This window comes from Lygodium microphyllum, chromosome 23 (assembly GCF_053477565.2).
Source record: "Lygodium microphyllum isolate KBCC chromosome 23, Lygodium_microphyllum_v1.1.10, whole genome shotgun sequence".
Classification (NCBI taxonomy): Eukaryota; Viridiplantae; Streptophyta; class Polypodiopsida; order Schizaeales; family Lygodiaceae; genus Lygodium; species Lygodium microphyllum.
In genome coordinates, this window is record NC_141157.1 from 9,556,835 (window position 1) to 9,701,013 (window position 144,179).

Here is a 144,179-nt window from a genome sequence, read left to right on the forward strand (position 1 = left end):
GTTAGAACCCCCAATTCATGCCATTTTAGGGGACCGGAATGGGACTATGCCCTATGGGTAGAGAGGTTGAGCAGTGCATCCCTCTCGTTTTTCATTCTCTTTGAACCAAGTGTGGCATGGATTTGCTTTGGCTTGGGTATCTCTGTGTAAAGTAGGATGTCCAAGAATGTTGTCAAGAGACATTGACCACTAGGAACCCAAATTCAGGTCTATCCTAGTGGGCCGACCGTGATCGTTCCGTTGCGTGGTAAACTCAAGAAACCCTAGGCAACAAACCTTGTGACATTCCATGGGAGTGACAGGAAATGTCGCTTATACTCGTCTCTTGATGGACCGCTAAAAACGTGCCTAGATATGCACATTATATTTTCTTGGTTATTGTGATTTTACCCTTCTCAAAGCATGCTCATTTTTACTCCTTGGATTCACTTGCACAGATGATGTGGATGGGGCCTTATGTGTACATAATAATGTGATTTGACTCATGTGCCTTGTGCCTATATATATAGGAGGGGTGCAAGGGAGTTGTGTACTAGTGCATCATACGTAAAATGTCCTAAGGAACATGTGTCATTTTCAAGTGTAAATGTGAATGTACAAAGGTGATGGATGAATGGTGCACAAGCATGCAATGTTGGGGCGAATTTTGTGTACGAGGGCAACATAGGGTACTAGTGGTTGATTATGCACTAACATAGGAAATTGTGGATGAAGTTTAGTCTCTTAAGGTGGTGGCATTGCAAGGTGCAAAAGACACACATGCAAATCGTGCACTGGCATGCTAATGTGTATTGTGATGCTCGTAGATGCACTAGAATGAGCTATGCATATATGGCTATATTAGTGTGCTTAAAGGGTTTGGGTTATGCAAGGGTTACTTCAAGGTATAAGATGGAAAAAAACTATGAGCAAGGGACTGTGTGGAGTGCAGTTGAGATACACACATATTTGTGTGCTAGGTGAGTGGACTAGGTTTTTGCACAAGGTTATGTGCACAAGGGTAGGCTAGTGTAGCCTAAGCATCGCATTACAAGTGAGTATGGTGCAGCTAGAATGCTTTAGTCCTCAAGGCTCAAATGCATACATGTGAGTTCATACACAAAAGTAAGGTGTAAAAATACACAGGTATGTTAAGTAGTCATGTGCACCTATGCATGTGTGCTTGTGCATGCTTACTAAGATCACTAAGTGTTTCCTAGCATGAAAAGAGGGTGCAATACAACACTAGTGTATATGATAGTGAGTTATTCTCTATGAATGCGAATCCTAAAATGCAATGGATAAGGAGTAGCCTTAGTGCCCGTGTGCACTAAAGTAGGATAACTTTATTCAGGTTTACAATATTGCTCGTGCACATGTGTAAGAAGGGCAGCATCTCATAAGCATGAGATACATGGAATGCTAGAAACTATAGCCTTTATTATCACATATATGAAGATAATGTCAAAAAAACCATGAATACATGAAAATAGAAGCCATAGCCTTGCTAAGAGTCAATGATGAGCTATAGCATGAAACACACCTCATCTTAAGGTGGGGCGAGAAAGTCACCTATATACCATGGTGGGAAATGTACACACCCATGTCATGGTGGAAGTAACCATGAAGGTCCTTGGACGAGTGTTATTCCAAGGACGACAAAATCATAAGAAGATACCTACATTTGGCTGATTAGCCTTATTCATAGCAAACTTAGCTTCTCATATCCTGGGCTAAAATAGACTAAAATTATTTGCATTACAAACAAGCCCTTCTTTAAAAAGCTTTATTCTCAAAGCTAAGAATATGGGAAAATATAAGGGATTGGACTTGGATTTCAAAGATCCATGTGCTAAAGAAGATTTCATATCCAATGAAGCTCAAGTGATCTAGATCACTGCAGTGAATTTCCTACATATTATCTCATAATATGGGGAAAAAAAAACATAACTCGCAGTAGACATCTCCTTTATTGAGCAAATGAGATGTCATATTGAAGTAGATACTGAAGGCCATCATGTTCAAGGATGAAACCTTAACTTTGATTATGATAAGTCATTTTATTTAATGATACTATTTGTAATATAGCAAGTTGTATTATGCAAGATAGCCATGTTTTCCAAACATTCTTCCTCTCAAGAACATGAAGAAACAATGACTAAGTAGCACCAAATATCGAGCATGGAAGGATTTGTTGCAAGCTTATTTTCCTAGAACAAAGCCACTTGAATTGAATGGAATACCAATATTATAGCCATCAAGCATAGAAAAATTGTCATCAAGTAGAAGTATCAAGCCACTAGGATCAAGGTATAATGCATCATCCCCATAATCATTTCCAAAATCCCCCAAATCATAAAGAAACATAGTGTCATCATTATGCCTATCATCCATGTCATATACATATGCATTCCAAGCATAATGTCCATAGACATCCTCATAAAGAAGCTCATATGCATCATCATCTAATGACCCAGTGTCTTCAAGACATTCAGTTGCAATACAATCCTCTTGAGTCACAGGGAAACGATGTAACTCTTGGGCTTGTTCTTATTCTAGATCATCGTCATTCATTTGTGTCTCAGTGTCTACTTGAAACTCTTGATGCTCTTGTACTCTATCAACTTCTTGTCCATCTTCATCATCCATATCATCTTTAGCTTCTTAATTTCTTCATATACATCTTCATGTTAACCAAGTTTCTCTTCTTCCTCTTTCTTTTCCATAGCTCTTGCAATCAAAGTATTCGCCTTTGTAGTAGGTGATGCCATGATAGCATGCTTCCCATTTTCTTTATTATGGTAATATCCCAAAGAATTAGCATGAGGCTCCCTTACATAGGGCTATACATAGGTGATGTCATGATAGCATGCTTCCCGTTTTCTTTATGATGGTAATACCCCAAAGAATTAGCATGAGGCTCCCTTACATAGGGCTATACATAGGAATCATAAGAGCTACCATTCAATTCCGTTATATAGGGCTATCCATAGGAGTCTTGAAGATGACCGTACATTGCATAGGGATATGCAAAATGATGCTACCCATTAGCATCATGATAATGACCATGATTATGTGGGGATTATATCCATAATCTTGGCCCATAACTTGTCCCATAGAGTTTGGAGAATCACTATGATTATGATGCTAAAGATTACCATAATGATGTGGCTGACCAACATGTGACTGCCTTTGCCCATGCAAATGTGGAACTCGTGTTTGGCTCATCATGTTCTCAAATAGCCTCTTTTTGTTTTCATCATACCTAGCGTGCATTTCATCCCAGTGTGTTTGATATTTGGATTGCATAAATGATACTTTATGGTCCTTACATGCATGATGATGTCTAGGACAATAGGCATCATGCACATTTGCATTTTGTCCATATGCATAAGGTTGATGCTACTCAAAGTTGCATGGTGATTGTCCATGGCTATGATATGATTCATTTGCATTTGACCATGAGATTCTGTATATGGCTGCTTTCCATGTACCTCATATCCTTCACTACATTGCCCATATGCCTTTGATCCATATTCACTAGCATAATGCTACTCATGTACATGACTAGGTCCATACGCACTAGCCTAATGTTGTCCATGTCCTTATGATCATGTGCATGTTGCTAGTCATGGCCCTTTTCATGGTGATACTATTGCTCATAGCAATGTTGATCATAAGGTTGATGTCCATGCCATGTATATGCTTCATGATCTTCATGATGATAAGCATGTTGCATGATTGCATGGTAATCTTGTTGTTCTTGCATAACTATTCCAAATGCATAAAAATATGATGGCATTTTCCTCACTCTACCAAAGTTTCCAAAGAGCATATAATTAGTGCTTATTTCTCTTGATCATAGCTCCAAGTCTAGTGTGTCTTGCTTGTCATTGTAGACCTTTCTAGAAAATCTACTTCGTTCGGGATAATGCTCGAATACGGTTGATGTCTAGTTCTATTTACTTATGTTGGCTTCCTTATTTATTAATGATATCTACTTCAAGTTATTTAATTAGGAATGATCATGATGATAGTAAACATCATGATACTTTTTGGGACAACAATTGCACATTAATGAATATAATATGTATTTTTTGTGTCTGCATGTCAAACCTGAATGTTAAATGCCTAAAAGGGTTATGAATTCATTTAGAAAGTTGTTTGCAACAACATGGTAATTTCAGGCAGTTTGATGTTTTTATGTGTTCTTGTTGTGGACTTAAGAGGCCGTAACACTTCGGTGATCCTCCTAGTTTCATGGGCAACATTCTCATGATTTAGGCATCATGCATGGAAATAAGAAATTTGCAAGACAGTGCAATATTGCGATGGTTTTAGTCAATATCCTGAAGATCTCCATTATTCAGGAGTTCTCAATGATATGGGTTCAAAGCAGTCTAGTTCCAGTTGAAAATTTTGATCTATAATAGCCAGTAGTTTCAAGGGTTCATTTTGAGAGTTTCAAGATGTAGCCCTCATTTCAAGTCTTTAGGTTTCTTTTTAAAGTTGAAATGTGAATGGAGAAAGATACAATAGTAGCAAAAGAGGGTGCAATCTATTGAGAGGAAACTTGAGACGATGAGAGAAAATAGAGATTCAAGCAGTTTTAGGGTAGATATGCATTCAAGCAGATTCTTGCAATTCAGACAGTTTCTTGCAATTCAGATAGTTTCTTGCAGTTCGGGAAAATTCGTGTAATTCAAGTAGATTCATGTTATTCAAATGTTCAGGACATTATGGAAAAGAATACAGGAGGAACAATGGAAGCTGCCTAAAGAAATGTAGATAGAGGAGCAACAAAAACCACAAGACCTGCCAAAGCGATTCGCAAGGTTCAAAAAGGGAGATATGGTGGTGATCTTGCTGGGAGCCAAACGATAGGGGTAAGCAAGCAAACCAATCGAGGGACTTGCCAAGGTCAAAGAGGTCAATTTAGCTAGGGAAGGGGAGACCCCACGACCTGTCTTTACAGCCGATGACTTGACTGAGCAAGATGATGTAAGTCTCGTTACTCTCTTGTGAGAGTATATATACGTCTTTGCTCAGTCCCTAGAAGAGCTCAAAGGGGTAGACCCGAGTGTGGTGACTTACAACATATCCATGATACCTGCCGCAACATCGGTCAAGCAACGACTATATCCCATGAATCCAAATCACACCCATGCCATCAAGAAAGAAATGAACAAGCTAATGAGAGCAGGATTTATCTACGAAATTGAACACACAGACTAGGTTTCCCACATAGTCATAGAAGAAGAAGAAGAAGAGGAGGAGGAGGAGAGAGAGAGAGAGAGAGGGAGAGAAAGAGAGAGAGAGAGAAGAAGAAGAAGAAGAAGAAGAAGAAGAAGAAGAGAGGTGAGAAGGGAGAGAGACAAAGAAGAAGAAGAATAATAATAATAATAATAAGAGAGAGAGAGAGAGAGAGAGAGAGAGAGAGAGAGAGAGAGACTCTTTGAAGAATCTCCTTCTCTTCCCCTCCCTGGAGGGTGGTGGCCACACGTACATATCTTTACCCCCTAAATTATCCTCCACTGCAGCTTAATTCTCTCCCCAACTTGGCCCCCGCTATTGGAGTACAAGGCGTGGAAGTCTTGTGCAATTCACGTCTAAGTGAGACTAAGATCGAGAATGGTCCCCAAGCAAAAAATGTCACATGTGAATGGCAACCCCACGATGAGAAACGAAGCCTCGGCAACAAGGACATCACTGCCAATTCAACTGCGGTACCGGTCGTAAGTAATGTATTTCCAAATTAATAGATGCTTGCTGTGATTTCTGCATGAGATGCATTAGACTCGTATTATGCCGCACTAGAATATGTCATTGAAAAGGATGAATTCCATCTCAAATATTCGAAGATGAAGTTTGCAAAGTGCTTGTATCAAGGGAAGTTAATTGCACCTAGTTGCTATGTGACAAATCCATGCACAACATAAGCAACATATAAGATTCTAAAGTATTAAGCATCGATAAGACTTCGATTAATATTTACCTAGGACAATATTGTTTAAGGTTCATAGATGCACATACACAGTACATGCATGGGAGAGATTATGTGAAACTTACATCAATGATACATGTTTCCTTGCCTTATGAGAAAGGAAGATAAAATGTTGCATAGTAGGGAAAGGTTAAAAGACAAACATCACTTAGAGAAGATACATAAAAGCTCTTTCCAGAGTGATTATCTTGCATGGAAATGATAGGACTTACATCTTGTATAGTGTTTGAAACCTTAGCATATGCATTAGCTAAGTGTTAAGTAAAAATTTTCATGGTATTGCCCCTTGATCCCAAGGGGGAGAGCAAATATGCGATGGAAGGGTTATCGCGACTATTCTTGCAATGTTTGAAAAAGAGTACCATTGTTTTTTTGATTGATTGAATAACACCCTAAATGCTTTTACATTCAACTAATTGTTGGATTGTGGTTTGGATGAATATTCCAAGTGCTTGTGATTGATGGTAAATGCATGGCAGAGGTCCGTGATGCCAAGTTGCCATGGGAATAAATACATGTTTTCTGAAATATGATATTAGGGTTGAATGCCTTGTTTGTGCTTGATTCCTAAATGAATTAATTAAGGAAAGGATATCTTTCATGGGTGGATCATCTCCAAGATCACACCGTGGATTAACTCGAGAAGGGCACTGCTCAATTCATGGGCTGAAGGTGGAGTGGTGAAAAGGCCATCCGTAGAAATTGTCTTTCACTCCTAGGCCGCTTGGGGTCAGGTGGAGCTTTGGACACCCCTTGGTTAGTCTAGAATGGATTTGTAGACCGCCGCGAGCCCAACGTCTATGGCGTTGGAAGATCCTATTCTAGATAAAGGATGGAAATTTTGGTGCCATGTAATTTGCACCGGATACTTCTGTAGGGCAGAAGGGAAATATAATTTCTCCTGTATGGGCAGGAGACAAAGACTAACTTGAAGATAAGTTAAGGAACTTGTTTATTAAAAGGATTGTTTGCCCTATTTTTGTGTCGGTGCTTTAAGTTACACAAATGAACCATGTTCCCTAAAAGGCTCAATTAAGGAATCTGATTTTAAATGTCACACATAATTGTGGTAGAACCTAATTATTAGAAAAATAAAGCTACCAAGGGAAGCGGGTGAGCAGAATCCTCGACCGGTCTAGGGTGGTTTCAAAAAACTCAGACGTTTCTGATAAGGTTTCACCAACGTCCGATTGACCCTTAGGAATTGTTAGGTTAGAACCCCCAATTCATGCCATTTTAGGGGACCGGAATGGGACTATGCCCTATGGGTAGAGAGGTTGAGCAGTGCATCCCTCTCGTTTTTCATTCTCTTTGAACCAAGTGTGGCATGGATTTGCTTTGGCTTGGGTATCTCTGTGTAAAGTAGGATGTCCAAGAATGTTGTCAAGAGACATTGACCACTAGGAACCCAAATTCAGGTCTATCCTAGTGGGCCGACCGTGATCGTTCCGTTGCGTGGTAAACTCAAGAAACCCTAGGCAACAAACCTTGTGACATTCCATGGGAGTGACAGGAAATGTCGCTTATACTCGTCTCTTGATGGACCGCTAAAAACGTGCCTAGATATGCACATTATATTTTCTTGGTTATTGTGATTTTACCCTTCTCAAAGCATGCTCATTTTTACTCCTTGGATTCACTTGCACAGATGATGTGGATGGGGCCTTATGTGTACATAATAATGTGATTTGACTCATGTGCCTTGTGCCTATATATATAGGAGGGGTGCAAGGGAGTTGTGTACTAGTGCATCGTACGTAAAATGTCCTAAGGAACATGTGTCATTTTCAAGTGTAAATGTGAATGTACAAAGGTGATGGATGAATGGTGCACAAGCATGCAATGTTGGGGCGAATTTTGTGTACGAGGGCAACATAGGGTACTAGTGGTTGATTATGCACTAACATAGGAAATTGTGGATGAAGTTTAGTCTCTTAAGGTGGTGGCATTGCAAGGTGCAAAAGACACACATGCAAATCGTGCACTGGCATGCTAATGTGTATTGTGATGCTCGTAGATGCACTAGAATGAGCTATGCATATATGGCTATATTAGTGTGCTTAAAGGGTTTGGGTTATGCAAGGGTTACTTCAAGGTATAAGATGGAAAAAAACTATGAGCAAGGGACTGTGTGGAGTGCAGTTGAGATACACACATATTTGTGTGCTAGGTGAGTGGACTAGGTTTTTGCACAAGGTTATGTGCACAAGGGTAGGCTAGTGTAGCCTAAGCATCGCATTACAAGTGAGTATGGTGCAGCTAGAATGCTTTAGTCCTCAAGGCTCAAATGCATACATGTGAGTTCATACACAAAAGTAAGGTGTAAAAATACACAGGTATGTTAAGTAGTCATGTGCACCTATGCATGTGTGCTTGTGCATGCTTACTAAGATCACTAAGTGTTTCCTAGCATGAAAAGAGGGTGCAATACAACACTAGTGTATATGATAGTGAGTTATTCTCTATGAATGCGAATCCTAAAATGCAATGGATAAGGAGTAGCCTTAGTGCCCGTGTGCACTAAAGTAGGATAACTTTATTCAGGTTTACAATATTGCTCGTGCACATGTGTAAGAAGGGCAGCATCTCATAAGCATGAGATACATGGAATGCTAGAAACTATAGCCTTTATTATCACATATATGAAGATAATGTCAAAAAAACCATGAATACATGAAAATAGAAGCCATAGCCTTGCTAAGAGTCAATGATGAGCTATAGCATGAAACACACCTCATCTTAAGGTGGGGCGAGAAAGTCACCTATATACCATGGTGGGAAATGTACACACCCATGTCATGGTGGAAGTAACCATGAAGGTCCTTGGACGAGTGTTATTCCAAGGACGACAAAATCATAAGAAGATACCTACATTTGGCTGATTAGCCTTATTCATAGCAAACTTAGCTTCTCATATCCTGGGCTAAAATAGACTAAAATTATTTGCATTACAAACAAGCCCTTCTTTAAAAAGCTTTATTCTCAAAGCTAAGAATATGGGAAAATATAAGGGATTGGACTTGGATTTCAAAGATCCATGTGCTAAAGAAGATTTCATATCCAATGAAGCTCAAGTGATCTAGATCACTGCAGTGAATTTCCTACATATTATCTCATAATATGGGGAAAAAAAAACATAACTCGCAGTAGACATCTCCTTTATTGAGCAAATGAGATGTCATATTGAAGTAGATACTGAAGGCCATCATGTTCAAGGATGAAACCTTAACTTTGATTATGATAAGTCATTTTATTTAATGATACTATTTGTAATATAGCAAGTTGTATTATGCAAGATAGCCATGTTTTCCAAACATTCTTCCTCTCAAGAACATGAAGAAACAATGACTAAGTAGCACCAAATATCGAGCATGGAAGGATTTGTTGCAAGCTTATTTTCCTAGAACAAAGCCACTTGAATTGAATGGAATACCAATATTATAGCCATCAAGCATAGAAAAATTGTCATCAAGTAGAAGTATCAAGCCACTAGGATCAAGGTATAATGCATCATCCCCATAATCATTTCCAAAATCCCCCAAATCATAAAGAAACGTAGTGTCATCATTATGCCTATCATCCATGTCATATACATATGCATTCCAAGCATAATGTCCATAGACATCCTCATAAAGAAGCTCATATGCATCATCATCTAATGACCCAGTGTCTTCAAGACATTCAGTTGCAATACAATCCTCTTGAGTCACAGGGAAACGATGTAACTCTTGGGCTTGTTCTTATTCTAGATCATCGTCATTCATTTGTGTCTCAGTGTCTACTTGAAACTCTTGATGCTCTTGTACTCTATCAACTTCTTGTCCATCTTCATCATCCATATCATCTTTAGCTTCTTAATTTCTTCATATACATCTTCATGTTAACCAAGTTTCTCTTCTTCCTCTTTCTTTTCCATAGCTCTTGCAATCAAAGTATTCGCCTTTGTAGTAGGTGATGCCATGATAGCATGCTTCCCATTTTCTTTATTATGGTAATATCCCAAAGAATTAGCATGAGGCTCCCTTACATAGGGCTATACATAGGTGATGTCATGATAGCATGCTTCCCGTTTTCTTTATGATGGTAATACCCCAAAGAATTAGCATGAGGCTCCCTTACATAGGGCTATACATAGGAATCATAAGAGCTACCATTCAATTCCGTTATATAGGGCTATCCATAGGAGTCTTGAAGATGACCGTACATTGCATAGGGATATGCAAAATGATGCTACCCATTAGCATCATGATAATGACCATGATTATGTGGGGATTATATCCATAATCTTGGCCCATAACTTGTCCCATAGAGTTTGGAGAATCACTATGATTATGATGCTAAAGATTACCATAATGATGTGGCTGACCAACATGTGACTGCCTTTGCCCATGCAAATGTGGAACTCGTGTTTGGCTCATCATGTTCTCAAATAGCCTCTTTTTGTTTTCATCATACCTAGCGTGCATTTCATCCCAGTGTGTTTGATATTTGGATTGCATAAATGATACTTTATGGTCCTTACATGCATGATGATGTCTAGGACAATAGGCATCATGCACATTTGCATTTTGTCCATATGCATAAGGTTGATGCTACTCAAAGTTGCATGGTGATTGTCCATGGCTATGATATGATTCATTTGCATTTGACCATGAGATTCTGTATATGGCTGCTTTCCATGTACCTCATATCCTTCACTACATTGCCCATATGCCTTTGATCCATATTCACTAGCATAATGCTACTCATGTACATGACTAGGTCCATACGCACTAGCCTAATGTTGTCCATGTCCTTATGATCATGTGCATGTTGCTAGTCATGGCCCTTTTCATGGTGATACTATTGCTCATAGCAATGTTGATCATAAGGTTGATGTCCATGCCATGTATATGCTTCATGATCTTCATGATGATAAGCATGTTGCATGATTGCATGGTAATCTTGTTGTTCTTGCATAACTATTCCAAATGCATAAAAATATGATGGCATTTTCCTCACTCTACCAAAGTTTCCAAAGAGCATATAATTAGTGCTTATTTCTCTTGATCATAGCTCCAAGTCTAGTGTGTCTTGCTTGTCATTGTAGACCTTTCTAGAAAATCTACTTCGTTCGGGATAATGCTCGAATACGGTTGATGTCTAGTTCTATTTACTTATGTTGGCTTCCTTATTTATTAATGATATCTACTTCAAGTTATTTAATTAGGAATGATCATGATGATAGTAAACATCATGATACTTTTTGGGACAACAATTGCACATTAATGAATATAATATGTATTTTTTGTGTCTGCATGTCAAACCTGAATGTTAAATGCCTAAAAGGGTTATGAATTCATTTAGAAAGTTGTTTGCAACAACATGGTAATTTCAGGCAGTTTGATGTTTTTATGTGTTCTTGTTGTGGACTTAAGAGGCCGTAACACTTCGGTGATCCTCCTAGTTTCATGGGCAACATTCTCATGATTTAGGCATCATGCATGGAAATAAGAAATTTGCAAGACAGTGCAATATTGCGATGGTTTTAGTCAATATCCTGAAGATCTCCATTATTCAGGAGTTCTCAATGATATGGGTTCAAAGCAGTCTAGTTCCAGTTGAAAATTTTGATCTATAATAGCCAGTAGTTTCAAGGGTTCATTTTGAGAGTTTCAAGATGTAGCCCTCATTTCAAGTCTTTAGGTTTCTTTTTAAAGTTGAAATGTGAATGGAGAAAGATACAATAGTAGCAAAAGAGGGTGCAATCTATTGAGAGGAAACTTGAGACGATGAGAGAAAATAGAGATTCAAGCAGTTTTAGGGTAGATATGCATTCAAGCAGATTCTTGCAATTCAGACAGTTTCTTGCAATTCAGATAGTTTCTTGCAGTTCGGGAAAATTCGTGTAATTCAAGTAGATTCATGTTATTCAAATGTTCAGGACATGATGGAAAAGAATACAGGAGGAACAATGGAAGCTGCCTAAAGAAATGTAGATAGAGGAGCAACAAAAACCACAAGACCTGCCAAAGCGATTCGCAAGGTTCAAAAAGGGAGATATGGTGGTGATCTTGCTGGGAGCCAAACGATAGGGGTAAGCAAGCAAACCAATCGAGGGACTTGCCAAGGTCAAAGAGGTCAATTTAGCTAGGGAAGGGGAGACCCCACGACCTGTCTTTACAGCCGATGACTTGACTGAGCAAGATGATGTAAGTCTCGTTACTCTCTTGTGAGAGTATATATACGTCTTTGCTCAGTCCCTAGAAGAGCTCAAAGGGGTAGACCCGAGTGTGGTGACTTACAACATATCCATGATACCTGCCGCAACATCGGTCAAGCAACGACTATATCCCATGAATCCAAATCACACCCATGCCATCAAGAAAGAAATGAACAAGCTAATGAGAGCAGGATTTATCTACGAAATTGAACACACAGACTAGGTTTCCCACATAGTCATAGAAGAAGAAGAAGAAGAGGAGGAGGAGGAGAGAGAGAGAGAGAGAGGGAGAGAAAGAGAGAGAGAGAGAGAAGAAGAAGAAGAGAGGTGAGAAGGGAGAGAGACAAAGAAGAAGAAGAAGAAGAATAATAATAATAAGAGAGAGAGAGAGAGAGAGAGAGAGAGAGAGAGAGACTCTTTGAAGAATCTCCTTCTCTTCCCCTCCCTGGAGGGTGGTGGCCACACGTACATATCTTTACCCCCTAAATTATCCTCCACTGCAGCTTAATTCTCTCCCCAACTTGGCCCCCGCTATTGGAGTACAAGGCGTGGAAGTCTTGTGCAATTCACGTCTAAGTGAGACTAAGATCGAGAATGGTCCCCAAGCAAAAAATGTCACATGTGAATGGCAACCCCACGATGAGAAACGAAGCCTCGGCAACAAGGACATCACTGCCAATTCAACTGCGGTACCGGTCGTAAGTAATGTATTTCCAAATTAATAGATGCTTGCTGTGATTTCTGCATGAGATGCATTAGACTCGTATTATGCCGCACTAGAATATGTCATTGAAAAGGATGAATTCCATCTCAAATATTCGAAGATGAAGTTTGCAAAGTGCTTGTATCAAGGGAAGTTAATTGCACCTAGTTGCTATGTGACAAATCCATGCACAACATAAGCAACATATAAGATTCTAAAGTATTAAGCATCGATAAGACTTCGATTAATATTTACCTAGGACAATATTGTTTAAGGTTCATAGATGCACATAGACGGTACATGCATGGGAGAGATTATGTGAAACTTACATCAATGATACATGTTTCCTTGCCTTATGAGAAAGGAAGATAAAATGTTGCATAGTAGGGAAAGGTTAAAAGACAAACATCACTTAGAGAAGATACATAAAAGCTCTTTCCAGAGTGATTATCTTGCATGGAAATGATAGGACTTACATCTTGTATAGTGTTTGAAACCTTAGCATATGCATTAGCTAAGTGTTAAGTAAAAATTTTCATGGTATTGCCCCTTGATCCCAAGGGGGAGAGCAAATATGCGATGGAAGGGTTATCGCGACTATTCTTGCAATGTTTGAAAAAGAGTACCATTGTTTTTTTGATTGATTGAATAACACCCTAAATGCTTTTACATTCAACTAATTGTTGGATTGTGGTTTGGATGAATATTCCAAGTGCTTGTGATTGATGGTAAATGCATGGCAGAGGTCCGTGATGCCAAGTTGCCATGGGAATAAATACATGTTTTCTGAAATATGATATTAGGGTTGAATGCCTTGTTTGTGCTTGATTCCTAAATGAATTAATTAAGGAAAGGATATCTTTCATGGGTGGATCATCTCCAAGATCACACCGTGGATTAACTCGAGAAGGGCACTGCTCAATTCATGGGCTGAAGGTGGAGTGGTGAAAAGGCCATCCGTAGAAATTGTCTTTCACTCCTAGGCCGCTTGGGGTCAGGTGGAGCTTTGGACACCCCTTGGTTAGTCTAGAATGGATTTGTAGACCGCCGCGAGCCCAACGTCTATGGCGTTGGAAGATCCTATTCTAGATAAAGGATGGAAATTTTGGTGCCATGTAATTTGCACCGGATACTTCTGTAGGGCAGAAGGGAAATATAATTTCTCCTGTATGGGCAGGAGACAAAGACTAACTTGAAGATAAGTTAAGGAACTTGTTTATTAAAAGGATTGTTTGCCCTATTTTTGTGTCGGTGCTTTAAGTTACACAAATGAACCATGTTCCCTAAAAGGCTCAATTAAGGAATCTGATTTTAAATGTCACACATAATTGTGGTAGAACCTAATTATTAGAAAAATAAAGCTACCAAGGGAAGCGGGTGAGCAGAATCCTCGACCGGTCTAGGGTGGTTTCAAAAAACTCAGACGTTTCTGATAAGGTTTCACCAACGTCCGATTGACCCTTAGGAATTGTTAGGTTAGAACCCCCAATTCATGCCATTTTAGGGGACCGGAATGGGACTATGCCCTATGGGTAGAGAGGTTGAGCAGTGCATCCCTCTCGTTTTTCATTCTCTTTGAACCAAGTGTGGCATGGATTTGCTTTGGCTTGGGTATCTCTGTGTAAAGTAGGATGTCCAAGAATGTTGTCAAGAGACATTGACCACTAGGAACCCAAATTCAGGTCTATCCTAGTGGGCCGACCGTGATCGTTCCGTTGCGTGGTAAACTCAAGAAACCCTAGGCAACAAACCTTGTGACATTCCATGGGAGTGACAGGAAATGTCGCTTATACTCGTCTCTTGATGGACCGCTAAAAACGTGCCTAGATATGCACATTATATTTTCTTGGTTATTGTGATTTTACCCTTCTCAAAGCATGCTCATTTTTACTCCTTGGATTCACTTGCACAGATGATGTGGATGGGGCCTTATGTGTACATAATAATGTGATTTGACTCATGTGCCTTGTGCCTATATATATAGGAGGGGTGCAAGGGAGTTGTGTACTAGTGCATCGTACGTAAAATGTCCTAAGGAACATGTGTCATTTTCAAGTGTAAATGTGAATGTACAAAGGTGATGGATGAATGGTGCACAAGCATGCAATGTTGGGGCGAATTTTGTGTACGAGGGCAACATAGGGTACTAGTGGTTGATTATGCACTAACATAGGAAATTGTGGATGAAGTTTAGTCTCTTAAGGTGGTGGCATTGCAAGGTGCAAAAGACACACATGCAAATCGTGCACTGGCATGCTAATGTGTATTGTGATGCTCGTAGATGCACTAGAATGAGCTATGCATATATGGCTATATTAGTGTGCTTAAAGGGTTTGGGTTATGCAAGGGTTACTTCAAGGTATAAGATGGAAAAAAACTATGAGCAAGGGACTGTGTGGAGTGCAGTTGAGATACACACATATTTGTGTGCTAGGTGAGTGGACTAGGTTTTTGCACAAGGTTATGTGCACAAGGGTAGGCTAGTGTAGCCTAAGCATCGCATTACAAGTGAGTATGGTGCAGCTAGAATGCTTTAGTCCTCAAGGCTCAAATGCATACATGTGAGTTCATACACAAAAGTAAGGTGTAAAAATACACAGGTATGTTAAGTAGTCATGTGCACCTATGCATGTGTGCTTGTGCATGCTTACTAAGATCACTAAGTGTTTCCTAGCATGAAAAGAGGGTGCAATACAACACTAGTGTATATGATAGTGAGTTATTCTCTATGAATGCGAATCCTAAAATGCAATGGATAAGGAGTAGCCTTAGTGCCCGTGTGCACTAAAGTAGGATAACTTTATTCAGGTTTACAATATTGCTCGTGCACATGTGTAAGAAGGGCAGCATCTCATAAGCATGAGATACATGGAATGCTAGAAACTATAGCCTTTATTATCACATATATGAAGATAATGTCAAAAAAACCATGAATACATGAAAATAGAAGCCATAGCCTTGCTAAGAGTCAATGATGAGCTATAGCATGAAACACACCTCATCTTAAGGTGGGGCGAGAAAGTCACCTATATACCATGGTGGGAAATGTACACACCCATGTCATGGTGGAAGTAACCATGAAGGTCCTTGGACGAGTGTTATTCCAAGGACGACAAAATCATAAGAAGATACCTACATTTGGCTGATTAGCCTTATTCATAGCAAACTTAGCTTCTCATATCCTGGGCTAAAATAGACTAAAATTATTTGCATTACAAACAAGCCCTTCTTTAAAAAGCTTTATTCTCAAAGCTAAGAATATGGGAAAATATAAGGGATTGGACTTGGATTTCAAAGATCCATGTGCTAAAGAAGATTTCATATCCAATGAAGCTCAAGTGATCTAGATCACTGCAGTGAATTTCCTACATATTATCTCATAATATGGGGAAAAAAAAACATAACTCGCAGTAGACATCTCCTTTATTGAGCAAATGAGATGTCATATTGAAGTAGATACTGAAGGCCATCATGTTCAAGGATGAAACCTTAACTTTGATTATGATAAGTCATTTTATTTAATGATACTATTTGTAATATAGCAAGTTGTATTATGCAAGATAGCCATGTTTTCCAAACATTCTTCCTCTCAAGAACATGAAGAAACAATGACTAAGTAGCACCAAATATCGAGCATGGAAGGATTTGTTGCAAGCTTATTTTCCTAGAACAAAGCCACTTGAATTGAATGGAATACCAATATTATAGCCATCAAGCATAGAAAAATTGTCATCAAGTAGAAGTATCAAGCCACTAGGATCAAGGTATAATGCATCATCCCCATAATCATTTCCAAAATCCCCCAAATCATAAAGAAACGTAGTGTCATCATTATGCCTATCATCCATGTCATATACATATGCATTCCAAGCATAATGTCCATAGACATCCTCATAAAGAAGCTCATATGCATCATCATCTAATGACCCAGTGTCTTCAAGACATTCAGTTGCAATACAATCCTCTTGAGTCACAGGGAAACGATGTAACTCTTGGGCTTGTTCTTATTCTAGATCATCGTCATTCATTTGTGTCTCAGTGTCTACTTGAAACTCTTGATGCTCTTGTACTCTATCAACTTCTTGTCCATCTTCATCATCCATATCATCTTTAGCTTCTTAATTTCTTCATATACATCTTCATGTTAACCAAGTTTCTCTTCTTCCTCTTTCTTTTCCATAGCTCTTGCAATCAAAGTATTCGCCTTTGTAGTAGGTGATGCCATGATAGCATGCTTCCCATTTTCTTTATTATGGTAATATCCCAAAGAATTAGCATGAGGCTCCCTTACATAGGGCTATACATAGGTGATGTCATGATAGCATGCTTCCCGTTTTCTTTATGATGGTAATACCCCAAAGAATTAGCATGAGGCTCCCTTACATAGGGCTATACATAGGAATCATAAGAGCTACCATTCAATTCCGTTATATAGGGCTATCCATAGGAGTCTTGAAGATGACCGTACATTGCATAGGGATATGCAAAATGATGCTACCCATTAGCATCATGATAATGACCATGATTATGTGGGGATTATATCCATAATCTTGGCCCATAACTTGTCCCATAGAGTTTGGAGAATCACTATGATTATGATGCTAAAGATTACCATAATGATGTGGCTGACCAACATGTGACTGCCTTTGCCCATGCAAATGTGGAACTCGTGTTTGGCTCATCATGTTCTCAAATAGCCTCTTTTTGTTTTCATCATACCTAGCGTGCATTTCATCCCAGTGTGTTTGATATTTGGATTGCATAAATGATACTTTATGGTCCTTACATGCATGATGATGTCTAGGACAATAGGCATCATGCACATTTGCATTTTGTCCATATGCATAAGGTTGATGCTACTCAAAGTTGCATGGTGATTGTCCATGGCTATGATATGATTCATTTGCATTTGACCATGAGATTCTGTATATGGCTGCTTTCCATGTACCTCATATCCTTCACTACATTGCCCATATGCCTTTGATCCATATTCACTAGCATAATGCTACTCATGTACATGACTAGGTCCATACGCACTAGCCTAATGTTGTCCATGTCCTTATGATCATGTGCATGTTGCTAGTCATGGCCCTTTTCATGGTGATACTATTGCTCATAGCAATGTTGATCATAAGGTTGATGTCCATGCCATGTATATGCTTCATGATCTTCATGATGATAAGCATGTTGCATGATTGCATGGTAATCTTGTTGTTCTTGCATAACTATTCCAAATGCATAAAAATATGATGGCATTTTCCTCACTCTACCAAAGTTTCCAAAGAGCATATAATTAGTGCTTATTTCTCTTGATCATAGCTCCAAGTCTAGTGTGTCTTGCTTGTCATTGTAGACCTTTCTAGAAAATCTACTTCGTTCGGGATAATGCTCGAATACGGTTGATGTCTAGTTCTATTTACTTATGTTGGCTTCCTTATTTATTAATGATATCTACTTCAAGTTATTTAATTAGGAATGATCATGATGATAGTAAACATCATGATACTTTTTGGGACAACAATTGCACATTAATGAATATAATATGTATTTTTTGTGTCTGCATGTCAAACCTGAATGTTAAATGCCTAAAAGGGTTATGAATTCATTTAGAAAGTTGTTTGCAACAACATGGTAATTTCAGGCAGTTTGATGTTTTTATGTGTTCTTGTTGTGGACTTAAGAGGCCGTAACACTTCGGTGATCCTCCTAGTTTCATGGGCAACATTCTCATGATTTAGGCATCATGCATGGAAATAAGAAATTTGCAAGACAGTGCAATATTGCGATGGTTTTAGTCAATATCCTGAAGATCTCCATTATTCAGGAGTTCTCAATGATATGGGTTCAAAGCAGTCTAGTTCCAGTTGAAAATTTTGATCTATAATAGCCAGTAGTTTCAAGGGTTCATTTTGAGAGTTTCAAGATGTAGCCCTCATTTCAAGTCTTTAGGTTTCTTTTTAAAGTTGAAATGTGAATGGAGAAAGATACAATAGTAGCAAAAGAGGGTGCAATCTATTGAGAGGAAACTTGAGACGATGAGAGAAAATAGAGATTCAAGCAGTTTTAGGGTAGATATGCATTCAAGCAGATTCTTGCAATTCAGACAGTTTCTTGCAATTCAGATAGTTTCTTGCAGTTCGGGAAAATTCGTGTAATTCAAGTAGATTCATGTTATTCAAATGTTCAGGACATGATGGAAAAGAATACAGGAGGAACAATGGAAGCTGCCTAAAGAAATGTAGATAGAGGAGCAACAAAAACCACAAGACCTGCCAAAGCGATTCGCAAGGTTCAAAAAGGGAGATATGGTGGTGATCTTGCTGGGAGCCAAACGATAGGGGTAAGCAAGCAAACCAATCGAGGGACTTGCCAAGGTCAAAGAGGTCAATTTAGCTAGGGAAGGGGAGACCCCACGACCTGTCTTTACAGCCGATGACTTGACTGAGCAAGATGATGTAAGTCTCGTTACTCTCTTGTGAGAGTATATATACGTCTTTGCTCAGTCCCTAGAAGAGCTCAAAGGGGTAGACCCGAGTGTGGTGACTTACAACATATCCATGATACCTGCCGCAACATCGGTCAAGCAACGACTATATCCCATGAATCCAAATCACACCCATGCCATCAAGAAAGAAATGAACAAGCTAATGAGAGCAGGATTTATCTACGAAATTGAACACACAGACTAGGTTTCCCACATAGTCATAGAAGAAGAAGAAGAAGAGGAGGAGGAGGAGAGAGAGAGAGAGAGAGGGAGAGAAAGAGAGAGAGAGAGAGAAGAAGAAGAAGAGAGGTGAGAAGGGAGAGAGACAAAGAAGAAGAAGAAGAAGAATAATAATAATAAGAGAGAGAGAGAGAGAGAGAGAGAGAGAGAGAGAGAGACTCTTTGAAGAATCTCCTTCTCTTCCCCTCCCTGGAGGGTGGTGGCCACACGTACATATCTTTACCCCCTAAATTATCCTCCACTGCAGCTTAATTCTCTCCCCAACTTGGCCCCCGCTATTGGAGTACAAGGCGTGGAAGTCTTGTGCAATTCACGTCTAAGTGAGACTAAGATCGAGAATGGTCCCCAAGCAAAAAATGTCACATGTGAATGGCAACCCCACGATGAGAAACGAAGCCTCGGCAACAAGGACATCACTGCCAATTCAACTGCGGTACCGGTCGTAAGTAATGTATTTCCAAATTAATAGATGCTTGCTGTGATTTCTGCATGAGATGCATTAGACTCGTATTATGCCGCACTAGAATATGTCATTGAAAAGGATGAATTCCATCTCAAATATTCGAAGATGAAGTTTGCAAAGTGCTTGTATCAAGGGAAGTTAATTGCACCTAGTTGCTATGTGACAAATCCATGCACAACATAAGCAACATATAAGATTCTAAAGTATTAAGCATCGATAAGACTTCGATTAATATTTACCTAGGACAATATTGTTTAAGGTTCATAGATGCACATAGACGGTACATGCATGGGAGAGATTATGTGAAACTTACATCAATGATACATGTTTCCTTGCCTTATGAGAAAGGAAGATAAAATGTTGCATAGTAGGGAAAGGTTAAAAGACAAACATCACTTAGAGAAGATACATAAAAGCTCTTTCCAGAGTGATTATCTTGCATGGAAATGATAGGACTTACATCTTGTATAGTGTTTGAAACCTTAGCATATGCATTAGCTAAGTGTTAAGTAAAAATTTTCATGGTATTGCCCCTTGATCCCAAGGGGGAGAGCAAATATGCGATGGAAGGGTTATCGCGACTATTCTTGCAATGTTTGAAAAAGAGTACCATTGTTTTTTTGATTGATTGAATAACACCCTAAATGCTTTTACATTCAACTAATTGTTGGATTGTGGTTTGGATGAATATTCCAAGTGCTTGTGATTGATGGTAAATGCATGGCAGAGGTCCGTGATGCCAAGTTGCCATGGGAATAAATACATGTTTTCTGAAATATGATATTAGGGTTGAATGCCTTGTTTGTGCTTGATTCCTAAATGAATTAATTAAGGAAAGGATATCTTTCATGGGTGGATCATCTCCAAGATCACACCGTGGATTAACTCGAGAAGGGCACTGCTCAATTCATGGGCTGAAGGTGGAGTGGTGAAAAGGCCATCCGTAGAAATTGTCTTTCACTCCTAGGCCGCTTGGGGTCAGGTGGAGCTTTGGACACCCCTTGGTTAGTCTAGAATGGATTTGTAGACCGCCGCGAGCCCAACGTCTATGGCGTTGGAAGATCCTATTCTAGATAAAGGATGGAAATTTTGGTGCCATGTAATTTGCACCGGATACTTCTGTAGGGCAGAAGGGAAATATAATTTCTCCTGTATGGGCAGGAGACAAAGACTAACTTGAAGATAAGTTAAGGAACTTGTTTATTAAAAGGATTGTTTGCCCTATTTTTGTGTCGGTGCTTTAAGTTACACAAATGAACCATGTTCCCTAAAAGGCTCAATTAAGGAATCTGATTTTAAATGTCACACATAATTGTGGTAGAACCTAATTATTAGAAAAATAAAGCTACCAAGGGAAGCGGGTGAGCAGAATCCTCGACCGGTCTAGGGTGGTTTCAAAAAACTCAGACGTTTCTGATAAGGTTTCACCAACGTCCGATTGACCCTTAGGAATTGTTAGGTTAGAACCCCCAATTCATGCCATTTTAGGGGACCGGAATGGGACTATGCCCTATGGGTAGAGAGGTTGAGCAGTGCATCCCTCTCGTTTTTCATTCTCTTTGAACCAAGTGTGGCATGGATTTGCTTTGGCTTGGGTATCTCTGTGTAAAGTAGGATGTCCAAGAATGTTGTCAAGAGACATTGACCACTAGGAACCCAAATTCAGGTCTATCCTAGTGGGCCGACCGTGATCGTTCCGTTGCGTGGTAAACTCAAGAAACCCTAGGCAACAAACCTTGTGACATTCCATGGGAGTGACAGGAAATGTCGCTTATACTCGTCTCTTGATGGACCGCTAAAAACGTGCCTAGATATGCACATTATATTTTCTTGGTTATTGTGATTTTACCCTTCTCAAAGCATGCTCATTTTTACTCCTTGGATTCACTTGCACAGATGATGTGGATGGGGCCTTATGTGTACATAATAATGTGATTTGACTCATGTGCCTTGTGCCTATATATATAGGAGGGGTGCAAGGGAGTTGTGTACTAGTGCATCGTACGTAAAATGTCCTAAGGAACATGTGTCATTTTCAAGTGTAAATGTGAATGTACAAAGGTGATGGATGAATGGTGCACAAGCATGCAATGTTGGGGCGAATTTTGTGTACGAGGGCAACATAGGGTACTAGTGGTTGATTATGCACTAACATAGGAAATTGTGGATGAAGTTTAGTCTCTTAAGGTGGTGGCATTGCAAGGTGCAAAAGACACACATGCAAATCGTGCACTGGCATGCTAATGTGTATTGTGATGCTCGTAGATGCACTAGAATGAGCTATGCATATATGGCTATATTAGTGTGCTTAAAGGGTTTGGGTTATGCAAGGGTTACTTCAAGGTATAAGATGGAAAAAAACTATGAGCAAGGGACTGTGTGGAGTGCAGTTGAGATACACACATATTTGTGTGCTAGGTGAGTGGACTAGGTTTTTGCACAAGGTTATGTGCACAAGGGTAGGCTAGTGTAGCCTAAGCATCGCATTACAAGTGAGTATGGTGCAGCTAGAATGCTTTAGTCCTCAAGGCTCAAATGCATACATGTGAGTTCATACACAAAAGTAAGGTGTAAAAATACACAGGTATGTTAAGTAGTCATGTGCACCTATGCATGTGTGCTTGTGCATGCTTACTAAGATCACTAAGTGTTTCCTAGCATGAAAAGAGGGTGCAATACAACACTAGTGTATATGATAGTGAGTTATTCTCTATGAATGCGAATCCTAAAATGCAATGGATAAGGAGTAGCCTTAGTGCCCGTGTGCACTAAAGTAGGATAACTTTATTCAGGTTTACAATATTGCTCGTGCACATGTGTAAGAAGGGCAGCATCTCATAAGCATGAGATACATGGAATGCTAGAAACTATAGCCTTTATTATCACATATATGAAGATAATGTCAAAAAAACCATGAATACATGAAAATAGAAGCCATAGCCTTGCTAAGAGTCAATGATGAGCTATAGCATGAAACACACCTCATCTTAAGGTGGGGCGAGAAAGTCACCTATATACCATGGTGGGAAATGTACACACCCATGTCATGGTGGAAGTAACCATGAAGGTCCTTGGACGAGTGTTATTCCAAGGACGACAAAATCATAAGAAGATACCTACATTTGGCTGATTAGCCTTATTCATAGCAAACTTAGCTTCTCATATCCTGGGCTAAAATAGACTAAAATTATTTGCATTACAAACAAGCCCTTCTTTAAAAAGCTTTATTCTCAAAGCTAAGAATATGGGAAAATATAAGGGATTGGACTTGGATTTCAAAGATCCATGTGCTAAAGAAGATTTCATATCCAATGAAGCTCAAGTGATCTAGATCACTGCAGTGAATTTCCTACATATTATCTCATAATATGGGGAAAAAAAAACATAACTCGCAGTAGACATCTCCTTTATTGAGCAAATGAGATGTCATATTGAAGTAGATACTGAAGGCCATCATGTTCAAGGATGAAACCTTAACTTTGATTATGATAAGTCATTTTATTTAATGATACTATTTGTAATATAGCAAGTTGTATTATGCAAGATAGCCATGTTTTCCAAACATTCTTCCTCTCAAGAACATGAAGAAACAATGACTAAGTAGCACCAAATATCGAGCATGGAAGGATTTGTTGCAAGCTTATTTTCCTAGAACAAAGCCACTTGAATTGAATGGAATACCAATATTATAGCCATCAAGCATAGAAAAATTGTCATCAAGTAGAAGTATCAAGCCACTAGGATCAAGGTATAATGCATCATCCCCATAATCATTTCCAAAATCCCCCAAATCATAAAGAAACGTAGTGTCATCATTATGCCTATCATCCATGTCATATACATATGCATTCCAAGCATAATGTCCATAGACATCCTCATAAAGAAGCTCATATGCATCATCATCTAATGACCCAGTGTCTTCAAGACATTCAGTTGCAATACAATCCTCTTGAGTCACAGGGAAACGATGTAACTCTTGGGCTTGTTCTTATTCTAGATCATCGTCATTCATTTGTGTCTCAGTGTCTACTTGAAACTCTTGATGCTCTTGTACTCTATCAACTTCTTGTCCATCTTCATCATCCATATCATCTTTAGCTTCTTAATTTCTTCATATACATCTTCATGTTAACCAAGTTTCTCTTCTTCCTCTTTCTTTTCCATAGCTCTTGCAATCAAAGTATTCGCCTTTGTAGTAGGTGATGCCATGATAGCATGCTTCCCATTTTCTTTATTATGGTAATATCCCAAAGAATTAGCATGAGGCTCCCTTACATAGGGCTATACATAGGTGATGTCATGATAGCATGCTTCCCGTTTTCTTTATGATGGTAATACCCCAAAGAATTAGCATGAGGCTCCCTTACATAGGGCTATACATAGGAATCATAAGAGCTACCATTCAATTCCGTTATATAGGGCTATCCATAGGAGTCTTGAAGATGACCGTACATTGCATAGGGATATGCAAAATGATGCTACCCATTAGCATCATGATAATGACCATGATTATGTGGGGATTATATCCATAATCTTGGCCCATAACTTGTCCCATAGAGTTTGGAGAATCACTATGATTATGATGCTAAAGATTACCATAATGATGTGGCTGACCAACATGTGACTGCCTTTGCCCATGCAAATGTGGAACTCGTGTTTGGCTCATCATGTTCTCAAATAGCCTCTTTTTGTTTTCATCATACCTAGCGTGCATTTCATCCCAGTGTGTTTGATATTTGGATTGCATAAATGATACTTTATGGTCCTTACATGCATGATGATGTCTAGGACAATAGGCATCATGCACATTTGCATTTTGTCCATATGCATAAGGTTGATGCTACTCAAAGTTGCATGGTGATTGTCCATGGCTATGATATGATTCATTTGCATTTGACCATGAGATTCTGTATATGGCTGCTTTCCATGTACCTCATATCCTTCACTACATTGCCCATATGCCTTTGATCCATATTCACTAGCATAATGCTACTCATGTACATGACTAGGTCCATACGCACTAGCCTAATGTTGTCCATGTCCTTATGATCATGTGCATGTTGCTAGTCATGGCCCTTTTCATGGTGATACTATTGCTCATAGCAATGTTGATCATAAGGTTGATGTCCATGCCATGTATATGCTTCATGATCTTCATGATGATAAGCATGTTGCATGATTGCATGGTAATCTTGTTGTTCTTGCATAACTATTCCAAATGCATAAAAATATGATGGCATTTTCCTCACTCTACCAAAGTTTCCAAAGAGCATATAATTAGTGCTTATTTCTCTTGATCATAGCTCCAAGTCTAGTGTGTCTTGCTTGTCATTGTAGACCTTTCTAGAAAATCTACTTCGTTCGGGATAATGCTCGAATACGGTTGATGTCTAGTTCTATTTACTTATGTTGGCTTCCTTATTTATTAATGATATCTACTTCAAGTTATTTAATTAGGAATGATCATGATGATAGTAAACATCATGATACTTTTTGGGACAACAATTGCACATTAATGAATATAATATGTATTTTTTGTGTCTGCATGTCAAACCTGAATGTTAAATGCCTAAAAGGGTTATGAATTCATTTAGAAAGTTGTTTGCAACAACATGGTAATTTCAGGCAGTTTGATGTTTTTATGTGTTCTTGTTGTGGACTTAAGAGGCCGTAACACTTCGGTGATCCTCCTAGTTTCATGGGCAACATTCTCATGATTTAGGCATCATGCATGGAAATAAGAAATTTGCAAGACAGTGCAATATTGCGATGGTTTTAGTCAATATCCTGAAGATCTCCATTATTCAGGAGTTCTCAATGATATGGGTTCAAAGCAGTCTAGTTCCAGTTGAAAATTTTGATCTATAATAGCCAGTAGTTTCAAGGGTTCATTTTGAGAGTTTCAAGATGTAGCCCTCATTTCAAGTCTTTAGGTTTCTTTTTAAAGTTGAAATGTGAATGGAGAAAGATACAATAGTAGCAAAAGAGGGTGCAATCTATTGAGAGGAAACTTGAGACGATGAGAGAAAATAGAGATTCAAGCAGTTTTAGGGTAGATATGCATTCAAGCAGATTCTTGCAATTCAGACAGTTTCTTGCAATTCAGATAGTTTCTTGCAGTTCGGGAAAATTCGTGTAATTCAAGTAGATTCATGTTATTCAAATGTTCAGGACATGATGGAAAAGAATACAGGAGGAACAATGGAAGCTGCCTAAAGAAATGTAGATAGAGGAGCAACAAAAACCACAAGACCTGCCAAAGCGATTCGCAAGGTTCAAAAAGGGAGATATGGTGGTGATCTTGCTGGGAGCCAAACGATAGGGGTAAGCAAGCAAACCAATCGAGGGACTTGCCAAGGTCAAAGAGGTCAATTTAGCTAGGGAAGGGGAGACCCCACGACCTGTCTTTACAGCCGATGACTTGACTGAGCAAGATGATGTAAGTCTCGTTACTCTCTTGTGAGAGTATATATACGTCTTTGCTCAGTCCCTAGAAGAGCTCAAAGGGGTAGACCCGAGTGTGGTGACTTACAACATATCCATGATACCTGCCGCAACATCGGTCAAGCAACGACTATATCCCATGAATCCAAATCACACCCATGCCATCAAGAAAGAAATGAACAAGCTAATGAGAGCAGGATTTATCTACGAAATTGAACACACAGACTAGGTTTCCCACATAGTCATAGAAGAAGAAGAAGAAGAGGAGGAGGAGGAGAGAGAGAGAGAGAGAGGGAGAGAAAGAGAGAGAGAGAGAGAAGAAGAAGAAGAGAGGTGAGAAGGGAGAGAGACAAAGAAGAAGAAGAAGAAGAATAATAATAATAAGAGAGAGAGAGAGAGAGAGAGAGAGAGAGAGAGAGAGACTCTTTGAAGAATCTCCTTCTCTTCCCCTCCCTGGAGGGTGGTGGCCACACGTACATATCTTTACCCCCTAAATTATCCTCCACTGCAGCTTAATTCTCTCCCCAACTTGGCCCCCGCTATTGGAGTACAAGGCGTGGAAGTCTTGTGCAATTCACGTCTAAGTGAGACTAAGATCGAGAATGGTCCCCAAGCAAAAAATGTCACATGTGAATGGCAACCCCACGATGAGAAACGAAGCCTCGGCAACAAGGACATCACTGCCAATTCAACTGCGGTACCGGTCGTAAGTAATGTATTTCCAAATTAATAGATGCTTGCTGTGATTTCTGCATGAGATGCATTAGACTCGTATTATGCCGCACTAGAATATGTCATTGAAAAGGATGAATTCCATCTCAAATATTCGAAGATGAAGTTTGCAAAGTGCTTGTATCAAGGGAAGTTAATTGCACCTAGTTGCTATGTGACAAATCCATGCACAACATAAGCAACATATAAGATTCTAAAGTATTAAGCATCGATAAGACTTCGATTAATATTTACCTAGGACAATATTGTTTAAGGTTCATAGATGCACATAGACGGTACATGCATGGGAGAGATTATGTGAAACTTACATCAATGATACATGTTTCCTTGCCTTATGAGAAAGGAAGATAAAATGTTGCATAGTAGGGAAAGGTTAAAAGACAAACATCACTTAGAGAAGATACATAAAAGCTCTTTCCAGAGTGATTATCTTGCATGGAAATGATAGGACTTACATCTTGTATAGTGTTTGAAACCTTAGCATATGCATTAGCTAAGTGTTAAGTAAAAATTTTCATGGTATTGCCCCTTGATCCCAAGGGGGAGAGCAAATATGCGATGGAAGGGTTATCGCGACTATTCTTGCAATGTTTGAAAAAGAGTACCATTGTTTTTTTGATTGATTGAATAACACCCTAAATGCTTTTACATTCAACTAATTGTTGGATTGTGGTTTGGATGAATATTCCAAGTGCTTGTGATTGATGGTAAATGCATGGCAGAGGTCCGTGATGCCAAGTTGCCATGGGAATAAATACATGTTTTCTGAAATATGATATTAGGGTTGAATGCCTTGTTTGTGCTTGATTCCTAAATGAATTAATTAAGGAAAGGATATCTTTCATGGGTGGATCATCTCCAAGATCACACCGTGGATTAACTCGAGAAGGGCACTGCTCAATTCATGGGCTGAAGGTGGAGTGGTGAAAAGGCCATCCGTAGAAATTGTCTTTCACTCCTAGGCCGCTTGGGGTCAGGTGGAGCTTTGGACACCCCTTGGTTAGTCTAGAATGGATTTGTAGACCGCCGCGAGCCCAACGTCTATGGCGTTGGAAGATCCTATTCTAGATAAAGGATGGAAATTTTGGTGCCATGTAATTTGCACCGGATACTTCTGTAGGGCAGAAGGGAAATATAATTTCTCCTGTATGGGCAGGAGACAAAGACTAACTTGAAGATAAGTTAAGGAACTTGTTTATTAAAAGGATTGTTTGCCCTATTTTTGTGTCGGTGCTTTAAGTTACACAAATGAACCATGTTCCCTAAAAGGCTCAATTAAGGAATCTGATTTTAAATGTCACACATAATTGTGGTAGAACCTAATTATTAGAAAAATAAAGCTACCAAGGGAAGCGGGTGAGCAGAATCCTCGACCGGTCTAGGGTGGTTTCAAAAAACTCAGACGTTTCTGATAAGGTTTCACCAACGTCCGATTGACCCTTAGGAATTGTTAGGTTAGAACCCCCAATTCATGCCATTTTAGGGGACCGGAATGGGACTATGCCCTATGGGTAGAGAGGTTGAGCAGTGCATCCCTCTCGTTTTTCATTCTCTTTGAACCAAGTGTGGCATGGATTTGCTTTGGCTTGGGTATCTCTGTGTAAAGTAGGATGTCCAAGAATGTTGTCAAGAGACATTGACCACTAGGAACCCAAATTCAGGTCTATCCTAGTGGGCCGACCGTGATCGTTCCGTTGCGTGGTAAACTCAAGAAACCCTAGGCAACAAACCTTGTGACATTCCATGGGAGTGACAGGAAATGTCGCTTATACTCGTCTCTTGATGGACCGCTAAAAACGTGCCTAGATATGCACATTATATTTTCTTGGTTATTGTGATTTTACCCTTCTCAAAGCATGCTCATTTTTACTCCTTGGATTCACTTGCACAGATGATGTGGATGGGGCCTTATGTGTACATAATAATGTGATTTGACTCATGTGCCTTGTGCCTATATATATAGGAGGGGTGCAAGGGAGTTGTGTACTAGTGCATCGTACGTAAAATGTCCTAAGGAACATGTGTCATTTTCAAGTGTAAATGTGAATGTACAAAGGTGATGGATGAATGGTGCACAAGCATGCAATGTTGGGGCGAATTTTGTGTACGAGGGCAACATAGGGTACTAGTGGTTGATTATGCACTAACATAGGAAATTGTGGATGAAGTTTAGTCTCTTAAGGTGGTGGCATTGCAAGGTGCAAAAGACACACATGCAAATCGTGCACTGGCATGCTAATGTGTATTGTGATGCTCGTAGATGCACTAGAATGAGCTATGCATATATGGCTATATTAGTGTGCTTAAAGGGTTTGGGTTATGCAAGGGTTACTTCAAGGTATAAGATGGAAAAAAACTATGAGCAAGGGACTGTGTGGAGTGCAGTTGAGATACACACATATTTGTGTGCTAGGTGAGTGGACTAGGTTTTTGCACAAGGTTATGTGCACAAGGGTAGGCTAGTGTAGCCTAAGCATCGCATTACAAGTGAGTATGGTGCAGCTAGAATGCTTTAGTCCTCAAGGCTCAAATGCATACATGTGAGTTCATACACAAAAGTAAGGTGTAAAAATACACAGGTATGTTAAGTAGTCATGTGCACCTATGCATGTGTGCTTGTGCATGCTTACTAAGATCACTAAGTGTTTCCTAGCATGAAAAGAGGGTGCAATACAACACTAGTGTATATGATAGTGAGTTATTCTCTATGAATGCGAATCCTAAAATGCAATGGATAAGGAGTAGCCTTAGTGCCCGTGTGCACTAAAGTAGGATAACTTTATTCAGGTTTACAATATTGCTCGTGCACATGTGTAAGAAGGGCAGCATCTCATAAGCATGAGATACATGGAATGCTAGAAACTATAGCCTTTATTATCACATATATGAAGATAATGTCAAAAAAACCATGAATACATGAAAATAGAAGCCATAGCCTTGCTAAGAGTCAATGATGAGCTATAGCATGAAACACACCTCATCTTAAGGTGGGGCGAGAAAGTCACCTATATACCATGGTGGGAAATGTACACACCCATGTCATGGTGGAAGTAACCATGAAGGTCCTTGGACGAGTGTTATTCCAAGGACGACAAAATCATAAGAAGATACCTACATTTGGCTGATTAGCCTTATTCATAGCAAACTTAGCTTCTCATATCCTGGGCTAAAATAGACTAAAATTATTTGCATTACAAACAAGCCCTTCTTTAAAAAGCTTTATTCTCAAAGCTAAGAATATGGGAAAATATAAGGGATTGGACTTGGATTTCAAAGATCCATGTGCTAAAGAAGATTTCATATCCAATGAAGCTCAAGTGATCTAGATCACTGCAGTGAATTTCCTACATATTATCTCATAATATGGGGAAAAAAAAACATAACTCGCAGTAGACATCTCCTTTATTGAGCAAATGAGATGTCATATTGAAGTAGATACTGAAGGCCATCATGTTCAAGGATGAAACCTTAACTTTGATTATGATAAGTCATTTTATTTAATGATACTATTTGTAATATAGCAAGTTGTATTATGCAAGATAGCCATGTTTTCCAAACATTCTTCCTCTCAAGAACATGAAGAAACAATGACTAAGTAGCACCAAATATCGAGCATGGAAGGATTTGTTGCAAGCTTATTTTCCTAGAACAAAGCCACTTGAATTGAATGGAATACCAATATTATAGCCATCAAGCATAGAAAAATTGTCATCAAGTAGAAGTATCAAGCCACTAGGATCAAGGTATAATGCATCATCCCCATAATCATTTCCAAAATCCCCCAAATCATAAAGAAACGTAGTGTCATCATTATGCCTATCATCCATGTCATATACATATGCATTCCAAGCATAATGTCCATAGACATCCTCATAAAGAAGCTCATATGCATCATCATCTAATGACCCAGTGTCTTCAAGACATTCAGTTGCAATACAATCCTCTTGAGTCACAGGGAAACGATGTAACTCTTGGGCTTGTTCTTATTCTAGATCATCGTCATTCATTTGTGTCTCAGTGTCTACTTGAAACTCTTGATGCTCTTGTACTCTATCAACTTCTTGTCCATCTTCATCATCCATATCATCTTTAGCTTCTTAATTTCTTCATATACATCTTCATGTTAACCAAGTTTCTCTTCTTCCTCTTTCTTTTCCATAGCTCTTGCAATCAAAGTATTCGCCTTTGTAGTAGGTGATGCCATGATAGCATGCTTCCCATTTTCTTTATTATGGTAATATCCCAAAGAATTAGCATGAGGCTCCCTTACATAGGGCTATACATAGGTGATGTCATGATAGCATGCTTCCCGTTTTCTTTATGATGGTAATACCCCAAAGAATTAGCATGAGGCTCCCTTACATAGGGCTATACATAGGAATCATAAGAGCTACCATTCAATTCCGTTATATAGGGCTATCCATAGGAGTCTTGAAGATGACCGTACATTGCATAGGGATATGCAAAATGATGCTACCCATTAGCATCATGATAATGACCATGATTATGTGGGGATTATATCCATAATCTTGGCCCATAACTTGTCCCATAGAGTTTGGAGAATCACTATGATTATGATGCTAAAGATTACCATAATGATGTGGCTGACCAACATGTGACTGCCTTTGCCCATGCAAATGTGGAACTCGTGTTTGGCTCATCATGTTCTCAAATAGCCTCTTTTTGTTTTCATCATACCTAGCGTGCATTTCATCCCAGTGTGTTTGATATTTGGATTGCATAAATGATACTTTATGGTCCTTACATGCATGATGATGTCTAGGACAATAGGCATCATGCACATTTGCATTTTGTCCATATGCATAAGGTTGATGCTACTCAAAGTTGCATGGTGATTGTCCATGGCTATGATATGATTCATTTGCATTTGACCATGAGATTCTGTATATGGCTGCTTTCCATGTACCTCATATCCTTCACTACATTGCCCATATGCCTTTGATCCATATTCACTAGCATAATGCTACTCATGTACATGACTAGGTCCATACGCACTAGCCTAATGTTGTCCATGTCCTTATGATCATGTGCATGTTGCTAGTCATGGCCCTTTTCATGGTGATACTATTGCTCATAGCAATGTTGATCATAAGGTTGATGTCCATGCCATGTATATGCTTCATGATCTTCATGATGATAAGCATGTTGCATGATTGCATGGTAATCTTGTTGTTCTTGCATAACTATTCCAAATGCATAAAAATATGATGGCATTTTCCTCACTCTACCAAAGTTTCCAAAGAGCATATAATTAGTGCTTATTTCTCTTGATCATAGCTCCAAGTCTAGTGTGTCTTGCTTGTCATTGTAGACCTTTCTAGAAAATCTACTTCGTTCGGGATAATGCTCGAATACGGTTGATGTCTAGTTCTATTTACTTATGTTGGCTTCCTTATTTATTAATGATATCTACTTCAAGTTATTTAATTAGGAATGATCATGATGATAGTAAACATCATGATACTTTTTGGGACAACAATTGCACATTAATGAATATAATATGTATTTTTTGTGTCTGCATGTCAAACCTGAATGTTAAATGCCTAAAAGGGTTATGAATTCATTTAGAAAGTTGTTTGCAACAACATGGTAATTTCAGGCAGTTTGATGTTTTTATGTGTTCTTGTTGTGGACTTAAGAGGCCGTAACACTTCGGTGATCCTCCTAGTTTCATGGGCAACATTCTCATGATTTAGGCATCATGCATGGAAATAAGAAATTTGCAAGACAGTGCAATATTGCGATGGTTTTAGTCAATATCCTGAAGATCTCCATTATTCAGGAGTTCTCAATGATATGGGTTCAAAGCAGTCTAGTTCCAGTTGAAAATTTTGATCTATAATAGCCAGTAGTTTCAAGGGTTCATTTTGAGAGTTTCAAGATGTAGCCCTCATTTCAAGTCTTTAGGTTTCTTTTTAAAGTTGAAATGTGAATGGAGAAAGATACAATAGTAGCAAAAGAGGGTGCAATCTATTGAGAGGAAACTTGAGACGATGAGAGAAAATAGAGATTCAAGCAGTTTTAGGGTAGATATGCATTCAAGCAGATTCTTGCAATTCAGACAGTTTCTTGCAATTCAGATAGTTTCTTGCAGTTCGGGAAAATTCGTGTAATTCAAGTAGATTCATGTTATTCAAATGTTCAGGACATGATGGAAAAGAATACAGGAGGAACAATGGAAGCTGCCTAAAGAAATGTAGATAGAGGAGCAACAAAAACCACAAGACCTGCCAAAGCGATTCGCAAGGTTCAAAAAGGGAGATATGGTGGTGATCTTGCTGGGAGCCAAACGATAGGGGTAAGCAAGCAAACCAATCGAGGGACTTGCCAAGGTCAAAGAGGTCAATTTAGCTAGGGAAGGGGAGACCCCACGACCTGTCTTTACAGCCGATGACTTGACTGAGCAAGATGATGTAAGTCTCGTTACTCTCTTGTGAGAGTATATATACGTCTTTGCTCAGTCCCTAGAAGAGCTCAAAGGGGTAGACCCGAGTGTGGTGACTTACAACATATCCATGATACCTGCCGCAACATCGGTCAAGCAACGACTATATCCCATGAATCCAAATCACACCCATGCCATCAAGAAAGAAATGAACAAGCTAATGAGAGCAGGATTTATCTACGAAATTGAACACACAGACTAGGTTTCCCACATAGTCATAGAAGAAGAAGAAGAAGAGGAGGAGGAGGAGAGAGAGAGAGAGAGAGGGAGAGAAAGAGAGAGAGAGAGAGAAGAAGAAGAAGAGAGGTGAGAAGGGAGAGAGACAAAGAAGAAGAAGAAGAAGAATAATAATAATAAGAGAGAGAGAGAGAGAGAGAGAGAGAGAGAGAGAGACTCTTTGAAGAATCTCCTTCTCTTCCCCTCCCTGGAGGGTGGTGGCCACACGTACATATCTTTACCCCCTAAATTATCCTCCACTGCAGCTTAATTCTCTCCCCAACTTGGCCCCCGCTATTGGAGTACAAGGCGTGGAAGTCTTGTGCAATTCACGTCTAAGTGAGACTAAGATCGAGAATGGTCCCCAAGCAAAAAATGTCACATGTGAATGGCAACCCCACGATGAGAAACGAAGCCTCGGCAACAAGGACATCACTGCCAATTCAACTGCGGTACCGGTCGTAAGTAATGTATTTCCAAATTAATAGATGCTTGCTGTGATTTCTGCATGAGATGCATTAGACTCGTATTATGCCGCACTAGAATATGTCATTGAAAAGGATGAATTCCATCTCAAATATTCGAAGATGAAGTTTGCAAAGTGCTTGTATCAAGGGAAGTTAATTGCACCTAGTTGCTATGTGACAAATCCATGCACAACATAAGCAACATATAAGATTCTAAAGTATTAAGCATCGATAAGACTTCGATTAATATTTACCTAGGACAATATTGTTTAAGGTTCATAGATGCACATAGACGGTACATGCATGGGAGAGATTATGTGAAACTTACATCAATGATACATGTTTCCTTGCCTTATGAGAAAGGAAGATAAAATGTTGCATAGTAGGGAAAGGTTAAAAGACAAACATCACTTAGAGAAGATACATAAAAGCTCTTTCCAGAGTGATTATCTTGCATGGAAATGATAGGACTTACATCTTGTATAGTGTTTGAAACCTTAGCATATGCATTAGCTAAGTGTTAAGTAAAAATTTTCATGGTATTGCCCCTTGATCCCAAGGGGGAGAGCAAATATGCGATGGAAGGGTTATCGCGACTATTCTTGCAATGTTTGAAAAAGAGTACCATTGTTTTTTTGATTGATTGAATAACACCCTAAATGCTTTTACATTCAACTAATTGTTGGATTGTGGTTTGGATGAATATTCCAAGTGCTTGTGATTGATGGTAAATGCATGGCAGAGGTCCGTGATGCCAAGTTGCCATGGGAATAAATACATGTTTTCTGAAATATGATATTAGGGTTGAATGCCTTGTTTGTGCTTGATTCCTAAATGAATTAATTAAGGAAAGGATATCTTTCATGGGTGGATCATCTCCAAGATCACACCGTGGATTAACTCGAGAAGGGCACTGCTCAATTCATGGGCTGAAGGTGGAGTGGTGAAAAGGCCATCCGTAGAAATTGTCTTTCACTCCTAGGCCGCTTGGGGTCAGGTGGAGCTTTGGACACCCCTTGGTTAGTCTAGAATGGATTTGTAGACCGCCGCGAGCCCAACGTCTATGGCGTTGGAAGATCCTATTCTAGATAAAGGATGGAAATTTTGGTGCCATGTAATTTGCACCGGATACTTCTGTAGGGCAGAAGGGAAATATAATTTCTCCTGTATGGGCAGGAGACAAAGACTAACTTGAAGATAAGTTAAGGAACTTGTTTATTAAAAGGATTGTTTGCCCTATTTTTGTGTCGGTGCTTTAAGTTACACAAATGAACCATGTTCCCTAAAAGGCTCAATTAAGGAATCTGATTTTAAATGTCACACATAATTGTGGTAGAACCTAATTATTAGAAAAATAAAGCTACCAAGGGAAGCGGGTGAGCAGAATCCTCGACCGGTCTAGGGTGGTTTCAAAAAACTCAGACGTTTCTGATAAGGTTTCACCAACGTCCGATTGACCCTTAGGAATTGTTAGGTTAGAACCCCCAATTCATGCCATTTTAGGGGACCGGAATGGGACTATGCCCTATGGGTAGAGAGGTTGAGCAGTGCATCCCTCTCGTTTTTCATTCTCTTTGAACCAAGTGTGGCATGGATTTGCTTTGGCTTGGGTATCTCTGTGTAAAGTAGGATGTCCAAGAATGTTGTCAAGAGACATTGACCACTAGGAACCCAAATTCAGGTCTATCCTAGTGGGCCGACCGTGATCGTTCCGTTGCGTGGTAAACTCAAGAAACCCTAGGCAACAAACCTTGTGACATTCCATGGGAGTGACAGGAAATGTCGCTTATACTCGTCTCTTGATGGACCGCTAAAAACGTGCCTAGATATGCACATTATATTTTCTTGGTTATTGTGATTTTACCCTTCTCAAAGCATGCTCATTTTTACTCCTTGGATTCACTTGCACAGATGATGTGGATGGGGCCTTATGTGTACATAATAATGTGATTTGACTCATGTGCCTTGTGCCTATATATATAGGAGGGGTGCAAGGGAGTTGTGTACTAGTGCATCGTACGTAAAATGTCCTAAGGAACATGTGTCATTTTCAAGTGTAAATGTGAATGTACAAAGGTGATGGATGAATGGTGCACAAGCATGCAATGTTGGGGCGAATTTTGTGTACGAGGGCAACATAGGGTACTAGTGGTTGATTATGCACTAACATAGGAAATTGTGGATGAAGTTTAGTCTCTTAAGGTGGTGGCATTGCAAGGTGCAAAAGACACACATGCAAATCGTGCACTGGCATGCTAATGTGTATTGTGATGCTCGTAGATGCACTAGAATGAGCTATGCATATATGGCTATATTAGTGTGCTTAAAGGGTTTGGGTTATGCAAGGGTTACTTCAAGGTATAAGATGGAAAAAAACTATGAGCAAGGGACTGTGTGGAGTGCAGTTGAGATACACACATATTTGTGTGCTAGGTGAGTGGACTAGGTTTTTGCACAAGGTTATGTGCACAAGGGTAGGCTAGTGTAGCCTAAGCATCGCATTACAAGTGAGTATGGTGCAGCTAGAATGCTTTAGTCCTCAAGGCTCAAATGCATACATGTGAGTTCATACACAAAAGTAAGGTGTAAAAATACACAGGTATGTTAAGTAGTCATGTGCACCTATGCATGTGTGCTTGTGCATGCTTACTAAGATCACTAAGTGTTTCCTAGCATGAAAAGAGGGTGCAATACAACACTAGTGTATATGATAGTGAGTTATTCTCTATGAATGCGAATCCTAAAATGCAATGGATAAGGAGTAGCCTTAGTGCCCGTGTGCACTAAAGTAGGATAACTTTATTCAGGTTTACAATATTGCTCGTGCACATGTGTAAGAAGGGCAGCATCTCATAAGCATGAGATACATGGAATGCTAGAAACTATAGCCTTTATTATCACATATATGAAGATAATGTCAAAAAAACCATGAATACATGAAAATAGAAGCCATAGCCTTGCTAAGAGTCAATGATGAGCTATAGCATGAAACACACCTCATCTTAAGGTGGGGCGAGAAAGTCACCTATATACCATGGTGGGAAATGTACACACCCATGTCATGGTGGAAGTAACCATGAAGGTCCTTGGACGAGTGTTATTCCAAGGACGACAAAATCATAAGAAGATACCTACATTTGGCTGATTAGCCTTATTCATAGCAAACTTAGCTTCTCATATCCTGGGCTAAAATAGACTAAAATTATTTGCATTACAAACAAGCCCTTCTTTAAAAAGCTTTATTCTCAAAGCTAAGAATATGGGAAAATATAAGGGATTGGACTTGGATTTCAAAGATCCATGTGCTAAAGAAGATTTCATATCCAATGAAGCTCAAGTGATCTAGATCACTGCAGTGAATTTCCTACATATTATCTCATAATATGGGGAAAAAAAAACATAACTCGCAGTAGACATCTCCTTTATTGAGCAAATGAGATGTCATATTGAAGTAGATACTGAAGGCCATCATGTTCAAGGATGAAACCTTAACTTTGATTATGATAAGTCATTTTATTTAATGATACTATTTGTAATATAGCAAGTTGTATTATGCAAGATAGCCATGTTTTCCAAACATTCTTCCTCTCAAGAACATGAAGAAACAATGACTAAGTAGCACCAAATATCGAGCATGGAAGGATTTGTTGCAAGCTTATTTTCCTAGAACAAAGCCACTTGAATTGAATGGAATACCAATATTATAGCCATCAAGCATAGAAAAATTGTCATCAAGTCGAAGTATCAAGCCACTAGGATCAAGGTATAATGCATCATCCCCATAATCATTTCCAAAATCCCCCAAATCATAAAGAAACATAGTGTCATCATTATGCCTATCATCCATGTCATATACATATGCATTCCAAGCATAATGTCCATAGACATCCTCATAAAGAAGCTCATATGCATCATCATCTAATGACCCAGTGTCTTCAAGACATTCAGTTGCAATACAATCCTCTTGAGTCACAGGGAAACGATGTAACTCTTGGGCTTGTTCTTATTCTAGATCATCGTCATTCATTTGTGTCTCAGTGTCTACTTGAAACTCTTGATGCTCTTGTACTCTATCAACTTCTTGTCCATCTTCATCATCCATATCATCTTTAGCTTCTTAATTTCTTCATATACATCTTCATGTTAACCAAGTTTCTCTTCTTCCTCTTTCTTTTCCATAGCTCTTGCAATCAAAGTATTCGCCTTTGTAGTAGGTGATGCCATGATAGCATGCTTCCCATTTTCTTTATTATGGTAATATCCCAAAGAATTAGCATGAGGCTCCCTTACATAGGGCTATACATAGGTGATGTCATGATAGCATGCTTCCCGTTTTCTTTATGATGGTAATACCCCAAAGAATTAGCATGAGGCTCCCTTACATAGGGCTATACATAGGAATCATAAGAGCTACCATTCAATTCCGTTATATAGGGCTATCCATAGGAGTCTTGAAGATGACCGTACATTGCATAGGGATATGCAAAATGATGCTACCCATTAGCATCATGATAATGACCATGATTATGTGGGGATTATATCCATAATCTTGGCCCATAACTTGTCCCATAGAGTTTGGAGAATCACTATGATTATGATGCTAAAGATTACCATAATGATGTGGCTGACCAACATGTGACTGCCTTTGCCCATGCAAATGTGGAACTCGTGTTTGGCTCATCATGTTCTCAAATAGCCTCTTTTTGTTTTCATCATACCTAGCGTGCATTTCATCCCAGTGTGTTTGATATTTGGATTGCATAAATGATACTTTATGGTCCTTACATGCATGATGATGTCTAGGACAATAGGCATCATGCACATTTGCATTTTGTCCATATGCATAAGGTTGATGCTACTCAAAGTTGCATGGTGATTGTCCATGGCTATGATATGATTCATTTGCATTTGACCATGAGATTCTGTATATGGCTGCTTTCCATGTACCTCATATCCTTCACTACATTGCCCATATGCCTTTGATCCATATTCACTAGCATAATGCTACTCATGTACATGACTAGGTCCATACGCACTAGCCTAATGTTGTCCATGTCCTTATGATCATGTGCATGTTGCTAGTCATGGCCCTTTTCATGGTGATACTATTGCTCATAGCAATGTTGATCATAAGGTTGATGTCCATGCCATGTATATGCTTCATGATCTTCATGATGATAAGCATGTTGCATGATTGCATGGTAATCTTGTTGTTCTTGCATAACTATTCCAAATGCATAAAAATATGATGGCATTTTCCTCACTCTACCAAAGTTTCCAAAGAGCATATAATTAGTGCTTATTTCTCTTGATCATAGCTCCAAGTCTAGTGTGTCTTGCTTGTCATTGTAGACCTTTCTAGAAAATCTACTTCGTTCGGGATAATGCTCGAATACGGTTGATGTCTAGTTCTATTTACTTATGTTGGCTTCCTTATTTATTAATGATATCTACTTCAAGTTATTTAATTAGGAATGATCATGATGATAGTAAACATCATGATACTTTTTGGGACAACAATTGCACATTAATGAATATAATATGTATTTTTTGTGTCTGCATGTCAAACCTGAATGTTAAATGCCTAAAAGGGTTATGAATTCATTTAGAAAGTTGTTTGCAACAACATGGTAATTTCAGGCAGTTTGATGTTTTTATGTGTTCTTGTTGTGGACTTAAGAGGCCGTAACACTTCGGTGATCCTCCTAGTTTCATGGGCAACATTCTCATGATTTAGGCATCATGCATGGAAATAAGAAATTTGCAAGACAGTGCAATATTGCGATGGTTTTAGTCAATATCCTGAAGATCTCCATTATTCAGGAGTTCTCAATGATATGGGTTCAAAGCAGTCTAGTTCCAGTTGAAAATTTTGATCTATAATAGCCAGTAGTTTCAAGGGTTCATTTTGAGAGTTTCAAGATGTAGCCCTCATTTCAAGTCTTTAGGTTTCTTTTTAAAGTTGAAATGTGAATGGAGAAAGATACAATAGTAGCAAAAGAGGGTGCAATCTATTGAGAGGAAACTTGAGACGATGAGAGAAAATAGAGATTCAAGCAGTTTTAGGGTAGATATGCATTCAAGCAGATTCTTGCAATTCAGACAGTTTCTTGCAATTCAGATAGTTTCTTGCAGTTCGGGAAAATTCGTGTAATTCAAGTAGATTCATGTTATTCAAATGTTCAGGACATGATGGAAAAGAATACAGGAGGAACAATGGAAGCTGCCTAAAGAAATGTAGATAGAGGAGCAACAAAAACCACAAGACCTGCCAAAGCGATTCGCAAGGTTCAAAAAGGGAGATATGGTGGTGATCTTGCTGGGAGCCAAACGATAGGGGTAAGCAAGCAAACCAATCGAGGGACTTGCCAAGGTCAAAGAGGTCAATTTAGCTAGGGAAGGGGAGACCCCACGACCTGTCTTTACAGCCGATGACTTGACTGAGCAAGATGATGTAAGTCTCGTTACTCTCTTGTGAGAGTATATATACGTCTTTGCTCAGTCCCTAGAAGAGCTCAAAGGGGTAGACCCGAGTGTGGTGACTTACAACATATCCATGATACCTGCCGCAACATCGGTCAAGCAACGACTATATCCCATGAATCCAAATCACACCCATGCCATCAAGAAAGAAATGAACAAGCTAATGAGAGCAGGATTTATCTACGAAATTGAACACACAGACTAGGTTTCCCACATAGTCATAGAAGAAGAAGAAGAAGAGGAGGAGGAGGAGAGAGAGAGAGAGAGAGGGAGAGAAAGAGAGAGAGAGAGAGAAGAAGAAGAAGAGAGGTGAGAAGGGAGAGAGACAAAGAAGAAGAAGAAGAATAATAATAATAATAAGAGAGAGAGAGAGAGAGAGAGAGAGAGAGAGAGAGAGACTCTTTGAAGAATCTCCTTCTCTTCCCCTCCCTGGAGGGTGGTGGCCACACGTACATATCTTTACCCCCTAAATTATCCTCCACTGCAGCTTAATTCTCTCCCCAACTTGGCCCCCGCTATTGGAGTACAAGGCGTGGAAGTCTTGTGCAATTCACGTCTAAGTGAGACTAAGATCGAGAATGGTCCCCAAGCAAAAAATGTCACATGTGAATGGCAACCCCACGATGAGAAACGAAGCCTCGGCAACAAGGACATCACTGCCAATTCAACTGCGGTACCGGTCGTAAGTAATGTATTTCCAAATTAATAGATGCTTGCTGTGATTTCTGCATGAGATGCATTAGACTCGTATTATGCCGCACTAGAATATGTCATTGAAAAGGATGAATTCCATCTCAAATATTCGAAGATGAAGTTTGCAAAGTGCTTGTATCAAGGGAAGTTAATTGCACCTAGTTGCTATGTGACAAATCCATGCACAACATAAGCAACATATAAGATTCTAAAGTATTAAGCATCGATAAGACTTCGATTAATATTTACCTAGGACAATATTGTTTAAGGTTCATAGATGCACATAGACGGTACATGCATGGGAGAGATTATGTGAAACTTACATCAATGATACATGTTTCCTTGCCTTATGAGAAAGGAAGATAAAATGTTGCATAGTAGGGAAAGGTTAAAAGACAAACATCACTTAGAGAAGATACATAAAAGCTCTTTCCAGAGTGATTATCTTGCATGGAAATGATAGGACTTACATCTTGTATAGTGTTTGAAACCTTAGCATATGCATTAGCTAAGTGTTAAGTAAAAATTTTCATGGTATTGCCCCTTGATCCCAAGGGGGAGAGCAAATATGCGATGGAAGGGTTATCGCGACTATTCTTGCAATGTTTGAAAAAGAGTACCATTGTTTTTTTGATTGATTGAATAACACCCTAAATGCTTTTACATTCAACTAATTGTTGGATTGTGGTTTGGATGAATATTCCAAGTGCTTGTGATTGATGGTAAATGCATGGCAGAGGTCCGTGATGCCAAGTTGCCATGGGAATAAATACATGTTTTCTGAAATATGATATTAGGGTTGAATGCCTTGTTTGTGCTTGATTCCTAAATGAATTAATTAAGGAAAGGATATCTTTCATGGGTGGATCATCTCCAAGATCACACCGTGGATTAACTCGAGAAGGGCACTGCTCAATTCATGGGCTGAAGGTGGAGTGGTGAAAAGGCCATCCGTAGAAATTGTCTTTCACTCCTAGGCCGCTTGGGGTCAGGTGGAGCTTTGGACACCCCTTGGTTAGTCTAGAATGGATTTGTAGACCGCCGCGAGCCCAACGTCTATGGCGTTGGAAGATCCTATTCTAGATAAAGGATGGAAATTTTGGTGCCATGTAATTTGAACCGGATACTTCTGTAGGGCAGAAGGGAAATATAATTTCTCCTGTATGGGCAGGAGACAAAGACTAACTTGAAGATAAGTTAAGGAACTTGTTTATTAAAAGGATTGTTTGCCCTATTTTTGTGTCGGTGCTTTAAGTTACACAAATGAACCATGTTCCCTAAAAGGCTCAATTAAGGAATCTGATTTTAAATGTCACACATAATTGTGGTAGAACCTAATTATTAGAAAAATAAAGCTACCAAGGGAAGCGGGTGAGCAGAATCCTCGACCGGTCTAGGGTGGTTTCAAAAAACTCAGACGTTTCTGATAAGGTTTCACCAACGTCCGATTGACCCTTAGGAATTGTTAGGTTAGAACCCCCAATTCATGCCATTTTAGGGGACCGGAATGGGACTATGCCCTATGGGTAGAGAGGTTGAGCAGTGCATCCCTCTCGTTTTTCATTCTCTTTGAACCAAGTGTGGCATGGATTTGCTTTGGCTTGGGTATCTCTGTGTAAAGTAGGATGTCCAAGAATGTTGTCAAGAGACATTGACCACTAGGAACCCAAATTCAGGTCTATCCTAGTGGGTCGACCGTGATCGTTCCGTTGCGTGGTAAACTCAAGAAACCCTAGGCAACAAACCTTGTGACATTCCATGGGAGTGACAGGAAATGTCGCTTATACTCGTCTCTTGATGGACCGCTAAAAACGTGCCTAGATATGCACATTATATTTTCTTGGTTATTGTGATTTTACCCTTCTCAAAGCATGCTCATTTTTACTCCTTGGATTCACTTGCACAGATGATGTGGATGGGGCCTTATGTGTACATAATAATGTGATTTGACTCATGTGCCTTGTGCCTATATATATAGGAGGGGTGCAAGGGAGTTGTGTACTAGTGCATCGTACGTAAAATGTCCTAAGGAACATGTGTCATTTTCAAGTGTAAATGTGAATGTACAAAGGTGATGGATGAATGGTGCACAAGCATGCAATGTTGGGGCGAATTTTGTGTACGAGGGCAACATAGGGTACTAGTGGTTGATTATGCACTAACATAGGAAATTGTGGATGAAGTTTAGTCTCTTAAGGTGGTGGCATTGCAAGGTGCAAAAGACACACATGCAAATCGTGCACTGGCATGCTAATGTGTATTGTGATGCTCGTAGATGCACTAGAATGAGCTATGCATATATGGCTATATTAGTGTGCTTAAAGGGTTTGGGTTATGCAAGGGTTACTTCAAGGTATAAGATGGAAAAAAACTATGAGCAAGGGACTGTGTGGAGTGCAGTTGAGATACACACATATTTGTGTGCTAGGTGAGTGGACTAGGTTTTTGGACAAGGTTATGTGCACAAGGGTAGGCTAGTGTAGCCTAAGCATCGCATTACAAGTGAGTATGGTGCAGCTAGAATGCTTTAGTCCTCAAGGCTCAAATGCATACATGTGAGTTCATACACAAAAGTAAGGTGTAAAAATACACAGGTATGTTAAGTAGTCATGTGCACCTATGCATGTGTGCTTGTGCATGCTTACTAAGATCACTAAGTGTTTCCTAGCATGAAAAGAGGGTGCAATACAACACTAGTGTATATGATAGTGAGTTATTCTCTATGAATGCGAATCCTAAAAAGCAATGGATAAGGAGTAGCCTTAGTGCCCGTGTGCACTAAAGTAGGATAACTTTATTCAGGTTTACAATATTGCTCGTGCACATGTGTAAGAAGGGCAGCATCTCATAAGCATGAGATACATGGAATGCTAGAAACTATAGCCTTTATTATCACATATATGAAGATAATGTCAAAAAAACCATGAATACATGAAAATAGAAGCCATAGCCTTGCTAAGAGTCAATGATGAGCTATAGCATGAAACACACCTCATCTTAAGGTGGGGCGAGAAAGTCACCTATATACCATGGTGGGAAATGTACACACCCATGTCATGGTGGAAGTAACCATGAAGGTCCTTGGACGAGTGTTATTCCAAGGACGACAAAATCATAAGAAGATACCTACATTTGGCTGATTAGCCTTATTCATAGCAAACTTAGCTTCTCATATCCTGGGCTAAAATAGACTAAAATTATTTGCATTACAAACAAGCCCTTCTTTAAAAAGCTTTATTCTCAAAGCTAAGAATATGGGAAAATGTAAGGGATTGGACTTGGATTTCAAAGATCCATGTGCTAAAGAAGATTTCATATCCAATGAAGCTCAAGTGAGATCACTGCAGTGAATTTCCTACATATTATCTCATAATATGGGGAAAAAAAAACATAACTCGCAGTAGACATCTCCTTTATTGAGCAAATGAGATGTCATATTGAAGTAGATACTGAAGGCCATCATGTTCAAGGATGAAACCTTAACTTTGATTATGATAAGTCATTTTATTTAATGATACTATTTGTAATATAGCAAGTTGTATTATGCAAGATAGCCATGTTTTCCAAACATTCTTCCTCTCAAGAACATGAAGAAACAATGACTAAGTAGCACCAAATATCGAGCATGGAAGGATTTGTTGCAAGCTTATTTTCCTAGAACAAAGCCACTTGAATTGAATGGAATACCAATATTATAGCCATCAAGCATAGAAAAATTGTCATCAAGTAGAAGTATCAAGCCACTAGGATCAAGGTATAATGCATCATCCCCATAATCATTTCCAAAATCCCCCAAATCATAAAGAAACGTAGTGTCATCATTATGCCTATCATCCATGTCATATACATATGCATTCCAAGCATAATGTCCATAGACATCCTCATAAAGAAGCTCATATGCATCATCATCTAATGACCCAGTGTCTTCAAGACATTCAGTTGCAATACAATCCTCTTGAGTCACAGGGAAACGATGTAACTCTTGGGCTTGTTCTTATTCTAGATCATCGTCATTCATTTGTGTCTCAGTGTCTACTTGAAACTCTTGATGCTCTTGTACTCTATCAACTTCTTGTCCATCTTCATCATCCATATCATCTTTAGCTTCTTAATTTCTTCATATACATCTTCATGTTAACCAAGTTTCTCTTCTTCCTCTTTCTTTTCCATAGCTCTTGCAATCAAAGTATTCGCCTTTGTAGTAGGTGATGCCATGATAGCATGCTTCCCATTTTCTTTATTATGGTAATATCCCAAAGAATTAGCATGAGGCTCCCTTACATAGGGCTATACATAGGTGATGTCATGATAGCATGCTTCCCGTTTTCTTTATGATGGTAATACCCCAAAGAATTAGCATGAGGCTCCCTTACATAGGGCTATACATAGGAATCATAAGAGCTACCATTCAATTCCGTTATATAGGGCTATCCATAGGAGTCTTGAAGATGACCGTACATTGCATAGGGATATGCAAAATGATGCTACCCATTAGCATCATGATAATGACCATGATTATGTGGGGATTATATCCATAATCTTGGCCCATAACTTGTCCCATAGAGTTTGGAGAATCACTATGATTATGATGCTAAAGATTACCATAATGATGTGGCTGACCAACATGTGACTGCCTTTGCCCATGCAAATGTGGAACTCGTGTTTGGCTCATCATGTTCTCAAATAGCCTCTTTTTGTTTTCATCATACCTAGCGTGCATTTCATCCCAGTGTGTTTGATATTTGGATTGCATAAATGATACTTTATGGTCCTTACATGCATGATGATGTCTAGGACAATAGGCATCATGCACATTTGCATTTTGTCCATATGCATAAGGTTGATGCTACTCAAAGTTGCATGGTGATTGTCCATGGCTATGATATGATTCATTTGCATTTGACCATGAGATTCTGTATATGGCTGCTTTCCATGTACCTCATATCCTTCACTACATTGCCCATATGCCTTTGATCCATATTCACTAGCATAATGCTACTCATGTACATGACTAGGTCCATACGCACTAGCCTAATGTTGTCCATGTCCTTATGACCATGTGCATGTTGCTAGTCATGGCCCTTTTCATGGTGATACTATTGCTCATAGCAATGTTGATCATAAGGTTGATGTCCATGCCATGTATATGCTTCATGATCTTCATGATGATAAGCATGTTGCATGATTGCATGGTAATCTTGTTGTTCTTGCATAACTATTCCAAATGCATAAAAATATGATGGCATTTTCCTCACTCTACCAAAGTTTCCAAAGAGCATATAATTAGTGCTTATTTCTCTTGATCATAGCTCCAAGTCTAGTGTGTCTTGCTTGTCATTGTAGACCTTTCTAGAAAATCTACTTCGTTCGGGATAATGCTCGAATACGGTTGATGTCTAGTTCTATTTACTTATGTTGGCTTCCTTATTTATTAATGATATCTACTTCAAGTTATTTAATTAGGAATGATCATGATGATAGTAAACATCATGATACTTTTTGGGACAACAATTGCACATTAATGAATATAATATGTATTTTTTGTGTCTGCATGTCAAACCTGAATGTTAAATGCCTAAAAGGGTTATGAATTCATTTAGAAAGTTGTTTGCAACAACATGGTAATTTCAGGCAGTTTGATGTTTTTATGTGTTCTTGTTGTGGACTTAAGAGGCCGTAACACTTCGGTGATCCTCCTAGTTTCATGGGCAACATTCTCATGATTTAGGCATCATGCATGGAAATAAGAAATTTGCAAGACAGTGCAATATTGCGATGGTTTTAGTCAATATCCTGAAGATCTCCATTATTCAGGAGTTCTCAATGATATGGGTTCAAAGCAGTCTAGTTCCAGTTGAAAATTTTGATCTATAATAGCCAGTAGTTTCAAGGGTTCATTTTGAGAGTTTCAAGATGTAGCCCTCATTTCAAGTCTTTAGGTTTCTTTTTAAAGTTGAAATGTGAATGGAGAAAGATACAATAGTAGCAAAAGAGGGTGCAATCTATTGAGAGGAAACTTGAGACGATGAGAGAAAATAGAGATTCAAGCAGTTTTAGGGTAGATATGCATTCAAGCAGATTCTTGCAATTCAGACAGTTTCTTGCAATTCAGATAGTTTCTTGCAGTTGGGGAAAATTCGTGTAATTCAAGTAGATTCATGTTATTCAAATGTTCAGGACATGATGGAAAAGAATACAGGAGGAACAATGGAAGCTGCCTAAAGAAATGTAGATAGAGGAGCAACAAAAACCACAAGACCTGCCAAAGCGATTCGCAAGGTTCAAAAAGGGAGATATGGTGGTGATCTTGCTGGGAGCCAAACGATAGGGGTAAGCAAGCAAACCAATCGAGGGACTTGCCAAGGTCAAAGAGGTCAATTTAGCTAGGGAAGGGGAGACCCCACGACCTGTCTTTATAGCCGATGACTTGACTGAGCAAGATGATGTAAGTCTCGTTACTCTCTTGTGAGAGTATATATACGTCTTTGCTCAGTCCCTAGAAGAGCTCAAAGGGGTAGACCCGAGTGTGGTGACTTACAACATATCCATGATACCTGCCGCAACATCGGTCAAGCAACGACTATATCCCATGAATCCAAATCACACCCATGCCATCAAGAAAGAAATGAACAAGCTAATGAGAGCAGGATTTATCTACGAAATTGAACACACAGACTAGGTTTCCCACATAGTCATAGAAGAAGAAGAAGAAGAGGAGGAGGAGGAGAGAGAGAGAGAGAGAGGGAGAGAAAGAGAGAGAGAGAGAGAAGAAGAAGAAGAAGAAGAAGAAGAAGAAGAAGAAGAGAGGTGAGAAGGGAGAGAGACAAAGAAGAAGAAGAATAATAATAATAATAATAAGAGAGAGAGAGAGAGAGAGAGAGAGAGAGAGAGAGAGAGACTCTTTGAAGAATCTCCTTCTCTTCCCCTCCCTGGAGGGTGGTGGCCACACGTACATATCTTTACCCCCTAAATTATCCTCCACTGCAGCTTAATTCTCTCCCCAACTTGGCCCCCGCTATTGGAGTACAAGGCGTGGAAGTCTTGTGCAATTCACGTCTAAGTGAGCCTAAGATCGAGAATGGTCCCCAAGCAAAAAATGTCACATGTGAATGGCAACCCCACGATGAGAAACGAAGCCTCGGCAACAAGGACATCACTGCCAATTCAACTGCGGTACCGGTCGTAAGTAATGTATTTCCAAATTAATAGATGCTTGCTGTGATTTCTGCATGAGATGCATTAGACTCGTATTATGCCGCACTAGAATATGTCATTGAAAAGGATGAATTCCATCTCAAATATTCGAAGATGAAGTTTGCAAAGTGCTTGTATCAAGGGAAGTTAATTGCACCTAGTTGCTATGTGACAAATCCATGCACAACATAAGCAACATATAAGATTCTAAAGTATTAAGCATCGATAAGACTTCGATTAATATTTACCTAGGACAATATTGTTTAAGGTTCATAGATGCACATAGACGGTACATGCATGGGAGAGATTATGTGAAACTTACATCAATGATACATGTTTCCTTGCCTTATGAGAAAGGAAGATAAAATGTTGCATAGTAGGGAAAGGTTAAAAGACAAACATCACTTAGAGAAGATACATAAAAGCTCTTTCCAGAGTGATTATCTTGCATGGAAATGATAGGACTTACATCTTGTATAGTGTTTGAAACCTTAGCATATGCATTAGCTAAGTGTTAAGTAAAAATTTTCATGGTATTGCCCCTTGATCCCAAGGGGGAGAGCAAATATGCGATGGAAGGGTTATCGCGACTATTCTTGCAATGTTTGAAAAAGAGTACCATTGTTTTTTTGATTGATTGAATAACACCCTAAATGCTTTTACATTCAACTAATTGTTGGATTGTGGTTTGGATGAATATTCCAAGTGCTTGTGATTGATGGTAAATGCATGGCAGAGGTCCGTGATGCCAAGTTGCCATGGGAATAAATACATGTTTTCTGAAATATGATATTAGGGTTGAATGCCTTGTTTGTGCTTGATTCCTAAATGAATTAATTAAGGAAAGGATATCTTTCATGGGTGGATCATCTCCAAGATCACACCGTGGATTAACTCGAGAAGGGCACTGCTCAATTCATGGGCTGAAGGTGGAGTGGTGAAAAGGCCATCCGTAGAAATTGTCTTTCACTCCTAGGCCGCTTGGGGTCAGGTGGAGCTTTGGACACCCCTTGGTTAGTCTAGAATGGATTTGTAGACCGCCGCGAGCCCAACGTCTATGGCGTTGGAAGATCCTATTCTAGATAAAGGATGGAAATTTTGGTGCCATGTAATTTGAACCGGATACTTCTGTAGGGCAGAAGGGAAATATAATTTCTCCTGTATGGGCAGGAGACAAAGACTAACTTGAAGATAAGTTAAGGAACTTGTTTATTAAAAGGATTGTTTGCCCTATTTTTGTGTCGGTGCTTTAAGTTACACAAATGAACCATGTTCCCTAAAAGGCTCAATTAAGGAATCTGATTTTAAATGTCACACATAATTGTGGTAGAACCTAATTATTAGAAAAATAAAGCTACCAAGGGAAGCGGGTGAGCAGAATCCTCGACCGGTCTAGGGTGGTTTCAAAAAACTCAGACGTTTCTGATAAGGTTTCACCAACGTCCGATTGACCCTTAGGAATTGTTAGGTTAGAACCCCCAATTCATGCCATTTTAGGGGACCGGAATGGGACTATGCCCTATGGGTAGAGAGGTTGAGCAGTGCATCCCTCTCGTTTTTCATTCTCTTTGAACCAAGTGTGGCATGGATTTGCTTTGGCTTGGGTATCTCTGTGTAAAGTAGGATGTCCAAGAATGTTGTCAAGAGACATTGACCACTAGGAACCCAAATTCAGGTCTATCCTAGTGGGTCGACCGTGATCGTTCCGTTGCGTGGTAAACTCAAGAAACCCTAGGCAACAAACCTTGTGACATTCCATGGGAGTGACAGGAAATGTCGCTTATACTCGTCTCTTGATGGACCGCTAAAAACGTGCCTAGATATGCACATTATATTTTCTTGGTTATTGTGATTTTACCCTTCTCAAAGCATGCTCATTTTTACTCCTTGGATTCACTTGCACAGATGATGTGGATGGGGCCTTATGTGTACATAATAATGTGATTTGACTCATGTGCCTTGTGCCTATATATATAGGAGGGGTGCAAGGGAGTTGTGTACTAGTGCATCGTACGTAAAATGTCCTAAGGAACATGTGTCATTTTCAAGTGTAAATGTGAATGTACAAAGGTGATGGATGAATGGTGCACAAGCATGCAATGTTGGGGCGAATTTTGTGTACGAGGGCAACATAGGGTACTAGTGGTTGATTATGCACTAACATAGGAAATTGTGGATGAAGTTTAGTCTCTTAAGGTGGTGGCATTGCAAGGTGCAAAAGACACACATGCAAATCGTGCACTGGCATGCTAATGTGTATTGTGATGCTCGTAGATGCACTAGAATGAGCTATGCATATATGGCTATATTAGTGTGCTTAAAGGGTTTGGGTTATGCAAGGGTTACTTCAAGGTATAAGATGGAAAAAAACTATGAGCAAGGGACTGTGTGGAGTGCAGTTGAGATACACACATATTTGTGTGCTAGGTGAGTGGACTAGGTTTTTGGACAAGGTTATGTGCACAAGGGTAGGCTAGTGTAGCCTAAGCATCGCATTACAAGTGAGTATGGTGCAGCTAGAATGCTTTAGTCCTCAAGGCTCAAATGCATACATGTGAGTTCATACACAAAAGTAAGGTGTAAAAATACACAGGTATGTTAAGTAGTCATGTGCACCTATGCATGTGTGCTTGTGCATGCTTACTAAGATCACTAAGTGTTTCCTAGCATGAAAAGAGGGTGCAATACAACACTAGTGTATATGATAGTGAGTTATTCTCTATGAATGCGAATCCTAAAAAGCAATGGATAAGGAGTAGCCTTAGTGCCCGTGTGCACTAAAGTAGGATAACTTTATTCAGGTTTACAATATTGCTCGTGCACATGTGTAAGAAGGGCAGCATCTCATAAGCATGAGATACATGGAATGCTAGAAACTATAGCCTTTATTATCACATATATGAAGATAATGTCAAAAAAACCATGAATACATGAAAATAGAAGCCATAGCCTTGCTAAGAGTCAATGATGAGCTATAGCATGAAACACACCTCATCTTAAGGTGGGGCGAGAAAGTCACCTATATACCATGGTGGGAAATGTACACACCCATGTCATGGTGGAAGTAACCATGAAGGTCCTTGGACGAGTGTTATTCCAAGGACGACAAAATCATAAGAAGATACCTACATTTGGCTGATTAGCCTTATTCATAGCAAACTTAGCTTCTCATATCCTGGGCTAAAATAGACTAAAATTATTTGCATTACAAACAAGCCCTTCTTTAAAAAGCTTTATTCTCAAAGCTAAGAATATGGGAAAATGTAAGGGATTGGACTTGGATTTCAAAGATCCATGTGCTAAAGAAGATTTCATATCCAATGAAGCTCAAGTGAGATCACTGCAGTGAATTTCCTACATATTATCTCATAATATGGGGAAAAAAAAACATAACTCGCAGTAGACATCTCCTTTATTGAGCAAATGAGATGTCATATTGAAGTAGATACTGAAGGCCATCATGTTCAAGGATGAAACCTTAACTTTGATTATGATAAGTCATTTTATTTAATGATACTATTTGTAATATAGCAAGTTGTATTATGCAAGATAGCCATGTTTTCCAAACATTCTTCCTCTCAAGAACATGAAGAAACAATGACTAAGTAGCACCAAATATCGAGCATGGAAGGATTTGTTGCAAGCTTATTTTCCTAGAACAAAGCCACTTGAATTGAATGGAATACCAATATTATAGCCATCAAGCATAGAAAAATTGTCATCAAGTAGAAGTATCAAGCCACTAGGATCAAGGTATAATGCATCATCCCCATAATCATTTCCAAAATCCCCCAAATCATAAAGAAACGTAGTGTCATCATTATGCCTATCATCCATGTCATATACATATGCATTCCAAGCATAATGTCCATAGACATCCTCATAAAGAAGCTCATATGCATCATCATCTAATGACCCAGTGTCTTCAAGACATTCAGTTGCAATACAATCCTCTTGAGTCACAGGGAAACGATGTAACTCTTGGGCTTGTTCTTATTCTAGATCATCGTCATTCATTTGTGTCTCAGTGTCTACTTGAAACTCTTGATGCTCTTGTACTCTATCAACTTCTTGTCCATCTTCATCATCCATATCATCTTTAGCTTCTTAATTTCTTCATATACATCTTCATGTTAACCAAGTTTCTCTTCTTCCTCTTTCTTTTCCATAGCTCTTGCAATCAAAGTATTCGCCTTTGTAGTAGGTGATGCCATGATAGCATGCTTCCCATTTTCTTTATTATGGTAATATCCCAAAGAATTAGCATGAGGCTCCCTTACATAGGGCTATACATAGGTGATGTCATGATAGCATGCTTCCCGTTTTCTTTATGATGGTAATACCCCAAAGAATTAGCATGAGGCTCCCTTACATAGGGCTATACATAGGAATCATAAGAGCTACCATTCAATTCCGTTATATAGGGCTATCCATAGGAGTCTTGAAGATGACCGTACATTGCATAGGGATATGCAAAATGATGCTACCCATTAGCATCATGATAATGACCATGATTATGTGGGGATTATATCCATAATCTTGGCCCATAACTTGTCCCATAGAGTTTGGAGAATCACTATGATTATGATGCTAAAGATTACCATAATGATGTGGCTGACCAACATGTGACTGCCTTTGCCCATGCAAATGTGGAACTCGTGTTTGGCTCATCATGTTCTCAAATAGCCTCTTTTTGTTTTCATCATACCTAGCGTGCATTTCATCCCAGTGTGTTTGATATTTGGATTGCATAAATGATACTTTATGGTCCTTACATGCATGATGATGTCTAGGACAATAGGCATCATGCACATTTGCATTTTGTCCATATGCATAAGGTTGATGCTACTCAAAGTTGCATGGTGATTGTCCATGGCTATGATATGATTCATTTGCATTTGACCATGAGATTCTGTATATGGCTGCTTTCCATGTACCTCATATCCTTCACTACATTGCCCATATGCCTTTGATCCATATTCACTAGCATAATGCTACTCATGTACATGACTAGGTCCATACGCACTAGCCTAATGTTGTCCATGTCCTTATGACCATGTGCATGTTGCTAGTCATGGCCCTTTTCATGGTGATACTATTGCTCATAGCAATGTTGATCATAAGGTTGATGTCCATGCCATGTATATGCTTCATGATCTTCATGATGATAAGCATGTTGCATGATTGCATGGTAATCTTGTTGTTCTTGCATAACTATTCCAAATGCATAAAAATATGATGGCATTTTCCTCACTCTACCAAAGTTTCCAAAGAGCATATAATTAGTGCTTATTTCTCTTGATCATAGCTCCAAGTCTAGTGTGTCTTGCTTGTCATTGTAGACCTTTCTAGAAAATCTACTTCGTTCGGGATAATGCTCGAATACGGTTGATGTCTAGTTCTATTTACTTATGTTGGCTTCCTTATTTATTAATGATATCTACTTCAAGTTATTTAATTAGGAATGATCATGATGATAGTAAACATCATGATACTTTTTGGGACAACAATTGCACATTAATGAATATAATATGTATTTTTTGTGTCTGCATGTCAAACCTGAATGTTAAATGCCTAAAAGGGTTATGAATTCATTTAGAAAGTTGTTTGCAACAACATGGTAATTTCAGGCAGTTTGATGTTTTTATGTGTTCTTGTTGTGGACTTAAGAGGCCGTAACACTTCGGTGATCCTCCTAGTTTCATGGGCAACATTCTCATGATTTAGGCATCATGCATGGAAATAAGAAATTTGCAAGACAGTGCAATATTGCGATGGTTTTAGTCAATATCCTGAAGATCTCCATTATTCAGGAGTTCTCAATGATATGGGTTCAAAGCAGTCTAGTTCCAGTTGAAAATTTTGATCTATAATAGCCAGTAGTTTCAAGGGTTCATTTTGAGAGTTTCAAGATGTAGCCCTCATTTCAAGTCTTTAGGTTTCTTTTTAAAGTTGAAATGTGAATGGAGAAAGATACAATAGTAGCAAAAGAGGGTGCAATCTATTGAGAGGAAACTTGAGACGATGAGAGAAAATAGAGATTCAAGCAGTTTTAGGGTAGATATGCATTCAAGCAGATTCTTGCAATTCAGACAGTTTCTTGCAATTCAGATAGTTTCTTGCAGTTGGGGAAAATTCGTGTAATTCAAGTAGATTCATGTTATTCAAATGTTCAGGACATGATGGAAAAGAATACAGGAGGAACAATGGAAGCTGCCTAAAGAAATGTAGATAGAGGAGCAACAAAAACCACAAGACCTGCCAAAGCGATTCGCAAGGTTCAAAAAGGGAGATATGGTGGTGATCTTGCTGGGAGCCAAACGATAGGGGTAAGCAAGCAAACCAATCGAGGGACTTGCCAAGGTCAAAGAGGTCAATTTAGCTAGGGAAGGGGAGACCCCACGACCTGTCTTTATAGCCGATGACTTGACTGAGCAAGATGATGTAAGTCTCGTTACTCTCTTGTGAGAGTATATATACGTCTTTGCTCAGTCCCTAGAACCTAGAAGAGCTCAAAGGGGTAGACCCGAGTGTGGTGACTTACAACATATCCATGATACCTGCCGCAACATCGGTCAAGCAACGACTATATCCCATGAATCCAAATCACACCCATGCCATCAAGAAAGAAATGAACAAGCTAATGAGAGCAGGATTTATCTACGAAATTGAACACACAGACTAGGTTTCCCACATAGTCATAGAAGAAGAAGAAGAAGAGGAGGAGGAGGAGAGAGAGAGAGAGAGAGAGAGAGAGAGAGAGAGAGAGAGAGAGAGAAGAAGAAGAAGAAGAAGAGAGGTGAGAAGGGAGAGAGACAAAGAAGAAGAAGAATAATAATAATAATAATAAGAGAGAGAGAGAGAGAGAGAGAGAGAGAGAGAGAGACTCTTTGAAGAATCTCCTTCTCTTCCCCTCCCTGGAGGGTGGTGGCCACACGTACATATCTTTACCCCCTAAATTATCCTCCACTGCAGCTTAATTCTCTCCCCAACTTGGCCCCCGCTATTGGAGTACAAGGCGTGGAAGTCTTGTGCAATTCACGTCTAAGTGAGACTAAGATCGAGAATGGTCCCCAAGCAAAAAATGTCACATGTGAATGGCAACCCCACGATGAGAAACGAAGCCTCGGCAACAAGGACATCACTGCCAATTCAACTGCGGTACCGGTCGTAAGTAATGTATTTCCAAATTAATAGATGCTTGCTGTGATTTCTGCATGAGATGCATTAGACTCGTATTATGCCGCACTAGAATATGTCATTGAAAAGGATGAATTCCATCTCAAATATTCGAAGATGAAGTTTGCAAAGTGCTTGTATCAAGGGAAGTTAATTGCACCTAGTTGCTATGTGACAAATCCATGCACAACATAAGCAACATATAAGATTCTAAAGTATTAAGCATCGATAAGACTTCGATTAATATTTACCTAGGACAATATTGTTTAAGGTTCATAGATGCACATAGACGGTACATGCATGGGAGAGATTATGTGAAACTTACATCAATGATACATGTTTCCTTGCCTTATGAGAAAGGAAGATAAAATGTTGCATAGTAGGGAAAGGTTAAAAGACAAACATCACTTAGAGAAGATACATAAAAGCTCTTTCCAGAGTGATTATCTTGCATGGAAATGATAGGACTTACATCTTGTATAGTGTTTGAAACCTTAGCATATGCATTAGCTAAGTGTTAAGTAAAAATTTTCATGGTATTGCCCCTTGATCCCAAGGGGGAGAGCAAATATGCGATGGAAGGGTTATCGCGACTATTCTTGCAATGTTTGAAAAAGAGTACCATTGTTTTTTTGATTGATTGAATAACACCCTAAATGCTTTTACATTCAACTAATTGTTGGATTGTGGTTTGGATGAATATTCCAAGTGCTTGTGATTGATGGTAAATGCATGGCAGAGGTCCGTGATGCCAAGTTGCCATGGGAATAAATACATGTTTTCTGAAATATGATATTAGGGTTGAATGCCTTGTTTGTGCTTGATTCCTAAATGAATTAATTAAGGAAAGGATATCTTTCATGGGTGGATCATCTCCAAGATCACACCGTGGATTAACTCGAGAAGGGCACTGCTCAATTCATGGGCTGAAGGTGGAGTGGTGAAAAGGCCATCCGTAGAAATTGTCTTTCACTCCTAGGCCGCTTGGGGTCAGGTGGAGCTTTGGACACCCCTTGGTTAGTCTAGAATGGATTTGTAGACCGCCGCGAGCCCAACGTCTATGGCGTTGGAAGATCCTATTCTAGATAAAGGATGGAAATTTTGGTGCCATGTAATTTGAACCGGATACTTCTGTAGGGCAGAAGGGAAATATAATTTCTCCTGTATGGGCAGGAGACAAAGACTAACTTGAAGATAAGTTAAGGAACTTGTTTATTAAAAGGATTGTTTGCCCTATTTTTGTGTCGGTGCTTTAAGTTACACAAATGAACCATGTTCCCTAAAAGGCTCAATTAAGGAATCTGATTTTAAATGTCACACATAATTGTGGTAGAACCTAATTATTAGAAAAATAAAGCTACCAAGGGAAGCGGGTGAGCAGAATCCTCGACCGGTCTAGGGTGGTTTCAAAAAACTCAGACGTTTCTGATAAGGTTTCACCAACGTCCGATTGACCCTTAGGAATTGTTAGGTTAGAACCCCCAATTCATGCCATTTTAGGGGACCGGAATGGGACTATGCCCTATGGGTAGAGAGGTTGAGCAGTGCATCCCTCTCGTTTTTCATTCTCTTTGAACCAAGTGTGGCATGGATTTGCTTTGGCTTGGGTATCTCTGTGTAAAGTAGGATGTCCAAGAATGTTGTCAAGAGACATTGACCACTAGGAACCCAAATTCAGGTCTATCCTAGTGGGTCGACCGTGATCGTTCCGTTGCGTGGTAAACTCAAGAAACCCTAGGCAACAAACCTTGTGACATTCCATGGGAGTGACAGGAAATGTCGCTTATACTCGTCTCTTGATGGACCGCTAAAAACGTGCCTAGATATGCACATTATATTTTCTTGGTTATTGTGATTTTACCCTTCTCAAAGCATGCTCATTTTTACTCCTTGGATTCACTTGCACAGATGATGTGGATGGGGCCTTATGTGTACATAATAATGTGATTTGACTCATGTGCCTTGTGCCTATATATATAGGAGGGGTGCAAGGGAGTTGTGTACTAGTGCATCATACGTAAAATGTCCTAAGGAACATGTGTCATTTTCAAGTGTAAATGTGAATGTACAAAGGTGATGGATGAATGGTGCACAAGCATGCAATGTTGGGGCGAATTTTGTGTACGAGGGCAACATAGGGTACTAGTGGTTGATTATGCACTAACATAGGAAATTGTGGATGAAGTTTAGTCTCTTAAGGTGGTGGCATTGCAAGGTGCAAAAGACACACATGCAAATCGTGCACTGGCATGCTAATGTGTATTGTGATGCTCGTAGATGCACTAGAATGAGCTATGCATATATGGCTATATTAGTGTGCTTAAAGGGTTTGGGTTATGCAAGGGTTACTTCAAGGTATAAGATGGAAAAAAACTATGAGCAAGGGACTGTGTGGAGTGCAGTTGAGATACACACATATTTGTGTGCTAGGTGAGTGGACTAGGTTTTTGCACAAGGTTATGTGCACAAGGGTAGGCTAGTGTAGCCTAAGCATCGCATTACAAGTGAGTATGGTGCAGCTAGAATGCTTTAGTCCTCAAGGCTCAAATGCATACATGTGAGTTCATACACAAAAGTAAGGTGTAAAAATACACAGGTATGTTAAGTAGTCATGTGCACCTATGCATGTGTGCTTGTGCATGCTTACTAAGATCACTAAGTGTTTCCTAGCATGAAAAGAGGGTGCAATACAACACTAGTGTATATGATAGTGAGTTATTCTCTATGAATGCGAATCCTAAAATGCAATGGATAAGGAGTAGCCTTAGTGCCCGTGTGCACTAAAGTAGGATAACTTTATTCAGGTTTACAATATTGCTCGTGCACATGTGTAAGAAGGGCAGCATCTCATAAGCATGAGATACATGGAATGCTAGAAACTATAGCCTTTATTATCACATATATGAAGATAATGTCAAAAAAACCATGAATACATGAAAATAGAAGCCATAGCCTTGCTAAGAGTCAATGATGAGCTATAGCATGAAACACACCTCATCTTAAGGTGGGGCGAGAAAGTCACCTATATACCATGGTGGGAAATGTACACACCCATGTCATGGTGGAAGTAACCATGAAGGTCCTTGGACGAGTGTTATTCCAAGGACGACAAAATCATAAGAAGATACCTACATTTGGCTGATTAGCCTTATTCATAGCAAACTTAGCTTCTCATATCCTGGGCTAAAATAGACTAAAATTATTTGCATTACAAACAAGCCCTTCTTTAAAAAGCTTTATTCTCAAAGCTAAGAATATGGGAAAATATAAGGGATTGGACTTGGATTTCAAAGATCCATGTGCTAAAGAAGATTTCATATCCAATGAAGCTCAAGTGATCTAGATCACTGCAGTGAATTTCCTACATATTATCTCATAATATGGGGAAAAAAAAACATAACTCGCAGTAGACATCTCCTTTATTGAGCAAATGAGATGTCATATTGAAGTAGATACTGAAGGCCATCATGTTCAAGGATGAAACCTTAACTTTGATTATGATAAGTCATTTTATTTAATGATACTATTTGTAATATAGCAAGTTGTATTATGCAAGATAGCCATGTTTTCCAAACATTCTTCCTCTCAAGAACATGAAGAAACAATGACTAAGTAGCACCAAATATCGAGCATGGAAGGATTTGTTGCAAGCTTATTTTCCTAGAACAAAGCCACTTGAATTGAATGGAATACCAATATTATAGCCATCAAGCATAGAAAAATTGTCATCAAGTAGAAGTATCAAGCCACTAGGATCAAGGTATAATGCATCATCCCCATAATCATTTCCAAAATCCCCCAAATCATAAAGAAACATAGTGTCATCATTATGCCTATCATCCATGTCATATACATATGCATTCCAAGCATAATGTCCATAGACATCCTCATAAAGAAGCTCATATGCATCATCATCTAATGACCCAGTGTCTTCAAGACATTCAGTTGCAATACAATCCTCTTGAGTCACAGGGAAACGATGTAACTCTTGGGCTTGTTCTTATTCTAGATCATCGTCATTCATTTGTGTCTCAGTGTCTACTTGAAACTCTTGATGCTCTTGTACTCTATCAACTTCTTGTCCATCTTCATCATCCATATCATCTTTAGCTTCTTAATTTCTTCATATACATCTTCATGTTAACCAAGTTTCTCTTCTTCCTCTTTCTTTTCCATAGCTCTTGCAATCAAAGTATTCGCCTTTGTAGTAGGTGATGCCATGATAGCATGCTTCCCATTTTCTTTATTATGGTAATATCCCAAAGAATTAGCATGAGGCTCCCTTACATAGGGCTATACATAGGTGATGTCATGATAGCATGCTTCCCGTTTTCTTTATGATGGTAATACCCCAAAGAATTAGCATGAGGCTCCCTTACATAGGGCTATACATAGGAATCATAAGAGCTACCATTCAATTCCGTTATATAGGGCTATCCATAGGAGTCTTGAAGATGACCGTACATTGCATAGGGATATGCAAAATGATGCTACCCATTAGCATCATGATAATGACCATGATTATGTGGGGATTATATCCATAATCTTGGCCCATAACTTGTCCCATAGAGTTTGGAGAATCACTATGATTATGATGCTAAAGATTACCATAATGATGTGGCTGACCAACATGTGACTGCCTTTGCCCATGCAAATGTGGAACTCGTGTTTGGCTCATCATGTTCTCAAATAGCCTCTTTTTGTTTTCATCATACCTAGCGTGCATTTCATCCCAGTGTGTTTGATATTTGGATTGCATAAATGATACTTTATGGTCCTTACATGCATGATGATGTCTAGGACAATAGGCATCATGCACATTTGCATTTTGTCCATATGCATAAGGTTGATGCTACTCAAAGTTGCATGGTGATTGTCCATGGCTATGATATGATTCATTTGCATTTGACCATGAGATTCTGTATATGGCTGCTTTCCATGTACCTCATATCCTTCACTACATTGCCCATATGCCTTTGATCCATATTCACTAGCATAATGCTACTCATGTACATGACTAGGTCCATACGCACTAGCCTAATGTTGTCCATGTCCTTATGATCATGTGCATGTTGCTAGTCATGGCCCTTTTCATGGTGATACTATTGCTCATAGCAATGTTGATCATAAGGTTGATGTCCATGCCATGTATATGCTTCATGATCTTCATGATGATAAGCATGTTGCATGATTGCATGGTAATCTTGTTGTTCTTGCATAACTATTCCAAATGCATAAAAATATGATGGCATTTTCCTCACTCTACCAAAGTTTCCAAAGAGCATATAATTAGTGCTTATTTCTCTTGATCATAGCTCCAAGTCTAGTGTGTCTTGCTTGTCATTGTAGACCTTTCTAGAAAATCTACTTCGTTCGGGATAATGCTCGAATACGGTTGATGTCTAGTTCTATTTACTTATGTTGGCTTCCTTATTTATTAATGATATCTACTTCAAGTTATTTAATTAGGAATGATCATGATGATAGTAAACATCATGATACTTTTTGGGACAACAATTGCACATTAATGAATATAATATGTATTTTTTGTGTCTGCATGTCAAACCTGAATGTTAAATGCCTAAAAGGGTTATGAATTCATTTAGAAAGTTGTTTGCAACAACATGGTAATTTCAGGCAGTTTGATGTTTTTATGTGTTCTTGTTGTGGACTTAAGAGGCCGTAACACTTCGGTGATCCTCCTAGTTTCATGGGCAACATTCTCATGATTTAGGCATCATGCATGGAAATAAGAAATTTGCAAGACAGTGCAATATTGCGATGGTTTTAGTCAATATCCTGAAGATCTCCATTATTCAGGAGTTCTCAATGATATGGGTTCAAAGCAGTCTAGTTCCAGTTGAAAATTTTGATCTATAATAGCCAGTAGTTTCAAGGGTTCATTTTGAGAGTTTCAAGATGTAGCCCTCATTTCAAGTCTTTAGGTTTCTTTTTAAAGTTGAAATGTGAATGGAGAAAGATACAATAGTAGCAAAAGAGGGTGCAATCTATTGAGAGGAAACTTGAGACGATGAGAGAAAATAGAGATTCAAGCAGTTTTAGGGTAGATATGCATTCAAGCAGATTCTTGCAATTCAGACAGTTTCTTGCAATTCAGATAGTTTCTTGCAGTTCGGGAAAATTCGTGTAATTCAAGTAGATTCATGTTATTCAAATGTTCAGGACATTATGGAAAAGAATACAGGAGGAACAATGGAAGCTGCCTAAAGAAATGTAGATAGAGGAGCAACAAAAACCACAAGACCTGCCAAAGCGATTCGCAAGGTTCAAAAAGGGAGATATGGTGGTGATCTTGCTGGGAGCCAAACGATAGGGGTAAGCAAGCAAACCAATCGAGGGACTTGCCAAGGTCAAAGAGGTCAATTTAGCTAGGGAAGGGGAGACCCCACGACCTGTCTTTACAGCCGATGACTTGACTGAGCAAGATGATGTAAGTCTCGTTACTCTCTTGTGAGAGTATATATACGTCTTTGCTCAGTCCCTAGAAGAGCTCAAAGGGGTAGACCCGAGTGTGGTGACTTACAACATATCCATGATACCTGCCGCAACATCGGTCAAGCAACGACTATATCCCATGAATCCAAATCACACCCATGCCATCAAGAAAGAAATGAACAAGCTAATGAGAGCAGGATTTATCTACGAAATTGAACACACAGACTAGGTTTCCCACATAGTCATAGAAGAAGAAGAAGAAGAGGAGGAGGAGGAGAGAGAGAGAGAGAGAGGGAGAGAAAGAGAGAGAGAGAGAAGAAGAAGAAGAAGAAGAAGAAGAAGAAGAAGAGAGGTGAGAAGGGAGAGAGACAAAGAAGAAGAAGAATAATAATAATAATAATAAGAGAGAGAGAGAGAGAGAGAGAGAGAGAGAGAGAGAGAGAGACTCTTTGAAGAATCTCCTTCTCTTCCCCTCCCTGGAGGGTGGTGGCCACACGTACATATCTTTACCCCCTAAATTATCCTCCACTGCAGCTTAATTCTCTCCCCAACTTGGCCCCCGCTATTGGAGTACAAGGCGTGGAAGTCTTGTGCAATTCACGTCTAAGTGAGACTAAGATCGAGAATGGTCCCCAAGCAAAAAATGTCACATGTGAATGGCAACCCCACGATGAGAAACGAAGCCTCGGCAACAAGGACATCACTGCCAATTCAACTGCGGTACCGGTCGTAAGTAATGTATTTCCAAATTAATAGATGCTTGCTGTGATTTCTGCATGAGATGCATTAGACTCGTATTATGCCGCACTAGAATATGTCATTGAAAAGGATGAATTCCATCTCAAATATTCGAAGATGAAGTTTGCAAAGTGCTTGTATCAAGGGAAGTTAATTGCACCTAGTTGCTATGTGACAAATCCATGCACAACATAAGCAACATATAAGATTCTAAAGTATTAAGCATCGATAAGACTTCGATTAATATTTACCTAGGACAATATTGTTTAAGGTTCATAGATGCACATACACAGTACATGCATGGGAGAGATTATGTGAAACTTACATCAATGATACATGTTTCCTTGCCTTATGAGAAAGGAAGATAAAATGTTGCATAGTAGGGAAAGGTTAAAAGACAAACATCACTTAGAGAAGATACATAAAAGCTCTTTCCAGAGTGATTATCTTGCATGGAAATGATAGGACTTACATCTTGTATAGTGTTTGAAACCTTAGCATATGCATTAGCTAAGTGTTAAGTAAAAATTTTCATGGTATTGCCCCTTGATCCCAAGGGGGAGAGCAAATATGCGATGGAAGGGTTATCGCGACTATTCTTGCAATGTTTGAAAAAGAGTACCATTGTTTTTTTGATTGATTGAATAACACCCTAAATGCTTTTACATTCAACTAATTGTTGGATTGTGGTTTGGATGAATATTCCAAGTGCTTGTGATTGATGGTAAATGCATGGCAGAGGTCCGTGATGCCAAGTTGCCATGGGAATAAATACATGTTTTCTGAAATATGATATTAGGGTTGAATGCCTTGTTTGTGCTTGATTCCTAAATGAATTAATTAAGGAAAGGATATCTTTCATGGGTGGATCATCTCCAAGATCACACCGTGGATTAACTCGAGAAGGGCACTGCTCAATTCATGGGCTGAAGGTGGAGTGGTGAAAAGGCCATCCGTAGAAATTGTCTTTCACTCCTAGGCCGCTTGGGGTCAGGTGGAGCTTTGGACACCCCTTGGTTAGTCTAGAATGGATTTGTAGACCGCCGCGAGCCCAACGTCTATGGCGTTGGAAGATCCTATTCTAGATAAAGGATGGAAATTTTGGTGCCATGTAATTTGCACCGGATACTTCTGTAGGGCAGAAGGGAAATATAATTTCTCCTGTATGGGCAGGAGACAAAGACTAACTTGAAGATAAGTTAAGGAACTTGTTTATTAAAAGGATTGTTTGCCCTATTTTTGTGTCGGTGCTTTAAGTTACACAAATGAACCATGTTCCCTAAAAGGCTCAATTAAGGAATCTGATTTTAAATGTCACACATAATTGTGGTAGAACCTAATTATTAGAAAAATAAAGCTACCAAGGGAAGCGGGTGAGCAGAATCCTCGACCGGTCTAGGGTGGTTTCAAAAAACTCAGACGTTTCTGATAAGGTTTCACCAACGTCCGATTGACCCTTAGGAATTGTTAGGTTAGAACCCCCAATTCATGCCATTTTAGGGGACCGGAATGGGACTATGCCCTATGGGTAGAGAGGTTGAGCAGTGCATCCCTCTCGTTTTTCATTCTCTTTGAACCAAGTGTGGCATGGATTTGCTTTGGCTTGGGTATCTCTGTGTAAAGTAGGATGTCCAAGAATGTTGTCAAGAGACATTGACCACTAGGAACCCAAATTCAGGTCTATCCTAGTGGGCCGACCGTGATCGTTCCGTTGCGTGGTAAACTCAAGAAACCCTAGGCAACAAACCTTGTGACATTCCATGGGAGTGACAGGAAATGTCGCTTATACTCGTCTCTTGATGGACCGCTAAAAACGTGCCTAGATATGCACATTATATTTTCTTGGTTATTGTGATTTTACCCTTCTCAAAGCATGCTCATTTTTACTCCTTGGATTCACTTGCACAGATGATGTGGATGGGGCCTTATGTGTACATAATAATGTGATTTGACTCATGTGCCTTGTGCCTATATATATAGGAGGGGTGCAAGGGAGTTGTGTACTAGTGCATCGTACGTAAAATGTCCTAAGGAACATGTGTCATTTTCAAGTGTAAATGTGAATGTACAAAGGTGATGGATGAATGGTGCACAAGCATGCAATGTTGGGGCGAATTTTGTGTACGAGGGCAACATAGGGTACTAGTGGTTGATTATGCACTAACATAGGAAATTGTGGATGAAGTTTAGTCTCTTAAGGTGGTGGCATTGCAAGGTGCAAAAGACACACATGCAAATCGTGCACTGGCATGCTAATGTGTATTGTGATGCTCGTAGATGCACTAGAATGAGCTATGCATATATGGCTATATTAGTGTGCTTAAAGGGTTTGGGTTATGCAAGGGTTACTTCAAGGTATAAGATGGAAAAAAACTATGAGCAAGGGACTGTGTGGAGTGCAGTTGAGATACACACATATTTGTGTGCTAGGTGAGTGGACTAGGTTTTTGCACAAGGTTATGTGCACAAGGGTAGGCTAGTGTAGCCTAAGCATCGCATTACAAGTGAGTATGGTGCAGCTAGAATGCTTTAGTCCTCAAGGCTCAAATGCATACATGTGAGTTCATACACAAAAGTAAGGTGTAAAAATACACAGGTATGTTAAGTAGTCATGTGCACCTATGCATGTGTGCTTGTGCATGCTTACTAAGATCACTAAGTGTTTCCTAGCATGAAAAGAGGGTGCAATACAACACTAGTGTATATGATAGTGAGTTATTCTCTATGAATGCGAATCCTAAAATGCAATGGATAAGGAGTAGCCTTAGTGCCCGTGTGCACTAAAGTAGGATAACTTTATTCAGGTTTACAATATTGCTCGTGCACATGTGTAAGAAGGGCAGCATCTCATAAGCATGAGATACATGGAATGCTAGAAACTATAGCCTTTATTATCACATATATGAAGATAATGTCAAAAAAACCATGAATACATGAAAATAGAAGCCATAGCCTTGCTAAGAGTCAATGATGAGCTATAGCATGAAACACACCTCATCTTAAGGTGGGGCGAGAAAGTCACCTATATACCATGGTGGGAAATGTACACACCCATGTCATGGTGGAAGTAACCATGAAGGTCCTTGGACGAGTGTTATTCCAAGGACGACAAAATCATAAGAAGATACCTACATTTGGCTGATTAGCCTTATTCATAGCAAACTTAGCTTCTCATATCCTGGGCTAAAATAGACTAAAATTATTTGCATTACAAACAAGCCCTTCTTTAAAAAGCTTTATTCTCAAAGCTAAGAATATGGGAAAATATAAGGGATTGGACTTGGATTTCAAAGATCCATGTGCTAAAGAAGATTTCATATCCAATGAAGCTCAAGTGATCTAGATCACTGCAGTGAATTTCCTACATATTATCTCATAATATGGGGAAAAAAAAACATAACTCGCAGTAGACATCTCCTTTATTGAGCAAATGAGATGTCATATTGAAGTAGATACTGAAGGCCATCATGTTCAAGGATGAAACCTTAACTTTGATTATGATAAGTCATTTTATTTAATGATACTATTTGTAATATAGCAAGTTGTATTATGCAAGATAGCCATGTTTTCCAAACATTCTTCCTCTCAAGAACATGAAGAAACAATGACTAAGTAGCACCAAATATCGAGCATGGAAGGATTTGTTGCAAGCTTATTTTCCTAGAACAAAGCCACTTGAATTGAATGGAATACCAATATTATAGCCATCAAGCATAGAAAAATTGTCATCAAGTAGAAGTATCAAGCCACTAGGATCAAGGTATAATGCATCATCCCCATAATCATTTCCAAAATCCCCCAAATCATAAAGAAACGTAGTGTCATCATTATGCCTATCATCCATGTCATATACATATGCATTCCAAGCATAATGTCCATAGACATCCTCATAAAGAAGCTCATATGCATCATCATCTAATGACCCAGTGTCTTCAAGACATTCAGTTGCAATACAATCCTCTTGAGTCACAGGGAAACGATGTAACTCTTGGGCTTGTTCTTATTCTAGATCATCGTCATTCATTTGTGTCTCAGTGTCTACTTGAAACTCTTGATGCTCTTGTACTCTATCAACTTCTTGTCCATCTTCATCATCCATATCATCTTTAGCTTCTTAATTTCTTCATATACATCTTCATGTTAACCAAGTTTCTCTTCTTCCTCTTTCTTTTCCATAGCTCTTGCAATCAAAGTATTCGCCTTTGTAGTAGGTGATGCCATGATAGCATGCTTCCCATTTTCTTTATTATGGTAATATCCCAAAGAATTAGCATGAGGCTCCCTTACATAGGGCTATACATAGGTGATGTCATGATAGCATGCTTCCCGTTTTCTTTATGATGGTAATACCCCAAAGAATTAGCATGAGGCTCCCTTACATAGGGCTATACATAGGAATCATAAGAGCTACCATTCAATTCCGTTATATAGGGCTATCCATAGGAGTCTTGAAGATGACCGTACATTGCATAGGGATATGCAAAATGATGCTACCCATTAGCATCATGATAATGACCATGATTATGTGGGGATTATATCCATAATCTTGGCCCATAACTTGTCCCATAGAGTTTGGAGAATCACTATGATTATGATGCTAAAGATTACCATAATGATGTGGCTGACCAACATGTGACTGCCTTTGCCCATGCAAATGTGGAACTCGTGTTTGGCTCATCATGTTCTCAAATAGCCTCTTTTTGTTTTCATCATACCTAGCGTGCATTTCATCCCAGTGTGTTTGATATTTGGATTGCATAAATGATACTTTATGGTCCTTACATGCATGATGATGTCTAGGACAATAGGCATCATGCACATTTGCATTTTGTCCATATGCATAAGGTTGATGCTACTCAAAGTTGCATGGTGATTGTCCATGGCTATGATATGATTCATTTGCATTTGACCATGAGATTCTGTATATGGCTGCTTTCCATGTACCTCATATCCTTCACTACATTGCCCATATGCCTTTGATCCATATTCACTAGCATAATGCTACTCATGTACATGACTAGGTCCATACGCACTAGCCTAATGTTGTCCATGTCCTTATGATCATGTGCATGTTGCTAGTCATGGCCCTTTTCATGGTGATACTATTGCTCATAGCAATGTTGATCATAAGGTTGATGTCCATGCCATGTATATGCTTCATGATCTTCATGATGATAAGCATGTTGCATGATTGCATGGTAATCTTGTTGTTCTTGCATAACTATTCCAAATGCATAAAAATATGATGGCATTTTCCTCACTCTACCAAAGTTTCCAAAGAGCATATAATTAGTGCTTATTTCTCTTGATCATAGCTCCAAGTCTAGTGTGTCTTGCTTGTCATTGTAGACCTTTCTAGAAAATCTACTTCGTTCGGGATAATGCTCGAATACGGTTGATGTCTAGTTCTATTTACTTATGTTGGCTTCCTTATTTATTAATGATATCTACTTCAAGTTATTTAATTAGGAATGATCATGATGATAGTAAACATCATGATACTTTTTGGGACAACAATTGCACATTAATGAATATAATATGTATTTTTTGTGTCTGCATGTCAAACCTGAATGTTAAATGCCTAAAAGGGTTATGAATTCATTTAGAAAGTTGTTTGCAACAACATGGTAATTTCAGGCAGTTTGATGTTTTTATGTGTTCTTGTTGTGGACTTAAGAGGCCGTAACACTTCGGTGATCCTCCTAGTTTCATGGGCAACATTCTCATGATTTAGGCATCATGCATGGAAATAAGAAATTTGCAAGACAGTGCAATATTGCGATGGTTTTAGTCAATATCCTGAAGATCTCCATTATTCAGGAGTTCTCAATGATATGGGTTCAAAGCAGTCTAGTTCCAGTTGAAAATTTTGATCTATAATAGCCAGTAGTTTCAAGGGTTCATTTTGAGAGTTTCAAGATGTAGCCCTCATTTCAAGTCTTTAGGTTTCTTTTTAAAGTTGAAATGTGAATGGAGAAAGATACAATAGTAGCAAAAGAGGGTGCAATCTATTGAGAGGAAACTTGAGACGATGAGAGAAAATAGAGATTCAAGCAGTTTTAGGGTAGATATGCATTCAAGCAGATTCTTGCAATTCAGACAGTTTCTTGCAATTCAGATAGTTTCTTGCAGTTCGGGAAAATTCGTGTAATTCAAGTAGATTCATGTTATTCAAATGTTCAGGACATGATGGAAAAGAATACAGGAGGAACAATGGAAGCTGCCTAAAGAAATGTAGATAGAGGAGCAACAAAAACCACAAGACCTGCCAAAGCGATTCGCAAGGTTCAAAAAGGGAGATATGGTGGTGATCTTGCTGGGAGCCAAACGATAGGGGTAAGCAAGCAAACCAATCGAGGGACTTGCCAAGGTCAAAGAGGTCAATTTAGCTAGGGAAGGGGAGACCCCACGACCTGTCTTTACAGCCGATGACTTGACTGAGCAAGATGATGTAAGTCTCGTTACTCTCTTGTGAGAGTATATATACGTCTTTGCTCAGTCCCTAGAAGAGCTCAAAGGGGTAGACCCGAGTGTGGTGACTTACAACATATCCATGATACCTGCCGCAACATCGGTCAAGCAACGACTATATCCCATGAATCCAAATCACACCCATGCCATCAAGAAAGAAATGAACAAGCTAATGAGAGCAGGATTTATCTACGAAATTGAACACACAGACTAGGTTTCCCACATAGTCATAGAAGAAGAAGAAGAAGAGGAGGAGGAGGAGAGAGAGAGAGAGAGAGGGAGAGAAAGAGAGAGAGAGAGAGAAGAAGAAGAAGAGAGGTGAGAAGGGAGAGAGACAAAGAAGAAGAAGAAGAAGAATAATAATAATAAGAGAGAGAGAGAGAGAGAGAGAGAGAGAGAGAGAGAGACTCTTTGAAGAATCTCCTTCTCTTCCCCTCCCTGGAGGGTGGTGGCCACACGTACATATCTTTACCCCCTAAATTATCCTCCACTGCAGCTTAATTCTCTCCCCAACTTGGCCCCCGCTATTGGAGTACAAGGCGTGGAAGTCTTGTGCAATTCACGTCTAAGTGAGACTAAGATCGAGAATGGTCCCCAAGCAAAAAATGTCACATGTGAATGGCAACCCCACGATGAGAAACGAAGCCTCGGCAACAAGGACATCACTGCCAATTCAACTGCGGTACCGGTCGTAAGTAATGTATTTCCAAATTAATAGATGCTTGCTGTGATTTCTGCATGAGATGCATTAGACTCGTATTATGCCGCACTAGAATATGTCATTGAAAAGGATGAATTCCATCTCAAATATTCGAAGATGAAGTTTGCAAAGTGCTTGTATCAAGGGAAGTTAATTGCACCTAGTTGCTATGTGACAAATCCATGCACAACATAAGCAACATATAAGATTCTAAAGTATTAAGCATCGATAAGACTTCGATTAATATTTACCTAGGACAATATTGTTTAAGGTTCATAGATGCACATAGACGGTACATGCATGGGAGAGATTATGTGAAACTTACATCAATGATACATGTTTCCTTGCCTTATGAGAAAGGAAGATAAAATGTTGCATAGTAGGGAAAGGTTAAAAGACAAACATCACTTAGAGAAGATACATAAAAGCTCTTTCCAGAGTGATTATCTTGCATGGAAATGATAGGACTTACATCTTGTATAGTGTTTGAAACCTTAGCATATGCATTAGCTAAGTGTTAAGTAAAAATTTTCATGGTATTGCCCCTTGATCCCAAGGGGGAGAGCAAATATGCGATGGAAGGGTTATCGCGACTATTCTTGCAATGTTTGAAAAAGAGTACCATTGTTTTTTTGATTGATTGAATAACACCCTAAATGCTTTTACATTCAACTAATTGTTGGATTGTGGTTTGGATGAATATTCCAAGTGCTTGTGATTGATGGTAAATGCATGGCAGAGGTCCGTGATGCCAAGTTGCCATGGGAATAAATACATGTTTTCTGAAATATGATATTAGGGTTGAATGCCTTGTTTGTGCTTGATTCCTAAATGAATTAATTAAGGAAAGGATATCTTTCATGGGTGGATCATCTCCAAGATCACACCGTGGATTAACTCGAGAAGGGCACTGCTCAATTCATGGGCTGAAGGTGGAGTGGTGAAAAGGCCATCCGTAGAAATTGTCTTTCACTCCTAGGCCGCTTGGGGTCAGGTGGAGCTTTGGACACCCCTTGGTTAGTCTAGAATGGATTTGTAGACCGCCGCGAGCCCAACGTCTATGGCGTTGGAAGATCCTATTCTAGATAAAGGATGGAAATTTTGGTGCCATGTAATTTGCACCGGATACTTCTGTAGGGCAGAAGGGAAATATAATTTCTCCTGTATGGGCAGGAGACAAAGACTAACTTGAAGATAAGTTAAGGAACTTGTTTATTAAAAGGATTGTTTGCCCTATTTTTGTGTCGGTGCTTTAAGTTACACAAATGAACCATGTTCCCTAAAAGGCTCAATTAAGGAATCTGATTTTAAATGTCACACATAATTGTGGTAGAACCTAATTATTAGAAAAATAAAGCTACCAAGGGAAGCGGGTGAGCAGAATCCTCGACCGGTCTAGGGTGGTTTCAAAAAACTCAGACGTTTCTGATAAGGTTTCACCAACGTCCGATTGACCCTTAGGAATTGTTAGGTTAGAACCCCCAATTCATGCCATTTTAGGGGACCGGAATGGGACTATGCCCTATGGGTAGAGAGGTTGAGCAGTGCATCCCTCTCGTTTTTCATTCTCTTTGAACCAAGTGTGGCATGGATTTGCTTTGGCTTGGGTATCTCTGTGTAAAGTAGGATGTCCAAGAATGTTGTCAAGAGACATTGACCACTAGGAACCCAAATTCAGGTCTATCCTAGTGGGCCGACCGTGATCGTTCCGTTGCGTGGTAAACTCAAGAAACCCTAGGCAACAAACCTTGTGACATTCCATGGGAGTGACAGGAAATGTCGCTTATACTCGTCTCTTGATGGACCGCTAAAAACGTGCCTAGATATGCACATTATATTTTCTTGGTTATTGTGATTTTACCCTTCTCAAAGCATGCTCATTTTTACTCCTTGGATTCACTTGCACAGATGATGTGGATGGGGCCTTATGTGTACATAATAATGTGATTTGACTCATGTGCCTTGTGCCTATATATATAGGAGGGGTGCAAGGGAGTTGTGTACTAGTGCATCGTACGTAAAATGTCCTAAGGAACATGTGTCATTTTCAAGTGTAAATGTGAATGTACAAAGGTGATGGATGAATGGTGCACAAGCATGCAATGTTGGGGCGAATTTTGTGTACGAGGGCAACATAGGGTACTAGTGGTTGATTATGCACTAACATAGGAAATTGTGGATGAAGTTTAGTCTCTTAAGGTGGTGGCATTGCAAGGTGCAAAAGACACACATGCAAATCGTGCACTGGCATGCTAATGTGTATTGTGATGCTCGTAGATGCACTAGAATGAGCTATGCATATATGGCTATATTAGTGTGCTTAAAGGGTTTGGGTTATGCAAGGGTTACTTCAAGGTATAAGATGGAAAAAAACTATGAGCAAGGGACTGTGTGGAGTGCAGTTGAGATACACACATATTTGTGTGCTAGGTGAGTGGACTAGGTTTTTGCACAAGGTTATGTGCACAAGGGTAGGCTAGTGTAGCCTAAGCATCGCATTACAAGTGAGTATGGTGCAGCTAGAATGCTTTAGTCCTCAAGGCTCAAATGCATACATGTGAGTTCATACACAAAAGTAAGGTGTAAAAATACACAGGTATGTTAAGTAGTCATGTGCACCTATGCATGTGTGCTTGTGCATGCTTACTAAGATCACTAAGTGTTTCCTAGCATGAAAAGAGGGTGCAATACAACACTAGTGTATATGATAGTGAGTTATTCTCTATGAATGCGAATCCTAAAATGCAATGGATAAGGAGTAGCCTTAGTGCCCGTGTGCACTAAAGTAGGATAACTTTATTCAGGTTTACAATATTGCTCGTGCACATGTGTAAGAAGGGCAGCATCTCATAAGCATGAGATACATGGAATGCTAGAAACTATAGCCTTTATTATCACATATATGAAGATAATGTCAAAAAAACCATGAATACATGAAAATAGAAGCCATAGCCTTGCTAAGAGTCAATGATGAGCTATAGCATGAAACACACCTCATCTTAAGGTGGGGCGAGAAAGTCACCTATATACCATGGTGGGAAATGTACACACCCATGTCATGGTGGAAGTAACCATGAAGGTCCTTGGACGAGTGTTATTCCAAGGACGACAAAATCATAAGAAGATACCTACATTTGGCTGATTAGCCTTATTCATAGCAAACTTAGCTTCTCATATCCTGGGCTAAAATAGACTAAAATTATTTGCATTACAAACAAGCCCTTCTTTAAAAAGCTTTATTCTCAAAGCTAAGAATATGGGAAAATATAAGGGATTGGACTTGGATTTCAAAGATCCATGTGCTAAAGAAGATTTCATATCCAATGAAGCTCAAGTGATCTAGATCACTGCAGTGAATTTCCTACATATTATCTCATAATATGGGGAAAAAAAAACATAACTCGCAGTAGACATCTCCTTTATTGAGCAAATGAGATGTCATATTGAAGTAGATACTGAAGGCCATCATGTTCAAGGATGAAACCTTAACTTTGATTATGATAAGTCATTTTATTTAATGATACTATTTGTAATATAGCAAGTTGTATTATGCAAGATAGCCATGTTTTCCAAACATTCTTCCTCTCAAGAACATGAAGAAACAATGACTAAGTAGCACCAAATATCGAGCATGGAAGGATTTGTTGCAAGCTTATTTTCCTAGAACAAAGCCACTTGAATTGAATGGAATACCAATATTATAGCCATCAAGCATAGAAAAATTGTCATCAAGTAGAAGTATCAAGCCACTAGGATCAAGGTATAATGCATCATCCCCATAATCATTTCCAAAATCCCCCAAATCATAAAGAAACGTAGTGTCATCATTATGCCTATCATCCATGTCATATACATATGCATTCCAAGCATAATGTCCATAGACATCCTCATAAAGAAGCTCATATGCATCATCATCTAATGACCCAGTGTCTTCAAGACATTCAGTTGCAATACAATCCTCTTGAGTCACAGGGAAACGATGTAACTCTTGGGCTTGTTCTTATTCTAGATCATCGTCATTCATTTGTGTCTCAGTGTCTACTTGAAACTCTTGATGCTCTTGTACTCTATCAACTTCTTGTCCATCTTCATCATCCATATCATCTTTAGCTTCTTAATTTCTTCATATACATCTTCATGTTAACCAAGTTTCTCTTCTTCCTCTTTCTTTTCCATAGCTCTTGCAATCAAAGTATTCGCCTTTGTAGTAGGTGATGCCATGATAGCATGCTTCCCATTTTCTTTATTATGGTAATATCCCAAAGAATTAGCATGAGGCTCCCTTACATAGGGCTATACATAGGTGATGTCATGATAGCATGCTTCCCGTTTTCTTTATGATGGTAATACCCCAAAGAATTAGCATGAGGCTCCCTTACATAGGGCTATACATAGGAATCATAAGAGCTACCATTCAATTCCGTTATATAGGGCTATCCATAGGAGTCTTGAAGATGACCGTACATTGCATAGGGATATGCAAAATGATGCTACCCATTAGCATCATGATAATGACCATGATTATGTGGGGATTATATCCATAATCTTGGCCCATAACTTGTCCCATAGAGTTTGGAGAATCACTATGATTATGATGCTAAAGATTACCATAATGATGTGGCTGACCAACATGTGACTGCCTTTGCCCATGCAAATGTGGAACTCGTGTTTGGCTCATCATGTTCTCAAATAGCCTCTTTTTGTTTTCATCATACCTAGCGTGCATTTCATCCCAGTGTGTTTGATATTTGGATTGCATAAATGATACTTTATGGTCCTTACATGCATGATGATGTCTAGGACAATAGGCATCATGCACATTTGCATTTTGTCCATATGCATAAGGTTGATGCTACTCAAAGTTGCATGGTGATTGTCCATGGCTATGATATGATTCATTTGCATTTGACCATGAGATTCTGTATATGGCTGCTTTCCATGTACCTCATATCCTTCACTACATTGCCCATATGCCTTTGATCCATATTCACTAGCATAATGCTACTCATGTACATGACTAGGTCCATACGCACTAGCCTAATGTTGTCCATGTCCTTATGATCATGTGCATGTTGCTAGTCATGGCCCTTTTCATGGTGATACTATTGCTCATAGCAATGTTGATCATAAGGTTGATGTCCATGCCATGTATATGCTTCATGATCTTCATGATGATAAGCATGTTGCATGATTGCATGGTAATCTTGTTGTTCTTGCATAACTATTCCAAATGCATAAAAATATGATGGCATTTTCCTCACTCTACCAAAGTTTCCAAAGAGCATATAATTAGTGCTTATTTCTCTTGATCATAGCTCCAAGTCTAGTGTGTCTTGCTTGTCATTGTAGACCTTTCTAGAAAATCTACTTCGTTCGGGATAATGCTCGAATACGGTTGATGTCTAGTTCTATTTACTTATGTTGGCTTCCTTATTTATTAATGATATCTACTTCAAGTTATTTAATTAGGAATGATCATGATGATAGTAAACATCATGATACTTTTTGGGACAACAATTGCACATTAATGAATATAATATGTATTTTTTGTGTCTGCATGTCAAACCTGAATGTTAAATGCCTAAAAGGGTTATGAATTCATTTAGAAAGTTGTTTGCAACAACATGGTAATTAATTTCAGGCAGTTTGATGTTTTTATGTGTTCTTGTTGTGGACTTAAGAGGCCGTAACACTTCGGTGATCCTCCTAGTTTCATGGGCAACATTCTCATGATTTAGGCATCATGCATGGAAATAAGAAATTTGCAAGACAGTGCAATATTGCGATGGTTTTAGTCAATATCCTGAAGATCTCCATTATTCAGGAGTTCTCAATGATATGGGTTCAAAGCAGTCTAGTTCCAGTTGAAAATTTTGATCTATAATAGCCAGTAGTTTCAAGGGTTCATTTTGAGAGTTTCAAGATGTAGCCCTCATTTCAAGTCTTTAGGTTTCTTTTTAAAGTTGAAATGTGAATGGAGAAAGATACAATAGTAGCAAAAGAGGGTGCAATCTATTGAGAGGAAACTTGAGACGATGAGAGAAAATAGAGATTCAAGCAGTTTTAGGGTAGATATGCATTCAAGCAGATTCTTGCAATTCAGACAGTTTCTTGCAATTCAGATAGTTTCTTGCAGTTCGGGAAAATTCGTGTAATTCAAGTAGATTCATGTTATTCAAATGTTCAGGACATGATGGAAAAGAATACAGGAGGAACAATGGAAGCTGCCTAAAGAAATGTAGATAGAGGAGCAACAAAAACCACAAGACCTGCCAAAGCGATTCGCAAGGTTCAAAAAGGGAGATATGGTGGTGATCTTGCTGGGAGCCAAACGATAGGGGTAAGCAAGCAAACCAATCGAGGGACTTGCCAAGGTCAAAGAGGTCAATTTAGCTAGGGAAGGGGAGACCCCACGACCTGTCTTTACAGCCGATGACTTGACTGAGCAAGATGATGTAAGTCTCGTTACTCTCTTGTGAGAGTATATATACGTCTTTGCTCAGTCCCTAGAAGAGCTCAAAGGGGTAGACCCGAGTGTGGTGACTTACAACATATCCATGATACCTGCCGCAACATCGGTCAAGCAACGACTATATCCCATGAATCCAAATCACACCCATGCCATCAAGAAAGAAATGAACAAGCTAATGAGAGCAGGATTTATCTACGAAATTGAACACACAGACTAGGTTTCCCACATAGTCATAGAAGAAGAAGAAGAAGAGGAGGAGGAGGAGAGAGAGAGAGAGAGAGGGAGAGAAAGAGAGAGAGAGAGAAGAAGAAGAAGAAGAAGAAGAAGAAGAAGAAGAAGAAGAAGAGAGGTGAGAAGGGAGAGAGACAAAGAAGAAGAAGAATAATAATAATAATAATAAGAGAGAGAGAGAGAGAGAGAGAGAGAGAGAGAGAGAGAGAGACTCTTTGAAGAATCTCCTTCTCTTCCCCTCCCTGGAGGGTGGTGGCCACACGTACATATCTTTACCCCCTAAATTATCCTCCACTGCAGCTTAATTCTCTCCCCAACTTGGCCCCCGCTATTGGAGTACAAGGCGTGGAAGTCTTGTGCAATTCACGTCTAAGTGAGACTAAGATCGAGAATGGTCCCCAAGCAAAAAATGTCACATGTGAATGGCAACCCCACGATGAGAAACGAAGCCTCGGCAACAAGGACATCACTGCCAATTCAACTGCGGTACCGGTCGTAAGTAATGTATTTCCAAATTAATAGATGCTTGCTGTGATTTCTGCATGAGATGCATTAGACTCGTATTATGCCGCACTAGAATATGTCATTGAAAAGGATGAATTCCATCTCAAATATTCGAAGATGAAGTTTGCAAAGTGCTTGTATCAAGGGAAGTTAATTGCACCTAGTTGCTATGTGACAAATCCATGCACAACATAAGCAACATATAAGATTCTAAAGTATTAAGCATCGATAAGACTTCGATTAATAAATATTTACCTAGGACAATATTGTTTAAGGTTCATAGATGCACATAGACGGTACATGCATGGGAGAGATTATGTGAAACTTACATCAATGATACATGTTTCCTTGCCTTATGAGAAAGGAAGATAAAATGTTGCATAGTAGGGAAAGGTTAAAAGACAAACATCACTTAGAGAAGATACATAAAAGCTCTTTCCAGAGTGATTATCTTGCATGGAAATGATAGGACTTACATCTTGTATAGTGTTTGAAACCTTAGCATATGCATTAGCTAAGTGTTAAGTAAAAATTTTCATGGTATTGCCCCTTGATCCCAAGGGGGAGAGCAAATATGCGATGGAAGGGTTATCGCGACTATTCTTGCAATGTTTGAAAAAGAGTACCATTGTTTTTTTGATTGATTGAATAACACCCCAAATGCTTTTACATTCAACTAATTGTTGGATTGTGGTTTGGATGAATATTCCAAGTGCTTGTGATTGATGGTAAATGCATGGCAGAGGTCCGTGATGCCAAGTTGCCATGGGAATAAATACATGTTTTCTGAAATATGATATTAGGGTTGAATGCCTTGTTTGTGCTTGATTCCTAAATGAATTAATTAAGGAAAGGATATCTTTCATGGGTGGATCATCTCCAAGATCACACCGTGGATTAACTCGAGAAGGGCACTGCTCAATTCATGGGCTGAAGGTGGAGTGGTGAAAAGGCCATCCGTAGAAATTGTCTTTCACTCCTAGGCCGCTTGGGGTCAGGTGGAGCTTTGGACACCCCTTGGTTAGTCTAGAATGGATTTGTAGACCGCCGCGAGCCCAACGTCTATGGCGTTGGAAGATCCTATTCTAGATAAAGGATGGAAATTTTGGTGCCATGTAATTTGAACCGGATACTTCTGTAGGGCAGAAGGGAAATATAATTTCTCCTGTATGGGCAGGAGACAAAGACTAACTTGAAGATAAGTTAAGGAACTTGTTTATTAAAAGGATTGTTTGCCCTATTTTTGTGTCGGTGCTTTAAGTTACACAAATGAACCATGTTCCCTAAAAGGCTCAATTAAGGAATCTGATTTTAAATGTCACACATAATTGTGGTAGAACCTAATTATTAGAAAAATAAAGCTACCAAGGGAAGCGGGTGAGCAGAATCCTCGACCGGTCTAGGGTGGTTTCAAAAAACTCAGACGTTTCTGATAAGGTTTCACCAACGTCCGATTGACCCTTAGGAATTGTTAGGTTAGAACCCCCAATTCATGCCATTTTAGGGGACCGGAATGGGACTATGCCCTATGGGTAGAGAGGTTGAGCAGTGCATCCCTCTCGTTTTTCATTCTCTTTGAACCAAGTGTGGCATGGATTTGCTTTGGCTTGGGTATCTCTGTGTAAAGTAGGATGTCCAAGAATGTTGTCAAGAGACATTGACCACTAGGAACCCAAATTCAGGTCTATCCTAGTGGGTCGACCGTGATCGTTCCGTTGCGTGGTAAACTCAAGAAACCCTAGGCAACAAACCTTGTGACATTCCATGGGAGTGACAGGAAATGTCGCTTATACTCGTCTCTTGATGGACCGCTAAAAACGTGCCTAGATATGCACATTATATTTTCTTGGTTATTGTGATTTTACCCTTCTCAAAGCATGCTCATTTTTACTCCTTGGATTCACTTGCACAGATGATGTGGATGGGGCCTTATGTGTACATAATAATGTGATTTGACTCATGTGCCTTGTGCCTATATATATAGGAGGGGTGCAAGGGAGTTGTGTACTAGTGCATCGTACGTAAAATGTCCTAAGGAACATGTGTCATTTTCAAGTGTAAATGTGAATGTACAAAGGTGATGGATGAATGGTGCACAAGCATGCAATGTTGGGGCGAATTTTGTGTACGAGGGCAACATAGGGTACTAGTGGTTGATTATGCACTAACATAGGAAATTGTGGATGAAGTTTAGTCTCTTAAGGTGGTGGCATTGCAAGGTGCAAAAGACACACATGCAAATCGTGCACTGGCATGCTAATGTGTATTGTGATGCTCGTAGATGCACTAGAATGAGCTATGCATATATGGCTATATTAGTGTGCTTAAAGGGTTTGGGTTATGCAAGGGTTACTTCAAGGTATAAGATGGAAAAAAACTATGAGCAAGGGACTGTGTGGAGTGCAGTTGAGATACACACATATTTGTGTGCTAGGTGAGTGGACTAGGTTTTTGCACAAGGTTATGTGCACAAGGGTAGGCTAGTGTAGCCTAAGCATCGCATTACAAGTGAGTATGGTGCAGCTAGAATGCTTTAGTCCTCAAGGCTCAAATGCATACATGTGAGTTCATACACAAAAGTAAGGTGTAAAAATACACAGGTATGTTAAGTAGTCATGTGCACCTATGCATGTGTGCTTGTGCATGCTTACTAAGATCACTAAGTGTTTCCTAGCATGAAAAGAGGGTGCAATACAACACTAGTGTATATGATAGTGAGTTATTCTCTATGAATGCGAATCCTAAAATGCAATGGATAAGGAGTAGCCTTAGTGCCCGTGTGCACTAAAGTAGGATAACTTTATTCAGGTTTACAATATTGCTCGTGCACATGTGTAAGAAGGGCAGCATCTCATAAGCATGAGATACATGGAATGCTAGAAACTATAGCCTTTATTATCACATATATGAAGATAATGTCAAAAAAACCATGAATACATGAAAATAGAAGCCATAGCCTTGCTAAGAGTCAATGATGAGCTATAGCATGAAACACACCTCATCTTAAGGTGGGGCGAGAAAGTCACCTATATACCATGGTGGGAAATGTACACACCCATGTCATGGTGGAAGTAACCATGAAGGTCCTTGGACGAGTGTTATTCCAAGGACGACAAAATCATAAGAAGATACCTACATTTGGCTGATTAGCCTTATTCATAGCAAACTTAGCTTCTCATATCCTGGGCTAAAATAGACTAAAATTATTTGCATTACAAACAAGCCCTTCTTTAAAAAGCTTTATTCTCAAAGCTAAGAATATGGGAAAATGTAAGGGATTGGACTTGGATTTCAAAGATCCATGTGCTAAAGAAGATTTCATATCCAATGAAGCTCAAGTGAGATCACTGCAGTGAATTTCCTACATATTATCTCATAATATGGGGAAAAAAAAACATAACTCGCAGTAGACATCTCCTTTATTGAGCAAATGAGATGTCATATTGAAGTAGATACTGAAGGCCATCATGTTCAAGGATGAAACCTTAACTTTGATTATGATAAGTCATTTTATTTAATGATACTATTTGTAATATAGCAAGTTGTATTATGCAAGATAGCCATGTTTTCCAAACATTCTTCCTCTCAAGAACATGAAGAAACAATGACTAAGTAGCACCAAATATCGAGCATGGAAGGATTTGTTGCAAGCTTATTTTCCTAGAACAAAGCCACTTGAATTGAATGGAATACCAATATTATAGCCATCAAGCATAGAAAAATTGTCATCAAGTAGAAGTATCAAGCCACTAGGATCAAGGTATAATGCATCATCCCCATAATCATTTCCAAAATCCCCCAAATCATAAAGAAACGTAGTGTCATCATTATGCCTATCATCCATGTCATATACATATGCATTCCAAGCATAATGTCCATAGACATCCTCATAAAGAAGCTCATATGCATCATCATCTAATGACCCAGTGTCTTCAAGACATTCAGTTGCAATACAATCCTCTTGAGTCACAGGGAAACGATGTAACTCTTGGGCTTGTTCTTATTCTAGATCATCGTCATTCATTTGTGTCTCAGTGTCTACTTGAAACTCTTGATGCTCTTGTACTCTATCAACTTCTTGTCCATCTTCATCATCCATATCATCTTTAGCTTCTTAATTTCTTCATATACATCTTCATGTTAACCAAGTTTCTCTTCTTCCTCTTTCTTTTCCATAGCTCTTGCAATCAAAGTATTCGCCTTTGTAGTAGGTGATGCCATGATAGCATGCTTCCCATTTTCTTTATTATGGTAATATCCCAAAGAATTAGCATGAGGCTCCCTTACATAGGGCTATACATAGGTGATGTCATGATAGCATGCTTCCCGTTTTCTTTATGATGGTAATACCCCAAAGAATTAGCATGAGGCTCCCTTACATAGGGCTATACATAGGAATCATAAGAGCTACCATTCAATTCCGTTATATAGGGCTATCCATAGGAGTCTTGAAGATGACCGTACATTGCATAGGGATATGCAAAATGATGCTACCCATTAGCATCATGATAATGACCATGATTATGTGGGGATTATATCCATAATCTTGGCCCATAACTTGTCCCATAGAGTTTGGAGAATCACTATGATTATGATGCTAAAGATTACCATAATGATGTGGCTGACCAACATGTGACTGCCTTTGCCCATGCAAATGTGGAACTCGTGTTTGGCTCATCATGTTCTCAAATAGCCTCTTTTTGTTTTCATCATACCTAGCGTGCATTTCATCCCAGTGTGTTTGATATTTGGATTGCATAAATGATACTTTATGGTCCTTACATGCATGATGATGTCTAGGACAATAGGCATCATGCACATTTGCATTTTGTCCATATGCATAAGGTTGATGCTACTCAAAGTTGCATGGTGATTGTCCATGGCTATGATATGATTCATTTGCATTTGACCATGAGATTCTGTATATGGCTGCTTTCCATGTACCTCATATCCTTCACTACATTGCCCATATGCCTTTGATCCATATTCACTAGCATAATGCTACTCATGTACATGACTAGGTCCATACGCACTAGCCTAATGTTGTCCATGTCCTTATGATCATGTGCATGTTGCTAGTCATGGCCCTTTTCATGGTGATACTATTGCTCATAGCAATGTTGATCATAAGGTTGATGTCCATGCCATGTATATGCTTCATGATCTTCATGATGATAAGCATGTTGCATGATTGCATGGTAATCTTGTTGTTCTTGCATAACTATTCCAAATGCATAAAAATATGATGGCATTTTCCTCACTCTACCAAAGTTTCCAAAGAGCATATAATTAGTGCTTATTTCTCTTGATCATAGCTCCAAGTCTAGTGTGTCTTGCTTGTCATTGTAGACCTTTCTAGAAAATCTACTTCGTTCGGGATAATGCTCGAATACGGTTGATGTCTAGTTCTATTTACTTATGTTGGCTTCCTTATTTATTAATGATATCTACTTCAAGTTATTTAATTAGGAATGATCATGATGATAGTAAACATCATGATACTTTTTGGGACAACAATTGCACATTAATGAATATAATATGTATTTTTTGTGTCTGCATGTCAAACCTGAATGTTAAATGCCTAAAAGGGTTATGAATTCATTTAGAAAGTTGTTTGCAACAACATGGTAATTTCAGGCAGTTTGATGTTTTTATGTGTTCTTGTTGTGGACTTAAGAGGCCGTAACACTTCGGTGATCCTCCTAGTTTCATGGGCAACATTCTCATGATTTAGGCATCATGCATGGAAATAAGAAATTTGCAAGACAGTGCAATATTGCGATGGTTTTAGTCAATATCCTGAAGATCTCCATTATTCAGGAGTTCTCAATGATATGGGTTCAAAGCAGTCTAGTTCCAGTTGAAAATTTTGATCTATAATAGCCAGTAGTTTCAAGGGTTCATTTTGAGAGTTTCAAGATGTAGCCCTCATTTCAAGTCTTTAGGTTTCTTTTTAAAGTTGAAATGTGAATGGAGAAAGATACAATAGTAGCAAAAGAGGGTGCAATCTATTGAGAGGAAACTTGAGACGATGAGAGAAAATAGAGATTCAAGCAGTTTTAGGGTAGATATGCATTCAAGCAGATTCTTGCAATTCAGACAGTTTCTTGCAATTCAGATAGTTTCTTGCAGTTCGGGAAAATTCGTGTAATTCAAGTAGATTCATGTTATTCAAATGTTCAGGACATGATGGAAAAGAATACAGGAGGAACAATGGAAGCTGCCTAAAGAAATGTAGATAGAGGAGCAACAAAAACCACAAGACCTGCCAAAGCGATTCGCAAGGTTCAAAAAGGGAGATATGGTGGTGATCTTGCTGGGAGCCAAACGATAGGGGTAAGCAAGCAAACCAATCGAGGGACTTGCCAAGGTCAAAGAGGTCAATTTAGCTAGGGAAGGGGAGACCCCACGACCTGTCTTTACAGCCGATGACTTGACTGAGCAAGATGATGTAAGTCTCGTTACTCTCTTGTGAGAGTATATATACGTCTTTGCTCAGTCCCTAGAAGAGCTCAAAGGGGTAGACCCGAGTGTGGTGACTTACAACATATCCATGATACCTGCCGCAACATCGGTCAAGCAACGACTATATCCCATGAATCCAAATCACACCCATGCCATCAAGAAAGAAATGAACAAGCTAATGAGAGCAGGATTTATCTACGAAATTGAACACACAGACTAGGTTTCCCACATAGTCATAGAAGAAGAAGAAGAAGAGGAGGAGGAGGAGAGAGAGAGAGAGAGAGGGAGAGAAAGAGAGAGAGAGAGAGAAGAAGAAGAAGAAGAAGAAGAAGAAGAAGAGAGGTGAGAAGGGAGAGAGACAAAGAAGAAGAAGAAGAATAATAATAATAATAAGAGAGAGAGAGAGAGAGAGAGAGAGAGAGAGAGAGAGAGAGAGAGACTCTTTGAAGAATCTCCTTCTCTTCCCCTCCCTGGAGGGTGGTGGCCACACGTACATATCTTTACCCCCTAAATTATCCTCCACTGCAGCTTAATTCTCTCCCCAACTTGGCCCCCGCTATTGGAGTACAAGGCGTGGAAGTCTTGTGCAATTCACGTCTAAGTGAGACTAAGATCGAGAATGGTCCCCAAGCAAAAAATGTCACATGTGAATGGCAACCCCACGATGAGAAACGAAGCCTCGGCAACAAGGACATCACTGCCAATTCAACTGCGGTACCGGTCGTAAGTAATGTATTTCCAAATTAATAGATGCTTGCTGTGATTTCTGCATGAGATGCATTAGACTCGTATTATGCCGCACTAGAATATGTCATTGAAAAGGATGAATTCCATCTCAAATATTCGAAGATGAAGTTTGCAAAGTGCTTGTATCAAGGGAAGTTAATTGCACCTAGTTGCTATGTGACAAATCCATGCACAACATAAGCAACATATAAGATTCTAAAGTATTAAGCATCGATAAGACTTCGATTAATATTTACCTAGGACAATATTGTTTAAGGTTCATAGATGCACATAGACGGTACATGCATGGGAGAGATTATGTGAAACTTACATCAATGATACATGTTTCCTTGCCTTATGAGAAAGGAAGATAAAATGTTGCATAGTAGGGAAAGGTTAAAAGACAAACATCACTTAGAGAAGATACATAAAAGCTCTTTCCAGAGTGATTATCTTGCATGGAAATGATAGGACTTACATCTTGTATAGTGTTTGAAACCTTAGCATATGCATTAGCTAAGTGTTAAGTAAAAATTTTCATGGTATTGCCCCTTGATCCCAAGGGGGAGAGCAAATATGCGATGGAAGGGTTATCGCGACTATTCTTGCAATGTTTGAAAAAGAGTACCATTGTTTTTTTGATTGATTGAATAACACCCCAAATGCTTTTACATTCAACTAATTGTTGGATTGTGGTTTGGATGAATATTCCAAGTGCTTGTGATTGATGGTAAATGCATGGCAGAGGTCCGTGATGCCAAGTTGCCATGGGAATAAATACATGTTTTCTGAAATATGATATTAGGGTTGAATGCCTTGTTTGTGCTTGATTCCTAAATGAATTAATTAAGGAAAGGATATCTTTCATGGGTGGATCATCTCCAAGATCACACCGTGGATTAACTCGAGAAGGGCACTGCTCAATTCATGGGCTGAAGGTGGAGTGGTGAAAAGGCCATCCGTAGAAATTGTCTTTCACTCCTAGGCCGCTTGGGGTCAGGTGGAGCTTTGGACACCCCTTGGTTAGTCTAGAATGGATTTGTAGACCGCCGCGAGCCCAACGTCTATGGCGTTGGAAGATCCTATTCTAGATAAAGGATGGAAATTTTGGTGCCATGTAATTTGAACCGGATACTTCTGTAGGGCAGAAGGGAAATATAATTTCTCCTGTATGGGCAGGAGACAAAGACTAACTTGAAGATAAGTTAAGGAACTTGTTTATTAAAAGGATTGTTTGCCCTATTTTTGTGTCGGTGCTTTAAGTTACACAAATGAACCATGTTCCCTAAAAGGCTCAATTAAGGAATCTGATTTTAAATGTCACACATAATTGTGGTAGAACCTAATTATTAGAAAAATAAAGCTACCAAGGGAAGCGGGTGAGCAGAATCCTCGACCGGTCTAGGGTGGTTTCAAAAAACTCAGACGTTTCTGATAAGGTTTCACCAACGTCCGATTGACCCTTAGGAATTGTTAGGTTAGAACCCCCAATTCATGCCATTTTAGGGGACCGGAATGGGACTATGCCCTATGGGTAGAGAGGTTGAGCAGTGCATCCCTCTCGTTTTTCATTCTCTTTGAACCAAGTGTGGCATGGATTTGCTTTGGCTTGGGTATCTCTGTGTAAAGTAGGATGTCCAAGAATGTTGTCAAGAGACATTGACCACTAGGAACCCAAATTCAGGTCTATCCTAGTGGGTCGACCGTGATCGTTCCGTTGCGTGGTAAACTCAAGAAACCCTAGGCAACAAACCTTGTGACATTCCATGGGAGTGACAGGAAATGTCGCTTATACTCGTCTCTTGATGGACCGCTAAAAACGTGCCTAGATATGCACATTATATTTTCTTGGTTATTGTGATTTTACCCTTCTCAAAGCATGCTCATTTTTACTCCTTGGATTCACTTGCACAGATGATGTGGATGGGGCCTTATGTGTACATAATAATGTGATTTGACTCATGTGCCTTGTGCCTATATATATAGGAGGGGTGCAAGGGAGTTGTGTACTAGTGCATCGTACGTAAAATGTCCTAAGGAACATGTGTCATTTTCAAGTGTAAATGTGAATGTACAAAGGTGATGGATGAATGGTGCACAAGCATGCAATGTTGGGGCGAATTTTGTGTACGAGGGCAACATAGGGTACTAGTGGTTGATTATGCACTAACATAGGAAATTGTGGATGAAGTTTAGTCTCTTAAGGTGGTGGCATTGCAAGGTGCAAAAGACACACATGCAAATCGTGCACTGGCATGCTAATGTGTATTGTGATGCTCGTAGATGCACTAGAATGAGCTATGCATATATGGCTATATTAGTGTGCTTAAAGGGTTTGGGTTATGCAAGGGTTACTTCAAGGTATAAGATGGAAAAAAACTATGAGCAAGGGACTGTGTGGAGTGCAGTTGAGATACACACATATTTGTGTGCTAGGTGAGTGGACTAGGTTTTTGGACAAGGTTATGTGCACAAGGGTAGGCTAGTGTAGCCTAAGCATCGCATTACAAGTGAGTATGGTGCAGCTAGAATGCTTTAGTCCTCAAGGCTCAAATGCATACATGTGAGTTCATACACAAAAGTAAGGTGTAAAAATACACAGGTATGTTAAGTAGTCATGTGCACCTATGCATGTGTGCTTGTGCATGCTTACTAAGATCACTAAGTGTTTCCTAGCATGAAAAGAGGGTGCAATACAACACTAGTGTATATGATAGTGAGTTATTCTCTATGAATGCGAATCCTAAAAAGCAATGGATAAGGAGTAGCCTTAGTGCCCGTGTGCACTAAAGTAGGATAACTTTATTCAGGTTTACAATATTGCTCGTGCACATGTGTAAGAAGGGCAGCATCTCATAAGCATGAGATACATGGAATGCTAGAAACTATAGCCTTTATTATCACATATATGAAGATAATGTCAAAAAAACCATGAATACATGAAAATAGAAGCCATAGCCTTGCTAAGAGTCAATGATGAGCTATAGCATGAAACACACCTCATCTTAAGGTGGGGCGAGAAAGTCACCTATATACCATGGTGGGAAATGTACACACCCATGTCATGGTGGAAGTAACCATGAAGGTCCTTGGACGAGTGTTATTCCAAGGACGACAAAATCATAAGAAGATACCTACATTTGGCTGATTAGCCTTATTCATAGCAAACTTAGCTTCTCATATCCTGGGCTAAAATAGACTAAAATTATTTGCATTACAAACAAGCCCTTCTTTAAAAAGCTTTATTCTCAAAGCTAAGAATATGGGAAAATGTAAGGGATTGGACTTGGATTTCAAAGATCCATGTGCTAAAGAAGATTTCATATCCAATGAAGCTCAAGTGAGATCACTGCAGTGAATTTCCTACATATTATCTCATAATATGGGGAAAAAAAAACATAACTCGCAGTAGACATCTCCTTTATTGAGCAAATGAGATGTCATATTGAAGTAGATACTGAAGGCCATCATGTTCAAGGATGAAACCTTAACTTTGATTATGATAAGTCATTTTATTTAATGATACTATTTGTAATATAGCAAGTTGTATTATGCAAGATAGCCATGTTTTCCAAACATTCTTCCTCTCAAGAACATGAAGAAACAATGACTAAGTAGCACCAAATATCGAGCATGGAAGGATTTGTTGCAAGCTTATTTTCCTAGAACAAAGCCACTTGAATTGAATGGAATACCAATATTATAGCCATCAAGCATAGAAAAATTGTCATCAAGTAGAAGTATCAAGCCACTAGGATCAAGGTATAATGCATCATCCCCATAATCATTTCCAAAATCCCCCAAATCATAAAGAAACGTAGTGTCATCATTATGCCTATCATCCATGTCATATACATATGCATTCCAAGCATAATGTCCATAGACATCCTCATAAAGAAGCTCATATGCATCATCATCTAATGACCCAGTGTCTTCAAGACATTCAGTTGCAATACAATCCTCTTGAGTCACAGGGAAACGATGTAACTCTTGGGCTTGTTCTTATTCTAGATCATCGTCATTCATTTGTGTCTCAGTGTCTACTTGAAACTCTTGATGCTCTTGTACTCTATCAACTTCTTGTCCATCTTCATCATCCATATCATCTTTAGCTTCTTAATTTCTTCATATACATCTTCATGTTAACCAAGTTTCTCTTCTTCCTCTTTCTTTTCCATAGCTCTTGCAATCAAAGTATTCGCCTTTGTAGTAGGTGATGCCATGATAGCATGCTTCCCATTTTCTTTATTATGGTAATATCCCAAAGAATTAGCATGAGGCTCCCTTACATAGGGCTATACATAGGTGATGTCATGATAGCATGCTTCCCGTTTTCTTTATGATGGTAATACCCCAAAGAATTAGCATGAGGCTCCCTTACATAGGGCTATACATAGGAATCATAAGAGCTACCATTCAATTCCGTTATATAGGGCTATCCATAGGAGTCTTGAAGATGACCGTACATTGCATAGGGATATGCAAAATGATGCTACCCATTAGCATCATGATAATGACCATGATTATGTGGGGATTATATCCATAATCTTGGCCCATAACTTGTCCCATAGAGTTTGGAGAATCACTATGATTATGATGCTAAAGATTACCATAATGATGTGGCTGACCAACATGTGACTGCCTTTGCCCATGCAAATGTGGAACTCGTGTTTGGCTCATCATGTTCTCAAATAGCCTCTTTTTGTTTTCATCATACCTAGCGTGCATTTCATCCCAGTGTGTTTGATATTTGGATTGCATAAATGATACTTTATGGTCCTTACATGCATGATGATGTCTAGGACAATAGGCATCATGCACATTTGCATTTTGTCCATATGCATAAGGTTGATGCTACTCAAAGTTGCATGGTGATTGTCCATGGCTATGATATGATTCATTTGCATTTGACCATGAGATTCTGTATATGGCTGCTTTCCATGTACCTCATATCCTTCACTACATTGCCCATATGCCTTTGATCCATATTCACTAGCATAATGCTACTCATGTACATGACTAGGTCCATACGCACTAGCCTAATGTTGTCCATGTCCTTATGATCATGTGCATGTTGCTAGTCATGGCCCTTTTCATGGTGATACTATTGCTCATAGCAATGTTGATCATAAGGTTGATGTCCATGCCATGTATATGCTTCATGATCTTCATGATGATAAGCATGTTGCATGATTGCATGGTAATCTTGTTGTTCTTGCATAACTATTCCAAATGCATAAAAATATGATGGCATTTTCCTCACTCTACCAAAGTTTCCAAAGAGCATATAATTAGTGCTTATTTCTCTTGATCATAGCTCCAAGTCTAGTGTGTCTTGCTTGTCATTGTAGACCTTTCTAGAAAATCTACTTCGTTCGGGATAATGCTCGAATACGGTTGATGTCTAGTTCTATTTACTTATGTTGGCTTCCTTATTTATTAATGATATCTACTTCAAGTTATTTAATTAGGAATGATCATGATGATAGTAAACATCATGATACTTTTTGGGACAACAATTGCACATTAATGAATATAATATGTATTTTTTGTGTCTGCATGTCAAACCTGAATGTTAAATGCCTAAAAGGGTTATGAATTCATTTAGAAAGTTGTTTGCAACAACATGGTAATTTCAGGCAGTTTGATGTTTTTATGTGTTCTTGTTGTGGACTTAAGAGGCCGTAACACTTCGGTGATCCTCCTAGTTTCATGGGCAACATTCTCATGATTTAGGCATCATGCATGGAAATAAGAAATTTGCAAGACAGTGCAATATTGCGATGGTTTTAGTCAATATCCTGAAGATCTCCATTATTCAGGAGTTCTCAATGATATGGGTTCAAAGCAGTCTAGTTCCAGTTGAAAATTTTGATCTATAATAGCCAGTAGTTTCAAGGGTTCATTTTGAGAGTTTCAAGATGTAGCCCTCATTTCAAGTCTTTAGGTTTCTTTTTAAAGTTGAAATGTGAATGGAGAAAGATACAATAGTAGCAAAAGAGGGTGCAATCTATTGAGAGGAAACTTGAGACGATGAGAGAAAATAGAGATTCAAGCAGTTTTAGGGTAGATATGCATTCAAGCAGATTCTTGCAATTCAGACAGTTTCTTGCAATTCAGATAGTTTCTTGCAGTTCGGGAAAATTCGTGTAATTCAAGTAGATTCATGTTATTCAAATGTTCAGGACATGATGGAAAAGAATACAGGAGGAACAATGGAAGCTGCCTAAAGAAATGTAGATAGAGGAGCAACAAAAACCACAAGACCTGCCAAAGCGATTCGCAAGGTTCAAAAAGGGAGATATGGTGGTGATCTTGCTGGGAGCCAAACGATAGGGGTAAGCAAGCAAACCAATCGAGGGACTTGCCAAGGTCAAAGAGGTCAATTTAGCTAGGGAAGGGGAGACCCCACGACCTGTCTTTACAGCCGATGACTTGACTGAGCAAGATGATGTAAGTCTCGTTACTCTCTTGTGAGAGTATATATACGTCTTTGCTCAGTCCCTAGAAGAGCTCAAAGGGGTAGACCCGAGTGTGGTGACTTACAACATATCCATGATACCTGCCGCAACATCGGTCAAGCAACGACTATATCCCATGAATCCAAATCACACCCATGCCATCAAGAAAGAAATGAACAAGCTAATGAGAGCAGGATTTATCTACGAAATTGAACACACAGACTAGGTTTCCCACATAGTCATAGAAGAAGAAGAAGAAGAGGAGGAGGAGGAGAGAGAGAGAGAGAGAGGGAGAGAAAGAGAGAGAGAGAGAGAAGAAGAAGAAGAAGAAGAAGAAGAAGAAGAGAGGTGAGAAGGGAGAGAGACAAAGAAGAAGAAGAAGAATAATAATAATAATAAGAGAGAGAGAGAGAGAGAGAGAGAGAGAGAGAGAGAGAGAGAGAGACTCTTTGAAGAATCTCCTTCTCTTCCCCTCCCTGGAGGGTGGTGGCCACACGTACATATCTTTACCCCCTAAATTATCCTCCACTGCAGCTTAATTCTCTCCCCAACTTGGCCCCCGCTATTGGAGTACAAGGCGTGGAAGTCTTGTGCAATTCACGTCTAAGTGAGACTAAGATCGAGAATGGTCCCCAAGCAAAAAATGTCACATGTGAATGGCAACCCCACGATGAGAAACGAAGCCTCGGCAACAAGGACATCACTGCCAATTCAACTGCGGTACCGGTCGTAAGTAATGTATTTCCAAATTAATAGATGCTTGCTGTGATTTCTGCATGAGATGCATTAGACTCGTATTATGCCGCACTAGAATATGTCATTGAAAAGGATGAATTCCATCTCAAATATTCGAAGATGAAGTTTGCAAAGTGCTTGTATCAAGGGAAGTTAATTGCACCTAGTTGCTATGTGACAAATCCATGCACAACATAAGCAACATATAAGATTCTAAAGTATTAAGCATCGATAAGACTTCGATTAATATTTACCTAGGACAATATTGTTTAAGGTTCATAGATGCACATAGACGGTACATGCATGGGAGAGATTATGTGAAACTTACATCAATGATACATGTTTCCTTGCCTTATGAGAAAGGAAGATAAAATGTTGCATAGTAGGGAAAGGTTAAAAGACAAACATCACTTAGAGAAGATACATAAAAGCTCTTTCCAGAGTGATTATCTTGCATGGAAATGATAGGACTTACATCTTGTATAGTGTTTGAAACCTTAGCATATGCATTAGCTAAGTGTTAAGTAAAAATTTTCATGGTATTGCCCCTTGATCCCAAGGGGGAGAGCAAATATGCGATGGAAGGGTTATCGCGACTATTCTTGCAATGTTTGAAAAAGAGTACCATTGTTTTTTTGATTGATTGAATAACACCCCAAATGCTTTTACATTCAACTAATTGTTGGATTGTGGTTTGGATGAATATTCCAAGTGCTTGTGATTGATGGTAAATGCATGGCAGAGGTCCGTGATGCCAAGTTGCCATGGGAATAAATACATGTTTTCTGAAATATGATATTAGGGTTGAATGCCTTGTTTGTGCTTGATTCCTAAATGAATTAATTAAGGAAAGGATATCTTTCATGGGTGGATCATCTCCAAGATCACACCGTGGATTAACTCGAGAAGGGCACTGCTCAATTCATGGGCTGAAGGTGGAGTGGTGAAAAGGCCATCCGTAGAAATTGTCTTTCACTCCTAGGCCGCTTGGGGTCAGGTGGAGCTTTGGACACCCCTTGGTTAGTCTAGAATGGATTTGTAGACCGCCGCGAGCCCAACGTCTATGGCGTTGGAAGATCCTATTCTAGATAAAGGATGGAAATTTTGGTGCCATGTAATTTGAACCGGATACTTCTGTAGGGCAGAAGGGAAATATAATTTCTCCTGTATGGGCAGGAGACAAAGACTAACTTGAAGATAAGTTAAGGAACTTGTTTATTAAAAGGATTGTTTGCCCTATTTTTGTGTCGGTGCTTTAAGTTACACAAATGAACCATGTTCCCTAAAAGGCTCAATTAAGGAATCTGATTTTAAATGTCACACATAATTGTGGTAGAACCTAATTATTAGAAAAATAAAGCTACCAAGGGAAGCGGGTGAGCAGAATCCTCGACCGGTCTAGGGTGGTTTCAAAAAACTCAGACGTTTCTGATAAGGTTTCACCAACGTCCGATTGACCCTTAGGAATTGTTAGGTTAGAACCCCCAATTCATGCCATTTTAGGGGACCGGAATGGGACTATGCCCTATGGGTAGAGAGGTTGAGCAGTGCATCCCTCTCGTTTTTCATTCTCTTTGAACCAAGTGTGGCATGGATTTGCTTTGGCTTGGGTATCTCTGTGTAAAGTAGGATGTCCAAGAATGTTGTCAAGAGACATTGACCACTAGGAACCCAAATTCAGGTCTATCCTAGTGGGTCGACCGTGATCGTTCCGTTGCGTGGTAAACTCAAGAAACCCTAGGCAACAAACCTTGTGACATTCCATGGGAGTGACAGGAAATGTCGCTTATACTCGTCTCTTGATGGACCGCTAAAAACGTGCCTAGATATGCACATTATATTTTCTTGGTTATTGTGATTTTACCCTTCTCAAAGCATGCTCATTTTTACTCCTTGGATTCACTTGCACAGATGATGTGGATGGGGCCTTATGTGTACATAATAATGTGATTTGACTCATGTGCCTTGTGCCTATATATATAGGAGGGGTGCAAGGGAGTTGTGTACTAGTGCATCGTACGTAAAATGTCCTAAGGAACATGTGTCATTTTCAAGTGTAAATGTGAATGTACAAAGGTGATGGATGAATGGTGCACAAGCATGCAATGTTGGGGCGAATTTTGTGTACGAGGGCAACATAGGGTACTAGTGGTTGATTATGCACTAACATAGGAAATTGTGGATGAAGTTTAGTCTCTTAAGGTGGTGGCATTGCAAGGTGCAAAAGACACACATGCAAATCGTGCACTGGCATGCTAATGTGTATTGTGATGCTCGTAGATGCACTAGAATGAGCTATGCATATATGGCTATATTAGTGTGCTTAAAGGGTTTGGGTTATGCAAGGGTTACTTCAAGGTATAAGATGGAAAAAAACTATGAGCAAGGGACTGTGTGGAGTGCAGTTGAGATACACACATATTTGTGTGCTAGGTGAGTGGACTAGGTTTTTGGACAAGGTTATGTGCACAAGGGTAGGCTAGTGTAGCCTAAGCATCGCATTACAAGTGAGTATGGTGCAGCTAGAATGCTTTAGTCCTCAAGGCTCAAATGCATACATGTGAGTTCATACACAAAAGTAAGGTGTAAAAATACACAGGTATGTTAAGTAGTCATGTGCACCTATGCATGTGTGCTTGTGCATGCTTACTAAGATCACTAAGTGTTTCCTAGCATGAAAAGAGGGTGCAATACAACACTAGTGTATATGATAGTGAGTTATTCTCTATGAATGCGAATCCTAAAAAGCAATGGATAAGGAGTAGCCTTAGTGCCCGTGTGCACTAAAGTAGGATAACTTTATTCAGGTTTACAATATTGCTCGTGCACATGTGTAAGAAGGGCAGCATCTCATAAGCATGAGATACATGGAATGCTAGAAACTATAGCCTTTATTATCACATATATGAAGATAATGTCAAAAAAACCATGAATACATGAAAATAGAAGCCATAGCCTTGCTAAGAGTCAATGATGAGCTATAGCATGAAACACACCTCATCTTAAGGTGGGGCGAGAAAGTCACCTATATACCATGGTGGGAAATGTACACACCCATGTCATGGTGGAAGTAACCATGAAGGTCCTTGGACGAGTGTTATTCCAAGGACGACAAAATCATAAGAAGATACCTACATTTGGCTGATTAGCCTTATTCATAGCAAACTTAGCTTCTCATATCCTGGGCTAAAATAGACTAAAATTATTTGCATTACAAACAAGCCCTTCTTTAAAAAGCTTTATTCTCAAAGCTAAGAATATGGGAAAATGTAAGGGATTGGACTTGGATTTCAAAGATCCATGTGCTAAAGAAGATTTCATATCCAATGAAGCTCAAGTGAGATCACTGCAGTGAATTTCCTACATATTATCTCATAATATGGGGAAAAAAAAACATAACTCGCAGTAGACATCTCCTTTATTGAGCAAATGAGATGTCATATTGAAGTAGATACTGAAGGCCATCATGTTCAAGGATGAAACCTTAACTTTGATTATGATAAGTCATTTTATTTAATGATACTATTTGTAATATAGCAAGTTGTATTATGCAAGATAGCCATGTTTTCCAAACATTCTTCCTCTCAAGAACATGAAGAAACAATGACTAAGTAGCACCAAATATCGAGCATGGAAGGATTTGTTGCAAGCTTATTTTCCTAGAACAAAGCCACTTGAATTGAATGGAATACCAATATTATAGCCATCAAGCATAGAAAAATTGTCATCAAGTAGAAGTATCAAGCCACTAGGATCAAGGTATAATGCATCATCCCCATAATCATTTCCAAAATCCCCCAAATCATAAAGAAACGTAGTGTCATCATTATGCCTATCATCCATGTCATATACATATGCATTCCAAGCATAATGTCCATAGACATCCTCATAAAGAAGCTCATATGCATCATCATCTAATGACCCAGTGTCTTCAAGACATTCAGTTGCAATACAATCCTCTTGAGTCACAGGGAAACGATGTAACTCTTGGGCTTGTTCTTATTCTAGATCATCGTCATTCATTTGTGTCTCAGTGTCTACTTGAAACTCTTGATGCTCTTGTACTCTATCAACTTCTTGTCCATCTTCATCATCCATATCATCTTTAGCTTCTTAATTTCTTCATATACATCTTCATGTTAACCAAGTTTCTCTTCTTCCTCTTTCTTTTCCATAGCTCTTGCAATCAAAGTATTCGCCTTTGTAGTAGGTGATGCCATGATAGCATGCTTCCCATTTTCTTTATTATGGTAATATCCCAAAGAATTAGCATGAGGCTCCCTTACATAGGGCTATACATAGGTGATGTCATGATAGCATGCTTCCCGTTTTCTTTATGATGGTAATACCCCAAAGAATTAGCATGAGGCTCCCTTACATAGGGCTATACATAGGAATCATAAGAGCTACCATTCAATTCCGTTATATAGGGCTATCCATAGGAGTCTTGAAGATGACCGTACATTGCATAGGGATATGCAAAATGATGCTACCCATTAGCATCATGATAATGACCATGATTATGTGGGGATTATATCCATAATCTTGGCCCATAACTTGTCCCATAGAGTTTGGAGAATCACTATGATTATGATGCTAAAGATTACCATAATGATGTGGCTGACCAACATGTGACTGCCTTTGCCCATGCAAATGTGGAACTCGTGTTTGGCTCATCATGTTCTCAAATAGCCTCTTTTTGTTTTCATCATACCTAGCGTGCATTTCATCCCAGTGTGTTTGATATTTGGATTGCATAAATGATACTTTATGGTCCTTACATGCATGATGATGTCTAGGACAATAGGCATCATGCACATTTGCATTTTGTCCATATGCATAAGGTTGATGCTACTCAAAGTTGCATGGTGATTGTCCATGGCTATGATATGATTCATTTGCATTTGACCATGAGATTCTGTATATGGCTGCTTTCCATGTACCTCATATCCTTCACTACATTGCCCATATGCCTTTGATCCATATTCACTAGCATAATGCTACTCATGTACATGACTAGGTCCATACGCACTAGCCTAATGTTGTCCATGTCCTTATGATCATGTGCATGTTGCTAGTCATGGCCCTTTTCATGGTGATACTATTGCTCATAGCAATGTTGATCATAAGGTTGATGTCCATGCCATGTATATGCTTCATGATCTTCATGATGATAAGCATGTTGCATGATTGCATGGTAATCTTGTTGTTCTTGCATAACTATTCCAAATGCATAAAAATATGATGGCATTTTCCTCACTCTACCAAAGTTTCCAAAGAGCATATAATTAGTGCTTATTTCTCTTGATCATAGCTCCAAGTCTAGTGTGTCTTGCTTGTCATTGTAGACCTTTCTAGAAAATCTACTTCGTTCGGGATAATGCTCGAATACGGTTGATGTCTAGTTCTATTTACTTATGTTGGCTTCCTTATTTATTAATGATATCTACTTCAAGTTATTTAATTAGGAATGATCATGATGATAGTAAACATCATGATACTTTTTGGGACAACAATTGCACATTAATGAATATAATATGTATTTTTTGTGTCTGCATGTCAAACCTGAATGTTAAATGCCTAAAAGGGTTATGAATTCATTTAGAAAGTTGTTTGCAACAACATGGTAATTTCAGGCAGTTTGATGTTTTTATGTGTTCTTGTTGTGGACTTAAGAGGCCGTAACACTTCGGTGATCCTCCTAGTTTCATGGGCAACATTCTCATGATTTAGGCATCATGCATGGAAATAAGAAATTTGCAAGACAGTGCAATATTGCGATGGTTTTAGTCAATATCCTGAAGATCTCCATTATTCAGGAGTTCTCAATGATATGGGTTCAAAGCAGTCTAGTTCCAGTTGAAAATTTTGATCTATAATAGCCAGTAGTTTCAAGGGTTCATTTTGAGAGTTTCAAGATGTAGCCCTCATTTCAAGTCTTTAGGTTTCTTTTTAAAGTTGAAATGTGAATGGAGAAAGATACAATAGTAGCAAAAGAGGGTGCAATCTATTGAGAGGAAACTTGAGACGATGAGAGAAAATAGAGATTCAAGCAGTTTTAGGGTAGATATGCATTCAAGCAGATTCTTGCAATTCAGACAGTTTCTTGCAATTCAGATAGTTTCTTGCAGTTCGGGAAAATTCGTGTAATTCAAGTAGATTCATGTTATTCAAATGTTCAGGACATGATGGAAAAGAATACAGGAGGAACAATGGAAGCTGCCTAAAGAAATGTAGATAGAGGAGCAACAAAAACCACAAGACCTGCCAAAGCGATTCGCAAGGTTCAAAAAGGGAGATATGGTGGTGATCTTGCTGGGAGCCAAACGATAGGGGTAAGCAAGCAAACCAATCGAGGGACTTGCCAAGGTCAAAGAGGTCAATTTAGCTAGGGAAGGGGAGACCCCACGACCTGTCTTTACAGCCGATGACTTGACTGAGCAAGATGATGTAAGTCTCGTTACTCTCTTGTGAGAGTATATATACGTCTTTGCTCAGTCCCTAGAAGAGCTCAAAGGGGTAGACCCGAGTGTGGTGACTTACAACATATCCATGATACCTGCCGCAACATCGGTCAAGCAACGACTATATCCCATGAATCCAAATCACACCCATGCCATCAAGAAAGAAATGAACAAGCTAATGAGAGCAGGATTTATCTACGAAATTGAACACACAGACTAGGTTTCCCACATAGTCATAGAAGAAGAAGAAGAAGAGGAGGAGGAGGAGAGAGAGAGAGAGAGAGGGAGAGAAAGAGAGAGAGAGAGAAGAAGAAGAAGAAGAAGAAGAAGAAGAAGAAGAAGAAGAAGAGAGGTGAGAAGGGAGAGAGACAAAGAAGAAGAAGAATAATAATAATAATAATAAGAGAGAGAGAGAGAGAGAGAGAGAGAGAGAGAGAGAGAGAGACTCTTTGAAGAATCTCCTTCTCTTCCCCTCCCTGGAGGGTGGTGGCCACACGTACATATCTTTACCCCCTAAATTATCCTCCACTGCAGCTTAATTCTCTCCCCAACTTGGCCCCCGCTATTGGAGTACAAGGCGTGGAAGTCTTGTGCAATTCACGTCTAAGTGAGACTAAGATCGAGAATGGTCCCCAAGCAAAAAATGTCACATGTGAATGGCAACCCCACGATGAGAAACGAAGCCTCGGCAACAAGGACATCACTGCCAATTCAACTGCGGTACCGGTCGTAAGTAATGTATTTCCAAATTAATAGATGCTTGCTGTGATTTCTGCATGAGATGCATTAGACTCGTATTATGCCGCACTAGAATATGTCATTGAAAAGGATGAATTCCATCTCAAATATTCGAAGATGAAGTTTGCAAAGTGCTTGTATCAAGGGAAGTTAATTGCACCTAGTTGCTATGTGACAAATCCATGCACAACATAAGCAACATATAAGATTCTAAAGTATTAAGCATCGATAAGACTTCGATTAATAAATATTTACCTAGGACAATATTGTTTAAGGTTCATAGATGCACATAGACGGTACATGCATGGGAGAGATTATGTGAAACTTACATCAATGATACATGTTTCCTTGCCTTATGAGAAAGGAAGATAAAATGTTGCATAGTAGGGAAAGGTTAAAAGACAAACATCACTTAGAGAAGATACATAAAAGCTCTTTCCAGAGTGATTATCTTGCATGGAAATGATAGGACTTACATCTTGTATAGTGTTTGAAACCTTAGCATATGCATTAGCTAAGTGTTAAGTAAAAATTTTCATGGTATTGCCCCTTGATCCCAAGGGGGAGAGCAAATATGCGATGGAAGGGTTATCGCGACTATTCTTGCAATGTTTGAAAAAGAGTACCATTGTTTTTTTGATTGATTGAATAACACCCCAAATGCTTTTACATTCAACTAATTGTTGGATTGTGGTTTGGATGAATATTCCAAGTGCTTGTGATTGATGGTAAATGCATGGCAGAGGTCCGTGATGCCAAGTTGCCATGGGAATAAATACATGTTTTCTGAAATATGATATTAGGGTTGAATGCCTTGTTTGTGCTTGATTCCTAAATGAATTAATTAAGGAAAGGATATCTTTCATGGGTGGATCATCTCCAAGATCACACCGTGGATTAACTCGAGAAGGGCACTGCTCAATTCATGGGCTGAAGGTGGAGTGGTGAAAAGGCCATCCGTAGAAATTGTCTTTCACTCCTAGGCCGCTTGGGGTCAGGTGGAGCTTTGGACACCCCTTGGTTAGTCTAGAATGGATTTGTAGACCGCCGCGAGCCCAACGTCTATGGCGTTGGAAGATCCTATTCTAGATAAAGGATGGAAATTTTGGTGCCATGTAATTTGAACCGGATACTTCTGTAGGGCAGAAGGGAAATATAATTTCTCCTGTATGGGCAGGAGACAAAGACTAACTTGAAGATAAGTTAAGGAACTTGTTTATTAAAAGGATTGTTTGCCCTATTTTTGTGTCGGTGCTTTAAGTTACACAAATGAACCATGTTCCCTAAAAGGCTCAATTAAGGAATCTGATTTTAAATGTCACACATAATTGTGGTAGAACCTAATTATTAGAAAAATAAAGCTACCAAGGGAAGCGGGTGAGCAGAATCCTCGACCGGTCTAGGGTGGTTTCAAAAAACTCAGACGTTTCTGATAAGGTTTCACCAACGTCCGATTGACCCTTAGGAATTGTTAGGTTAGAACCCCCAATTCATGCCATTTTAGGGGACCGGAATGGGACTATGCCCTATGGGTAGAGAGGTTGAGCAGTGCATCCCTCTCGTTTTTCATTCTCTTTGAACCAAGTGTGGCATGGATTTGCTTTGGCTTGGGTATCTCTGTGTAAAGTAGGATGTCCAAGAATGTTGTCAAGAGACATTGACCACTAGGAACCCAAATTCAGGTCTATCCTAGTGGGTCGACCGTGATCGTTCCGTTGCGTGGTAAACTCAAGAAACCCTAGGCAACAAACCTTGTGACATTCCATGGGAGTGACAGGAAATGTCGCTTATACTCGTCTCTTGATGGACCGCTAAAAACGTGCCTAGATATGCACATTATATTTTCTTGGTTATTGTGATTTTACCCTTCTCAAAGCATGCTCATTTTTACTCCTTGGATTCACTTGCACAGATGATGTGGATGGGGCCTTATGTGTACATAATAATGTGATTTGACTCATGTGCCTTGTGCCTATATATATAGGAGGGGTGCAAGGGAGTTGTGTACTAGTGCATCGTACGTAAAATGTCCTAAGGAACATGTGTCATTTTCAAGTGTAAATGTGAATGTACAAAGGTGATGGATGAATGGTGCACAAGCATGCAATGTTGGGGCGAATTTTGTGTACGAGGGCAACATAGGGTACTAGTGGTTGATTATGCACTAACATAGGAAATTGTGGATGAAGTTTAGTCTCTTAAGGTGGTGGCATTGCAAGGTGCAAAAGACACACATGCAAATCGTGCACTGGCATGCTAATGTGTATTGTGATGCTCGTAGATGCACTAGAATGAGCTATGCATATATGGCTATATTAGTGTGCTTAAAGGGTTTGGGTTATGCAAGGGTTACTTCAAGGTATAAGATGGAAAAAAACTATGAGCAAGGGACTGTGTGGAGTGCAGTTGAGATACACACATATTTGTGTGCTAGGTGAGTGGACTAGGTTTTTGGACAAGGTTATGTGCACAAGGGTAGGCTAGTGTAGCCTAAGCATCGCATTACAAGTGAGTATGGTGCAGCTAGAATGCTTTAGTCCTCAAGGCTCAAATGCATACATGTGAGTTCATACACAAAAGTAAGGTGTAAAAATACACAGGTATGTTAAGTAGTCATGTGCACCTATGCATGTGTGCTTGTGCATGCTTACTAAGATCACTAAGTGTTTCCTAGCATGAAAAGAGGGTGCAATACAACACTAGTGTATATGATAGTGAGTTATTCTCTATGAATGCGAATCCTAAAAAGCAATGGATAAGGAGTAGCCTTAGTGCCCGTGTGCACTAAAGTAGGATAACTTTATTCAGGTTTACAATATTGCTCGTGCACATGTGTAAGAAGGGCAGCATCTCATAAGCATGAGATACATGGAATGCTAGAAACTATAGCCTTTATTATCACATATATGAAGATAATGTCAAAAAAACCATGAATACATGAAAATAGAAGCCATAGCCTTGCTAAGAGTCAATGATGAGCTATAGCATGAAACACACCTCATCTTAAGGTGGGGCGAGAAAGTCACCTATATACCATGGTGGGAAATGTACACACCCATGTCATGGTGGAAGTAACCATGAAGGTCCTTGGACGAGTGTTATTCCAAGGACGACAAAATCATAAGAAGATACCTACATTTGGCTGATTAGCCTTATTCATAGCAAACTTAGCTTCTCATATCCTGGGCTAAAATAGACTAAAATTATTTGCATTACAAACAAGCCCTTCTTTAAAAAGCTTTATTCTCAAAGCTAAGAATATGGGAAAATGTAAGGGATTGGACTTGGATTTCAAAGATCCATGTGCTAAAGAAGATTTCATATCCAATGAAGCTCAAGTGAGATCACTGCAGTGAATTTCCTACATATTATCTCATAATATGGGGAAAAAAAAACATAACTCGCAGTAGACATCTCCTTTATTGAGCAAATGAGATGTCATATTGAAGTAGATACTGAAGGCCATCATGTTCAAGGATGAAACCTTAACTTTGATTATGATAAGTCATTTTATTTAATGATACTATTTGTAATATAGCAAGTTGTATTATGCAAGATAGCCATGTTTTCCAAACATTCTTCCTCTCAAGAACATGAAGAAACAATGACTAAGTAGCACCAAATATCGAGCATGGAAGGATTTGTTGCAAGCTTATTTTCCTAGAACAAAGCCACTTGAATTGAATGGAATACCAATATTATAGCCATCAAGCATAGAAAAATTGTCATCAAGTAGAAGTATCAAGCCACTAGGATCAAGGTATAATGCATCATCCCCATAATCATTTCCAAAATCCCCCAAATCATAAAGAAACGTAGTGTCATCATTATGCCTATCATCCATGTCATATACATATGCATTCCAAGCATAATGTCCATAGACATCCTCATAAAGAAGCTCATATGCATCATCATCTAATGACCCAGTGTCTTCAAGACATTCAGTTGCAATACAATCCTCTTGAGTCACAGGGAAACGATGTAACTCTTGGGCTTGTTCTTATTCTAGATCATCGTCATTCATTTGTGTCTCAGTGTCTACTTGAAACTCTTGATGCTCTTGTACTCTATCAACTTCTTGTCCATCTTCATCATCCATATCATCTTTAGCTTCTTAATTTCTTCATATACATCTTCATGTTAACCAAGTTTCTCTTCTTCCTCTTTCTTTTCCATAGCTCTTGCAATCAAAGTATTCGCCTTTGTAGTAGGTGATGCCATGATAGCATGCTTCCCATTTTCTTTATTATGGTAATATCCCAAAGAATTAGCATGAGGCTCCCTTACATAGGGCTATACATAGGTGATGTCATGATAGCATGCTTCCCGTTTTCTTTATGATGGTAATACCCCAAAGAATTAGCATGAGGCTCCCTTACATAGGGCTATACATAGGAATCATAAGAGCTACCATTCAATTCCGTTATATAGGGCTATCCATAGGAGTCTTGAAGATGACCGTACATTGCATAGGGATATGCAAAATGATGCTACCCATTAGCATCATGATAATGACCATGATTATGTGGGGATTATATCCATAATCTTGGCCCATAACTTGTCCCATAGAGTTTGGAGAATCACTATGATTATGATGCTAAAGATTACCATAATGATGTGGCTGACCAACATGTGACTGCCTTTGCCCATGCAAATGTGGAACTCGTGTTTGGCTCATCATGTTCTCAAATAGCCTCTTTTTGTTTTCATCATACCTAGCGTGCATTTCATCCCAGTGTGTTTGATATTTGGATTGCATAAATGATACTTTATGGTCCTTACATGCATGATGATGTCTAGGACAATAGGCATCATGCACATTTGCATTTTGTCCATATGCATAAGGTTGATGCTACTCAAAGTTGCATGGTGATTGTCCATGGCTATGATATGATTCATTTGCATTTGACCATGAGATTCTGTATATGGCTGCTTTCCATGTACCTCATATCCTTCACTACATTGCCCATATGCCTTTGATCCATATTCACTAGCATAATGCTACTCATGTACATGACTAGGTCCATACGCACTAGCCTAATGTTGTCCATGTCCTTATGATCATGTGCATGTTGCTAGTCATGGCCCTTTTCATGGTGATACTATTGCTCATAGCAATGTTGATCATAAGGTTGATGTCCATGCCATGTATATGCTTCATGATCTTCATGATGATAAGCATGTTGCATGATTGCATGGTAATCTTGTTGTTCTTGCATAACTATTCCAAATGCATAAAAATATGATGGCATTTTCCTCACTCTACCAAAGTTTCCAAAGAGCATATAATTAGTGCTTATTTCTCTTGATCATAGCTCCAAGTCTAGTGTGTCTTGCTTGTCATTGTAGACCTTTCTAGAAAATCTACTTCGTTCGGGATAATGCTCGAATACGGTTGATGTCTAGTTCTATTTACTTATGTTGGCTTCCTTATTTATTAATGATATCTACTTCAAGTTATTTAATTAGGAATGATCATGATGATAGTAAACATCATGATACTTTTTGGGACAACAATTGCACATTAATGAATATAATATGTATTTTTTGTGTCTGCATGTCAAACCTGAATGTTAAATGCCTAAAAGGGTTATGAATTCATTTAGAAAGTTGTTTGCAACAACATGGTAATTTCAGGCAGTTTGATGTTTTTATGTGTTCTTGTTGTGGACTTAAGAGGCCGTAACACTTCGGTGATCCTCCTAGTTTCATGGGCAACATTCTCATGATTTAGGCATCATGCATGGAAATAAGAAATTTGCAAGACAGTGCAATATTGCGATGGTTTTAGTCAATATCCTGAAGATCTCCATTATTCAGGAGTTCTCAATGATATGGGTTCAAAGCAGTCTAGTTCCAGTTGAAAATTTTGATCTATAATAGCCAGTAGTTTCAAGGGTTCATTTTGAGAGTTTCAAGATGTAGCCCTCATTTCAAGTCTTTAGGTTTCTTTTTAAAGTTGAAATGTGAATGGAGAAAGATACAATAGTAGCAAAAGAGGGTGCAATCTATTGAGAGGAAACTTGAGACGATGAGAGAAAATAGAGATTCAAGCAGTTTTAGGGTAGATATGCATTCAAGCAGATTCTTGCAATTCAGACAGTTTCTTGCAATTCAGATAGTTTCTTGCAGTTCGGGAAAATTCGTGTAATTCAAGTAGATTCATGTTATTCAAATATTCAGGACATGATGGAAAAGAATACAGGAGGAACAATGGAAGCTGCCTAAAGAAATGTAGATAGAGGAGCAACAAAAACCACAAGACCTGCCAAAGCGATTCGCAAGGTTCAAAAAGGGAGATATGGTGGTGATCTTGCTGGGAGCCAAACGATAGGGGTAAGCAAGCAAACCAATCGAGGGACTTGCCAAGGTCAAAGAGGTCAATTTAGCTAGGGAAGGGGAGACCCCACGACCTGTCTTTATAGCCGATGACTTGACTGAGCAAGATGATGTAAGTCTCGTTACTCTCTTGTGAGAGTATATATACGTCTTTGCTCAGTCCCTAGAAGAGCTCAAAGGGGTAGACCCGAGTGTGGTGACTTACAACATATCCATGATACCTGCCGCAACATCGGTCAAGCAACGACTATATCCCATGAATCCAAATCACACCCATGCCATCAAGAAAGAAATGAACAAGCTAATGAGAGCAGGATTTATCTACGAAATTGAACACACAGACTAGGTTTCCCACATAGTCATAGAAGAAGAAGAAGAAGAGGAGGAGGAGGAGAGAGAGAGAGAGAGAGGGAGAGAAAGAGAGAGAGAGAGAGAAGAAGAAGAAGAAGAAGAAGAAGAAGAAGAGAGGTGAGAAGGGAGAGAGACAAAGAAGAAGAATAATAATAATAATAATAATAAGAGAGAGAGAGAGAGAGAGAGAGAGAGAGAGAGAGAGAGACTCTTTGAAGAATCTCCTTCTCTTCCCCTCCCTGGAGGGTGGTGGCCACACGTACATATCTTTACCCCCTAAATTATCCTCCACTGCAGCTTAATTCTCTCCCCAACTTGGCCCCCGCTATTGGAGTACAAGGCGTGGAAGTCTTGTGCAATTCACGTCTAAGTGAGACTAAGATCGAGAATGGTCCCCAAGCAAAAAATGTCACATGTGAATGGCAACCCCACGATGAGAAACGAAGCCTCGGCAACAAGGACATCACTGCCAATTCAACTGCGGTACCGGTCGTAAGTAATGTATTTCCAAATTAATAGATGCCTGCTGTGATTTCTGCATGAGATGCATTAGACTCGTATTATGCCGCACTAGAATATGTCATTGAAAAGGATGAATTCCATCTCAAATATTCGAAGATGAAGTTTGCAAAGTGCTTGTATCAAGGGAAGTTAATTGCACCTAGTTGCTATGTGACAAATCCATGCACAACATAAGCAACATATAAGATTCTAAAGTATTAAGCATCGATAAGACTTCGATTAATAAATATTTACCTAGGACAATATTGTTTAAGGTTCATAGATGCACATAGACGGTACATGCATGGGAGAGATTATGTGAAACTTACATCAATGATACATGTTTCCTTGCCTTATGAGAAAGGAAGATAAAATGTTGCATAGTAGGGAAAGGTTAAAAGACAAACATCACTTAGAGAAGATACATAAAAGCTCTTTCCAGAGTGATTATCTTGCATGGAAATGATAGGACTTACATCTTGTATAGTGTTTGAAACCTTAGCATATGCATTAGCTAAGTGTTAAGTAAAAATTTTCATGGTATTGCCCCTTGATCCCAAGGGGGAGAGCAAATATGCGATGGAAGGGTTATCGCGACTATTCTTGCAATGTTTGAAAAAGAGTACCATTGTTTTTTTGATTGATTGAATAACACCCCAAATGCTTTTACATTCAACTAATTGTTGGATTGTGGTTTGGATGAATATTCCAAGTGCTTGTGATTGATGGTAAATGCATGGCAGAGGTCCGTGATGCCAAGTTGCCATGGGAATAAATACATGTTTTCTGAAATATGATATTAGGGTTGAATGCCTTGTTTGTGCTTGATTCCTAAATGAATTAATTAAGGAAAGGATATCTTTCATGGGTGGATCATCTCCAAGATCACACCGTGGATTAACTCGAGAAGGGCACTGCTCAATTCATGGGCTGAAGGTGGAGTGGTGAAAAGGCCATCCGTAGAAATTGTCTTTCACTCCTAGGCCGCTTGGGGTCAGGTGGAGCTTTGGACACCCCTTGGTTAGTCTAGAATGGATTTGTAGACCGCCGCGAGCCCAACGTCTATGGCGTTGGAAGATCCTATTCTAGATAAAGGATGGAAATTTTGGTGCCATGTAATTTGAACCGGATACTTCTGTAGGGCAGAAGGGAAATATAATTTCTCCTGTATGGGCAGGAGACAAAGACTAACTTGAAGATAAGTTAAGGAACTTGTTTATTAAAAGGATTGTTTGCCCTATTTTTGTGTCGGTGCTTTAAGTTACACAAATGAACCATGTTCCCTAAAAGGCTCAATTAAGGAATCTGATTTTAAATGTCACACATAATTGTGGTAGAACCTAATTATTAGAAAAATAAAGCTACCAAGGGAAGCGGGTGAGCAGAATCCTCGACCGGTCTAGGGTGGTTTCAAAAAACTCAGACGTTTCTGATAAGGTTTCACCAACGTCCGATTGACCCTTAGGAATTGTTAGGTTAGAACCCCCAATTCATGCCATTTTAGGGGACCGGAATGGGACTATGCCCTATGGGTAGAGAGGTTGAGCAGTGCATCCCTCTCGTTTTTCATTCTCTTTGAACCAAGTGTGGCATGGATTTGCTTTGGCTTGGGTATCTCTGTGTAAAGTAGGATGTCCAAGAATGTTGTCAAGAGACATTGACCACTAGGAACCCAAATTCAGGTCTATCCTAGTGGGTCGACCGTGATCGTTCCGTTGCGTGGTAAACTCAAGAAACCCTAGGCAACAAACCTTGTGACATTCCATGGGAGTGACAGGAAATGTCGCTTATACTCGTCTCTTGATGGACCGCTAAAAACGTGCCTAGATATGCACATTATATTTTCTTGGTTATTGTGATTTTACCCTTCTCAAAGCATGCTCATTTTTACTCCTTGGATTCACTTGCACAGATGATGTGGATGGGGCCTTATGTGTACATAATAATGTGATTTGACTCATGTGCCTTGTGCCTATATATATAGGAGGGGTGCAAGGGAGTTGTGTACTAGTGCATCGTACGTAAAATGTCCTAAGGAACATGTGTCATTTTCAAGTGTAAATGTGAATGTACAAAGGTGATGGATGAATGGTGCACAAGCATGCAATGTTGGGGCGAATTTTGTGTACGAGGGCAACATAGGGTACTAGTGGTTGATTATGCACTAACATAGGAAATTGTGGATGAAGTTTAGTCTCTTAAGGTGGTGGCATTGCAAGGTGCAAAAGACACACATGCAAATCGTGCACTGGCATGCTAATGTGTATTGTGATGCTCGTAGATGCACTAGAATGAGCTATGCATATATGGCTATATTAGTGTGCTTAAAGGGTTTGGGTTATGCAAGGGTTACTTCAAGGTATAAGATGGAAAAAAACTATGAGCAAGGGACTGTGTGGAGTGCAGTTGAGATACACACATATTTGTGTGCTAGGTGAGTGGACTAGGTTTTTGGACAAGGTTATGTGCACAAGGGTAGGCTAGTGTAGCCTAAGCATCGCATTACAAGTGAGTATGGTGCAGCTAGAATGCTTTAGTCCTCAAGGCTCAAATGCATACATGTGAGTTCATACACAAAAGTAAGGTGTAAAAATACACAGGTATGTTAAGTAGTCATGTGCACCTATGCATGTGTGCTTGTGCATGCTTACTAAGATCACTAAGTGTTTCCTAGCATGAAAAGAGGGTGCAATACAACACTAGTGTATATGATAGTGAGTTATTCTCTATGAATGCGAATCCTAAAAAGCAATGGATAAGGAGTAGCCTTAGTGCCCGTGTGCACTAAAGTAGGATAACTTTATTCAGGTTTACAATATTGCTCGTGCACATGTGTAAGAAGGGCAGCATCTCATAAGCATGAGATACATGGAATGCTAGAAACTATAGCCTTTATTATCACATATATGAAGATAATGTCAAAAAAACCATGAATACATGAAAATAGAAGCCATAGCCTTGCTAAGAGTCAATGATGAGCTATAGCATGAAACACACCTCATCTTAAGGTGGGGCGAGAAAGTCACCTATATACCATGGTGGGAAATGTACACACCCATGTCATGGTGGAAGTAACCATGAAGGTCCTTGGACGAGTGTTATTCCAAGGACGACAAAATCATAAGAAGATACCTACATTTGGCTGATTAGCCTTATTCATAGCAAACTTAGCTTCTCATATCCTGGGCTAAAATAGACTAAAATTATTTGCATTACAAACAAGCCCTTCTTTAAAAAGCTTTATTCTCAAAGCTAAGAATATGGGAAAATGTAAGGGATTGGACTTGGATTTCAAAGATCCATGTGCTAAAGAAGATTTCATATCCAATGAAGCTCAAGTGAGATCACTGCAGTGAATTTCCTACATATTATCTCATAATATGGGGAAAAAAAAACATAACTCGCAGTAGACATCTCCTTTATTGAGCAAATGAGATGTCATATTGAAGTAGATACTGAAGGCCATCATGTTCAAGGATGAAACCTTAACTTTGATTATGATAAGTCATTTTATTTAATGATACTATTTGTAATATAGCAAGTTGTATTATGCAAGATAGCCATGTTTTCCAAACATTCTTCCTCTCAAGAACATGAAGAAACAATGACTAAGTAGCACCAAATATCGAGCATGGAAGGATTTGTTGCAAGCTTATTTTCCTAGAACAAAGCCACTTGAATTGAATGGAATACCAATATTATAGCCATCAAGCATAGAAAAATTGTCATCAAGTAGAAGTATCAAGCCACTAGGATCAAGGTATAATGCATCATCCCCATAATCATTTCCAAAATCCCCCAAATCATAAAGAAACGTAGTGTCATCATTATGCCTATCATCCATGTCATATACATATGCATTCCAAGCATAATGTCCATAGACATCCTCATAAAGAAGCTCATATGCATCATCATCTAATGACCCAGTGTCTTCAAGACATTCAGTTGCAATACAATCCTCTTGAGTCACAGGGAAACGATGTAACTCTTGGGCTTGTTCTTATTCTAGATCATCGTCATTCATTTGTGTCTCAGTGTCTACTTGAAACTCTTGATGCTCTTGTACTCTATCAACTTCTTGTCCATCTTCATCATCCATATCATCTTTAGCTTCTTAATTTCTTCATATACATCTTCATGTTAACCAAGTTTCTCTTCTTCCTCTTTCTTTTCCATAGCTCTTGCAATCAAAGTATTCGCCTTTGTAGTAGGTGATGCCATGATAGCATGCTTCCCATTTTCTTTATTATGGTAATATCCCAAAGAATTAGCATGAGGCTCCCTTACATAGGGCTATACATAGGTGATGTCATGATAGCATGCTTCCCGTTTTCTTTATGATGGTAATACCCCAAAGAATTAGCATGAGGCTCCCTTACATAGGGCTATACATAGGAATCATAAGAGCTACCATTCAATTCCGTTATATAGGGCTATCCATAGGAGTCTTGAAGATGACCGTACATTGCATAGGGATATGCAAAATGATGCTACCCATTAGCATCATGATAATGACCATGATTATGTGGGGATTATATCCATAATCTTGGCCCATAACTTGTCCCATAGAGTTTGGAGAATCACTATGATTATGATGCTAAAGATTACCATAATGATGTGGCTGACCAACATGTGACTGCCTTTGCCCATGCAAATGTGGAACTCGTGTTTGGCTCATCATGTTCTCAAATAGCCTCTTTTTGTTTTCATCATACCTAGCGTGCATTTCATCCCAGTGTGTTTGATATTTGGATTGCATAAATGATACTTTATGGTCCTTACATGCATGATGATGTCTAGGACAATAGGCATCATGCACATTTGCATTTTGTCCATATGCATAAGGTTGATGCTACTCAAAGTTGCATGGTGATTGTCCATGGCTATGATATGATTCATTTGCATTTGACCATGAGATTCTGTATATGGCTGCTTTCCATGTACCTCATATCCTTCACTACATTGCCCATATGCCTTTGATCCATATTCACTAGCATAATGCTACTCATGTACATGACTAGGTCCATACGCACTAGCCTAATGTTGTCCATGTCCTTATGATCATGTGCATGTTGCTAGTCATGGCCCTTTTCATGGTGATACTATTGCTCATAGCAATGTTGATCATAAGGTTGATGTCCATGCCATGTATATGCTTCATGATCTTCATGATGATAAGCATGTTGCATGATTGCATGGTAATCTTGTTGTTCTTGCATAACTATTCCAAATGCATAAAAATATGATGGCATTTTCCTCACTCTACCAAAGTTTCCAAAGAGCATATAATTAGTGCTTATTTCTCTTGATCATAGCTCCAAGTCTAGTGTGTCTTGCTTGTCATTGTAGACCTTTCTAGAAAATCTACTTCGTTCGGGATAATGCTCGAATACGGTTGATGTCTAGTTCTATTTACTTATGTTGGCTTCCTTATTTATTAATGATATCTACTTCAAGTTATTTAATTAGGAATGATCATGATGATAGTAAACATCATGATACTTTTTGGGACAACAATTGCACATTAATGAATATAATATGTATTTTTTGTGTCTGCATGTCAAACCTGAATGTTAAATGCCTAAAAGGGTTATGAATTCATTTAGAAAGTTGTTTGCAACAACATGGTAATTTCAGGCAGTTTGATGTTTTTATGTGTTCTTGTTGTGGACTTAAGAGGCCGTAACACTTCGGTGATCCTCCTAGTTTCATGGGCAACATTCTCATGATTTAGGCATCATGCATGGAAATAAGAAATTTGCAAGACAGTGCAATATTGCGATGGTTTTAGTCAATATCCTGAAGATCTCCATTATTCAGGAGTTCTCAATGATATGGGTTCAAAGCAGTCTAGTTCCAGTTGAAAATTTTGATCTATAATAGCCAGTAGTTTCAAGGGTTCATTTTGAGAGTTTCAAGATGTAGCCCTCATTTCAAGTCTTTAGGTTTCTTTTTAAAGTTGAAATGTGAATGGAGAAAGATACAATAGTAGCAAAAGAGGGTGCAATCTATTGAGAGGAAACTTGAGACGATGAGAGAAAATAGAGATTCAAGCAGTTTTAGGGTAGATATGCATTCAAGCAGATTCTTGCAATTCAGACAGTTTCTTGCAATTCAGATAGTTTCTTGCAGTTCGGGAAAATTCGTGTAATTCAAGTAGATTCATGTTATTCAAATATTCAGGACATGATGGAAAAGAATACAGGAGGAACAATGGAAGCTGCCTAAAGAAATGTAGATAGAGGAGCAACAAAAACCACAAGACCTGCCAAAGCGATTCGCAAGGTTCAAAAAGGGAGATATGGTGGTGATCTTGCTGGGAGCCAAACGATAGGGGTAAGCAAGCAAACCAATCGAGGGACTTGCCAAGGTCAAAGAGGTCAATTTAGCTAGGGAAGGGGAGACCCCACGACCTGTCTTTATAGCCGATGACTTGACTGAGCAAGATGATGTAAGTCTCGTTACTCTCTTGTGAGAGTATATATACGTCTTTGCTCAGTCCCTAGAAGAGCTCAAAGGGGTAGACCCGAGTGTGGTGACTTACAACATATCCATGATACCTGCCGCAACATCGGTCAAGCAACGACTATATCCCATGAATCCAAATCACACCCATGCCATCAAGAAAGAAATGAACAAGCTAATGAGAGCAGGATTTATCTACGAAATTGAACACACAGACTAGGTTTCCCACATAGTCATAGAAGAAGAAGAAGAAGAGGAGGAGGAGGAGAGAGAGAGAGAGAGAGGGAGAGAAAGAGAGAGAGAGAGAGAAGAAGAAGAAGAAGAAGAAGAAGAAGAAGAGAGGTGAGAAGGGAGAGAGACAAAGAAGAAGAATAATAATAATAATAATAATAAGAGAGAGAGAGAGAGAGAGAGAGAGAGAGAGAGAGAGAGACTCTTTGAAGAATCTCCTTCTCTTCCCCTCCCTGGAGGGTGGTGGCCACACGTACATATCTTTACCCCCTAAATTATCCTCCACTGCAGCTTAATTCTCTCCCCAACTTGGCCCCCGCTATTGGAGTACAAGGCGTGGAAGTCTTGTGCAATTCACGTCTAAGTGAGACTAAGATCGAGAATGGTCCCCAAGCAAAAAATGTCACATGTGAATGGCAACCCCACGATGAGAAACGAAGCCTCGGCAACAAGGACATCACTGCCAATTCAACTGCGGTACCGGTCGTAAGTAATGTATTTCCAAATTAATAGATGCCTGCTGTGATTTCTGCATGAGATGCATTAGACTCGTATTATGCCGCACTAGAATATGTCATTGAAAAGGATGAATTCCATCTCAAATATTCGAAGATGAAGTTTGCAAAGTGCTTGTATCAAGGGAAGTTAATTGCACCTAGTTGCTATGTGACAAATCCATGCACAACATAAGCAACATATAAGATTCTAAAGTATTAAGCATCGATAAGACTTCGATTAATAAATATTTACCTAGGACAATATTGTTTAAGGTTCATAGATGCACATAGACGGTACATGCATGGGAGAGATTATGTGAAACTTACATCAATGATACATGTTTCCTTGCCTTATGAGAAAGGAAGATAAAATGTTGCATAGTAGGGAAAGGTTAAAAGACAAACATCACTTAGAGAAGATACATAAAAGCTCTTTCCAGAGTGATTATCTTGCATGGAAATGATAGGACTTACATCTTGTATAGTGTTTGAAACCTTAGCATATGCATTAGCTAAGTGTTAAGTAAAAATTTTCATGGTATTGCCCCTTGATCCCAAGGGGGAGAGCAAATATGCGATGGAAGGGTTATCGCGACTATTCTTGCAATGTTTGAAAAAGAGTACCATTGTTTTTTTGATTGATTGAATAACACCCCAAATGCTTTTACATTCAACTAATTGTTGGATTGTGGTTTGGATGAATATTCCAAGTGCTTGTGATTGATGGTAAATGCATGGCAGAGGTCCGTGATGCCAAGTTGCCATGGGAATAAATACATGTTTTCTGAAATATGATATTAGGGTTGAATGCCTTGTTTGTGCTTGATTCCTAAATGAATTAATTAAGGAAAGGATATCTTTCATGGGTGGATCATCTCCAAGATCACACCGTGGATTAACTCGAGAAGGGCACTGCTCAATTCATGGGCTGAAGGTGGAGTGGTGAAAAGGCCATCCGTAGAAATTGTCTTTCACTCCTAGGCCGCTTGGGGTCAGGTGGAGCTTTGGACACCCCTTGGTTAGTCTAGAATGGATTTGTAGACCGCCGCGAGCCCAACGTCTATGGCGTTGGAAGATCCTATTCTAGATAAAGGATGGAAATTTTGGTGCCATGTAATTTGAACCGGATACTTCTGTAGGGCAGAAGGGAAATATAATTTCTCCTGTATGGGCAGGAGACAAAGACTAACTTGAAGATAAGTTAAGGAACTTGTTTATTAAAAGGATTGTTTGCCCTATTTTTGTGTCGGTGCTTTAAGTTACACAAATGAACCATGTTCCCTAAAAGGCTCAATTAAGGAATCTGATTTTAAATGTCACACATAATTGTGGTAGAACCTAATTATTAGAAAAATAAAGCTACCAAGGGAAGCGGGTGAGCAGAATCCTCGACCGGTCTAGGGTGGTTTCAAAAAACTCAGACGTTTCTGATAAGGTTTCACCAACGTCCGATTGACCCTTAGGAATTGTTAGGTTAGAACCCCCAATTCATGCCATTTTAGGGGACCGGAATGGGACTATGCCCTATGGGTAGAGAGGTTGAGCAGTGCATCCCTCTCGTTTTTCATTCTCTTTGAACCAAGTGTGGCATGGATTTGCTTTGGCTTGGGTATCTCTGTGTAAAGTAGGATGTCCAAGAATGTTGTCAAGAGACATTGACCACTAGGAACCCAAATTCAGGTCTATCCTAGTGGGTCGACCGTGATCGTTCCGTTGCGTGGTAAACTCAAGAAACCCTAGGCAACAAACCTTGTGACATTCCATGGGAGTGACAGGAAATGTCGCTTATACTCGTCTCTTGATGGACCGCTAAAAACGTGCCTAGATATGCACATTATATTTTCTTGGTTATTGTGATTTTACCCTTCTCAAAGCATGCTCATTTTTACTCCTTGGATTCACTTGCACAGATGATGTGGATGGGGCCTTATGTGTACATAATAATGTGATTTGACTCATGTGCCTTGTGCCTATATATATAGGAGGGGTGCAAGGGAGTTGTGTACTAGTGCATCGTACGTAAAATGTCCTAAGGAACATGTGTCATTTTCAAGTGTAAATGTGAATGTACAAAGGTGATGGATGAATGGTGCACAAGCATGCAATGTTGGGGCGAATTTTGTGTACGAGGGCAACATAGGGTACTAGTGGTTGATTATGCACTAACATAGGAAATTGTGGATGAAGTTTAGTCTCTTAAGGTGGTGGCATTGCAAGGTGCAAAAGACACACATGCAAATCGTGCACTGGCATGCTAATGTGTATTGTGATGCTCGTAGATGCACTAGAATGAGCTATGCATATATGGCTATATTAGTGTGCTTAAAGGGTTTGGGTTATGCAAGGGTTACTTCAAGGTATAAGATGGAAAAAAACTATGAGCAAGGGACTGTGTGGAGTGCAGTTGAGATACACACATATTTGTGTGCTAGGTGAGTGGACTAGGTTTTTGGACAAGGTTATGTGCACAAGGGTAGGCTAGTGTAGCCTAAGCATCGCATTACAAGTGAGTATGGTGCAGCTAGAATGCTTTAGTCCTCAAGGCTCAAATGCATACATGTGAGTTCATACACAAAAGTAAGGTGTAAAAATACACAGGTATGTTAAGTAGTCATGTGCACCTATGCATGTGTGCTTGTGCATGCTTACTAAGATCACTAAGTGTTTCCTAGCATGAAAAGAGGGTGCAATACAACACTAGTGTATATGATAGTGAGTTATTCTCTATGAATGCGAATCCTAAAAAGCAATGGATAAGGAGTAGCCTTAGTGCCCGTGTGCACTAAAGTAGGATAACTTTATTCAGGTTTACAATATTGCTCGTGCACATGTGTAAGAAGGGCAGCATCTCATAAGCATGAGATACATGGAATGCTAGAAACTATAGCCTTTATTATCACATATATGAAGATAATGTCAAAAAAACCATGAATACATGAAAATAGAAGCCATAGCCTTGCTAAGAGTCAATGATGAGCTATAGCATGAAACACACCTCATCTTAAGGTGGGGCGAGAAAGTCACCTATATACCATGGTGGGAAATGTACACACCCATGTCATGGTGGAAGTAACCATGAAGGTCCTTGGACGAGTGTTATTCCAAGGACGACAAAATCATAAGAAGATACCTACATTTGGCTGATTAGCCTTATTCATAGCAAACTTAGCTTCTCATATCCTGGGCTAAAATAGACTAAAATTATTTGCATTACAAACAAGCCCTTCTTTAAAAAGCTTTATTCTCAAAGCTAAGAATATGGGAAAATGTAAGGGATTGGACTTGGATTTCAAAGATCCATGTGCTAAAGAAGATTTCATATCCAATGAAGCTCAAGTGAGATCACTGCAGTGAATTTCCTACATATTATCTCATAATATGGGGAAAAAAAAACATAACTCGCAGTAGACATCTCCTTTATTGAGCAAATGAGATGTCATATTGAAGTAGATACTGAAGGCCATCATGTTCAAGGATGAAACCTTAACTTTGATTATGATAAGTCATTTTATTTAATGATACTATTTGTAATATAGCAAGTTGTATTATGCAAGATAGCCATGTTTTCCAAACATTCTTCCTCTCAAGAACATGAAGAAACAATGACTAAGTAGCACCAAATATCGAGCATGGAAGGATTTGTTGCAAGCTTATTTTCCTAGAACAAAGCCACTTGAATTGAATGGAATACCAATATTATAGCCATCAAGCATAGAAAAATTGTCATCAAGTAGAAGTATCAAGCCACTAGGATCAAGGTATAATGCATCATCCCCATAATCATTTCCAAAATCCCCCAAATCATAAAGAAACGTAGTGTCATCATTATGCCTATCATCCATGTCATATACATATGCATTCCAAGCATAATGTCCATAGACATCCTCATAAAGAAGCTCATATGCATCATCATCTAATGACCCAGTGTCTTCAAGACATTCAGTTGCAATACAATCCTCTTGAGTCACAGGGAAACGATGTAACTCTTGGGCTTGTTCTTATTCTAGATCATCGTCATTCATTTGTGTCTCAGTGTCTACTTGAAACTCTTGATGCTCTTGTACTCTATCAACTTCTTGTCCATCTTCATCATCCATATCATCTTTAGCTTCTTAATTTCTTCATATACATCTTCATGTTAACCAAGTTTCTCTTCTTCCTCTTTCTTTTCCATAGCTCTTGCAATCAAAGTATTCGCCTTTGTAGTAGGTGATGCCATGATAGCATGCTTCCCATTTTCTTTATTATGGTAATATCCCAAAGAATTAGCATGAGGCTCCCTTACATAGGGCTATACATAGGTGATGTCATGATAGCATGCTTCCCGTTTTCTTTATGATGGTAATACCCCAAAGAATTAGCATGAGGCTCCCTTACATAGGGCTATACATAGGAATCATAAGAGCTACCATTCAATTCCGTTATATAGGGCTATCCATAGGAGTCTTGAAGATGACCGTACATTGCATAGGGATATGCAAAATGATGCTACCCATTAGCATCATGATAATGACCATGATTATGTGGGGATTATATCCATAATCTTGGCCCATAACTTGTCCCATAGAGTTTGGAGAATCACTATGATTATGATGCTAAAGATTACCATAATGATGTGGCTGACCAACATGTGACTGCCTTTGCCCATGCAAATGTGGAACTCGTGTTTGGCTCATCATGTTCTCAAATAGCCTCTTTTTGTTTTCATCATACCTAGCGTGCATTTCATCCCAGTGTGTTTGATATTTGGATTGCATAAATGATACTTTATGGTCCTTACATGCATGATGATGTCTAGGACAATAGGCATCATGCACATTTGCATTTTGTCCATATGCATAAGGTTGATGCTACTCAAAGTTGCATGGTGATTGTCCATGGCTATGATATGATTCATTTGCATTTGACCATGAGATTCTGTATATGGCTGCTTTCCATGTACCTCATATCCTTCACTACATTGCCCATATGCCTTTGATCCATATTCACTAGCATAATGCTACTCATGTACATGACTAGGTCCATACGCACTAGCCTAATGTTGTCCATGTCCTTATGATCATGTGCATGTTGCTAGTCATGGCCCTTTTCATGGTGATACTATTGCTCATAGCAATGTTGATCATAAGGTTGATGTCCATGCCATGTATATGCTTCATGATCTTCATGATGATAAGCATGTTGCATGATTGCATGGTAATCTTGTTGTTCTTGCATAACTATTCCAAATGCATAAAAATATGATGGCATTTTCCTCACTCTACCAAAGTTTCCAAAGAGCATATAATTAGTGCTTATTTCTCTTGATCATAGCTCCAAGTCTAGTGTGTCTTGCTTGTCATTGTAGACCTTTCTAGAAAATCTACTTCGTTCGGGATAATGCTCGAATACGGTTGATGTCTAGTTCTATTTACTTATGTTGGCTTCCTTATTTATTAATGATATCTACTTCAAGTTATTTAATTAGGAATGATCATGATGATAGTAAACATCATGATACTTTTTGGGACAACAATTGCACATTAATGAATATAATATGTATTTTTTGTGTCTGCATGTCAAACCTGAATGTTAAATGCCTAAAAGGGTTATGAATTCATTTAGAAAGTTGTTTGCAACAACATGGTAATTTCAGGCAGTTTGATGTTTTTATGTGTTCTTGTTGTGGACTTAAGAGGCCGTAACACTTCGGTGATCCTCCTAGTTTCATGGGCAACATTCTCATGATTTAGGCATCATGCATGGAAATAAGAAATTTGCAAGACAGTGCAATATTGCGATGGTTTTAGTCAATATCCTGAAGATCTCCATTATTCAGGAGTTCTCAATGATATGGGTTCAAAGCAGTCTAGTTCCAGTTGAAAATTTTGATCTATAATAGCCAGTAGTTTCAAGGGTTCATTTTGAGAGTTTCAAGATGTAGCCCTCATTTCAAGTCTTTAGGTTTCTTTTTAAAGTTGAAATGTGAATGGAGAAAGATACAATAGTAGCAAAAGAGGGTGCAATCTATTGAGAGGAAACTTGAGACGATGAGAGAAAATAGAGATTCAAGCAGTTTTAGGGTAGATATGCATTCAAGCAGATTCTTGCAATTCAGACAGTTTCTTGCAATTCAGATAGTTTCTTGCAGTTCGGGAAAATTCGTGTAATTCAAGTAGATTCATGTTATTCAAATGTTCAGGACATGATGGAAAAGAATACAGGAGGAACAATGGAAGCTGCCTAAAGAAATGTAGATAGAGGAGCAACAAAAACCACAAGACCTGCCAAAGCGATTCGCAAGGTTCAAAAAGGGAGATATGGTGGTGATCTTGCTGGGAGCCAAACGATAGGGGTAAGCAAGCAAACCAATCGAGGGACTTGCCAAGGTCAAAGAGGTCAATTTAGCTAGGGAAGGGGAGACCCCACGACCTGTCTTTACAGCCGATGACTTGACTGAGCAAGATGATGTAAGTCTCGTTACTCTCTTGTGAGAGTATATATACGTCTTTGCTCAGTCCCTAGAAGAGCTCAAAGGGGTAGACCCGAGTGTGGTGACTTACAACATATCCATGATACCTGCCGCAACATCGGTCAAGCAACGACTATATCCCATGAATCCAAATCACACCCATGCCATCAAGAAAGAAATGAACAAGCTAATGAGAGCAGGATTTATCTACGAAATTGAACACACAGACTAGGTTTCCCACATAGTCATAGAAGAAGAAGAAGAAGAGGAGGAGGAGGAGAGAGAGAGAGAGAGAGGGAGAGAAAGAGAGAGAGAGAGAGAAGAAGAAGAAGAAGAAGAAGAAGAAGAAGAGAGGTGAGAAGGGAGAGAGACAAAGAAGAAGAAGAAGAATAATAATAATAATAAGAGAGAGAGAGAGAGAGAGAGAGAGAGAGAGAGAGAGAGAGAGACTCTTTGAAGAATCTCCTTCTCTTCCCCTCCCTGGAGGGTGGTGGCCACACGTACATATCTTTACCCCCTAAATTATCCTCCACTGCAGCTTAATTCTCTCCCCAACTTGGCCCCCGCTATTGGAGTACAAGGCGTGGAAGTCTTGTGCAATTCACGTCTAAGTGAGACTAAGATCGAGAATGGTCCCCAAGCAAAAAATGTCACATGTGAATGGCAACCCCACGATGAGAAACGAAGCCTCGGCAACAAGGACATCACTGCCAATTCAACTGCGGTACCGGTCGTAAGTAATGTATTTCCAAATTAATAGATGCTTGCTGTGATTTCTGCATGAGATGCATTAGACTCGTATTATGCCGCACTAGAATATGTCATTGAAAAGGATGAATTCCATCTCAAATATTCGAAGATGAAGTTTGCAAAGTGCTTGTATCAAGGGAAGTTAATTGCACCTAGTTGCTATGTGACAAATCCATGCACAACATAAGCAACATATAAGATTCTAAAGTATTAAGCATCGATAAGACTTCGATTAATATTTACCTAGGACAATATTGTTTAAGGTTCATAGATGCACATAGACGGTACATGCATGGGAGAGATTATGTGAAACTTACATCAATGATACATGTTTCCTTGCCTTATGAGAAAGGAAGATAAAATGTTGCATAGTAGGGAAAGGTTAAAAGACAAACATCACTTAGAGAAGATACATAAAAGCTCTTTCCAGAGTGATTATCTTGCATGGAAATGATAGGACTTACATCTTGTATAGTGTTTGAAACCTTAGCATATGCATTAGCTAAGTGTTAAGTAAAAATTTTCATGGTATTGCCCCTTGATCCCAAGGGGGAGAGCAAATATGCGATGGAAGGGTTATCGCGACTATTCTTGCAATGTTTGAAAAAGAGTACCATTGTTTTTTTGATTGATTGAATAACACCCCAAATGCTTTTACATTCAACTAATTGTTGGATTGTGGTTTGGATGAATATTCCAAGTGCTTGTGATTGATGGTAAATGCATGGCAGAGGTCCGTGATGCCAAGTTGCCATGGGAATAAATACATGTTTTCTGAAATATGATATTAGGGTTGAATGCCTTGTTTGTGCTTGATTCCTAAATGAATTAATTAAGGAAAGGATATCTTTCATGGGTGGATCATCTCCAAGATCACACCGTGGATTAACTCGAGAAGGGCACTGCTCAATTCATGGGCTGAAGGTGGAGTGGTGAAAAGGCCATCCGTAGAAATTGTCTTTCACTCCTAGGCCGCTTGGGGTCAGGTGGAGCTTTGGACACCCCTTGGTTAGTCTAGAATGGATTTGTAGACCGCCGCGAGCCCAACGTCTATGGCGTTGGAAGATCCTATTCTAGATAAAGGATGGAAATTTTGGTGCCATGTAATTTGAACCGGATACTTCTGTAGGGCAGAAGGGAAATATAATTTCTCCTGTATGGGCAGGAGACAAAGACTAACTTGAAGATAAGTTAAGGAACTTGTTTATTAAAAGGATTGTTTGCCCTATTTTTGTGTCGGTGCTTTAAGTTACACAAATGAACCATGTTCCCTAAAAGGCTCAATTAAGGAATCTGATTTTAAATGTCACACATAATTGTGGTAGAACCTAATTATTAGAAAAATAAAGCTACCAAGGGAAGCGGGTGAGCAGAATCCTCGACCGGTCTAGGGTGGTTTCAAAAAACTCAGACGTTTCTGATAAGGTTTCACCAACGTCCGATTGACCCTTAGGAATTGTTAGGTTAGAACCCCCAATTCATGCCATTTTAGGGGACCGGAATGGGACTATGCCCTATGGGTAGAGAGGTTGAGCAGTGCATCCCTCTCGTTTTTCATTCTCTTTGAACCAAGTGTGGCATGGATTTGCTTTGGCTTGGGTATCTCTGTGTAAAGTAGGATGTCCAAGAATGTTGTCAAGAGACATTGACCACTAGGAACCCAAATTCAGGTCTATCCTAGTGGGTCGACCGTGATCGTTCCGTTGCGTGGTAAACTCAAGAAACCCTAGGCAACAAACCTTGTGACATTCCATGGGAGTGACAGGAAATGTCGCTTATACTCGTCTCTTGATGGACCGCTAAAAACGTGCCTAGATATGCACATTATATTTTCTTGGTTATTGTGATTTTACCCTTCTCAAAGCATGCTCATTTTTACTCCTTGGATTCACTTGCACAGATGATGTGGATGGGGCCTTATGTGTACATAATAATGTGATTTGACTCATGTGCCTTGTGCCTATATATATAGGAGGGGTGCAAGGGAGTTGTGTACTAGTGCATCGTACGTAAAATGTCCTAAGGAACATGTGTCATTTTCAAGTGTAAATGTGAATGTACAAAGGTGATGGATGAATGGTGCACAAGCATGCAATGTTGGGGCGAATTTTGTGTACGAGGGCAACATAGGGTACTAGTGGTTGATTATGCACTAACATAGGAAATTGTGGATGAAGTTTAGTCTCTTAAGGTGGTGGCATTGCAAGGTGCAAAAGACACACATGCAAATCGTGCACTGGCATGCTAATGTGTATTGTGATGCTCGTAGATGCACTAGAATGAGCTATGCATATATGGCTATATTAGTGTGCTTAAAGGGTTTGGGTTATGCAAGGGTTACTTCAAGGTATAAGATGGAAAAAAACTATGAGCAAGGGACTGTGTGGAGTGCAGTTGAGATACACACATATTTGTGTGCTAGGTGAGTGGACTAGGTTTTTGGACAAGGTTATGTGCACAAGGGTAGGCTAGTGTAGCCTAAGCATCGCATTACAAGTGAGTATGGTGCAGCTAGAATGCTTTAGTCCTCAAGGCTCAAATGCATACATGTGAGTTCATACACAAAAGTAAGGTGTAAAAATACACAGGTATGTTAAGTAGTCATGTGCACCTATGCATGTGTGCTTGTGCATGCTTACTAAGATCACTAAGTGTTTCCTAGCATGAAAAGAGGGTGCAATACAACACTAGTGTATATGATAGTGAGTTATTCTCTATGAATGCGAATCCTAAAAAGCAATGGATAAGGAGTAGCCTTAGTGCCCGTGTGCACTAAAGTAGGATAACTTTATTCAGGTTTACAATATTGCTCGTGCACATGTGTAAGAAGGGCAGCATCTCATAAGCATGAGATACATGGAATGCTAGAAACTATAGCCTTTATTATCACATATATGAAGATAATGTCAAAAAAACCATGAATACATGAAAATAGAAGCCATAGCCTTGCTAAGAGTCAATGATGAGCTATAGCATGAAACACACCTCATCTTAAGGTGGGGCGAGAAAGTCACCTATATACCATGGTGGGAAATGTACACACCCATGTCATGGTGGAAGTAACCATGAAGGTCCTTGGACGAGTGTTATTCCAAGGACGACAAAATCATAAGAAGATACCTACATTTGGCTGATTAGCCTTATTCATAGCAAACTTAGCTTCTCATATCCTGGGCTAAAATAGACTAAAATTATTTGCATTACAAACAAGCCCTTCTTTAAAAAGCTTTATTCTCAAAGCTAAGAATATGGGAAAATGTAAGGGATTGGACTTGGATTTCAAAGATCCATGTGCTAAAGAAGATTTCATATCCAATGAAGCTCAAGTGAGATCACTGCAGTGAATTTCCTACATATTATCTCATAATATGGGGAAAAAAAAACATAACTCGCAGTAGACATCTCCTTTATTGAGCAAATGAGATGTCATATTGAAGTAGATACTGAAGGCCATCATGTTCAAGGATGAAACCTTAACTTTGATTATGATAAGTCATTTTATTTAATGATACTATTTGTAATATAGCAAGTTGTATTATGCAAGATAGCCATGTTTTCCAAACATTCTTCCTCTCAAGAACATGAAGAAACAATGACTAAGTAGCACCAAATATCGAGCATGGAAGGATTTGTTGCAAGCTTATTTTCCTAGAACAAAGCCACTTGAATTGAATGGAATACCAATATTATAGCCATCAAGCATAGAAAAATTGTCATCAAGTAGAAGTATCAAGCCACTAGGATCAAGGTATAATGCATCATCCCCATAATCATTTCCAAAATCCCCCAAATCATAAAGAAACGTAGTGTCATCATTATGCCTATCATCCATGTCATATACATATGCATTCCAAGCATAATGTCCATAGACATCCTCATAAAGAAGCTCATATGCATCATCATCTAATGACCCAGTGTCTTCAAGACATTCAGTTGCAATACAATCCTCTTGAGTCACAGGGAAACGATGTAACTCTTGGGCTTGTTCTTATTCTAGATCATCGTCATTCATTTGTGTCTCAGTGTCTACTTGAAACTCTTGATGCTCTTGTACTCTATCAACTTCTTGTCCATCTTCATCATCCATATCATCTTTAGCTTCTTAATTTCTTCATATACATCTTCATGTTAACCAAGTTTCTCTTCTTCCTCTTTCTTTTCCATAGCTCTTGCAATCAAAGTATTCGCCTTTGTAGTAGGTGATGCCATGATAGCATGCTTCCCATTTTCTTTATTATGGTAATATCCCAAAGAATTAGCATGAGGCTCCCTTACATAGGGCTATACATAGGTGATGTCATGATAGCATGCTTCCCGTTTTCTTTATGATGGTAATACCCCAAAGAATTAGCATGAGGCTCCCTTACATAGGGCTATACATAGGAATCATAAGAGCTACCATTCAATTCCGTTATATAGGGCTATCCATAGGAGTCTTGAAGATGACCGTACATTGCATAGGGATATGCAAAATGATGCTACCCATTAGCATCATGATAATGACCATGATTATGTGGGGATTATATCCATAATCTTGGCCCATAACTTGTCCCATAGAGTTTGGAGAATCACTATGATTATGATGCTTACCATAATGATGTGGCTGACCAACATGTGACTGCCTTTGCCCATGCAAATGTGGAACTCGTGTTTGGCTCATCATGTTCTCAAATAGCCTCTTTTTGTTTTCATCATACCTAGCGTGCATTTCATCCCAGTGTGTTTGATATTTGGATTGCATAAATGATACTTTATGGTCCTTACATGCATGATGATGTCTAGGACAATAGGCATCATGCACATTTGCATTTTGTCCATATGCATAAGGTTGATGCTACTCAGCTACTCAAAGTTGCATGGTGATTGTCCATGGCTATGATATGATTCATTTGCATTTGACCATGAGATTCTGTATATGGCTGCTTTCCATGTACCTCATATCCTTCACTACATTGCCCATATGCCTTTGATCCATATTCACTAGCATAATGCTACTCATGTACATGACTAGGTCCATACGCACTAGCCTAATGTTGTCCATGTCCTTATGATCATGTGCATGTTGCTAGTCATGGCCCTTTTCATGGTGATACTATTGCTCATAGCAATGTTGATCATAAGGTTGATGTCCATGCCATGTATATGCTTCATGATCTTCATGATGATAAGCATGTTGCATGATTGCATGGTAATCTTGTTGTTCTTGCATAACTATTCCAAATGCATAAAAATATGATGGCATTTTCCTCACTCTACCAAAGTTTCCAAAGAGCATATAATTAGTGCTTATTTCTCTTGATCATAGCTCCAAGTCTAGTGTGTCTTGCTTGTCATTGTAGACCTTTCTAGAAAATCTACTTCGTTCGGGATAATGCTCGAATACGGTTGATGTCTAGTTCTATTTACTTATGTTGGCTTCCTTATTTATTAATGATATCTACTTCAAGTTATTTAATTAGGAATGATCATGATGATAGTAAACATCATGATACTTTTTGGGACAACAATTGCACATTAATGAATATAATATGTATTTTTTGTGTCTGCATGTCAAACCTGAATGTTAAATGCCTAAAAGGGTTATGAATTCATTTAGAAAGTTGTTTGCAACAACATGGTAATTTCAGGCAGTTTGATGTTTTTATGTGTTCTTGTTGTGGACTTAAGAGGCCGTAACACTTCGGTGATCCTCCTAGTTTCATGGGCAACATTCTCATGATTTAGGCATCATGCATGGAAATAAGAAATTTGCAAGACAGTGCAATATTGCGATGGTTTTAGTCAATATCCTGAAGATCTCCATTATTCAGGAGTTCTCAATGATATGGGTTCAAAGCAGTCTAGTTCCAGTTGAAAATTTTGATCTATAATAGCCAGTAGTTTCAAGGGTTCATTTTGAGAGTTTCAAGATGTAGCCCTCATTTCAAGTCTTTAGGTTTCTTTTTAAAGTTGAAATGTGAATGGAGAAAGATACAATAGTAGCAAAAGAGGGTGCAATCTATTGAGAGGAAACTTGAGACGATGAGAGAAAATAGAGATTCAAGCAGTTTTAGGGTAGATATGCATTCAAGCAGATTCTTGCAATTCAGACAGTTTCTTGCAATTCAGATAGTTTCTTGCAGTTCGGGAAAATTCGTGTAATTCAAGTAGATTCATGTTATTCATGTTATTCAAATGTTCAGGACATGATGGAAAAGAATACAGGAGGAACAATGGAAGCTGCCTAAAGAAATGTAGATAGAGGAGCAACAAAAACCACAAGACCTGCCAAAGCGATTCGCAAGGTTCAAAAAGGGAGATATGGTGGTGATCTTGCTGGGAGCCAAACGATAGGGGTAAGCAAGCAAACCAATCGAGGGACTTGCCAAGGTCAAAGAGGTCAATTTAGCTAGGGAAGGGGAGACCCCACGACCTGTCTTTATAGCCGATGACTTGACTGAGCAAGATGATGTAAGTCTCGTTACTCTCTTGTGAGAGTATATATACGTCTTTGCTCAGTCCCTAGAAGAGCTCAAAGGGGTAGACCCGAGTGTGGTGACTTACAACATATCCATGATACCTGCCGCAACATCGGTCAAGCAACGACTATATCCCATGAATCCAAATCACACCCATGCCATCAAGAAAGAAATGAACAAGCTAATGAGAGCAGGATTTATCTACGAAATTGAACACACAGACTAGGTTTCCCACATAGTCATAGAAGAAGAAGAAGAAGAGGAGGAGGAGGAGAGAGAGAGAGAGAGAGGGAGAGAAAGAGAGAGAGAGAGAAGAAGAAGAAGAAGAAGAGAGGTGAGAAGGGAGAGAGACAAAGAAGAAGAAGAATAATAATAATAATAATAAGAGAGAGAGAGAGAGAGAGAGAGAGAGAGAGAGAGAGACTCTTTGAAGAATCTCCTTCTCTTCCCCTCCCTGGAGGGTGGTGGCCACACGTACATATCTTTACCCCCTAAATTATCCTCCACTGCAGCTTAATTCTCTCCCCAACTTGGCCCCCGCTATTGGAGTACAAGGCGTGGAAGTCTTGTGCAATTCACGTCTAAGTGAGACTAAGATCGAGAATGGTCCCCAAGCAAAAAATGTCACATGTGAATGGCAACCCCACGATGAGAAACGAAGCCTCGGCAACAAGGACATCACTGCCAATTCAACTGCGGTACCGGTCGTAAGTAATGTATTTCCAAATTAATAGATGCTTGCTGTGATTTCTGCATGAGATGCATTAGACTCGTATTATGCCGCACTAGAATATGTCATTGAAAAGGATGAATTCCATCTCAAATATTCGAAGATGAAGTTTGCAAAGTGCTTGTATCAAGGGAAGTTAATTGCACCTAGTTGCTATGTGACAAATCCATGCACAACATAAGCAACATATAAGATTCTAAAGTATTAAGCATCGATAAGACTTCGATTAATATTTACCTAGGACAATATTGTTTAAGGTTCATAGATGCACATAGACGGTACATGCATGGGAGAGATTATGTGAAACTTACATCAATGATACATGTTTCCTTGCCTTATGAGAAAGGAAGATAAAATGTTGCATAGTAGGGAAAGGTTAAAAGACAAACATCACTTAGAGAAGATACATAAAAGCTCTTTCCAGAGTGATTATCTTGCATGGAAATGATAGGACTTACATCTTGTATAGTGTTTGAAACCTTAGCATATGCATTAGCTAAGTGTTAAGTAAAAATTTTCATGGTATTGCCCCTTGATCCCAAGGGGGAGAGCAAATATGCGATGGAAGGGTTATCGCGACTATTCTTGCAATGTTTGAAAAAGAGTACCATTGTTTTTTTGATTGATTGAATAACACCCTAAATGCTTTTACATTCAACTAATTGTTGGATTGTGGTTTGGATGAATATTCCAAGTGCTTGTGATTGATGGTAAATGCATGGCAGAGGTCCGTGATGCCAAGTTGCCATGGGAATAAATACATGTTTTCTGAAATATGATATTAGGGTTGAATGCCTTGTTTGTGCTTGATTCCTAAATGAATTAATTAAGGAAAGGATATCTTTCATGGGTGGATCATCTCCAAGATCACACCGTGGATTAACTCGAGAAGGGCACTGCTCAATTCATGGGCTGAAGGTGGAGTGGTGAAAAGGCCATCCGTAGAAATTGTCTTTCACTCCTAGGCCGCTTGGGGTCAGGTGGAGCTTTGGACACCCCTTGGTTAGTCTAGAATGGATTTGTAGACCGCCGCGAGCCCAACGTCTATGGCGTTGGAAGATCCTATTCTAGATAAAGGATGGAAATTTTGGTGCCATGTAATTTGAACCGGATACTTCTGTAGGGCAGAAGGGAAATATAATTTCTCCTGTATGGGCAGGAGACAAAGACTAACTTGAAGATAAGTTAAGGAACTTGTTTATTAAAAGGATTGTTTGCCCTATTTTTGTGTCGGTGCTTTAAGTTACACAAATGAACCATGTTCCCTAAAAGGCTCAATTAAGGAATCTGATTTTAAATGTCACACATAATTGTGGTAGAACCTAATTATTAGAAAAATAAAGCTACCAAGGGAAGCGGGTGAGCAGAATCCTCGACCGGTCTAGGGTGGTTTCAAAAAACTCAGACGTTTCTGATAAGGTTTCACCAACGTCCGATTGACCCTTAGGAATTGTTAGGTTAGAACCCCCAATTCATGCCATTTTAGGGGACCGGAATGGGACTATGCCCTATGGGTAGAGAGGTTGAGCAGTGCATCCCTCTCGTTTTTCATTCTCTTTGAACCAAGTGTGGCATGGATTTGCTTTGGCTTGGGTATCTCTGTGTAAAGTAGGATGTCCAAGAATGTTGTCAAGAGACATTGACCACTAGGAACCCAAATTCAGGTCTATCCTAGTGGGTCGACCGTGATCGTTCCGTTGCGTGGTAAACTCAAGAAACCCTAGGCAACAAACCTTGTGACATTCCATGGGAGTGACAGGAAATGTCGCTTATACTCGTCTCTTGATGGACCGCTAAAAACGTGCCTAGATATGCACATTATATTTTCTTGGTTATTGTGATTTTACCCTTCTCAAAGCATGCTCATTTTTACTCCTTGGATTCACTTGCACAGATGATGTGGATGGGGCCTTATGTGTACATAATAATGTGATTTGACTCATGTGCCTTGTGCCTATATATATAGGAGGGGTGCAAGGGAGTTGTGTACTAGTGCATCGTACGTAAAATGTCCTAAGGAACATGTGTCATTTTCAAGTGTAAATGTGAATGTACAAAGGTGATGGATGAATGGTGCACAAGCATGCAATGTTGGGGCGAATTTTGTGTACGAGGGCAACATAGGGTACTAGTGGTTGATTATGCACTAACATAGGAAATTGTGGATGAAGTTTAGTCTCTTAAGGTGGTGGCATTGCAAGGTGCAAAAGACACACATGCAAATCGTGCACTGGCATGCTAATGTGTATTGTGATGCTCGTAGATGCACTAGAATGAGCTATGCATATATGGCTATATTAGTGTGCTTAAAGGGTTTGGGTTATGCAAGGGTTACTTCAAGGTATAAGATGGAAAAAAACTATGAGCAAGGGACTGTGTGGAGTGCAGTTGAGATACACACATATTTGTGTGCTAGGTGAGTGGACTAGGTTTTTGCACAAGGTTATGTGCACAAGGGTAGGCTAGTGTAGCCTAAGCATCGCATTACAAGTGAGTATGGTGCAGCTAGAATGCTTTAGTCCTCAAGGCTCAAATGCATACATGTGAGTTCATACACAAAAGTAAGGTGTAAAAATACACAGGTATGTTAAGTAGTCATGTGCACCTATGCATGTGTGCTTGTGCATGCTTACTAAGATCACTAAGTGTTTCCTAGCATGAAAAGAGGGTGCAATACAACACTAGTGTATATGATAGTGAGTTATTCTCTATGAATGCGAATCCTAAAATGCAATGGATAAGGAGTAGCCTTAGTGCCCGTGTGCACTAAAGTAGGATAACTTTATTCAGGTTTACAATATTGCTCGTGCACATGTGTAAGAAGGGCAGCATCTCATAAGCATGAGATACATGGAATGCTAGAAACTATAGCCTTTATTATCACATATATGAAGATAATGTCAAAAAAACCATGAATACATGAAAATAGAAGCCATAGCCTTGCTAAGAGTCAATGATGAGCTATAGCATGAAACACACCTCATCTTAAGGTGGGGCGAGAAAGTCACCTATATACCATGGTGGGAAATGTACACACCCATGTCATGGTGGAAGTAACCATGAAGGTCCTTGGACGAGTGTTATTCCAAGGACGACAAAATCATAAGAAGATACCTACATTTGGCTGATTAGCCTTATTCATAGCAAACTTAGCTTCTCATATCCTGGGCTAAAATAGACTAAAATTATTTGCATTACAAACAAGCCCTTCTTTAAAAAGCTTTATTCTCAAAGCTAAGAATATGGGAAAATATAAGGGATTGGACTTGGATTTCAAAGATCCATGTGCTAAAGAAGATTTCATATCCAATGAAGCTCAAGTGAGATCACTGCAGTGAATTTCCTACATATTATCTCATAATATGGGGAAAAAAAAACATAACTCGCAGTAGACATCTCCTTTATTGAGCAAATGAGATGTCATATTGAAGTAGATACTGAAGGCCATCATGTTCAAGGATGAAACCTTAACTTTGATTATGATAAGTCATTTTATTTAATGATACTATTTGTAATATAGCAAGCTGTATTATGCAAGATAGCCATGTTTTCCAAACATTCTTCCTCTCAAGAACATGAAGAAACAATGACTAAGTAGCACCAAATATCGAGCATGGAAGGATTTGTTGCAAGCTTATTTTCCTAGAACAAAGCCACTTGAATTGAATGGAATACCAATATTATAGCCATCAAGCATAGAAAAATTGTCATCAAGTAGAAGTATCAAGCCACTAGGATCAAGGTATAATGCATCATCCCCATAATCATTTCCAAAATCCCCCAAATCATAAAGAAACATAGTGTCATCATTATGCCTATCATCCATGTCATATACATATGCATTCCAAGCATAATGTCCATAGACATCCTCATAAAGAAGCTCATATGCATCATCATCTAATGACCCAGTGTCTTCAAGACATTCAGTTGCAATACAATCCTCTTGAGTCACAGGGAAACGATGTAACTCTTGGGCTTGTTCTTATTCTAGATCATCGTCATTCATTTGTGTCTCAGTGTCTACTTGAAACTCTTGATGCTCTTGTACTCTATCAACTTCTTGTCCATCTTCATCATCCATATCATCTTTAGCTTCTTAATTTCTTCATATACATCTTCATGTTAACCAAGTTTCTCTTCTTCCTCTTTCTTTTCCATAGCTCTTGCAATCAAAGTATTCGCCTTTGTAGTAGGTGATGCCATGATAGCATGCTTCCCATTTTCTTTATTATGGTAATATCCCAAAGAATTAGCATGAGGCTCCCTTACATAGGGCTATACATAGGTGATGTCATGATAGCATGCTTCCCGTTTTCTTTATGATGGTAATACCCCAAAGAATTAGCATGAGGCTCCCTTACATAGGGCTATACATAGGAATCATAAGAGCTACCATTCAATTCCGTTATATAGGGCTATCCATAGGAGTCTTGAAGATGACCGTACATTGCATAGGGATATGCAAAATGATGCTACCCATTAGCATCATGATAATGACCATGATTATGTGGGGATTATATCCATAATCTTGGCCCATAACTTGTCCCATAGAGTTTGGAGAATCACTATGATTATGATGCTAAAGATTACCATAATGATGTGGCTGACCAACATGTGACTGCCTTTGCCCATGCAAATGTGGAACTCGTGTTTGGCTCATCATGTTCTCAAATAGCCTCTTTTTGTTTTCATCATACCTAGCGTGCATTTCATCCCAGTGTGTTTGATATTTGGATTGCATAAATGATACTTTATGGTCCTTACATGCATGATGATGTCTAGGACAATAGGCATCATGCACATTTGCATTTTGTCCATATGCATAAGGTTGATGCTACTCAAAGTTGCATGGTGATTGTCCATGGCTATGATATGATTCATTTGCATTTGACCATGAGATTCTGTATATGGCTGCTTTCCATGTACCTCATATCCTTCACTACATTGCCCATATGCCTTTGATCCATATTCACTAGCATAATGCTACTCATGTACATGACTAGGTCCATACGCACTAGCCTAATGTTGTCCATGTCCTTATGATCATGTGCATGTTGCTAGTCATGGCCCTTTTCATGGTGATACTATTGCTCATAGCAATGTTGATCATAAGGTTGATGTCCATGCCATGTATATGCTTCATGATCTTCATGATGATAAGCATGTTGCATGATTGCATGGTAATCTTGTTGTTCTTGCATAACTATTCCAAATGCATAAAAATATGATGGCATTTTCCTCACTCTACCAAAGTTTCCAAAGAGCATATAATTAGTGCTTATTTCTCTTGATCATAGCTCCAAGTCTAGTGTGTCTTGCTTGTCATTGTAGACCTTTCTAGAAAATCTACTTCGTTCGGGATAATGCTCGAATACGGTTGATGTCTAGTTCTATTTACTTATGTTGGCTTCCTTATTTATTAATGATATCTACTTCAAGTTATTTAATTAGGAATGATCATGATGATAGTAAACATCATGATACTTTTTGGGACAACAATTGCACATTAATGAATATAATATGTATTTTTTGTGTCTGCATGTCAAACCTGAATGTTAAATGCCTAAAAGGGTTATGAATTCATTTAGAAAGTTGTTTGCAACAACATGGTAATTTCAGGCAGTTTGATGTTTTTATGTGTTCTTGTTGTGGACTTAAGAGGCCGTAACACTTCGGTGATCCTCCTAGTTTCATGGGCAACATTCTCATGATTTAGGCATCATGCATGGAAATAAGAAATTTGCAAGACAGTGCAATATTGCGATGGTTTTAGTCAATATCCTGAAGATCTCCATTATTCAGGAGTTCTCAATGATATGGGTTCAAAGCAGTCTAGTTCCAGTTGAAAATTTTGATCTATAATAGCCAGTAGTTTCAAGGGTTCATTTTGAGAGTTTCAAGATGTAGCCCTCATTTCAAGTCTTTAGGTTTCTTTTTAAAGTTGAAATGTGAATGGAGAAAGATACAATAGTAGCAAAAGAGGGTGCAATCTATTGAGAGGAAACTTGAGACGATGAGAGAAAATAGAGATTCAAGCAGTTTTAGGGTAGATATGCATTCAAGCAGATTCTTGCAATTCAGACAGTTTCTTGCAATTCAGATAGTTTCTTGCAGTTCGGGAAAATTCGTGTAATTCAAGTAGATTCATGTTATTCAAATGTTCAGGACATGATGGAAAAGAATACAGGAGGAACAATGGAAGCTGCCTAAAGAAATGTAGATAGAGGAGCAACAAAAACCACAAGACCTGCCAAAGCGATTCGCAAGGTTCAAAAAGGGAGATATGGTGGTGATCTTGCTGGGAGCCAAACGATAGGGGTAAGCAAGCAAACCAATCGAGGGACTTGCCAAGGTCAAAGAGGTCAATTTAGCTAGGGAAGGGGAGACCCCACGACCTGTCTTTATAGCCGATGACTTGACTGAGCAAGATGATGTAAGTCTCGTTACTCTCTTGTGAGAGTATATATACGTCTTTGCTCAGTCCCTAGAAGAGCTCAAAGGGGTAGACCCGAGTGTGGTGACTTACAACATATCCATGATACCTGCCGCAACATCGGTCAAGCAACGACTATATCCCATGAATCCAAATCACACCCATGCCATCAAGAAAGAAATGAACAAGCTAATGAGAGCAGGATTTATCTACGAAATTGAACACACAGACTAGGTTTCCCACATAGTCATAGAAGAAGAAGAAGAAGAGGAGGAGGAGGAGAGAGAGAGAGAGAGGGAGAGAGAAAGAGAGAGAGAGAGAGAAGAAGAAGAAGAAGAGAGGTGAGAAGGGAGAGAGACAAAGAAGAAGAAGAAGAATAATAATAATAATAAGAGAGAGAGAGAGAGAGAGAGAGAGACTCTTTGAAGAATCTCCTTCTCTTCCCCTCCCTGGAGGGTGGTGGCCACACGTACATATCTTTACCCCCTAAATTATCCTCCACTGCAGCTTAATTCTCTCCCCAACTTGGCCCCCGCTATTGGAGTACAAGGCGTGGAAGTCTTGTGCAATTCACGTCTAAGTGAGACTAAGATCGAGAATGGTCCCCAAGCAAAAAATGTCACATGTGAATGGCAACCCCACGATGAGAAACGAAGCCTCGGCAACAAGGACATCACTGCCAATTCAACTGCGGTACCGGTCGTAAGTAATGTATTTCCAAATTAATAGATGCTTGCTGTGATTTCTGCATGAGATGCATTAGACTCGTATTATGCCGCACTAGAATATGTCATTGAAAAGGATGAATTCCATCTCAAATATTCGAAGATGAAGTTTGCAAAGTGCTTGTATCAAGGGAAGTTAATTGCACCTAGTTGCTATGTGACAAATCCATGCACAACATAAGCAACATATAAGATTCTAAAGTATTAAGCATCGATAAGACTTCGATTAATATTTACCTAGGACAATATTGTTTAAGGTTCATAGATGCACATAGACGGTACATGCATGGGAGAGATTATGTGAAACTTACATCAATGATACATGTTTCCTTGCCTTATGAGAAAGGAAGATAAAATGTTGCATAGTAGGGAAAGGTTAAAAGACAAACATCACTTAGAGAAGATACATAAAAGCTCTTTCCAGAGTGATTATCTTGCATGGAAATGATAGGACTTACATCTTGTATAGTGTTTGAAACCTTAGCATATGCATTAGCTAAGTGTTAAGTAAAAATTTTCATGGTATTGCCCCTTGATCCCAAGGGGGAGAGCAAATATGCGATGGAAGGGTTATCGCGACTATTCTTGCAATGTTTGAAAAAGAGTACCATTGTTTTTTTGATTGATTGAATAACACCCTAAATGCTTTTACATTCAACTAATTGTTGGATTGTGGTTTGGATGAATATTCCAAGTGCTTGTGATTGATGGTAAATGCATGGCAGAGGTCCGTGATGCCAAGTTGCCATGGGAATAAATACATGTTTTCTGAAATATGATATTAGGGTTGAATGCCTTGTTTGTGCTTGATTCCTAAATGAATTAATTAAGGAAAGGATATCTTTCATGGGTGGATCATCTCCAAGATCACACCGTGGATTAACTCGAGAAGGGCACTGCTCAATTCATGGGCTGAAGGTGGAGTGGTGAAAAGGCCATCCGTAGAAATTGTCTTTCACTCCTAGGCCGCTTGGGGTCAGGTGGAGCTTTGGACACCCCTTGGTTAGTCTAGAATGGATTTGTAGACCGCCGCGAGCCCAACGTCTATGGCGTTGGAAGATCCTATTCTAGATAAAGGATGGAAATTTTGGTGCCATGTAATTTGAACCGGATACTTCTGTAGGGCAGAAGGGAAATATAATTTCTCCTGTATGGGCAGGAGACAAAGACTAACTTGAAGATAAGTTAAGGAACTTGTTTATTAAAAGGATTGTTTGCCCTATTTTTGTGTCGGTGCTTTAAGTTACACAAATGAACCATGTTCCCTAAAAGGCTCAATTAAGGAATCTGATTTTAAATGTCACACATAATTGTGGTAGAACCTAATTATTAGAAAAATAAAGCTACCAAGGGAAGCGGGTGAGCAGAATCCTCGACCGGTCTAGGGTGGTTTCAAAAAACTCAGACGTTTCTGATAAGGTTTCACCAACGTCCGATTGACCCTTAGGAATTGTTAGGTTAGAACCCCCAATTCATGCCATTTTAGGGGACCGGAATGGGACTATGCCCTATGGGTAGAGAGGTTGAGCAGTGCATCCCTCTCGTTTTTCATTCTCTTTGAACCAAGTGTGGCATGGATTTGCTTTGGCTTGGGTATCTCTGTGTAAAGTAGGATGTCCAAGAATGTTGTCAAGAGACATTGACCACTAGGAACCCAAATTCAGGTCTATCCTAGTGGGTCGACCGTGATCGTTCCGTTGCGTGGTAAACTCAAGAAACCCTAGGCAACAAACCTTGTGACATTCCATGGGAGTGACAGGAAATGTCGCTTATACTCGTCTCTTGATGGACCGCTAAAAACGTGCCTAGATATGCACATTATATTTTCTTGGTTATTGTGATTTTACCCTTCTCAAAGCATGCTCATTTTTACTCCTTGGATTCACTTGCACAGATGATGTGGATGGGGCCTTATGTGTACATAATAATGTGATTTGACTCATGTGCCTTGTGCCTATATATATAGGAGGGGTGCAAGGGAGTTGTGTACTAGTGCATCGTACGTAAAATGTCCTAAGGAACATGTGTCATTTTCAAGTGTAAATGTGAATGTACAAAGGTGATGGATGAATGGTGCACAAGCATGCAATGTTGGGGCGAATTTTGTGTACGAGGGCAACATAGGGTACTAGTGGTTGATTATGCACTAACATAGGAAATTGTGGATGAAGTTTAGTCTCTTAAGGTGGTGGCATTGCAAGGTGCAAAAGACACACATGCAAATCGTGCACTGGCATGCTAATGTGTATTGTGATGCTCGTAGATGCACTAGAATGAGCTATGCATATATGGCTATATTAGTGTGCTTAAAGGGTTTGGGTTATGCAAGGGTTACTTCAAGGTATAAGATGGAAAAAAACTATGAGCAAGGGACTGTGTGGAGTGCAGTTGAGATACACACATATTTGTGTGCTAGGTGAGTGGACTAGGTTTTTGCACAAGGTTATGTGCACAAGGGTAGGCTAGTGTAGCCTAAGCATCGCATTACAAGTGAGTATGGTGCAGCTAGAATGCTTTAGTCCTCAAGGCTCAAATGCATACATGTGAGTTCATACACAAAAGTAAGGTGTAAAAATACACAGGTATGTTAAGTAGTCATGTGCACCTATGCATGTGTGCTTGTGCATGCTTACTAAGATCACTAAGTGTTTCCTAGCATGAAAAGAGGGTGCAATACAACACTAGTGTATATGATAGTGAGTTATTCTCTATGAATGCGAATCCTAAAATGCAATGGATAAGGAGCAGCCTTAGTGCCCGTGTGCACTAAAGTAGGATAACTTTATTCAGGTTTACAATATTGCTCGTGCACATGTGTAAGAAGGGCAGCATCTCATAAGCATGAGATACATGGAATGCTAGAAACTATAGCCTTTATTATCACATATATGAAGATAATGTCAAAAAAACCATGAATACATGAAAATAGAAGCCATAGCCTTGCTAAGAGTCAATGATGAGCTATAGCATGAAACACACCTCATCTTAAGGTGGGGCGAGAAAGTCACCTATATACCATGGTGGGAAATGTACACACCCATGTCATGGTGGAAGTAACCATGAAGGTCCTTGGACGAGTGTTATTCCAAGGACGACAAAATCATAAGAAGATACCTACATTTGGCTGATTAGCCTTATTCATAGCAAACTTAGCTTCTCATATCCTGGGCTAAAATAGACTAAAATTATTTGCATTACAAACAAGCCCTTCTTTAAAAAGCTTTATTCTCAAAGCTAAGAATATGGGAAAATATAAGGGATTGGACTTGGATTTCAAAGATCCATGTGCTAAAGAAGATTTCATATCCAATGAAGCTCAAGTGAGATCACTGCAGTGAATTTCCTACATATTATCTCATAATATGGGGAAAAAAAAACATAACTCGCAGTAGACATCTCCTTTATTGAGCAAATGAGATGTCATATTGAAGTAGATACTGAAGGCCATCATGTTCAAGGATGAAACCTTAACTTTGATTATGATAAGTCATTTTATTTAATGATACTATTTGTAATATAGCAAGCTGTATTATGCAAGATAGCCATGTTTTCCAAACATTCTTCCTCTCAAGAACATGAAGAAACAATGACTAAGTAGCACCAAATATCGAGCATGGAAGGATTTGTTGCAAGCTTATTTTCCTAGAACAAAGCCACTTGAATTGAATGGAATACCAATATTATAGCCATCAAGCATAGAAAAATTGTCATCAAGTAGAAGTATCAAGCCACTAGGATCAAGGTATAATGCATCATCCCCATAATCATTTCCAAAATCCCCCAAATCATAAAGAAACATAGTGTCATCATTATGCCTATCATCCATGTCATATACATATGCATTCCAAGCATAATGTCCATAGACATCCTCATAAAGAAGCTCATATGCATCATCGTCTAATGACCCAGTGTCTTCAAGACATTCAGTTGCAATACAATCCTCTTGAGTCACAGGGAAACGATGTAACTCTTGGGCTTGTTCTTATTCTAGATCATCGTCATTCATTTGTGTCTCAGTGTCTACTTGAAACTCTTGATGCTCTTGTACTCTATCAACTTCTTGTCCATCTTCATCATCCATATCATCTTTAGCTTCTTAATTTCTTCATATACATCTTCATGTTAACCAAGTTTCTCTTCTTCCTCTTTCTTTTCCATAGCTCTTGCAATCAAAGTATTCGCCTTTGTAGTAGGTGATGCCATGATAGCATGCTTCCCATTTTCTTTATTATGGTAATATCCCAAAGAATTAGCATGAGGCTCCCTTACATAGGGCTATACATAGGTGATGTCATGATAGCATGCTTCCCGTTTTCTTTATGATGGTAATACCCCAAAGAATTAGCATGAGGCTCCCTTACATAGGGCTATACATAGGAATCATAAGAGCTACCATTCAATTCCGTTATATAGGGCTATCCATAGGAGTCTTGAAGATGACCGTACATTGCATAGGGATATGCAAAATGATGCTACCCATTAGCATCATGATAATGACCATGATTATGTGGGGATTATATCCATAATCTTGGCCCATAACTTGTCCCATAGAGTTTGGAGAATCACTATGATTATGATGCTAAAGATTACCATAATGATGTGGCTGACCAACATGTGACTGCCTTTGCCCATGCAAATGTGGAACTCGTGTTTGGCTCATCATGTTCTCAAATAGCCTCTTTTTGTTTTCATCATACCTAGCGTGCATTTCATCCCAGTGTGTTTGATATTTGGATTGCATAAATGATACTTTATGGTCCTTACATGCATGATGATGTCTAGGACAATAGGCATCATGCACATTTGCATTTTGTCCATATGCATAAGGTTGATGCTACTCAAAGTTGCATGGTGATTGTCCATGGCTATGATATGATTCATTTGCATTTGACCATGAGATTCTGTATATGGCTGCTTTCCATGTACCTCATATCCTTCACTACATTGCCCATATGCCTTTGATCCATATTCACTAGCATAATGCTACTCATGTACATGACTAGGTCCATACGCACTAGCCTAATGTTGTCCATGTCCTTATGATCATGTGCATGTTGCTAGTCATGGCCCTTTTCATGGTGATACTATTGCTCATAGCAATGTTGATCATAAGGTTGATGTCCATGCCATGTATATGCTTCATGATCTTCATGATGATAAGCATGTTGCATGATTGCATGGTAATCTTGTTGTTCTTGCATAACTATTCCAAATGCATAAAAATATGATGGCATTTTCCTCACTCTACCAAAGTTTCCAAAGAGCATATAATTAGTGCTTATTTCTCTTGATCATAGCTCCAAGTCTAGTGTGTCTTGCTTGTCATTGTAGACCTTTCTAGAAAATCTACTTCGTTCGGGATAATGCTCGAATACGGTTGATGTCTAGTTCTATTTACTTATGTTGGCTTCCTTATTTATTAATGATATCTACTTCAAGTTATTTAATTAGGAATGATCATGATGATAGTAAACATCATGATACTTTTTGGGACAACAATTGCACATTAATGAATATAATATGTATTTTTTGTGTCTGCATGTCAAACCTGAATGTTAAATGCCTAAAAGGGTTATGAATTCATTTAGAAAGTTGTTTGCAACAACATGGTAATTTCAGGCAGTTTGATGTTTTTATGTGTTCTTGTTGTGGACTTAAGAGGCCGTAACACTTCGGTGATCCTCCTAGTTTCATGGGCAACATTCTCATGATTTAGGCATCATGCATGGAAATAAGAAATTTGCAAGACAGTGCAATATTGCGATGGTTTTAGTCAATATCCTGAAGATCTCCATTATTCAGGAGTTCTCAATGATATGGGTTCAAAGCAGTCTAGTTCCAGTTGAAAATTTTGATCTATAATAGCCAGTAGTTTCAAGGGTTCATTTTGAGAGTTTCAAGATGTAGCCCTCATTTCAAGTCTTTAGGTTTCTTTTTAAAGTTGAAATGTGAATGGAGAAAGATACAATAGTAGCAAAAGAGGGTGCAATCTATTGAGAGGAAACTTGAGACGATGAGAGAAAATAGAGATTCAAGCAGTTTTAGGGTAGATATGCATTCAAGCAGATTCTTGCAATTCAGACAGTTTCTTGCAATTCAGATAGTTTCTTGCAGTTCGGGAAAATTCGTGTAATTCAAGTAGATTCATGTTATTCAAATGTTCAGGACATGATGGAAAAGAATACAGGAGGAACAATGGAAGCTGCCTAAAGAAATGTAGATAGAGGAGCAACAAAAACCACAAGACCTGCCAAAGCGATTCGCAAGGTTCAAAAAGGGAGATATGGTGGTGATCTTGCTGGGAGCCAAACGATAGGGGTAAGCAAGCAAACCAATCGAGGGACTTGCCAAGGTCAAAGAGGTCAATTTAGCTAGGGAAGGGGAGACCCCACGACCTGTCTTTATAGCCGATGACTTGACTGAGCAAGATGATGTAAGTCTCGTTACTCTCTTGTGAGAGTATATATACGTCTTTGCTCAGTCCCTAGAAGAGCTCAAAGGGGTAGACCCGAGTGTGGTGACTTACAACATATCCATGATACCTGCCGCAACATCGGTCAAGCAACGACTATATCCCATGAATCCAAATCACACCCATGCCATCAAGAAAGAAATGAACAAGCTAATGAGAGCAGGATTTATCTACGAAATTGAACACACAGACTAGGTTTCCCACATAGTCATAGAAGAAGAAGAAGAAGAGGAGGAGGAGGAGAGAGAGAGAGAGAGGGAGAGAGAAAGAGAGAGAGAGAGAGAAGAAGAAGAAGAAGAGAGGTGAGAAGGGAGAGAGACAAAGAAGAAGAAGAAGAATAATAATAATAATAAGAGAGAGAGAGAGAGAGAGAGAGAGACTCTTTGAAGAATCTCCTTCTCTTCCCCTCCCTGGAGGGTGGTGGCCACACGTACATATCTTTACCCCCTAAATTATCCTCCACTGCAGCTTAATTCTCTCCCCAACTTGGCCCCCGCTATTGGAGTACAAGGCGTGGAAGTCTTGTGCAATTCACGTCTAAGTGAGACTAAGATCGAGAATGGTCCCCAAGCAAAAAATGTCACATGTGAATGGCAACCCCACGATGAGAAACGAAGCCTCGGCAACAAGGACATCACTGCCAATTCAACTGCGGTACCGGTCGTAAGTAATGTATTTCCAAATTAATAGATGCTTGCTGTGATTTCTGCATGAGATGCATTAGACTCGTATTATGCCGCACTAGAATATGTCATTGAAAAGGATGAATTCCATCTCAAATATTCGAAGATGAAGTTTGCAAAGTGCTTGTATCAAGGGAAGTTAATTGCACCTAGTTGCTATGTGACAAATCCATGCACAACATAAGCAACATATAAGATTCTAAAGTATTAAGCATCGATAAGACTTCGATTAATATTTACCTAGGACAATATTGTTTAAGGTTCATAGATGCACATAGACGGTACATGCATGGGAGAGATTATGTGAAACTTACATCAATGATACATGTTTCCTTGCCTTATGAGAAAGGAAGATAAAATGTTGCATAGTAGGGAAAGGTTAAAAGACAAACATCACTTAGAGAAGATACATAAAAGCTCTTTCCAGAGTGATTATCTTGCATGGAAATGATAGGACTTACATCTTGTATAGTGTTTGAAACCTTAGCATATGCATTAGCTAAGTGTTAAGTAAAAATTTTCATGGTATTGCCCCTTGATCCCAAGGGGGAGAGCAAATATGCGATGGAAGGGTTATCGCGACTATTCTTGCAATGTTTGAAAAAGAGTACCATTGTTTTTTTGATTGATTGAATAACACCCTAAATGCTTTTACATTCAACTAATTGTTGGATTGTGGTTTGGATGAATATTCCAAGTGCTTGTGATTGATGGTAAATGCATGGCAGAGGTCCGTGATGCCAAGTTGCCATGGGAATAAATACATGTTTTCTGAAATATGATATTAGGGTTGAATGCCTTGTTTGTGCTTGATTCCTAAATGAATTAATTAAGGAAAGGATATCTTTCATGGGTGGATCATCTCCAAGATCACACCGTGGATTAACTCGAGAAGGGCACTGCTCAATTCATGGGCTGAAGGTGGAGTGGTGAAAAGGCCATCCGTAGAAATTGTCTTTCACTCCTAGGCCGCTTGGGGTCAGGTGGAGCTTTGGACACCCCTTGGTTAGTCTAGAATGGATTTGTAGACCGCCGCGAGCCCAACGTCTATGGCGTTGGAAGATCCTATTCTAGATAAAGGATGGAAATTTTGGTGCCATGTAATTTGAACCGGATACTTCTGTAGGGCAGAAGGGAAATATAATTTCTCCTGTATGGGCAGGAGACAAAGACTAACTTGAAGATAAGTTAAGGAACTTGTTTATTAAAAGGATTGTTTGCCCTATTTTTGTGTCGGTGCTTTAAGTTACACAAATGAACCATGTTCCCTAAAAGGCTCAATTAAGGAATCTGATTTTAAATGTCACACATAATTGTGGTAGAACCTAATTATTAGAAAAATAAAGCTACCAAGGGAAGCGGGTGAGCAGAATCCTCGACCGGTCTAGGGTGGTTTCAAAAAACTCAGACGTTTCTGATAAGGTTTCACCAACGTCCGATTGACCCTTAGGAATTGTTAGGTTAGAACCCCCAATTCATGCCATTTTAGGGGACCGGAATGGGACTATGCCCTATGGGTAGAGAGGTTGAGCAGTGCATCCCTCTCGTTTTTCATTCTCTTTGAACCAAGTGTGGCATGGATTTGCTTTGGCTTGGGTATCTCTGTGTAAAGTAGGATGTCCAAGAATGTTGTCAAGAGACATTGACCACTAGGAACCCAAATTCAGGTCTATCCTAGTGGGTCGACCGTGATCGTTCCGTTGCGTGGTAAACTCAAGAAACCCTAGGCAACAAACCTTGTGACATTCCATGGGAGTGACAGGAAATGTCGCTTATACTCGTCTCTTGATGGACCGCTAAAAACGTGCCTAGATATGCACATTATATTTTCTTGGTTATTGTGATTTTACCCTTCTCAAAGCATGCTCATTTTTACTCCTTGGATTCACTTGCACAGATGATGTGGATGGGGCCTTATGTGTACATAATAATGTGATTTGACTCATGTGCCTTGTGCCTATATATATAGGAGGGGTGCAAGGG